Source organism: Nicotiana tabacum, chromosome 5 (genome assembly GCF_000715075.1).
Source record: "Nicotiana tabacum cultivar K326 chromosome 5, ASM71507v2, whole genome shotgun sequence".
Classification (NCBI taxonomy): domain Eukaryota; kingdom Viridiplantae; phylum Streptophyta; class Magnoliopsida; order Solanales; family Solanaceae; genus Nicotiana; species Nicotiana tabacum.
In genome coordinates, this window is record NC_134084.1 from 7329025 (window position 1) to 7473203 (window position 144179).

At 37.0% G+C, this 144179-nt stretch overlaps 6 protein-coding genes and 2 long non-coding RNA genes across 8 annotated transcripts; 4 read left to right on the plus strand and 4 right to left on the minus strand.

The window, feature by feature from the left end:
• Positions 1 to 42268: 42268 nt before the first annotated feature.
• LOC107768466 (type I inositol polyphosphate 5-phosphatase 2) lies at positions 42269 to 47959 on the plus strand. The gene is made up of 11 exons (XM_016587591.2): positions 42269 to 42518; positions 42593 to 42698; positions 42792 to 42878; positions 43810 to 43897; positions 44004 to 44108; positions 44863 to 45655; positions 46119 to 46309; positions 46420 to 46528; positions 46743 to 46891; positions 47174 to 47371; positions 47459 to 47959. The coding sequence occupies exons 1-11, from the start codon at positions 42489 to 42491 to the stop codon at positions 47460 to 47462; spliced, it is 1860 nt and encodes a 619-aa protein (XP_016443077.1). The 5' UTR covers positions 42269 to 42488; the 3' UTR covers positions 47463 to 47959.
• A 2681-nt stretch (positions 47960 to 50640) lies between these two features.
• On the plus strand, positions 50641 to 51196 carry LOC142181093 (uncharacterized). Its single transcript, XR_012709367.1, has 2 exons — positions 50641 to 50864; positions 50965 to 51196. It is a non-coding gene; the product is annotated as an uncharacterized LOC142181093 (long non-coding RNA).
• Positions 51197 to 52000: 804 nt separating this feature from the next.
• On the minus strand, positions 52001 to 58292 carry LOC107768465 (protein NRT1/ PTR FAMILY 7.3). Its single transcript, XM_016587589.2, has 5 exons — positions 57947 to 58292; positions 57247 to 57364; positions 54350 to 54567; positions 53374 to 53933; positions 52001 to 53222 (listed from the first exon to the last, which is right to left on the minus strand). The coding sequence occupies exons 1-5, from the start codon at positions 57974 to 57976 to the stop codon at positions 52352 to 52354; spliced, it is 1797 nt and encodes a 598-aa protein (XP_016443075.2). The 5' UTR covers positions 57977 to 58292; the 3' UTR covers positions 52001 to 52351.
• A 5584-nt stretch (positions 58293 to 63876) lies between these two features.
• Positions 63877 to 69971, minus strand: LOC107778270 (protein NRT1/ PTR FAMILY 7.3-like). The gene is made up of 5 exons (XM_016598493.2): positions 69822 to 69971; positions 69162 to 69276; positions 66573 to 66790; positions 65226 to 65782; positions 63877 to 65085 (listed from the first exon to the last, which is right to left on the minus strand). The coding sequence occupies exons 1-5, from the start codon at positions 69846 to 69848 to the stop codon at positions 64215 to 64217; spliced, it is 1788 nt and encodes a 595-aa protein (XP_016453979.1). The 5' UTR covers positions 69849 to 69971; the 3' UTR covers positions 63877 to 64214.
• Positions 69972 to 73195: 3224 nt separating this feature from the next.
• Positions 73196 to 73885, minus strand: LOC142180681 (secreted RxLR effector protein 161-like). The gene has a single exon (XM_075252728.1). It carries the CDS (start codon positions 73883 to 73885, stop codon positions 73196 to 73198), a length of 690 nt encoding a protein of 229 aa, XP_075108829.1.
• Positions 73886 to 94336: 20451 nt separating this feature from the next.
• Positions 94337 to 97540, plus strand: LOC142181094 (uncharacterized). The gene is made up of 2 exons (XR_012709368.1): positions 94337 to 94455; positions 97051 to 97540. It is a non-coding gene; the product is annotated as an uncharacterized LOC142181094 (long non-coding RNA).
• Positions 97541 to 125696: 28156 nt separating this feature from the next.
• On the minus strand, positions 125697 to 128183 carry LOC107820179 (glycine cleavage system H protein, mitochondrial). The gene is made up of 4 exons (XM_016646409.2): positions 127889 to 128183; positions 127560 to 127648; positions 126227 to 126397; positions 125697 to 125959 (listed from the first exon to the last, which is right to left on the minus strand). Exons 1-4 carry the CDS (start codon positions 127995 to 127997, stop codon positions 125834 to 125836), a joined length of 495 nt encoding a protein of 164 aa, XP_016501895.1. The 5' UTR covers positions 127998 to 128183; the 3' UTR covers positions 125697 to 125833.
• Positions 128184 to 134725: 6542 nt separating this feature from the next.
• On the plus strand, positions 134726 to 140381 carry LOC107820170 (uncharacterized). The gene is made up of 7 exons (XM_016646399.2): positions 134726 to 135031; positions 136851 to 136983; positions 138195 to 138277; positions 138426 to 138504; positions 138605 to 138714; positions 139455 to 139519; positions 139972 to 140381. Exons 1-7 carry the CDS (start codon positions 134912 to 134914, stop codon positions 140063 to 140065), a joined length of 684 nt encoding a protein of 227 aa, XP_016501885.1. The 5' UTR covers positions 134726 to 134911; the 3' UTR covers positions 140066 to 140381.
• The last annotated feature ends 3798 nt before the right edge of the window (positions 140382 to 144179 follow it).

A 144179-nucleotide genomic window follows, 5' to 3' on the forward strand; every position in this document is an offset into this window, starting at 1 on the left:
TAAGGGAGGATTGGTGGGATCGGAATGCGCGCCGCATCAATATATATATATATATATATATATATATATATATATATATATATATATATATGCTTATATGTGGGTTTTCATTGTACGAGTTATTCGGTGATTTTAGGGGTGAGCATAGGTCTGTTCTATTCGGTTGTGAATGTTATCGGTCATATTGGTTATCGGTTTATAAATATGCTAAACCGATAACCGAACCAATAAGATATCGGTTATCGGGTATCGATTTGTCGGTTATCGATCCTTATCGGTTCGATTATCTGTTTACCCGATAAGAATAAAAAATATCCAAAATTTTCATGTTTTTATTATAGAAATCATGATTATTCTGTTAAGAGAAAGGAACTGAATTTTTGTTCATAAGAAAAGATGGATTAAGTTTCAACTTTAGAAAAGAACACTTTCTTTGCATTTGAAAATCCCAATGAATGATCTCAATTTTCAAAATTATAAGTTAGTAGGAGTAAGGAATAAGACATTCAACAATCTAATCTTATTAACTATCTCACTGTGGGCGGGCATAACTAATAGGAAAATAATAAATTCCTAATATTGTAAACACTAAAGAATCAGTGCAACAAAAGAAACAAATAAAAATAACTAAAAATCTAAACAATTAATTCTTTAAAGTATAGAACTACAAATATTAACGGAAGAATTAAGATGAGAAATTTAGAAAAGTTTAAAACTTACTCTAAAGAATAACGTTTAAAGATGAAGAGTAACTGCCAAGAGAATTTAGATGGGTAAAATTATAATTTTGTTAAAGCTTATTGGGCTATCGGTTAAACCGTTAATAAAATTGGGCAAATTGAGACCCGAACCGATAACCCAATGGTCAAATAACATTAAACCGTTATCAAACTATTTACTCAATAACCCGATATCCATAACCCAATAGCATTTTATCGATTCGGGCTATCGGTTATACCCGATATATGTCAAGCCCTAGGTGGTTTTACATTTCATTTAGGATTTGGTTATAGCTGAATACTGAGAAGACCCTAGTTCATTTGTTTAAGACTTTGACAATTTGTATTTCGGGTTTTACTGAGTTGTGCGGATCGGGTTATTGGCATTGAGTTGTTGACTTGCAATTGTTCCTTGAGTTCTTTCCCTGAAACTATTACTCTGGTGATTTAATTTTTAAAGTAAATTTACTACGTTGAATCATTTCCTCCTGTCCTGTTAAGTTATTAGTTATATTGTGATTTAAAAAAAGGAATTTATACTACGCTGCTTCATATGACTTTTGAATTTGAACTTACCGTGTGTGTGTGTGTGTGTGTATATATATATATATATATATATATATATATATATATATATATATATATATATATATATATATATATATATATATATATATATATATATATATATATATATATATATATATATATATAATTCAAATTCCTATAACTGTTATGTTTTATTTCAATTAGTTTCTCAACTAAATTTTCTTAACCGTTAAGATCAAATCTTACCTAAAAAGGAATATCTACTAAGTTTTAATTTATTAAATCCTATATTAAAGGTAATAATTCATTTGACGTGGTATTTTATTTGAAAGGGTATTTTCTTTATTCAAATAATTTCAAAAAATAACTTCATCTTTTCTTGCTGATTTCCTAATTGGTTTAGAAACTGTAATTTACTTTATGTTATATAAATGAGACTCCTTGAATATCTTAATTGCATTTGTTATGGACCCTGTGTACTGAGTAGCATGAGTAGCATGAGGATGACGTTGTGCAAAGTGAGATGGAAATATGTGGGCATAAGGTGTCGTGGGTACTAAAGGTTTAGGAATTGAGGTTATGATATGAGACAACGAGTTTTGAGATGGTTGGAATTGTGTATCAGAAATAATGTGATTGATTGAGTTAACATTGCCTTCCTTATTTGAGTACATTTTACTTGGTTGTGTCCCAGCTATGTTGGTGTTAATTTACTTGGTTATCTTATGTTACCATTCGTGTTCCCTTTTTTTTAATTGTCTCTTCTGTTTATAGTTTGATTTCTCCCTGTTATTGGTATTATTGTGTTGTCTTTACCATTGCGAGTTTATTGCTATATCATGTTCAACTTATGAGACTAGTAGGTGTCTTGACTGTTCCTCATCACTACCCCACCGAGGTTTGATACTTACTGGGCACCATCGTGGTGTGCTCATACTCCACTTTTGTATTTTTTTTTGTACAGATCTAGGTATTTGATCAGTAGTAGCTGTGTGGATCATCGCGGTAGAGACTCAAGACAAACCTACTGCTGCGTTCGCAGGCTTCAGAGTCACCTTCATTTGTACTTACTCCCATTTGTTCCTTTGTTTCTGGAATAGTGACGTAATTATTTTATATAACTACTCTTAGAATGTGATGACCCGGTCAGTCGCCTTACGAATTACCGCTCCATTTTCCCCATTTCTGCTTCTTTATGCTTTGTCTATCCGTATCATGGGGTATCGGGTTGGTCGGATCGAATTCAGAATGATTTTGGTAAGGTTTGAGATACTTAGTCTCTTTTGAGGAAGGTTAAGTTGAAAAAGTCAACCGGATATTGATTTATGTGTTAGAGGGCTCGGATGTGAGTTCTGATGGTTCTGTTAGCTTTGGGACGTGATTTGGGAATTAGGAGCGTGATCGGGATGAGTTTTGGAAGTTCAGAGTAGATTTAGGCTTGAATTGGCGAAATCAGATTTTTGGTGATTTCCGGTTGATAGGTGAGATTCTGATATAAGGGGTGGAATGGAATTCCGAGAGTTGTAGTAGCTCCGTTGTGTCATTTGGGATGTGTGTGCAAAATTTCAGGTCACTCGACGTGGTTTGGTTGGGTTTTTGATCAAAAGCGGATTTCGGAAGATTTTGGGAACTTAGGCTTGAATCCGGTGTGTTTTGGTTGATTTGATGTTGTTTGAGGTGTTTTGAAGATTGGTACAAGTTTAAATATGGTTTTGGGATACGTTGGTGTTTTTGGTTGAGGTCCCGGGGGCCTCGAGGTGATTTCGGATGGTCGACGGGGAGTTTGAGGAATTGTTGCAGTTGCAGATTGTGCTGCTTCTGGTATTTCCGCACCTGCGGATTGGAGACCGCAAGTGCGATGTCGCATATGCGGGAAAAGGGCCACAAAAGCGGAATTTAGTAATGTGTCAGGAAACCGCAGAAACGGTTATAGGTACCACACCTGCGATGCCGCAAATGCGGAAAGTGGTGAGTTAAGTGATTTCCGCAGAAGCGGATGAATAACCGCAAATACGGTACCGCAGAAGCGGTAAATAGGGCCACAGATGCGAAAATGCCTGGGCAGAAGGTATAAATTGTGCTCTACGCGATTTTGAGCTATTTTCACCATTTCTAATTCGGCTTGAAAGCTTTTTGGACGATTTTGAAGAGGGATTTCAAAGGAACTTCATTGAGGTAAGGAATTTGGACCTAAAACTCGTTCCTATGCTACTATTTCATGGATTAGAGCTTTGATTGATGGAATTTAAGGGCTAAAATTGGGGAAACTAGGGCTTGGGAAATTTAGACCTTGTTTGAGGACTTGAAGGACCATTTGAGGTTGAATTTCAGAACTTTTGATATGTATGAACTAGTGGGGAGATAAGAAAGCTATTGATGTAAAAATTATCGAATTTCAAGACGTGGGCCCGAGGGTCGGGTTTGGCCAATTTTGAGATTTTTGGTATTATTGATTGTTTTCACTTGGGCTTCGTTCCCTTAGCATATTTTGACGTTGTGATTCTGATTTTGGATAGATTCGGCGCGAGTGGAGGCCGATTCGAGGGGCAAAGGCGTCGCAGAGTAGTATTTTCACCGAGTTAAGGTAAGTAACCATTGTAAATCTAGAACTGAGGGTACAAACCCCAGTATTTGACTTGTTTTGATAAATATAGTGACGCAGATGCTAGGTGACGAGCGTGTGGGTGTGCGCCGGTAGGGATTGTAACTTGGTCCGTCCCGTAGCGACTATTAAGCCGCGTATTTGATTTGGAACCTTATGATATTCCGTACTTTAGTCATTTATACTATATTATGGGTTGTATGCCATGTTTGGGGCCTTGTGCCGACCTGTTGAGACCCTTAGGGGCATTTTACTATTTTTTCTCACTTTACTTATTGAAAGCATATCTCCGGTCATGTTTTACCTGTTTATTGTTTAAAACTAGTTTTATCACCCTACTTTTAATTGTGAGGACTGTTCGGGCTGAGTTCCCTAATTTCTATTGTTGTGCCCGAGAGGCTGTGAGGTTAATGACTGAGAGAGGTTGAGAACCGAATAGTGAGGATATTATATGTATATATTATGGATCGGGCTGCACGCCGCAACGATACTATATATATATATATATATATATATATATATATATATATATATATATATATATATATATATATATATATATATATATATATATATATATATATATATATATATATATATATATATATATATATATATATATATATATATATATATACTTGGGCTGTAGGAGCCCTTCCGGAGTCTGTACACCCCAGTAAGCATAGTCGACTATAAATTACGGATCGAGCTGCACGCCGCATCGGTTACTATGATTTCTATTATTATGAGATATTAATGAGCCTGAGTACTGAGAGTGAGTACTGAGTGACTAGAGTGAGTCACGAGTGACTGAGAGGCTGTCCGAGAGGCCATATTCTGAGTGATGCCTTGCTCGAGGGGACCAGTTATGATATTTTCACTCATTTCACTCTTCTTTTAAAAATAGCATATGTTGGAAAAATTGCTAAGTATATGATTTCAAGTCTTTAAACTGAAATTGATGATTTTACGATGAAACTCTTTTTAAACTGTGAAATGGATTTGTTATCCTGTTGTTTATTCAATTATATGATTTTTAACTACTCGTCACTGCTTTCAGACCTTATTTACTTTAGTTACTTACTGAGTTAGCATACTCACGTTACTCCCTGCACCTTGTGTGCAGATCCAGGTGCCCGAGTGCCTGAGTGGTAGAGTGAGGGTCCTCATCTGATCCAGAGGTTGCCGGAGATTTCAAGGTAGCTGCATGGCGTCCGCATCCCTGTTTTCTCCTTCTTATCTTGTTCTTTTCCGCATTTTTTAGACTTATGTTGTATCAGACAGTCAGTTATGTAGTAGAGCTCTAGACTCGTGATACCAGATATTTGGGGTTGTGTAGTTCATGTTTATTTGACTTCCGCTTATATTTTGTTATTTTTAAACACTTATTATGGAAATTGGTATTTAAACCTGTGTTCGAAAATGGTTTTATAAAAGGAATTCGTTGTAGTTAATGGTTTGGGTTGGCTTGCCTAGTAATGTGATAGGCGCCATCACGATCGGGTATTTGGGGTCGTGACAAGTTGGTATCAGAGCCTAGGTTACATAGGTCTCGCGAGTCATGAGCCGGTATCGGGCTGTGTTTGGGCTGTATTCCGCACATTTTTCTATCTTTTTCTTAGACTTTGGTTTATTTACTCATGCTTAGGCTGTTTATTACTGTTTAACTGTTTAAAAAGTGAATTGGGTTTAAGTGGCTGGCCTTGTCTTCACAAGAGGCGTCATTATGACCGGGTTTGGGTTTAGGGTCATGACAAGTTAGTATCAGAGCCTAGGTTACATGGGTCTCATAAGTCATGAGTAGGTTTAGTAGAGTCTCTCGGATCGGTACAGAGACATCTGTATTTATCCTCGAGAGGCTGCAAAACCTTTAGGAAAATCTTCATATTCTTGAAATCCTTGTCATGCGAATCTATTGATCCGAATACTAAACTTCTGTTATTCCATTCTCTCACAGATGGTGAGGATACGTGCTACCGGGAAGGATGGACAACTGCCAGTACAACCAGCTGGGGCCACCAGAGGCCGAGGACACGGTCAAGGCCGTGGTAGGGGCAGAGCAGCTAGGGCAACACCTACAGATCCACCAGCTGCCCCAGTTCAGGATCAGGTCCCAGTTATGACGTTACAGCAGCACTAGCTCAGGCACCAGTTGTGCGCATTGTGATTACAGGCCTTTAGGAGGTTTTAGCTCAGATCTTATCAGTGTGTACCGGTTTGGCTCAGGCGGTCTAAAATACTATGGCCGCAGCTACTTCTCAGGCCGGGGGAGGCACCCAGACTCCCGTTACTTGCACACCTGAGCAGGTTGTGCAGGGACTCTAGACATTGGAGGCACCTCCAGCCCAGCCGGTTGCACCAGCTTAGGAGTTTGTAGTACCAGTTATGCCAGACGACGAGCAGCGTCGACTAGAGAGGTTTGGTAGACTCAAACCTCCGACTTTTAGCGGTGCAGAGGGCGAGGATGCCTAGGGTTTCTTAGATAAGTGCTAGAGGATGCTTCGTACAACAGGGATTCTAGAGACCAGTGGTGTAGCTTTTACCACTTTTCAATTTTCTAGGGTTGCCTTCACTTGGTGGGAGGCGTGTGAGAGGCATAGGCCTGTTGGTGCAGCGCCCCTTACTTGGCAGCAATTCTTTGTTCTCTTTCTGGAGAAGTATGTGCCACAATCTCGCCGAGAGGAGCTGCGTAGGTAGTTTGAGCAGTTGGGTCAGGGGGAGATGACTGCGACGCAGTATGAGATGCGGTTCTCCGAGTTAGCCTGTCATGCGGTTTGGTTGGTTCCCACAGATCGAGAGAGGATTATGAGGTTTGTTGATGGTCTCACATATCAGCTTCAGATTCTCATGACTAGGGAGAGGGTGACAGGTGATACTTTCGAGGAGGTTGTTGACATCGCCCGTGAGATTGAGTCGGTTCACCGCCAGGAGTGAGAGGAAAGGGAGGCCAAGAGGCCTCGGGGATCTGGTAGCTTTAGTGGTGCTCCTTTGAGGGGTCAGTTTAAGTAGGGCAGAGGCCGCCCATTCAGACAGGCTCATTCAGCTCGCCCATGGTATCGTGGGGCATCATCGGGTCATGGTTCTCATAGTTCTCATCAGGGCCACACATCATGCAGTGCGCTTCCAGCCTAGAGTTCGTCCCGTGCTCCATTAGCGCAGGATTCTTCCATGCCATGTCCTTCTACTGGTCATTCCGGTGCCAGGGGTTCCCTTCAGTCCCCATCTCTAGCACCGGGGAATTGTTATGAGTGTGGAGAGTTTGGGAATATGAGGAGACAGTGTCCTCGTCTTCATGATGGTCCGTCTCAGCAAAAGGGTCAGACCTCGACTTCTGCTTCAGTTACTTTACCACCCACCCACCCAGCTAGGGGTGGAGGTCATTCAGTTAGGCGTCACCCTAGAGGGAGAGGTCGATCAGGTAGTGGTCAGGCTCATTTCTATGCCCTCCTAGGTAGACCAGATGTTGCTGCTTCAGATGCCGTGATTTTAGGTATTGTTTCAGTCTGCCACAGAGATGCCTCTGTATTATTTGATCCTAGTTCCATCTTTTCTTATGTGTCATCATACTTTGCCCGTTATCTAGATATGCACTGTGAGTCTCTTGTTTCACATGTTCATGTATTTACTCTATTGGGCGAAACTGTTGTTGTAGATCGTGTGTATCGGTCGTGTTGGTGACTATTGGGGGTCTGGATACCCGAGTGGATCTTTTATTATTATGTATGGTGGATTTCGATATCATTTTGGGCATGGACTAGTTATCTCTGTATCGTGCTACTCTGGACTATCATACCAAGACAGTCACATTAGCTATACCGTGTGTGCCACGGATTGAGTGGCGAGGTTTGACTGATTATGTTCCCAGTAGAGTGATCTTATTCTTGAAGGCCCATCGTATGGTTGGAAGGGACGTCTTTCATATATAGCCTTTGTGAGGGATGTTGGAGCTGAGACTCCCAGTATTGATTCTGTTCTAGTTGTGAGGGATTTTCTTGATATGTTTCCTGCAGACCTGCCAGGCATGCCACCGGACAGGGATATTGATTTTGGTATTGATCTGGTGCCGGGCACTCAGCCAATTTCTATTCCGCCGTATCGTATGGCACCAACGCAGTTGAAAGAGTTAAAAGAGCAGCTTCAAGAACTCCTTGATAAGGGGTTCATTCGGCCTAGTGTGTCACCTGGGGTGCGCCGGTTCTATTTGTGAAGAAGAAGGATGACACTATGAGAATGTACATTGATTATAGACAATTGAAGAAAGTAACAATTAAGAACAAGTATCATTTGCCTCGCATTGATGATTTATTCGACCAGCTTCAGGGAGCGAGAGTGTTCTCCAAGATTGATCTCCGTTCAGGTTATCACCAGTTGAATATCAAGGACTAGGATATTCTTAAGACAACTTTCAAGACCCGATATGGTCATTATGAGTTCTTGGTGATGTCTTTTGGGTTGACCAATGCCCCAGCAGCATTCATGTATTTGATGAACAATGTGTTTCGGCCTTATCTTGACTCGTTTGTCATAGTCTTCATTGATGATATTCTAGTATATTCGCGTAGGTATGGGGGTAGAGTTATTGCTTATGCTCTTCGTCAGTTGAAGCCACATGAGAAGAACTACCCCGTTCATGATTTGGAGTTGGTTGCCATAGTTCACGCGTTGAAGATTTGGAGGCATTACTTGTATGGTGTGTCTTGTGAGGTGTTTATTGATCATCGTAGCCTCCAGCACTTGTTCAAATAGAAGGATCTCAATTTGAGGCAGCAGAGATGGTTTGTATTGCTAAAGTATTATGACATCACTATATTGTACCATCCGGGAAAGGCCAATGTGGTGGCCGATGCTTTGAGCCGAAAAGCGATGAGTATCGAGAGTTTGGCATATATTCCAGTTGGGGAGAGACCTCTTGTAGTTGACGTTCAGGCCTTGGCCAATCGGTTCGTGAGGCTAGATATTTCGGAGCCCAATCGAGTATTGGCTCGCGTGGTTTCTCGGTATTCCTTATATGATCGCATCAGAGAGCGCCAATATGACGATCCACATTTTCTTGTCCTTAAGGGCAGAGTTCAGCATGATGATGCCAGAGATGTGACCATTGGTGATGATGGGGTGTTGAGGATGCAGGGTCAGATATGTGTGCCCAATGTGGATGGGTTTGAGAGTTGATTCTGGAGGAGGCCCATAGCTCGCGGTATTCTATTCATCCGGGTGCCACAAAGATGTATCTGGATATGAGACAACATTATTGGTGGAGAAGAATGAAGAAAGACATTATGGTGTTTGTGGCTCGGTGTCTCAATTGTCAGCATGTGAAATATGAGCATCAGAGACCCGGTGGCTTGCTTCAACAGATGAATATTCCCGAGTGGAAGTGGGAGAGGATCACTATGGACTTTGTTGTTGGACTTCCACGGACTTTGAGAAAGTTCGATGCTATTTGGGTGATTGTGGATCGGCTGACCAAGTCCACGCACTTCATTCCTGTGTGTACTACTTATTCTTCAGAGCGGTTGATAGAGATCTATATCCGGGAGATTGTTCATTTGCATGGTGTCCCAATTTCCATCATTTCAAATAGGGGCACTCAGTTTACTTCGTAGTTTTGGAGGTCTGTGCAGCGAGAGTTGGGTACTCGGGTTGAGTTGAGCACAGCTTTTCACCCTCAGACGGACGGGCAGTCCGAGCGCACTATCCAGATATTGGAGGACATGTTGCGTTCTTGTGTCATTGATTTTGGAGGGTCATGAGATCAGTTTCTACCGCTTGCAGAGTTTACTTATAACAACAGCTACCAGTCGAGTATTCAGATGGCTCCATATGAGGCCTTGTATGGGAGGCGGTGTTGATCTCCAGTTGGTTGGTTCGAACCCGGTGAGGCTAGGCTATTGGGGACAGACTTGGTGCAGGATGCTTTTGAAAAGGTGAAGGTGATTCAAGAGAGGCTTTCGTACAGCGTAGTCGAGACAGAAGATATATGCTGATAGGAAGGTTCGGGATGTGTCCTACATGGTTGGCAATAAGGTTCTGTTGAAGGTTTCACACATGAAGGGTGTTATGAGATTTGGGAAGAAAGGAAAATTGAGTCCTTGGTTCATTGGGCCTTTTGAGGTGCTTCGGAGGATTGGGGAGGTGGCTTATGAGCTTGCTTTGCCACCCAGCTTGTCGAGTGTGCATCCGGTGTTTCATGTTTCTATGCTCCGGAAGTATATTGGGGATCCGTCTCATTTTTTGGATTTCAGCACGGTTTAGTTAGATGATGATTTGACTTATGATGTGGATCCAGTAACTATTTTGGGTCGTCAGGTTCGAAAGTTGAGGTTAAAGGATATAGCTTCAGTGAAAGTGCAGTGGAGAGGTCGGCCCGTAGAGGAGGCTACCTGGGAGACAGAGCGGAGCAAATATCCTCACCTGTTTGAGGCTTCAGGTATGTTTCTTGACTCATTCGAGGACGAACGTTTGTTTAAGTTGGGGAGGATGTGACGACCCGGCAGGTATGTTTCATGAGTCATCTCATGAATTACCGCTTCGTTTTCCCTATTTCTGCTTCTTTATGCTTTGTGTATCCGTGTTATGGGGTATCGGGTTGGTTGGATCGAATTCAGAATGATTTTGGTAAGGTTTGAGACACTTAGTCTCTTTTGAGGAAGGTTAAGTTGGAAAAGTCAACCAGATGTTGACTTATATGTTAGAGGGATCGAATGTGAGTTCCGATGGTTCGGTTAACTTCGGGATGTGATTTGGGACTTAGAAGCGTGATCGGAATGAGTTTTGGAGGTTCGGAGTAGATTTAGGCTTGAATTGGTGAAATCGGATTTTTGGCGATATTCGGTTGATAGGTGAGATTTTGATATAGGGGTCGGAATGGAATTCCGAGAGTTGCAGTAGCTATGTTGTGTCATTTGGGATATGTGTGCAAAATTTCAGGTCACTCGGACGTGGTTTGGTTGGGCTTTTCATCAAAAGCGGAATTCGGAAGATTTTGGGAACTTAGGCTTGAATCTGGTGTGCTTTGGTTGATTTGATATTGTTTAAGGTGTTTTGAAGATTGGTACAAGTTTGAATAAGGTTTTGGGATACGTTGGTGCTTTTGGTTGAGGTCCCGGAGGCCTTGGGGTTATTTCGGATGGTCGACGAGGAGTTTGAGGAATTGTTACAGCTGCAGAGTGTGCTGCTTCTGGTATTTCCGTGCATGCGGATTGGGTACCGCAGGTGCGGCGCTTCATATGCCGGAAAGGGGCCGCAGAATAGGAATTTAGTAAGGTGTCAAGAAACCGCAGAAGCGGTTATAGGTACCACACCTGCGATGCCACAGATGCGGGAATGGCACCGCAGATGCGGAAAGTGGTGAGTTAAGTGATTTCCGCAGAAGCAGATGAATAACCGCAAATGCGGTACCGCAGAAGCGGTAAATAGGGCCGCAGATGCGAAAATGCCTAGGCAGAAGGTATAAATTGTGCTCTTCGCGATTTTGAGCTATTTTCACCATTTCTAATTCGGCTTGGTAGATTTTTGGACGATTTTGAAGAGGGATTTCAAGGGAACTTCATTGATGTAAGGAATTTGAACCTAAAACTAATTTCTATGCAACTATTTCACGGATTAGAGCTTTGATTGATGGAATTTAAGGGCTAAAATTAGGGAAACTAGAGCTTGGGAAACTTAGACCTTGCTTGAGGATTTGAAGGACCATTTGAGGTAGGATTTCAGAACTTTTGATATGTATGAACTCATGGGGAGATAAGAAAGCTATTGATGTAAAAATCATCGAATTTAGAGACATGGGCTCGGGGGTCGGGTTTGGCCAATTTCGAGATTTTTGGTATTATTTGATTATTTCCGCTTGGGCTTCGTTCCCTTAGCATATTTTGACGCCGTGATTCTGATTTTGGATAGATTTGACGTGAGTGGAGGCCGATTCAAGGGGAAAAGGTGTCGCAAAGTAGTATTTTCACTGGTTTGAGGTAAGTAACCATTGTAAATCTGGAACTGAGGGTACAAACCCCGGTATTTGACTTGTTTTGATAAATGCGGTGACACACGTGCTAGGTGACGAGCGTGTGGGCATGCGTCGGTAGGATTGTGACTTGGTCCGTCCCGTAGTGACTATTAAGCCGTGTATTTGATTTGGAACCTTATGATATTCCGTACTTTAGTCATTTATACTATATTATGGGTTGTATGCCATGTTTGGGGCCTTGTGCCGACCTGTTGAGACCCTTAGGGGCATTTTACTATTTTTCCTCACTTTACTTGTTGAAAGCATATCCTCAGTCATGTTTTACCTGTTTATTGTTTAAAACTGGTTTTATCACCCTACTTCAAATTGTGAGAACTGTTCGGGTTGAGTTCCCTAATTTCTATTATTGTGCCCGAGAGGCTGTGAGGTTGATGACTGAGAGAGGTTGAGAACCTAATAGTGTGGATATTAGATGTATATATTATGGATCGGGCTGCACGCCGCATATATATATATATATATATATATATATATATATATATATATATATATATATATATATATATATATATATATATATATATATTGGATCGGGATGCATGCCGCAGCGATATGACTGGATCGGGCTGCGTGCCGTAGCAATATGACGCTTGGGTTGTAGGAGCCCCTCCCGAGTCTGTACACCCCCCGTGAGCGTAGTCGACTATAAATTATGGATCGGGCTGCACGACGCAGCGGTTACTATGATTTCTATTATTATGAGATATTAATGAGCCTGATTGCTGAGAGTGAGTCACGAGTGACTGAGAGGCTTCCCGAGAGGCCATATTCTTAGTGATACCTTGCCCGAGGGGCCCAGTTATGATATTTTCACTGATTTCACTCTTCTTTTAAAAATAGCCTATGTTGGAAAAATTGCTAAGTATATGATTTCAAGTCTTTAAACTGAAATTGATGATTTTACGATGAAACTCTTTTTAAATTGTGAAATGGATTTGTTATCCTGTTGTTTATTCAGTTATATGATTTTTAACTACTCGTCTCTGCTTTCAGACCTTATTTACTTTAGTTACTTATTGAGTTGGCGTACTCACGTTACTCCCTGCACCTTATGTGCAGATCCAAGTGCCTGAGTGGCACAGTGAGGGTCCTCAGCTGATCCAGAGGTTGTCGGAGATTTCAAGGTAGCTGCATGGCGTCCGCATCCCTGTTTTCTCCTTCTTATCTTGTTCTTTTCCGCATTTTCTAGACTTATGTTGTATCAGACAGTCAGTTATGTAGTAGAGGCTCTAGACTCGTGATACCAGATATTTGGGGTTGTGTAGTTCATGTTTATTTGACTTCCGCTTATATTTTGTTATTTTTAAACACTTATTATGGAAATTGGTATTTAAACCTGTGTTCGAAAATGGTTTTATAAAAGAAATTCGTTGTAGTTAATGGTTTGGGTTGGCTTGCCTAGTAATATGATAGGCGCCATCACGACTGGGTATTTGGGGTCGTGACATAGAAAGGCTTATGACTTGTACTACCAGTTTTGGGAATTTGTAACTGTTTAGAGATTATCTAACTTGAAGTTAGTAAATATCAATGTTATTTCTGTTAAAGCTAGGCTTACCTAGTTTAGAGACTAGGTGCTATCACGACTCCTTCAGAGGGATTTTGGGTCGTGACAAGTTGGTATCAGAGCTCTAGGTTCATAGGTGCTATGAGTTATAAGCAGGTTTAGTAGAGTTTTACGGATCGGTATGGAGACGTCTGTACTTATCTTCAAGAGGCTACAGAACTATTAGGAAATTCCATTTCTTTCATTCCTTATCTTGCAATATTGACTTAGCTCGAAGTATATAACTTGTGTTCCTTTACATCCAATCATGTATGATATTACGCTCTCACTGTTCGCTATGCGTCAGTGGTTCGTGATGCTACTGATGGGCTACGAGGGAGTCAGAGATGCTTAGACATTGTCTCAATGTGTTGTCCAGACTATAGATACAAAGGTATTGAGGGACTATTCGGCTATTCATATGGAGGTGCAGCAGTTCCCGACATCTGGTTGATGAGTGCGAGCTTGAGAAGGTTTAATTGGTTGACTAGTCATCGCGATTGTGGCAAGGTCACGAGGTGGATGTTGAGTGGGGATAGTTGGTAGTATTGGAGTACTTTGTGATTTGTGTTGTACGAGCTGTGAAGATTAGATTTGCGGATCATTAGATAATGTTTTCTATGGTTTCGCACCAAGTGGAGGTGTCCATTAGCGGTATTCAGATTGCAGAGTCAGATTTACATCAGTATTGGCCTGAGGTATGTGTATATGTGACATTGGTAGGTTCCTAGATTTTGTGTATGACTAAGGTCTGAGATCTTTCACGAGATGATGTTGGAGTTTACGGTGTTTCTGTGTCATTAATGAATCTACGTTTCAGTATCAAGGGAAGTCGAAGGAACAACTTCAGATTCACAGAAGGTCTATTCAGCGTGGGTATCATGGTTTTGGCAGGACAGGGTGCTTCAGAGGAAATGCGATGGTTTATGAGCTTCTGGGCTACGTGGTTCGTGTTAAGATTATCTGTATTTGGGGCTTTGATTGGGACTATTGCATATCGACTATCCGAAGAAATGGGTCAGTTCCGTGGTGTTGGGTCAGCATGGCAATGGAAGTAATTGATCCTTTGAATAGGAATTCTCTACTGGCATTTATGGCAAAACTATGGTATTAGACGATTTGTGTGACTCGGTTGAGTTGGGGAAATGCAGTTCTAATGTCTTAGTTATGTACGGGCGGATCTCGAGGAATTCTCGATGGTTTGGGCAACAGCTTGAGTCGGCTGGCGGCTATGGGCACAAGTAACATATTGTACATTGTGGTTTTCTCCTGAATAGGTATTGAAAATTAATAGGGTGTTGGCATTGTCAGCTATCATATGTGAAGAGTGTGCATCTTTGGGAAGGACCTTGAGTTTTGGTTTGCGGGTGTATGGCTAGTAGCATGGTGATTACTGGGTTTTGAGGCTTTCGAGGTTCATGTTTTGTTACACGGCCAGTAACTCTATATGAGTGCTTCAGCAGAATGATGGGGTGTGAGTGGTGTATCAGCCATTTGATTTGCATAGTTGAGTTTGGGTATGGAAATTTTGGTATTCCCGAGGTTTTGGGGCTAGATGCCCTCATGTGTGGACTATTTCCTGATTGCCGAATGTGAAGAAATGTTGAGAATGGGATAATTAATATCGTGTATTATTGATAGGTTACTATGAATTTTTGAAGTATATTTACCTAATTAGGAAGGATCAGGATTTGGTTGGGGGTTATTTGGAAGATCAACGAGAATATGTATTTTGTATTAGGTCAAGTTTGTGTGCTCCTGTGAGATTGTCATTACGGTTATGTTATCAGGCGGAATGAATATTATTTGTGCCCCTAGCCTATGTTATGTGCTACTCTTTTATGTTGCTTTAGGCGGTGATGTTGTATGATTATTCCCCATGCATGTTGTAATTCTGTTCGGGGCTTATGGAAATGTGGGCGAGATAGCCCTCATGATGTTGATTTGCTCATTGCACCTTAGATATGCTTGCTTCTCTCATAATTTATTACTTCTATTCATTGTTCCCATAGTCTTACTTGTGCACTCTGTTGTGCTTGATATCAGTATTCATGTGATCAGTGAACCTGAGCATTTTGGCTCGATGAGTATCTGGGAGCGGGCTGCACGCCGCAACGGCTGTTATGTGGGACACCCTTTCCGTGTGTTTAGTTGGTGTTGTGTTTTCCCTCTGTGGGACGATTTGATGAAAACTATACTTTTGTTGTGACACATGTTGTACTTGTTAGATAATTTTTATACTTTGCTTTCCTTTATTTGTGCTGCATAATTAAGTTATTGCTGGTTTGGTGTACGAACTGTGTAGTGTGAGAATCCGTTTGTTTCCGTGATGAATTGTTAGTTGGGCTGCTTGTATTGGCTGAGATGAGGTTCTTAGACCTGAGATTAGTACTATGGTATTTGGGGTGAGGAGTGTTTGGAAGTATGAGGGTGTTTCTGCTAAGATTTGGGTAATGGACCTTGGCGGGCGAGAGAGTTTCTTGACTTGTTGACTTCATGAGTGGTTATGAATATCCACATATTTCTTTATCATGGACAGTGTTGTGGAAGTCCTGAACAAGGTTATTTCAATGTGAAGTGTATTGCCGACATCCAGGATGTTATTTGAGCAGCTATGGTGGTCAGAGGGAATTGCTTCGGGCATTTGAGCTGTGTGGAACAACATGTGGTTGGATTTTGGATTGGAATTTTTTGGCTCGATTCAACTTGTTCAGGTTCATACAGTGTGATGATGTGGGATTCGGGTCCTATGATGAATTTCAAATGTTGAGGTTTGGGTTTTGTTCCAAGGTTATGGACTAAGGATGAGATGAGACCTTTCGTTAAGTTGCATTGTCAGTTCTACATGGGTTTGGGTGATGGGGAAATCACCACCGGGTGTATGTATGATAAGCTTATGCAGTGGTTCGATGGCTTTGGAGCGACTCCAGGTATGTTTGAGGACGGACGTATGCTTAAGTGGAGGAGGATGTAACAACTCGACTGGTCGTTTTGAGAAATTGTATCCGGTTCGGCAGTTTGAGGTCACGAGCAACTTCATATTATGTGTATCGACTTACATGCATGGTTGGATTCTATTTTCGGATGAATCGGAGTTGGATTGGAAGAAGGAATATAGTTTTGGAAGCTTAAGTGGATAGAATTTGATCGAAATTTGACTTTTGAGTAAATGGCTCTGGAATAAGTTTTGGATGATGTCAGTAGCTTCATATGGCAATTTTGGTTAGGTGTACGTTCGGATTTGGATTTGTAGGCTCGTAGGGTAATTTGAGGCATTTCGGCGAAAGTTGGAAAAGTTAAAGTTTAGAAAATGGAGAGGTTTGACCCATAGTTGACTTTTGTGTTATCGAGGTCGGAATGCGATTTCGAAAGTTGGAATAGCTCTATTATGTTATTTGGGACTTTCCTGCAAAATTTGGTGTCGTTTGAAGTTGATTTGATATGGTTCGGACACTTGCTTGCAATTCTAAAAGTTCTTGAAGTTCATAGTGATTTTCATGCGTTTTAGCATCCGATTCGTGGTTCTAGAGGTTATTTTGTTGTTCCGATCGCGCAAGCGAGTTTGTGTTATGTATTCAGACTTGTGTGGGCACTTGGTTTGGAGCCCCGAGGGCTCGGGTGAGTTTCGGCGTGATTTCGGAATAACTCTCATGAATTTTGAATTTTCTGGTCTGGTTTATTCGCATTTGCGATGTTCTGGTCGCAAATGCGGCTATCGCATTTGTGAAGAACCATCACATTAGCGATGTTTGGGCGGCTGGGCATTTTTCGCATTTGCGATGTGGCTTTCGCATTTGCGAATGCCGACCTTCGCATTTGCGATGTTTCTGTCGCAAATGCGACCTTAGCAGGGTAAGTCCAGGCTTCGCATTTGCGAAGCTTTCTTCGCTTTTGCGAGTTCGCATTTGCGAATCCAGTGCCTCAAATGCGACATCTGCAGCCTGCTAAAAGCTGGATATTCCGAGTTTTTGCTTCATTTTCATATTTTCGAACCCTAGCTTCGAGGTGAGGTGATTTTGAGAGGGGATTTTCAAACCAGAACATTGGGTAAGTATCTTTAATCAATTTCCAACTATATTTTGTAATTATATCTTAGATTTAACATCAAATTCAAGAGAATCTAAAGGAAAATTTGGGAATAATTGTGAAATCTTTCAAAAATATAAAATGATAATTTGAAAGACCAAATGGTATCAGAATTAGATAATTTTTGTATGGGTGAAATCGTATCGGAATGGGTATTCGATTTTTGTAAATTTTGTCGGGTTCCGAGGTGAGGGCCCAGGAAGTTGACTTTTGTTGACATTTTGTAAATTGTGTAAGAATCATAATTTTGTTAATTGAAATTATTTTCTCTTGCATTGTTTGATGTATTCAAGTCGTTTTTGGCTAGATTGAGCCGAGCGTTGATGAATTGGTAAAGAAAAAACTAAATTGAGTATTGAATTGGCTGGATTGAGGTCAGTATCTTTTCTAACCTTGTGTAGGGAATTCCTCTTAGGATTTGAGTCTTCTATGCTAATTGTAGTCCGTGCACGTGAGGTGAGGAGTGTATGCTCAGACTTATTTGTGGAAAATTTGCCTTTAGGGTTCTTAGGTCCTTATGTTCATTAAGCGAGAAGTTTTTCCATATGATTGGGTTTCCTAATTGCTTGTTTTACCTGTATATGCTCCATACGATGTTGTTAGCTTTCCTCTAACTCTTACTTGTTACTTGGCCCTTATTTGCCTTAATTGAAGTGATTGTTCTCCTTATTATTTTATTATCTCTTAATTCTGAATTCCTCTATGATCCTGTGCATATATGCTATGTGTCCAAATTATTGTGGTTGCCGGTGTAGTTATCACGTGCCTATTATTTCTTGTTGTTTTGTTAAGATAATTGTACTTCTTGATTTTTCCGTGATTCTCTTGTTGCCGTGTACTCATACTCTTGGTGGTAGAAATCCTTGTGATTGGGTTGTTGAATTGTTTTTGTTGTTGATTTTAAACTATGTCTAATTGTTGATATGTTGAGGAGGAATAAGGGAGAATTGATGTTGTCTGGTGGGATCGGGTTGCACCCCGCAACAAGGAGTAAGAAGGGTGGACAAGTGGGATCAAGTTGCATGCCGCAACAGGAGGAATAAGGGTGATATATATAATGAGGAGTAATAAGGGCGGACTGGTGGAATCAGGTTGCACGCCGCAACAAGGAGTAATAAGGGTGAATAATTATGTTGTTATTGATATGGTGATATATATGCTATTTACTCTTATTGTAATTATAAAGAGGAATAAGGGAGGATTGGTGGGATCGGGATGTGCGCCGCATCAATATATATATATATATATATATATATATATATTATGCTTATGTATTCCTCTTTGACTGTACAAGTTATTCGGTGATTTTACATTTCATTTAGGATTGGATTATAGTTGAATACTGAGAAGACCCTAGTTCATTTGTTTTAGACTTTGACAATTTGTATTTCGGGTTTCACTGAGTTGTGCAGATCGGTTATTGGCATTGAGTTGTTGACTTGCCATTGTTCCTTGAGTTCTTTCCCTGAAACTATTACTCTGGTGAATTAATTTTTAAAGTAAATTTACTACTTTGAATCATTTCCTCCTGTCCTGTTAACTTATTAGTAATATCGTGATATAAAAAAAAGGAATTTATATTGCGTTGCTTCATATGACTTTTGAATTTGAACTTGCCGTATATATATATACCTTTCAATAATTCAAATTCCTATAACTGTTATGTTTTATTTCAATTAGTTTCTCAACTAAATTTCCTTAACCGTTGAGATCAAATCTTACCTAAAAAGGAATATCTATTAAGTTTTAATTTATTAAATCCTATATTAAAGGTAATAATTCATTTGATGTGGTATTTTATTTGAAAGGGTATTTTCTTTATTCAAATAATTTTCAAAAATAACTTCATCTTTTCTTTTTGATTTCCTAATTGGTTTAGAAACTGTAATTTACTTTATGTTATATAAATGAGACTTCTTGAACATCTTAATTGCATTGGTTATAGACCCTATGTACTGAATAGCATGAGGATGACATTGTGCAAAGTGAGATGGAAATATGTGGGCACAAGGTGCCGTGGGTACTAAAGGTTTGGGAATTGAGGTTATGATATGAGACACCGAGTTTTGAGATGGTTAGAATTGTGTATCAGAAATGCTGTGATTGATTGAGTTAACATCAATACATTTTACTTGTCTGTGTCCCAGCTATGCTGGTATTAAATTACTTGGTTATCTTACGTTACCATTCGCGTTCCCTTTTTTTTTTTTGTCTCTTCTGTTTATAGTTTGATTTCTCCCTGTTATTGGTATTATTTTGTTGCCTTTACTATTGCGAGTTTATTGCTATATCATGTTCAACATATGAGACTAGTAGGTGCATTGATTGTTCCTCGTCACTTTCCCACCGAGGTTAGTCTTGATACTTACTGGGCATAGCCGTGGTATGCTCATACTACACTTTTGTATATTTTTTTGTACAAATCTAGGTATTTGATCGGTAGTAGCTGTGCGGATCATCGCGGTGGAGACTCAAGACAAACCTGCTGCTGCGTTCGCAGGCTTCAGAGTAACCTTCATTTGTACTTACTCCCATTTGTTCCTTTGTTTCTGGAACAATCACGTTTTGACTTGTACTACCGGTTTAGAAATTTGTAATTGTTTAGAGATTATATAACTTGAAGTTAGTAAATATCAATGTTATTTCTGTTAAAGCTAGGCTTACCTAGTTTAGAGAGTAGGTGCCATCATGACTCCTTCAGAGGGATTTTGGGTCGTGACAGAATAGAACCAAGGCGAAATATAAAATAAAAAATAAAAAAATAGAGGTGTATAAAAGGATGCAAACAATGAAAAATATATTGTATACACTATATACAAGTTGTAACGACTGTATTCTTTCGCGCATAAGTTTATGTCAATAAATATAGTTTTGATGAAAAATCTGTATCAATGTACATGAAGGCTGGTTTGAACACGTCTATAGTGGTTCATAAACTACCTAGCAATCCAATGTGTCTGCCTGTAAAGCAGAAACTCAGAAAGTTCAAGCCGGATATGAGTTTGAAAAGAGGAAGTCACTAAGCAGATCAAAGCTAAAGTTCTCAAAGTGGTTGAAAATCCTACCTGGTTGGCTAACATCGTGCCAGTTCCGAAAAAAGATGGGAAGGTCAGAGTATGTGTTGACTATCGAGATTTAAATGGAGCAAGTCTCAAAGATGATTTCCCGTTACCCAATATACATGTACTGATCGACAAATGTGCCAAACATGAACTCCAATTCTTTGTGGATAGACTCGGATATGTAAAAAGAAGAGAATCTAAAATCTAAAATGGAGAAGGTGACTAAGATCACTGTGGGAAATTTTGAAGCAAGAAAATCTGCTCGAACATAAATTAATTTGCGATGCCGAAGCATTTGGCGGCGATTTGTGAGAGTAATTGTTGAAGAATAACTGAAACATTTAGCCGGATAATTTAATGGTGAGTTTATCGCCGATTGTTCTATTTCCGGTTGCATCTCCGTCGAAGGCGGAGAATTGGTCCATCTGATGTCCCATCTTCAAAAGAGAAACTGGAGAATTCATATGGATCAGGGACATGGATTGACTGTTAGAGGAATTAAATATGAGGGAATCAACGACATCGGCAGGGTCAAATCTCCGGGAAGAGAGACGAGGGTCATATCCAAGGTAAGGTTAGAAATCCCCTTAGAGAGAGTATTTGCTAAAAAACCAAGCGTAGTTGCATATTATAATTAAAGTGTATTTATTTATGATAAATATAGTGTATAAGTTAGTTGTACCATGTATATTTTTCTTATATGAATCGGAGGTACATTACCCTTGAAATTTTCACTGACTATCTTTTTCGCATCAACTATTTAGTAAATGGGAGTCTTGACATAATTGGTAAAGTTGTTGTCATGTGACTAGGAGGTCACGGGTTCAAGCCGTGGAAATAGCTTCTTGTAGAAATGCAGAATAAGACTGCATACAATAGATCCTTATGGTCCGACCCTTCTCTGGACCCCGCACATATCAGGAGCTTTAGTGTACCGAGCTGCCCTTTTTTTATTTAGTAAATGAGCCTCATTTTATTTGTAATTAATGGACTTATAATCTAATATTTTGTGAGCAAACAAAAATTTGCATGAGCAACATTAGATCGAGTCTAACACCGTTCAGAAAGAGGCAATTTCTCAGGGGTTATGTTTACACAACTTTCTAAAATAAAAACATAATCTAAAACAATAGTCTAAAAAGGGTCATTTGCCTAAATCAGCCACAATAAACCACTTTTCATGGCCCAAGTGTATTTTAATTTATGTTGTACCCTTGGCTCCAAGATTTATTCTTATGGTTTTGTGATATGAGGTTTTTATATATTGATGGTGCAGAAATTTATGGTAGTTGAATCTCTTGCAATATAACCATTTTGTATATCTTAATGGGATATTGGAAGTAATTAATCACACAAAAAAAGCTACTTGACATTTGGCATAATTTACAAATTATTGATTTCATTGGTATCATGTGAAAATTAATCCGTTAAGTCTTTATTGTGCAGTCGATAAATTATACGTTCTTTGACATACTTTATTGTGCAATATTACTAATTAGAGAATCTTTTTCTTTTTTCGTTTCATTCGATTCATCTATTTCTTTGAGTCTAAATAATACAATTGGATTTACTTTTGAAAATTCTTTTTTTATTTTTTTTTATAAATAGACTACTTTTGGTAAGCCATTTTTTGGTTTCTTTTGAATCTCTTCGAAATAATTTTATTTTTCCTTACGTCCTTTGACATAATTATAAGAACTTATTTCAATTTTAACTCTCTCTTGGCATATAGATATTATTGTGTGAGATATTTTTCTCATAAAAGTGATATCTTTTATAAAAAGAAAAAAATACTTTTTAAGTGGAGCTACAAAAGAGTTGAACCTTTTCCCCTTTTAATTTACTTTTAGCCATGGCCGACTAGTATACTTGTGTCCCAAATTGACGTATATATTTTTACAATGAATTATCAACCCAAAAATGGTGTAACATAGTGGGAAAATTTATAATTGATGTGGGCAACTTATTATTAAGTTATATTTTACGACGTTTTATGCAACTTAATTCTAAAACTATATATTTTAAATAAAAACATGAAAGGGAAATGGAAAAAGGAAAATACAAACCGACCCAAAAAATTTAAAAAAGGAAAGTAATTAACAATATAGTGCATGGAAAATTGCCTTGAAAACGACTAAAGTTGAGTTTGATTATTTTGCACCGATCCAAATAATATTCCTTATTCTAAAACTTTTTTGAGTTATGTTTTAATCACTTTCATGCAACTGAGCCTACTAAAATATTGTGCTAATTAGCTGGTTTGATTGCTACACATACATCTAAACTACAACGTGTTTTTTTTAATAAAAAAATCGATTTCTAAATGTTATTTAAAAAATTATTTAAAAAAGGGAGGAAAGATAATCTAAAATAACAAATAAACCAAATACATAGTCAAATTTATGGATGGATAAAACTATAATGTAACAAATAAAACCAAACTTTGCTTATTTAATTTTCTCGCCTTTTCGATTTAAGAAAAAAAAATTATGTGAAAATTCAGAAAAGATTTTTTTTTTCGAAATAAAGAAAAAAAGAATTAAAAAGAAGACAAAATGGTTTTGGTTTTCTTTTTCCCTTTTTGCCACCTTTTCCATTGACGTAACAGCTTACATGAACATTACCAGTTTCGCAACAAGATTACAGCTTTTGACATTGACAACATGTTCTAATTATACATAAAACCAAAAGAAAATTAGAGCAAAAGATTTGAATTCACTTGTCTAAAGTGAGAAACAGCTGTGTCATTGTTAAGTCTATGATATTGAGTGAGAGGTGGATGCAACGTTACATCATAGGCGGATTCAGAATTTGTAGCTTATGGAGTTCCTACATTGACTTCGAGTAAATTTACAATAATAACGGATTCACGATTACATATTTATAGTTATTCTGTGGGTACTGTGTGGTTTTCTTGGTCTCTCAAGTAATGAACTGCGTTTTGTAGTATACTGCTACTGCTTTAAGTGATTTGCGGCATGATTTGAATTTGGAAAGGCGTTATGGCTAGCCTCCTGTGACGCCCATGACGGAGGGTGGGCTGATGAGGGTGGGTCAAGCGGGACCGGCATGCTTCTGAAGAAGGGGTGCACATGTCAGCTTGGGCGAATCCCACATCGAAATGGGAGTGGAAAGTGAAGAGCTATATAAGGCACGCCACAAGTTCACATGGTACGCGTGCTATTGCGGCTCGATGTGGCGTAGCCCAAAAGACAAATCCGTGCGGGCCTAGGCCCAAAACGGACAATACGTGCCATGCTTGGGTCGTGACACCTCCATCTTTTGGTCTTCACAGTTTATCATATAATATTTTTTTATCCTCGGCAGTTATCATATAATATTTGCAGAGTGATGGTTTGACCAACCCTGCTATATGGGACGGAGTGTTGGCCAGTCAAGAACTCCATGTGCAGAAGATGAAAGTAGCAGAAATGAGGATGTTGAGATGGATGTGTGGAAGTACCAGGAGGGATAAGATTAGGAATGAAGTTATTCGGGACAAAGTAAGAGTGGCCTCCGTGAATGACAAAGATGCGGGAGTCGAGGCTGAGATGGTTCGGGCATGTTAAGAGGAGAAGCCCAAACAAAATAATTTTTCTTTATTTTTACAATTTTTGTGCATTTCGGTGTCATTTTCTGATAATTGTTGCATTTTATTTGCGCATGTTAATTTTTTATAAAATACAAAAATATGCATTTTCGCATTTAGGTTTTAGTTTTATGTTTTAGTATCAATTAAGAGTTAATTTGTTTAGAACAAAACATGAAAAATCATAAAATTAGTTCACTTTTGCATTCTAATGATTTTTATTGTGAATTTGTCATGAAATAGTTTTTAAAATAATTTTAGGAATTAATTAGTCTTTATTTTGAAATAATTAGGATTTCATGTTGGTGTTACATCTTTATAAAAATTAGAAAAAATTAGAAAAATTTAAAAATGAGAAAAAGGAAATAAAAGAGAAAAGAAAATAAGAGTAGGAAAGTGGTCTTAATAAAGACCCAAATTTGGGCCAATTCATTGATAATTTTCAGGCCCAAACGCCCTTAGACCATTCCAACCGGATCCAGGCCCAATGCTTCAATACCCGGTCTATCCAACAAAGTCCAAACGACGTCGTTTCCTCAGCCTTTAATCACGACCGTTGGATCTCATCAATCCAACGGTCCGGATCTAACTAGGATGTTTGGTATATAAGTGTCCGAACTTCCCCCCTCACCCCCACTCGTACCGTACCCTTCTTCCTCATGAACCCTAATCCACGCCGCCCCTAAATCCCTCGCCGGCGGTGAACGTCACTTACACCGTTCAAACCCAAATTAACACCATAGATCCCCCATGAATCCCTCTTGTCATTCCCGTTATTGGTTTCCCTCGAATGTTGTCGGAGCTCGTCGAATCTCCGATTGAAGGTTCCGGTCAGATCGCAGGTTTATCCAAACCAGCCCAAAATCACACCACACAATCCCCGGACTTCCCTCAACCCAAATTCATGATTATTTTCCTTCAAATCTCTGTGAAGCGGCTCGAATTTTAGATCTAAGAATTTCTGGCCAAAACCCTAAACCAAAATCTTTATGATTTCGAACCGTAATATCCTTAACCATGTGTTCTCTTGTAAGAACACATGGTTAGGGATGTTGCGTGTCAAAAATCTGAAAGGATTCGAACGTCAGTGACTGGCCGGAGTTTCTCGTGCTTCAGTGAGTTTTCCTGTTTCTTTTTACTTGCATGGTTGAAGTTTTAGTTACAGTCTGGATTTCATTAAGTGTTCTGTTAATTTTACGATTTATTTTTGTGTATCAGTATAGTTCTATCAATTTCTTTTAGTTCTGAATTTGATGTTTGAATGGTCGATTGTGAGCTTATTGGTTAAGAGTTAGTTTAATTTCATTTAATGTTGATCAGTAGCTTAAGCTTTGCTTTGATTGATCCTGGTCTCTGGTTTTCCTAGTTTGATTGAGTTGGTGTGATTGAACAATTGGGATTGGTTAGTTCGATTAGTTAATTTCTGAGTTCTAATTAATCAGTCCTAGTTAGTTTTGGATTAATTTAGGGGATTGGTTATAGCTGTTGAGAATGTGGGTAGAATCAGTAACTTTGAGAAGCTTTCAGGGGTAGTTTGGGCATGGAAAAGGGTAATTCTGATAGGAATAGTAATTTCAAAGTAATAAAAGGGCAGTATAGGTATTGCATGGGTAGAAGAATACCCTAGGGCCTTCTAGAATAGGATTTTAGTGCACATTTCAGCACAATAGAGGTGCTTACTTGAGTAACAAGTTAGAAATAAGAGGACTAAACTGAAAATAGGGGAGAGACAAAAAAGAAAACCCAAAATCTGATTAACCCTCTTGTATCACCTATAAAAGGGCATCAAGTGCCTTAAGGAAGGGGATTGGAATTTTCAGCCCAAAAATCCCCACCAAAAGCTTTCCTCCTTGCTTTCAATTTCAGCTAGCACTTCAATTCCAATACTTAAGAAGAAACATCAAAAGATGGAAAAATCAAAAACAGTTTTACTAGTTCATCACTAGTGTCAGTGATTCTCAGTCTTTCTTTGGGCATTCTTCATTCCAACTCGAGGTTCTATTCCTAAAAAGTGTTTGGGAGTGACTAACGACTGATTCAAGTAAGTTTGGGGCCTATTAGTTTGGACTTCAGTGGAGATTTGGGTCCAGCAGGTTTTGAGAGCATCTAGGCTCAGCTGTGAGGGCTAGGAGTGCATTCCAAGTGTGTGTTGGACCGATCTGTTGAGTCTGCTTATATTTCTGATTTTTCAAAAGCAGTTCCTGGCCTGTTCTGTGATGATATATTGTTGAGTTTGTTGCTGTTGCTGTTCAAAGTAGCTGACTTCTTTCCTTCTCATATTTTCCCTTATCCAGGTACACAATTGTACCCCTGATGACTGTGAGCTCAAGTGGGCAGAAATGAATTATGTGAAGAATGAATTTACTTGCAGAATTGAGTTCTGATTTAGCTAATTTCCAGATCTACGTATTCAGTGCTTAATTCATGGATATTGTTTAAGTTTTGCTTGCTTTTGTGCTAAATGGACTATATAAATTGTTATATTTCGGAGTCATGTGATTACTATGAAGTGAACACTAGTGTTAGTTGATTACATGATAGGTTGATAGTAAAGTTGGCGTGAATTAATTCAAAAGTAGTTAGTCTGCTTTATGCTATTGAGATCGTATTTACAGCTTGGTTTTCACCTTGATGATGTCTAAGAACTCACCGGAATATCAGTGGATAAATTAGTCTGTGCATAAAACTGGAATTTAATTGACTAGTATCCTTCTAATTCGAGTAGATGCGTATTGTTTCCCCTCTGCTAATTATTGAACACTTAAAATAATTTAGAGGTAATTTCAGGGGGCGTTTGGTTGAGCTAAAATCAAGGCCTCGCTGGGCTCAGCGATAAGCCATCTCAGGCTGTCACACGGACGACCTTCATGAGTTTGGGCTTCCTAAGGGATTCGATCCCAGGTGTTGTTATCTGTCACCTGGGCTTCCCTTTCTCCTGCCTGACCGAATTTTAGGCCGTTTCTGAAGCCCATTAGTGGTCCAGCTCATTGCTGAGGTTGGACTACTGAATTTTATTCAGTTTACATGTAATTAAGTTCTCTTTCTTCTTTTAGGGATATTTGATCACTAGAAAATTGTAGTCACTCTCAAATGGGCCTTTTAATAAGTGTTGAGACGAATCTCGCCAAACAAAATCTCAAATACATGGCCCTCATTTAATTAACATGTGAATCCTTAGAATTCGAGGCGTGCCATTTGGTTGAATTTCCATGGCCCTCGCAAATTTAAAAACGCGTAGTTGCTTTAGGCGCACTATTTAATAATCTACTTTCTTAAACTCGGGTGCGCATTGATGCGACCCAAATCCGAATCTCAACAGAGTCGAAATGTGTCAACGACCACGGGTGCATTGATTGTGACGTGGTTCGAGACCCGTTTTCACGACGTTGCAATTCTCATAATAATAATAAAAGCGGTTTGAAATTAAAAAAAAACCATAAGCAAAAACATGTTCTGAAATCAGATAAAATTAAATACAACAGTTAAGCGACCGGGCTAGAACCACGGAACTCGGGAATGCCTAACACCTTCTCCCGGGTTAACAGAATTCCTTACTCGGATTTATGGTTCGCGGACTGTTAACAGGGTCATAAATTTCCTCGTTCGGGATTTAACCGGTGACTTGGGACACCATTAATCTCCAAGTGACGACTCTGGATAATTAATAATTAAATCCCGTTCCGATTGTCCTTTAAATGGAAAAACTCCTTTACGCCCTTGCGGGTGTAGAAAAAAGGAGGTGTGACACAAATTATTCTAATTACTTAACCTTTTCCAGTTTTAAACCATTATCAGTGATGAGTAGATATCATATAAATATCGATAATAATTAAGCGGAAGACAAAATCTGATAATTTAACTTAATACAAACTGCGGAAGTCTAAATACAACTCTACCCAGAATTTGATGTCACAATTTCATAGACTGTCTAAGAATACTACAAATAAGGTCTAAATAGAAATACACGAATCTGTCTCTGAATAAGTAAAGACAGAAAAGAAATGATAGAAGGAGACGCCAAGGCCTGCAGACGCCTGCAGGACTACCTCGGGTCGCCTATTGGACTGAAGGCGGCAACCTCACTGCGGTCCAAACGCTCTGGTACCAGTATCTGCACACGATGCAGAGTCTAGTATCAGCACAACCGACCCCATGTGCAGGTAAGTGCCTAGCCTAACCTCGATGAAGTAGTGATGAGGCTAGGACCAGACTACCAAATAAACCTATGTAGTTGAAGCATATACAGCGGAAACTAAAAGCAGATAATTTCAGTTAAAGATGGGAGGGGGAAAACATGCTTCAGGGAGTAACAGATAACAACAAAATATCAAGAGGAATATAAAGAAACCAAAATCCAATTACTAACAAAGATAAGGAAAACAAATGCAGAATTCACTTTCATTTCACATCTTGTTGCAGGCGTGCAACCCGGTCCCATTTCATATATCTCGTTGTAGGTGTGCAACCAGATCCCATTTCATATATCTCGTTGCACGCGTGCAACCCGTTCCTATTTCATATATCTTGTTGCAGGCGCGCAACCCGCTCCTATTTCATATATCTTGTTGCAGGCGTGCAACCCGCTCCCATTTCATATATCTTGTTGCAGGCGCGCAACCCGCTCCTATTTCATATATCTTGTTGCAGGCGTGCAACCCACTCCTATTTCATATATCTCGTTGCAGGTGTGCAACTCGCTCCCATTTCATATATCTTGTTGCAGGCGTGCAACCCGCTCCCATTTTATATATCTTGTTACATGCATGCAACCCGCTCACATTTCATATATCTCCATGGTGGCGTGCTACCTCGATCCCATTTACAAATTAACAATAATCACAAAAGAATCCCGGCAAGGGAACAAGAGTATTGCAGACGTGCAACCCTCTCCCATTTAATATATTTCTGTGGCAGCGTACCACCCGATCCCATTTACAAATCAACAATAATCACAAAAGAATCCCGGCAAGGGAACAAGAGTATAACAACAACATCCCGACAAGGGAAACAATATCGTAAACAATAAAATCCCGACAAGGGAGACAATGTCATAACAATAACATCCCGGCAAGGGAGACAATATCATAAACAATAACATCCCGGCAAGGGAACCAACAATGATAATCAACATTTTAAGTATGAATAAGTCTCAATGGAGTTACTACAATTACAACACTAGACCCACGGGTATGCTTGACACCGACGTATAGATACACGTTACCATGCCTATATGTCGTACTCCACAATTAACACATAGCAAATAAGACACAACTCCTAATACCTCAAGCTAAGGTTAGACCAAATACTTACCTCGATGCCACGAACACAATTCAAGCCTCAACTACCGCTTTACCTCTCGTTTCCACCATCAATTCGCTTGTATCTAGCCACAAGTTACTTAATTATAACAATAAATGCTAAATGAATCAATTCTAATGCATGAAAATAAGTTTTTCAATGTTTTCCCCAAAAAGTCAAAAATCGACCCCGGGCCCACATGGTCAAAACCCGAGGTTCGAACCAAAACCCGATTAACCATTCACCCACGAACCCAAATATATAATTTGTTTTGAAATCGGACCTCAAATCGAGGTCCAAATCCCCAAATTTTGAAAAAACCTAAGTTCTACCCAAAACACCTAATTTCGCCCATGAAAACCATAACGACCCGATCGGTAATTTTGAGCTTTGGCTCGTTCTTCGGCAGTTCTAGGCCATGAGCAGCTTCATTTCAGGTATTATAACTTGTACGCGTGGTCGGAATTGAATTTCGGGAAGTTCGGAGTTGATTTGGAAAGAGAATTCTTATTTCAGAAGCTTAAAGTTGAAAGAATTGACTAAGATTGGACTTTTGAGTAAAAGACCTTGGAATCGGGATTTGAAGGTTCCAACATGTTCGTATGATGATTTCGGACTTGGGCGTATATCTGGATTGGGTTTTGGAAGACCCGGAAATGTTTTGGCGCCCATTGTGGAAGTTAGCATTTTGGAAGAAATTTCATAAGTTTGGCTTGAAGTGTATTTCAGTGTTATCGATGTCTGTTTGGGATTCCAAGTCTGGGTGTAGCTCCGTATGGTGATTCTGGAGTTGGGAGCGCGATCGGAAGTGAATTCGGAGGTCCGTAGGTTATTTTGAAGTCATTTGGCTAAAGATAGAAAATTGAAGGTTTTTGGAGAAGTTTGACCGGAAGTGGACTTTTTGATATCGGGGTCGGATTCCAATTCCGGAAGTTGGAGTAGGTCCGTAATGTCAAATACGACTTATGTGCAAAATTTGAAGTCAATCGGGCGTGATTTGATAGGTTTCGGCATCGAAAGTAGAAGTTTGAAGTTCTAAAGTTCATAAAGCTTGAATTTGAGGTTGATTCATGATTTTAGCATTGTTTGGTATGATTTGAGGCCTCAAGAAGGTCCGTGTTATGTTATGGAGTGGGTTGGCGTGATTGAACGGGGTCCCGGGGGCCTCGGGTGTGTTTCGGGTTGTATCACGCTCTTATTTGATGTTTCAACGTCGTTTCTTTGGACATAAAGGGGTACCATATTAAGCAAATGCTCTCCAAATTAAGTTTTTATTGAACCATTAGATCCGTATCGTAATTATGGAGCCATAGCAAAAAGAATCGTCGAATTTGGACATCGTATGAGGGAGTTATGCTCATTTCCGTGTCGTGAAAAATTGCTGGTTGCTGTCATAACCGCAGATGCGGTCATTTTTTCGCAGATGCGGAAAGTGCTGGAGGTAGTGGGGTTCTTTTAAAAATCGAAGTTTGGCTCATTTTCACTTCATTTCTTCCATGGGAGCCGATTTTGGAGCAACTTTGGAGTGTCATTTTCATCACCAAGCATGAGGTAAGTGATCTCTACTAGTGCTGAGTATATACAAGGTTTATATATGGATTTAGACATGAAAAATTGTAGAAAACTTGGGGTTTTAGGGAAAACCTAGAAAACTAGTATTCTTGGATTTTGAACACGATTTTGGGTATGAAATTTAGAGAAAATCATATATTTGAGTTCGTGAGGCTATGAGTAAACTTTATCTTTGAAAAATTTCGGATTCCGGGCACGTGGGCCCCGGGGCGTTTTTGTCAACTTTTCGATCGAGGTTAGGAATTGTTATAAATTGGACTATAATGAGTACCTTAGCATATATTAATGGGTTTACATAATTATTGGCTAGTTTTGGAGCTTGTGCATCGATTCGAGTCTTCGGAAGGGCGTGGAATGCCGGTTATGGATCTTCGGAGCGAGGTGAGTCTCCTTTCTAACCTTGTAAGAGGGAATTGTCCCCATAGGTGAGTTAATTGGCTATGTGCTCCTATTTGTGGGGGCTATGTACGCACGAGGTGATGAGAGTCCGTGCGTAGCTACTATTATGCTATTGTCCGGGTAGTTCAGGACCCAAAAGCATGCTATACTTGGATTAATCGTAAACTTGTTGACAACTTGAATTGCTTAAATCATTGAATTAGTCAATGAATTTCTAAAAGGATTAAACTTCATTTTCTTAAATTGTCAATAGAGGATTGGCTTTTATTTGGATAAATGTTCCCCGATAAATTCTAAATTGACTGTTTGAGCATGTATCTCTATGTGTACCTGCGCCGCATGTATGATTCATGAGCAGGGTCTTTGTTTATTTTATGTTGACCGCATCGCAGGTTAGTTCGCGAGCGGGGTAATAGATGCATCTATAGGCGCGCCGTCGACCCTCGGCAAGTGCACCGTTTATTTCTGTTGGATCGGGTCGTCGCCTCGGCATAATATGCGCATGCTTGCATTGCTTACTTTGAAACTTATTGAAGTTGATATTGCCTTTTTGGCCACTATAAACTAATAAAGATAATGAAAAGCAAATCTTGAAAATCCTTTATTATTTGTTAAATGTGTTTACCTGTTTTTTCGGCTTTGTGAGTTAGAACTACTATATAAATCCATGATTTCCTCACATTTTCATTATATTATTATTTGACCACTAGCAAGTATTGAAGTCGACCTCTCGTCTCTACTTCTTCGAGATTAGACGGGATACTTGCTGAGTACACGTTGTTTTCGTACTCATACTACACTTCTGTGAATTTTTGTTGCACAGGCACATACATCCTTAGTGGCCTAGTGGGCGTAGCAGCATGGTTGACATGGAGACTTAGGAGAACTGCATTTCTCGAGGCGACCCACAGCTAGTACAGTCTCTTTCAGTGTTTTGTATTTACTTTCCGTCCAATTTGTATTCCGGACGGTTATTGTGCTTTGTTCGATTCCTTAGTAATTGCTCATGTACTTGTGACACCGGGTTCTGGGATGCATTTGGGTTTCTTCAGAATTTAAAGGTTGTTAAATGTTTCTTGATTTAATCGGAGGAATTTACTATGTATGGTTTTAAGCGGATAAAAGAAGTGTTTTAGGAAATATTTAAACGAGAATTTAATTTAGTATTTGGTTGGCTTGCCTGACGGCGGTGTCTGGCGCCATCACGACCCTTAGTGGATTTTGGGTCGTGACAAAAACCTTTGATTTTGAGTTGAAATCATGAGAAAATATGTTAAAGATTAATGAAAACGAGTTAGAAATGACTTACAATCGATTTGGAAAAGTACTTGTCTTTGAAAAATCGCCCAAAGGTGTTTAGGTTTTGAAAGAGTTTGAAAAATAAAAGATTTTCGGCTAAGTTATGAATTTGCAGGTCGCAAATATCGCAATTGTGAACCCCTTCAGGTATCTGCTATCTTCGCAAATGCGAAGAATATGTCGCATTTCCGACCATGAAGCATTCCGGTCACCTTCGCATTTGCAAGGGACCTGTCGTATTTGCGAAAGAGGGGGCTTCGCAATTCCCACAAATGTTTCGTATTTGCTAAAGGGGCCTGCCCAGGCTTGGTTCGCATTTGCGAAGCCTGGGTCGCAATTACCAAGCTCGAGAACTTCGCAATTGCGAAGCCTGATCTTGCAATTGCGAGATCAGAGGCCTGGGAAAAAATACCAGATACTAGCACTTGATTCTAAGTCCAACTTCACTCCGTGGCGTATCCAAAACTCACCCGAGCCCTCGGGGCTCCAAACAAAACATGCACACCAACCTAAAAACATCATACGAACTTGCTCGTGCAATCAAATACTCAAAATAACATCAACAACTATGAATTAAACCCCAAATTCATGAAATCATTCAAGAACACCAAAATTTCAAATTTCTCAACTTTAAGTCCGTTTTATACCAGACCAATTCCAATCTTTACCAAATTTTACAGATTCAACCTTATTATTATTTCAAACTTGTATCGGGTTCCGGAACCAAAATACGGGCCCGATACCATCAATTTCAAACACCTTTCATTTCCAAAAACTCTTATAAATTTCTAGAGAATAATTTTCTTTTAAAATTCATTTCTCGGGCTTGGGACCTCGGAATTCAATTCCAGGCATATGCCCAAGTCCCATATTTTCCCACGGACCCTCCGGTACCGTCAAATCACGGGTCCGGGTCCGTTTACCCAAAATGTTGACCAAAGTCAACCTAAATTCATTTTAAATGCAAAATTCATCTTTTTTCACAGATTTTCACATAATAGCTTTCCGAATACATGCCCGGACTGCGCATGCAAATCGAGGTGAGACAAAAAAGAGGTTTTAAGGCCTCGAAACACGGAATTCATTTCTAAAACAAGTGATGACCTTTTGGGTCATCACATCTTTATATTTTCACTAATATTTAATCAATAATAAATCTGAATGGCTATTTTAGGTATAACTCGATCAATTTTCTTTAAGAATTGTTTTGGAAAAGTTCTAATTTTTTAATTCGAAATATGCTACTGAGTTTTCTAACCTAATCTAAGACAATATAGATGTTATACATCAATCACTGCCTAAATGAATTCTTTGAATTTGCTGTTTTTAGCTTCAATCTATTAAGAAACAGTAAGCTATAGAACCTTTGATGTATGAGCAACAAAAAACAAAAAATGTGCCAAAGAAATACAGTCAAAAACTTTAAATCTTTAATCATAAGGGGTCGCGCAGTCCGATATTATAATTCTGGGATTATAATTTCGCGAGTAATTTATTCCACGTGAGAGGTGGGATAAGGTGAGATGAAATAGAAAATCCTGGATTAAGTCTGGGATTAAATTTATACCATATTTGGTTGACGGTATAAATAAGATAAAATTATACCGCCAACCAAATACGATATAAATTTAATCCCACATCTTATCCCACATTATCCCTCGTACCAAAAGACCCTAAGAATATGTAGTGTACAAACAATTAGAAAGTTTTGCCAAATGCATGCATAATATACATATTAATCATTATACCTACTTATAAGCAAATAGTAGTAATTAGGTAACTAGCCCAAAAAATCTTAATAAACTTAATAATGGTAAGCTTAAGTAATACTAGGTAATTAGGTAACTAGCCCAAAAAAGTATCAATCATAATCTTGCAATTATCTCGTGTCTCATTAGATGAATCTCAATTATTGTTCAGTCTGAAGTATGTAAAAGATTTTTTTTCTACTTGTCTTGTTTTGTACTCAATCCTAGTGACGTGTAAGAGCAGCTTGATGAATTAAATTAGTGATTTAAAGTCAAATTGGCGTGCAACCCGATCCAATAATATATATATATATATATATATATATATATATATATATATATATATATATATATATTTAAATAAATTTATTTATAGTGGTGTTGTTCAAGCAGTCTTGAAACCATCTTCACATAGACTAATATACTAATATTTTAAGAAACATTCAAGATTAACACTAAATTGTTTCAAATTATTATTGCCTAGTAATCTCAAATTTTTACTATTAAGTAGAATTCAAAAATAGTACCGTACTTCCATAAATTTTAAATAAGTCAAATTTATTTTGAAAAAAGAAAAGATTGACTTAGTACATGTTTTTCACATTTTCATTGTCTAGTATATTTCAATTTTTAATCACGATATAGAATTTCAAAAGTTTCATATAAACAGTTCAAACTATAATAGGGGAAAGGCTGGCCAAAGAGAGAATTAATTAACATGAACAATATATGAGCCAGTTCAAACAATTAAATATATATCGAACTACTATAATAGCCGGAAAGAATTATCAATTAAAACATTTTGAAGTGAAAATAACACGGGTTAGTCAGTTTTAGGACTTGTAATTAAAAAAATAGCCAGTTTTTGTAAAGTCACTAAAAATAGCCACTATTTTTTTGCAACACGAAAAGTTCTAGCATAATATACTGGAGATTGGTGCACCTCTGTATGAACTTCCAGTATATTATGCTGGAACTCCGGCACACGGAAAGTTCTAGCATAATATACTAGAGATTGATGCACCCATATATGAACTTCCAGCATATTATGCTGGAACTCCAACACACGAAAGTTCCAGCAAAATATACTGGAGATTGGAGCACCTGTGTATGAACTTCCAGCATATTATGCTGGGCCAGGATATTATGCTGGAACTCCAGTATATTATGCTAGAAGTTCATATGTAAAAAAATTCGAACTCCAGTATACTATACTGGAATATTTTTCGGATTTTGAATAGTGTTTTCGTTCAAATTAATCTTTGCATGAAAAGTAGCTAAGCTAAATTTCGATTACTTTTAAAACTGTCACTATTTTTCAATTACCACATGTAAATTTGACTATTTTTGAATTTTAAGGATATACCAAGGCCAGCTCAAGCCTAAGCTTTTTGGTTCAGAACAATACCACAGTATAAAAGAAGATGAAATTAATAAATAGTTGACAAAAAATGTTACTATGGTTTTTATTATTCTTCTCATTTTTGTGTATAAGTTGAGTAAGTGTTACCTATAATATCTTGCAATTACCTTCCAAGGTCGGTGGCATGAGAAAGTTGAATAATGATTAGAGAGTATCGTTTCTATGCTAGTGATTATTTATAATAGAGGTTTATTTATAATTACTTTATAATTAACGATTTGATCGTACTAAATATCCTTTAAACTATCGATGTGAATAACTTAAAATTATTTTTAGAATATCCTTAGCATAGTTTTATTGTGGTTAATTAATAACCATATGTCGAGTTCGATTAATCTTGTTTCCAGTCGATAATATTGGGCAAGTTACACGTTTAACCGTTCATGAGCAAGCAGCCCTAGCTAGAACCGCTAATTAAAGCCGCATATGAAGACCAAGATGGAGAGAATTTGGTCAAAATTTTGACCTTGCATATACAGTATAATTTTCTGACGAAAAATATTTGGGATGACCTTATTGTATCCCCTTGCTTGGGGCATTTTTACAAATACCCACTTTTGGAGTTGTCATTAAAGTTATACCCGTATTATACAAAAATTTGTAAAATTTACACATGTAATTTCAGAATCAGATCTGGAGTTCTTCTATCTTTCTAATGCAATTTTCAGAAGATAGAATCTTAAGTAGTTCTATCGCTTCAGTGCAAGTTCAGAATTAGATATGAAGTTCTTATATATTTATATGATACAACTTCAGAAAAATCGGATCTTGAGTAGTTCTATCTCTTCAATGCAACTTCAGAAATCAGATCTTATGTTCTTCTATATTTTCAATGTAACTTCAGAAAATTCAGATCTTAAGTAGTTCTATCTCTTCAATGCAACTTCTGAAATTAGTTCTTAAGTTTTGAAACACAAATTCGTTCTTTGAATTTCAACAATCCAACAAATGATTCAACATTCAAATCTACTTCAAATGAGCTCAAATTTACAATATAACTTTCAAATTTCATAATAATAAACCTTGATCATCAAATTGTCAAAACAACAGTAAATCGAACGAGCCGATTTTGCAACTAAGACGAAGAAGAAGCAGCCGCCGCCGCCTAAGCACAACCACGATATAATGGCGTTTTGCAGCTAAGAAGAAGAAGTCGTTCCTGGATACATGAGACATGAGTATAGAGAAGAAGAAAGCAACAACGAAACTCCTGAATACATGGGGCATGAATATAGAGAAGAAGAAAACAACAACAAATAAGAAGAGAAAAGCGTATCTGACGTTACCTAAAAATTAAGTACTAATAAATTTTTGTAAAAAAAAGTAAATATAAGTTAAATGAAAATGACCAAATAACACGCCTTGTGAAACTTTTACCCCGGCTCCAAACCATGGGATAAACTATGCACAATCAACATGTATAATTTACATTATTTTTTATACAAAAAACTTGTTCGAGGTTGTCCTTTCAATGTGCATTCCTACATGCAGGATTACCAATCTTAGTTCTAAGGTTAATGTGTTGGGATTTGAAAGGTATATCTTTGATTAGGAGTGTACATCGAACTGGAAAACTGCACTAAACGGTTTAATTAATTCATAATAAGCTACTAGACGTTCATTGCATTTCATTTTCTTAATTTTGATTTTGCAATATTCCTTTTCTAATGAAATTCTATTTAAAATGACAAAATTAGTAAATTAATTTCTTTTATTCGTGCAAGCAATTTGTGTTATTCATGCACAAGTATTACATTTGGAAAGAAAAATATTTTCCGTGCATGATCGACAATCTAAACTATCAAATATTTTAGAACTTTTTTTTTCTTTTTCCATCAAAACTGAATTTTCTCACTTAAGATGAAATTTATTATTTATATAATTACATCACTTGTTCAAATCGACACTTAGACATTATTTTTAGTCATTAATACTCATAAATTTTATCAGGACACTATCTGATTTGTTAATATGTACTATTATTTTTAAAAATAGTTTTTATTCAATAAGCAAATATAAAAACTAAAAAATATTTGACTTTTATCATGACCACAAATTTCCTTCAAGGTTTAGACCTCTCAAGGGGTGACCACAGACACAAAGTCAGAAATGGCAACAAAAATTAGAGAAGGCAAAGTAGAATGGGCACAAGTCAAACACATTATTCTTTGCAAACTCGTGTTAAAATACAGAATTAATTGCCGTACTAATAAGTGCAAAAATTGTGCAATATGGTTGTCCAACAATGATTGTTCTGGCAATTTTGTTCTTCAGGTAGCTTGGGGGAGTCGTATTTGTGTGATCTATTGGTTACGGGTTCGAGCTATGAAAATAGCCACTAATACTTGCATTACGGTAGGTTGTCTATATCACATCTCTTGAGGTGCAACGCTTTTCGAAACCCTACGTGAATGCGACATGCTTTGTGCACCGAGTTGCCCTTTAACTAAAGGCGAGTTGAAATAGTAGGCCGTGATTTGGATGAATTAAATAGTTTTTGCTTAGATCATATATTTGTGTTAGACAATTAATTTTGTAGATTTTATAACTTTTAAAATTTTAAAAAATTAATGTATCAAATTATTTTTAAATTTTCTTTTAGTATCATTACTACTATAATATAAGGCTATACATTTAAATATTATATACATTAATAATGTGAAAATTTATATTATAATGTAATTGGTCATAGTAAATTCTCCCTTTATTTATTTTTCGGATTACCTTATTAGGCTTTATATAAAAGCTACCTATTTAACTCAATTTTATCTATAATTAATATAAATAATTTATACATTATTGTTGTACAAAAATTATGTGTATCTAGTCGAATACCATGACAAGTACATTACCTTTCTAGCCACTTTCTAGTTTCCATGATAGTAATCAAAAGTCAACTATCCAAATCAACCTTGTATATATGTGTTCTTTTCCAAAGAAAATCTTCTCTATTTACCTCCACATTTAGTGCTCTATATTTGGTCCCACTACCCATACATGCATATCCTTCAATCCCACTCCATTTTTGTAATAATAATTGTGTCTTGATCATTTTGTATGCATCTCTATTTTATTGATTATAGCCACGCCTCTTTATAACTGTATTATTATATAACAACCATTCACTATAAAAGTTAAGTTTCTTTAGAACTAATTTTTATGTTATATTATAATATATGTTTTCTATAACAACACTTTGTTATAACAACCAAAAAATTCTGGAACAGATGAGGCTGTTATAGAGAATTTTAACTGCATTTGCTATTTTCATCAATTTAGGTATCAAATAACTTTGTCCATCAATATTTAAACAAATAAAAAAATTAAATAATAATTCTTTTTAAATTGAAGTTGCATTTTAAAAGTTTACACCAACATTTACTAAAAAATAGGAATTAGCGACAAATAAATTCTGTAGCTAAATAACAAAATCCGTCGCTAATCCTACTTAACGATCGATTAGCAATAAATTATTTTAAAAAAATTATTAACTACGAGCGATTTAGCAACAAATTAATGACAACGAAGTTCGTAGCTAATTCCAGATTATCGACGAAGTTAGATATTGACCGTCTAGCATGGGCGACTTTGTAGGAGAGATTATAGGGCATGTGAACCCATGGCCTCTCTGCAAAATTAGATATTATATGTGTATATTTTTTAAAATTGGTATAATATTAACGGTTGACAGTCCATGCCTCAAGAAAGTTAATTGAATGGTGCACTTGGTTGAAGGTTGAGTTATTTACCAAAAGGAATAAGGATCAATTCCTACTTAATATATTTTTTCTTTTTTTAATAGTACACCCATATATTAGAAATTCTAAATCCGCTTCGGGCACTGGCCACACATTTAGAGTATTCTTTTTAACATCCATTTGTTACTCAATAAAACCTGTTTTTGTGATGTAAATCCCACTTACAATTTTTAATCATATTTATGTGACTAACATTAATGCACGTATGCTTAGTTTTGTATTACGTCCGACCTATTAGTCTACAGCTGTTTCAATCCTATAAACTTTATTATTCAAATTCAAATTTTTAATCACCAATTTGACTTACTATTGTTTATTTTAATCCTTTTGTATTTTTGTTTCAATAAGGTCATCACATATTTCTTAGCTGTGGGGTCTTTAAAATCATGTCCATGAAGTCATGATTAACTAACTATCTTAAATTCTATCAATAAGTCGGTAACGTTTCTTACAAGTTGCAAGTTTTAATCCGTGTTTAGCTTATTCTTAATCAGAAATTATCAAATTGATTCAAGGATTTGAATTTTTTTAATATATCTTCTTATTAAGGCAAGAAAGAAGGTCCCATGGATAACATTTAGTGACGAAGCCAGGAATTTATATAAGAGGATTCAAGAAAATATTAGAATGTCATTGTTCGGATTCAACTTATATTTAAAGCATAGTTTAAAACACTAGAATTTTTCGGGGAAAAAAAATTTAAAAATAGCCTGATTTACAACTGGTAATTAATTAGTGATAGTTTCAAAAGTAATCAAAATTTAGCCACTTTTTTCATGTAAAAATAAAATCAGAATAAAAATATCATCAAAATTCGGAAAATTCCAGCATAAATATATTGGAGCGTGAATTTTTTTACATATGAGATTCCAGCATAATGTGCTGAAGTTCCAACAGAATATGCTGGAACTTTATACGCAGGAGCTATATAGTCCAACATATTATGCTGGAACTTTCCGTGTTTCAGCTACGGTGCTTTTGTCTAGATTTTATCTCCGCATAAAATAGTGGCTATTTTTCAATGACTTTGTAATTACTGACTATTTTCAATTATCAGTCAGAAAACTGGCTAGCTCATACTTCTTATGTCAAGGAGAATCAACAATATATATTTCTTAAAAAAATTTACTTTTACCCTATTTGCGCAACAACTGAACCCTTCTCTAGCTCTGGCTCTGGGTGCGTCCGTGGAATATGTGGCATATCGGTCAATGAAGTCGGTAAAAATCATGAAAAATTAGATTCTAGTCTTAGTAGAGACAAAAACACTAAACAAACCTCTTCATATTTGCCAAAATCTTATTGGTGAAAGAATTATAATTTGTGCTGGCGGAAGGTAATATACAACAACAACAACAACGACCCAGTATAATCTCACAAATGGGGTCTGGGGAGGGTAATATGTACGCAGACCTTACCCCTACCCCGAAGGGTAGAGAGGCTGTTTCCAGGAGACCCTCGGCTCAAAAAGCAACAGGAGCCGATATATTAGTACCATAAAAATGCATAATAAAATAACATCAATAGCAATACAAGAGATATGAAATACAGAATACGAAATACGAAAATACGAAAAAGATGGCTGGTATAGTAAAACTAGCAGGTAAAGCCCTGCATCAATAGACGACCAATGACATTCTTAGTCTAACTCTTAACTGGCTAGTCTCACTCTATTGTGCTGTAGAAATACTTACAACTCTCCCCTAACCTACAACCTTAATACTCGACCTCCATAATTCCCTGTCAAGGGCCATGTCCTCAGTAATCCTAAGTCGCGCCATGTCCTGTCTGATCACCTCTCCCCGGAAGGTAATATGTACCTAGTGAAAGAATCGGGGTGCATGCAACTTCTCGACATCTAAAAAGGTATTCCGGTGTACTAAGATTTCGCTATATATGCGCAGGGTTCGGGGAAGGGCTGTACCACAAGGTTCTATTGTACGCATCCTTACCCTGCATTTTTGCAAGAGGCTGTTACCACGGCTCAAAACCATTGTCATAAATTTTTTTTTTTTAAAAAAGAACAACAACAACAACCTAGTAAAATCTCACAAGTGGGGTCTGGGGAGGGTAGTGAAGAGGCTGTGGAGGTGGGGAAGAAGGGTTGGCACTTGCCAGCTAGCCAAGATTGTTCACCTAACAGTGAATGTTGGCCTTAATTAATCAAGTGATTAATTACTTTTACTAGATCCTAATCTTTCTGAATATTCCATTAATATGTAATTCTTGAACTTAGTCACCTTTTGTCTTTTTAGTTTAAATCATGCAATAACCAGCTTTTGCATGTGGATTTTTTTAAAATAAATTATTAGTACAAATGTACAAATCTTTCCTAACTATTGGTGTCAATAGCTTATGTTAGCCCACTAGGCATGAATCCATCAGTTGAATTTAGTACTAAAAAGTTGTTAAACATTGAATATGACTTGTCCTATTTTTATATGCTTTTTCTTTGTTGTATACTTGAAACTTCAGCAATATCACATCTTTTGTTTTTTCATATAAGGACCAAATTTTGGGACCATTAAAAAAAAATTCCCTCTTTTTTTTTTTTTTTTTTTTTTTTACAAGTTGAGAAAATGGATGTCTGTTAAGCTTGGCCATAACTTTTTTCTGTCTTTTCCATTTGTTTTTTTAAGAATCTTCTTTGTAGTTAGCAACTTGTTTGCTTAAGGGGGTTTTATAAGACCCTTAAATACATATGAAAATCCAAGAAAACTGGCAAAAAGTCTTAAAACTTTTGTGAAAATTACTAGCATTTATTGTTTCTTGAACTTCATTAAGTTCTAAAGTTTACAACTTCTTTTGTTTTGTACAAATGAAAACCAGGAGAGGAAAAAGATCAGAGGTATGTTTTATTATATACTATAGTCATTAATTTGTTATTTAAGGAGACTGAAGAGGGATTTGTTTTGGTTGTAGGCATTTTGGCCTTCAATTGTGATGAAAAAATGGTTAAATATTCAGCCTAAGCTTTATGATTTTAGTGAAGATGAAGTTGACACTGAAACTGAGAGTGAGGATGATGGTATATTGAATTTTTGTTTATAAATTTAAATTTTTTGTTTCTTGGTTTTTATTTCAAGTGTTTGATTAGTTTCTATTTTTGGAAATTTTCTAGCATGTTCACTTAAAGATGAAATGGTGCATGAAGATCATTTTTGTAGAACACCGGGGAAGCTTAATGAATGCCAGCCTCAAACTTCAGGTACTTCTTGAAATTCTGTTTCAGTGTTTCAGCCAGCTTGCCCACACCTTGACTGTTTCAAGTATTGGGTAACTTTTCCTGACAAGACTTAGGCAAATATGAAGAAATCACCTTGCGTTTACACATACGGAGTCTGTACCATCAAGTTTTTGATTTTGCTGAATTTCATGATCATGCCTAATTTTGACTAAAAAAATACTAGGTCATTTTTTCCCATTTGCTTAAGCCTTTCTGGGCAGGTTTACCCGACACCTCTGCTGATGGGAGGCAGTAGGTATCTGCTGATGGGAGGCAGTAGGTATCAGTAGAGCAGTCTTGCATGTCTGCCCCGACACAACTCTTATAAAAAGAGAAGAGTCTCCTACAATAACAACAACAAAAAAAAACCCTGTATGATACCACAGGTGGGGTGTGGGGATGGTAGTGTGTACACATACCTTACCCCTATCTTGGAGGTAGAGATTGTTTCCGATAGACCCCTGGCAAAGAGTCTTCTGCTTTTGAAATATAACCACTATTGAGGATGCTTCTTCTAATTTCAATCATGTGAAAATCACCAGAAGCTATATTGCGCAGATTCTCTAAAAGTGCTACTGCACTTGCGTCGGATCCTCCAAATATGCACTATTTTGGAGAATCCGACATATGTCCGACGATGTTTTTGTAGAGTCCGAGCACATAAACCAGGAGAGAATATTCTTTTCATATTGGTGAGGCTGTGTTCATATTGTGCTGCCTTAATCTTGACCCTTGAGCCATTGAAGCCTTATGCCTGGACATACACTTAATATAGTTATATTTGTCCCTTTGATATTTCAAGATATGCAAATTAAGAAAAGTTGGAATCATTTTAGGTTATACTACCCATATCAACTAACCTTTAATTTTTGTTCTGTAAACTATGCTGACTAGTTGCACTGAACTTACTCAGGGAAAACTTCAACCAAGTATTCATCAAGACACAAAAGAGGGAAATCAGAAACTCTGAGAGTTCAATACATTAATACAAAAGAAGTGAGGTTTGGCTTTAAATTCAGTTCAATTTGATTTGCTCTTTTGATACTAGAATCCAGTTATATGAATTTCCTTCCTTTGGATATTCGCATATGCTCCGATTTTCCTCAGAGTTACTATAGGAACTTGGAATGTTGCTGGTAGACTTCCTGATGAGGATCTTGAGATTGATGAGTGGCTTTGTATGAATGAACCAGCTGATATATATATTCTTGGGTAAGTGTTCTATATATTTGGCAATTTTCGATCAATTTGTATATAGCTCTTCCTCTTTGCATTTACCGATATGAAATCCATCCAGGGCCGGAACTATATGTTCCAAGGGGTTCAACTGAATCCCCTTAATCGAAAAATACTACAATTTATTTTGCATATATAAAAATTGTTGACTCCCCTTGACATAAAGGGAGCTTCTAGTGTAGGGACAAAGGTGGCTCAAAAATTGCTTTAGATCGCATGTTTAAATCATAGGTGCAGTATTTTTGCATTTTTCTGAATCCCCTCCCCTTGTTAGAATTCCTGGCTCTGCCACTGAATCCATCATATAAGGAAGTCATGGATTTGCAACATTGATCTTATAATCACGTGCAATTTTATTATGCTTATCCGTGATGATTTTTCCCGTCCCCTTTTTGCCTCTGCGCTTACCTTTTTGTCTAGCCGAGGCATCTTTTGGTGCTACATCAGCTAAAAAAACATAGTCAATGAAAGAATAACTAACATATCTTAAAGAGAGTAGATTTTTAACGTAGTTAAAGTCCATTTTCGTGTTTTCTTGAAACTAAACAAAGATAAAGCTTAGTCTCAAAGCTGCATATGCATATAAACAAAAGTTCATTTCTGCTTTCACCAGTTAAATTCATCTAGTCGTTTCGCATAAAATAGCTTTTATATGGCCTAAACATTTAGTCGCTAAGAGTTATGTTACACGATTGAATTTTATAGCATGATTTGTATCTTCCCTTTACAGCTTCCAAGAGGTAGTTCCTTTAAATGCTGGAAATGTACTGGGAGCAGAAAATAGAAGGCCAATTCCAAAATGGGAGGCGATCATTCGCAGAACATTAAACCGAACAACAGTAGAACCTGAAGCTAAGCTCAAAAGTTACAGTGCTCCACCGTCTCCAGTGTTAAGAACTTCTCCTGCAGCTGATATAATTGCTGATGTTGTAAATACTACTACTGCACTAGATATAATTGCAGAGGCGTCGATGGACACCACTTGCTTTGCTGGAGATAATATGATCAACCTAAGGAAGAACCTGCAAATAAAGAGAATATATGGCATTGATTGTGATAGTCGGTTGGATTGGCCTGAACGTTCGCTTGATGCAACGCCTCAAGTTCTGTCTTCAACTTTTAACTTGAGGCGAGTATCGAGCAGTTGTGCTCTTGCTTTTAAGAATCAGGATATTGGATTAGATGGTAGCAGGTTAAAAAGAGGACACCAAAGTTCCGGAAACTTAGGGTTGCTTTTTATGGATCAACAAGAGGAGCCTGAGGTACTTGATGCACTTTCTGATGGCTCTGATCAATTTTCTGAAGAGGAAAATGATTTTTTCGAAGGATTCACAGAGTTCGAAGATGAAAGTTCACTTCTAACACATGAGGTGAATTCACGTCCGAGGTATATTCGTATTGTTAGTAAACAGATGGTTGGGATATATGTATCCGTTTGGGTCCGTAGAAGGTTGAGAAGGCACATAAACAACTTGCAAGTCTCCTCCGTTGGAGTCGGTTTAATGGGATACATGGGCAACAAGGTATTGCTTTTTTCCTTCATGCTTATGATTTTCATTGAATCAAATATCAGCATTCACTAGTTGTAGAAAGTGAAATATTGAAGTTAAAAAGAACATTTGAAACAGAATTATTCGATACATGTGCTAGTGAAAGTAGCACGTATCGAATGGAATAGTTAAGGTATGCGCAAGCTGGATCCAACGCCATTGTTATAAAAAAAATACATTTGAACTTTAGAGGGCTTTATTTCCCCTTATCTTTGTCTCTACATTCTTTTGTATAATAAAAGTGGTGTCCGAGCCAGTTTGAGCGCATCTTGACTATTCCACCGAGTAACTGCTACTTCCCACTCGCACATGTACGGGACAAATTTGTCCACCAAAGTTTAGGTAGATGGGAAGAAATCACCTAGCATTTGCTCCATAAGCAAATTGAACCTATTGTCTATACATGAAACCGCTGACTAATTGATATGATATGCAGGGATCTGTTTCTGTGAGCATGTCTCTTTTCCAGTCAAGGCTATGCTTTGTTTGTTCACATTTAACTTCTGGTCAAAAGGATGGCGCTGATCAAAGGCGTAATGCTGATGTCTATGAGATTATGAGGCGCACACATTTCTCATCTGTATTCGACACAGATGCAGATCAACCACAAACAATTCCATCTCATGAGTATGTATTAGATTGGATAATTTGACGTATATGTTTGAGCTGTATGTTCTAATTTTAAATAAGTTATGCTGCATATATATAATACATACACCTTCCTTTACTGTAATCAGTCAGATATTCTGGTTAGGAGATTTGAATTATCGAATCAATATGTTGGATGCTGAGGTACGGAAGCTTGTCGCCAGAAAGCAATGGGATGAACTTCTCAACTACGACGAGGTGAGACTCATCAATAAGATTTTGGTTCAGCTCTTTTTTCGTTTATATAAGATCTCCCCCTACTGGAACTTCATCAAGTAAAGAATTTTTACGCTATCAGGTTAAGTTGACAAACAACAAGTCTCTACATATCAAACATGATACGATAACTTAGGAATACTGCGTCAATGTATATAACTTAAGCTCTAATATCATATATTTATCTCATTTGCAGCTAACCAAAGAACTCCGAGGTGGCCATGTTTTTGCCGGTTGGAAGGAAGGAGTGATTAACTTTGCACCAACATATAAATATGAAATCAACACCGATAGATATGTAGGAGAGACTCCAAGAGAAGGGGAGAAGAAGAGATCACCGGCTTGGTAAGTGAAATTCTCTTTAAATATACAAAGCATGATCTTTCAACGTATTTTGATAATGCACATTGAAATGATTAAAAGGGCAGCCCGGTGCAACATCCTGCGTTTACGCAGGGTCCGAGGAAGGGCCGCACTCCAACAACCTACCCTGATGCAAGCATCAGTGGCTGATTTCATAGTTCAAAGTTCGAAACCATGACCAATAGGTCACACGGAAACAACTTTAACGTTGCTCCAAGGGTCCTTTCTGTACATTGAAATGATTATTTTCTTAATATCGTGCAGGTGTGACCGTATACTATGGTTAGGGAAAGGTATAAAACAACTCTTTTACAAGAGAGCGGAAATAAGACTATCTGATCATCGGCCTGTAAGTTCAATGTTTTCAGTAGAAGTTGAAGTATTTGATCACCGAAAACTCCAGAGAGTCCTCAATGTTAACAGCGCCGCTGTACATCCTGAGATTCTACTAGATAGTGAGGAGTAAGACTTAAAGCTTCTTCAAATAAGTAGTCATCAAACATGACAGTAATTCAGTATTAATAACACAAAATTTTTTGGTGTTTTCAGTTAGGAATCAGAAATGAAGCATCGCGTTCATATGTACGTCAATGCAGAGACGAATCCAGGATCTAGAGTCGAGGGATTCAGAATAGCTTGTATGACGTACAAGCCTGCAAATCTTTCCAAAATCATGTTATGTTAAAGGTGGATAAGACACGAGATCAACGTCGTTTCTGTAAGATACAACATACATATACTTGAGCAATGAAGATTTGGCACCAGTACAGTGTGTTTAATGTTTTGTAAGTAAAAAAATTTTTGACATAATTTTGAGTGAATTTTCCCTTGTATTTGGTCTTTGACATCTTAACTGTATTTTTATAACCTGGTTTTCCTTACTTTGAATTTAGTTTCTTTTTTCTTCTTTTGTTTCCTAAATTTCCCTGCCAGAAGGAGGGTATTTTTGTATGGTTTTGTAAATTATGAAATATTATTTCTTGATACACATTTCAAAGTTTTGTAATATAAATGCTAACCGAATACAAGTTTTAGTATTCCATTCACTAATTCATGAATTGGTGTTCTCATAGTGAAAAACTTTTATTCTAGTGTACAATTCAAAGCTTTATTAAGTTTTCAGTTCCAAGAAAGAAAAAAAAAGGATTAAAGAACATAAATTGTCTTAAGATACAAGTAAAAAGCAATGCATTTTTGTTAGATAGGATAGTTCTTGCTCTGCCAAATTAGAACCTAAGTATTACATTTGAAGTTTAACTTATCTACAGAAAGATCTCAGGTGCGAATCCACTGGTGGATCGTTCTATCCGTATAGAGATATATGGTCTTATATGATCTAGCATACCCATTTATGAAATAAAAAATAAAATTTTATTTCCCCCTACCTCCCTCCATATACAAATAAAATGCGTAAACGGGAGTAGTAATAAGTCATATAGAATCAATGGAATCATGATAAAGTAAAATCCCTTGATGACATATTTTATCACAATTAACATTTTTTTGGTTGATAGAGGGATCAAATGATATATAGTTCATTTGTTGGTAGCTCGGAGGATTAAAAGCATGACTCTTGCTTTCCAATTGGCTTTTTTACATTAATAATTGCTACTTCATGAATCTTATTGATCAAATCGTTTGTATTTGCTTCTCCTGATGGCCGGTCAATTAACAAAGATATTGTATTTTCAGATACATCCTTATGGATTGAATTAGTGTTTTTGGTGGGTATGCTTAATTCTCTCATCTCTTGAACCTATTTGTCGCAGGCCCAATACCTCACCTCATAAAATGTCCTTTTAGAAGTTTTCTCGCACAAACAATATGTCAAACTTCGGCAAAATTTATAATTTCGGACGTGAATTGTGCAACTTCAATCACGTATGTCGATATATTCAAAATAGCTAAACTTATACTCCTTCTGTTTCAGTTTATGTGAACCTATTTCCTTTTTGGTTCGTTCCAAAAAGAATGAACCTTTTCTATATTTGGTAATAATTTAGCTTAAAGTTACAACTTTACCCTTAATGAGAAACTTTTATAACCACACAAATACTCTGGACCCCATTTGGGACTTGTTTAAGACCACAAATTCCAAAAGTCTTTATTTTTTTCTTAAACTGGTGCTCAGTAAAACAGGTTCACATAAATTGCACGGAGCTAGTATAATTTATAAACTGGTGTCGATGGACAAAGCCGGAACGTCGATCCAAACAAAGAATGACTAGGCCCCGGTTCCGGGGTTAGGGTATTTCTTATTATCACAAATAGACGCATCGAATCGCCTTGTTCCGGCGAAGAACGTCGGTAAAATGTTGTGTATTTTCCGATTTTAGCCGCCGGAAACAAGGTAGTCGGAATCAAATAATGACCGTTAAATTCACCGAGCAGATTGATGCAAATAATATGCTATAATGGACCTGTAACATGTGTAAGTCGTTTATTATCAACTTCTACTATCGTCTTCTCATTTGTTTTTTTTTTTTTTCCCTTTATTGAGAGTCAATTTGATTAACTGTTGAGCCAAGCGAAACTAGATAAATTTCATATTTTCAAAATTAAAGTAGTATAAGTTAAATTTCTCCTTATCAATTTGGCGCGAAGCATCATTTTGTTAAATTTCACCTAGTTTGAATCAGGCAAAAAAAAAAAAAAAAAAAAAAAATTTTGCGGAAAAGGATACATTTGATGCTTAGTGTTCATATGTTATCTTATTGAGAGTCAATTTGATTAACTTTCAAGCCAAGGCGGACTAGATAAATTTCATATTTTCAAAATTTAAGTAGTAGTAACAAGTTGCATTTCTCCATGTTAATTTGGTGTAGAAACTGCATTTTATGAAGTTTTGTTAAATTTTGCCTAGTTTGAATCTAGGAAAGCAAAAAATAATAAAATAATTAAAAGCCAAATATTTTGGGGAAAAGGAATTTTTGATGCTTAATTTTCATATATTGTCATACATTACATGAAGCCCTTTTGAGTTTCGTACCTGTTCAGGTTGTATATCAGTGTATGCATACGGGGGCGGATCCAGTGAGTACCCTGTATATGTGTTAAAAAATCTGCTAAATAATTACAAATTATAGATTATGAACCCAATACATTAGATGGAATGTCGTAGAATTCCAAGTCCAAACGCATAAAGTTCATATCTGTATGTGTGTGCTGCTCTGCATCAGACTATGCTATTAAGATATCCAGTGAAATTCAGCACGTTTATAAAAGTTAAAATTTTTGGCGCACGAAGATCGCGATAATAGATTGTGAAGAACTTGATTAGAAATACTTAATAGATTGGGAAAGATAGTAACTTTATTATATGTTAGATTAAATGGCATGAAATGAGAGTGTGTATGAGAAAATAGATTTTGCTCTGTAGTCTGTACAATTAGTGCTACACTTCTAAGAGAAATAGCGAAATGTGAGAACAATTTTGACTATCCTTCCATTGACAGCTATCTGAATCACATACAATTTCTTATGTTTAACTCTTGATTCAAAAAGAAAGGAGGAGAAATAGCTTTAAATTAATCAAATAGGGCAGCTATGAATGTTTTGATATTGCTTTGGGGAGTCAACTTTCTGGGGCTATTGATATTAGAAAAACCATTGTTTCAGTTCATTCAAGTGATGTGTAGAAAAGCATGAGTACACCAACTGCACTTGCTAGTAATCATTTACTTATTCATTAACTCTCTAGTTGAGTCTTACTTCTTTGTTAGTGGAAATAGGAGAGCAGGGTGATACAAAATTCAGTGCTTTCAATGATGGTGGATAACTTTGGGGCATTTGTCTATCATGGATGGAAGTGCCTCGAATAACTGGATTTCGTGGTGCCTCCTAGTGTGTAGGTCCTCTTTGGTTATCCCCGAGAACAGAAAAAGAGGAACAACTAATATGGAGTTTTTCGGATGATACTGAGGAGGCTGTTTCACGAGCTCTCAAGCTCTTATTGGTACTTCTCCTTTTTAATTGTGTCTGATGTTTGTAACCTGAGTTATTTTTGATTCACCTCAATACACGTGGATAATCTTTTTCTTTCCTGCATTTTGTAGAGTAAAAGCACGGTGAAGGATGGGCAGTGTTTTACTCTTGTCCAAAGTGGAGGACAACCAACCTGGCATAGAAATTCCACACCATACGCAGTTTGTAAGGTCCAATGTTAATTTATGCTGTAACTGTTTGTTTATATAGAAATCATGTTGAGCAATCTATGTTTGTCAGTTTTTCCATTGCTTTTTAGCTCCACGTATTCCTTCTGTGATGAAATATAGAAGTTCCTTAAGAGTAGAAAGTTTCCGATCATAGAGGCTTGTTCTTAGAATTGTTATATCATTTAGGTTGGTGCATCAAAGAGTGTCTTCTACAATGTAGAAACAGTTTCCATGGTTCAAGTCTTGTTTGACTTCCTTCTCAGCTGCGAGATATTTTCTTATGCAGTTATAGAGATCTTGGGAATCATGAACCCTAAATGCTTCATTTGACAAATCAGTGGCAAAATAATTCACATTCTCTACTTTCCAAAATTGCTTGTAATTCTGCTGGTGTATTATCTTTCTAACTTGCATGTGGATGAAAGGTTGCAGTTAGATATCTTTGTGTTGCATTATCGTTCAGTTTTCACCATTTTTAGTCATCATCATCTCAGTTCCTTATCAGTTTTCTTGGTTTACTAGATCTTGGAAAAGAATACATCAACATCATAGATAAAGCAAAACAATATAAAGGCCTTTTTGGTGTAGTTTCTAATCATGTGTTTCATTTTCTCAGAACATGCATTCTCTTTGATGACCTGAATCCTCTTAGGATAGTCATATTTTGCAACTAGTAAATAATTTCATGTTCTATGTGGAACTTATTTTGTGATGAAATGGCTTCCGCTGAAAAAAAGAGCTCTTGAGATTTCTATATGTACAGCCATCTAACCTTACACAATTTCTTTATGCACTTTGTTGGCAATAGGATTTACAGATATAGTATTTGTGGCCATCTTACCCTAACATACCATGCAAGTTTTTTTTATTGAGGTGGAGACTGGCTTTTCTAGCTCTGAATTTCATGTTAAATAATGAGACTTTTCAGACGCAAATCTTTGAGGGTACATCAATATTGTTCAACAGTTTCTTGGATACAGGAAAAGCCAATCCATTTACATATCAATCCAAAATGCTTGTCAATTGTAGAACTAATATAACAGAGCGAACAAATGCAGCAACAAGGAGAAATGATGACTTAGACATTTAGAGGGGTTCAGCTCCCTGAAGAATTCTGCAGAGCTGAGTATTTTGGATTGACTGAGTTTGGAGCTTTGGAGAGGGAGGAAATCCAAATACGAAGCAGAAACTCTAAACAAAATGTTATGGTGACTGCATATCTTCCTTTTATTCATATGGCTTTGGCAAAACATCCCTAAGATATGATCCATGTCAGGTACGTTAGACTTCACACCTTGTCATCTTCCTCATATTCCTGAATCTTTTCGCTATGCTTAATATTCTTGTACCACTTAGCACATGCAATATAGGCAACCAAATCTATTAATGTTAAGCCAGCTAATAGAAAATAGAATCTGTCTAAATGACCTTTGTTAAGGTTTCCTGGTATCCATCCAGGCATTTTGTCTGTTGCCGATATTTTCATCACTACGCTTACAAGTAAGCTACTCACGTAGTTCCCCAACGATATCGATGTCATGCATAGTGCACTTCCGAAGCTTTTAAGTCCATCGGGTGCTTGTGCATTGAAAAATTCCAATTGGCCTACATACATGAATACTTCCGAAGCTCCTATAAAAGCATATTGAGGGACTTGCCAGAAGATGTTAAGAGAGCTCGAGCCTCCACAGTTTTTGCAGTCATTGCTCGCATACTTTAGCCTGTAGCACTCCACAATTCCTGCAGAAAGCATAGCCATCACTGCTATGACTAGTCCAATACCCATCCTTTGAAGTTCAGTTAGCCCAATATGATCACCCTTGCACTTCTTAAACCTACTGACTAGTGGATTAAGAACTCTGCGGTTTAGAAATATGACGCCTGCTACACTAAGGATGTCAAAGGTAGACATGCTTGCTGCTGGAATCCTGAAGTTTGCTATTGTAGTTTTCATGGCATCACCTTGCTCAACAAAGAGCGAGGCCATTTGCGTGAAAACTACAGAGTAAATAATGGTACATAGCCAAATGGGCAGCAGTCTCAAAATGCATTTAACCTCCTCAACTTGTGAGATAGGGCAGAGATGCCACGGGTTGTGATCCCTCTGCTTCTGGTTGTCGAGTTCCCTTGATGTCACCACTGCTGCTCTGTCCAAGAATCTGCAACATGAAAACTCTAGTTTAGTGCATTATAGAATGGTAAATAGACTAGTCATCAATGATAATTGAATGACAAAGTCAGGTCATAAATTTGAGATTCTTGTAGACATAGCGGATTGAACTGCTAAGTGTATTTCTACATTCTACTTACTTGAAACCATGGGTGTGTAGCATTTTTCTACCACCAGTTGTGTTGTCATCGTCTTCCCCTTGGTAGAAGTCATCTTCGGTTTCTGGTGTCTCGACTCTACTCTTCTTTGTTGCTGCAACTAAAACTTGAGCAAACCTGGCAAGAGGGTTGCCACTAGACTTGAAGTGTCTGTACCTAGCAGTGCCTCCAAGAAAGAGCAATAATGCTGCAAAAGCAGATGCTGCAGATGCCCAAAAACCAAGAGCCCACATTCCTTCATCCTCAAAGTAGTCTAAAATAGTGTTGGAGAAAAGCGACCCGAGGTTCATGAATAGGTAGAAGTAGCTGAAGAAGGCAACTTTAGAGTGAGACTCCCCTGGATGCTGCTCGTCAAACTGATCAGCCCCAAAGGTAGCAATGTTTGGCTGATAACCTCCATATCCTAGTGCAATCATGTACACAGCGATGTAGAACAGACCAATGCCCATGGTTGAATGTTCTCCACATAGAGTCGTTCGATTCCCGCAACCTTTAGGTTTGAGCAAGTAGAGTTGTGATGCTAGTGCTAGTAATGCCAATCCCTGTCAACAAAGTTCCAGACTTAGTAAGAGCAAGATAGATAACTTATTACAATCAGAGGTGAATTCTGAATTTAAACTCGATAGGTTCAACCTTTAAGGTTCTTAGCACTGGACCCTGTGTATTTTTGAAATCATGGGGTTCAAAATTTAATATTTGTTGAAATTTTAGTATTTCTCAATATATGTATAGACATACACACAATTCTGGAAATACTGAGTTCAGTTGAACCAAGTAAACATAGGCTCCATCAGCCTGTGATTACAATCAACAATAACAATTAGCAGGAATCGCGCTTGTGCAGGATGATGGTAGCAGCCAATATTAAATCTTCTTGATTGTGAATTATTCTGCTAGTGTATTCTTAATTGGTTTTTCAATATGTACCGAAGTATGATAGGAGGTAATGGATACTTACAGTTACATAGATGACTTGAAAAATGGCACATGTTTTGAATCTTCCCCAGTAAGAGTCACTAAGAAAAGCACCAACAAGGGAGCATATATAAACTGTGCCAGTCCATTTGCTCACACTATTAGCAGCATCAGCATTGTTTTCTTTCAGCACTCTTGTCAAGAACAACACCAAATTCACTCCAACTCCAAAGAATGCTAGAGTTGCTAAAGCTTGATTCACTATATAATCAATATGGAAACCAAAATTTTATATCAATTAAACAAAAGAATAAGTAGAAGAAGTATTAGTGACATTGATAATTGAATTTTCTGGTTTGGATTAGTGGTTAATATATGCGATAAGTGTGCACTTAAGGAAATGATTGTCATTACTCATTAGTAGAAGCCTAATGCAATTTGAAAAATTGATTGTCGCTTTATCCTTTTTAAAAGTACGTACGTACGTACGTAGTTCAACTTTATTGGTTGCCTGAAATATCGATTTGTGGAGACACCATTTATTATTTTCACAACAATTTCTGCTGTTTTTTTCTTGTTCTTTATCATAATGTCCATTTCTGGATTGAGTTGGAATATAAATTCTGAATTAAGACATTATGAAACTGACCACACCTAAATAGTAGGCTAGTAGCCATTATATCATATCAATCACCCCATGATAGGACTTGCTTTCTTGGTTATTATCATGTGCTAGAAGGTTGGCTTGTCAAATGAACTTTTAGCAAGCAATCAATGTCTAAAGTTGGACTGATAGGTTACCTGTTAGATTTGACACTTCATTATTTCTTGAATGAACCCAAGAATTCCTAATTAAATGCAAAAGGACAATGTCTCGATGTTGAAGCAAATTCTCTATGCTATATTCGAAACTCTTGCACTTTTCTTTGAAAGTAAACACCCCATCGCTACCACACACCCATTAGCACCCATATTTGTAATTTTGTACTCACGGGTAAGACATTTACCCAATAAAATAGATGATACGGGCAACCTAACGCGGATACTATCAACAACAACTACCCAGTATAATCCCACCAAATGAGGTCTGGGGAGGGTAGAATGTACGCAACCTTACCCCTACCCTGGAAGGATAGGGAGACTGTTTCCGAATGACCCTCGGCTAAAAAAGGTGAAGGAAGCCCCGATAACAAGACAAATAGTTAGAAAGCTAAATCGGATATAGCAACAAAGAATATGGAAGGAATACCGATAACAAGTAATAGCAAGATAGTATATTTAGACAAATAAGTCCAAGGCAGCACACGAGAATATGACTAAGTCGTGCAAGCAAACTATGGAATTACCGAAAGTACCTAACTCGGATACTATCATGGTCAATAAATATATATGCAATACTTTTTCGTAAGTCTCCACTATTTAAGTATGGATCATCATAATTTATCCTATTCACCTGTCCAAATTATTGACACTGTAAAAATCGTTTTCTTACTTTTTATCATCTTATGATCTAAACAAGTCGTATATACACCCCAATACATTGTATAAATATATAAGAAGGCAAAAAGTTAGGGATAAGTGAAAGTCCAGATCACAGAATTGTCCCACCCACCCACCAAGTAGCAGAGTTTTGTCAAGGATGACGTAGTAGCCCCACCACTTCATTTCCTAGGTATGTGCCAATTGCCAAAGATGTCTTTCCCAATAGTGCATGCTTTTCTCGTCACTTCTTTATCCCTCCTCCTCTTCCACAGGAATTTTGCTATTATAGACAAAACCCTACCCCAATACGGAGGAGCCAAATACCTATGTACTTTTTTGGAATTTTTTGGTACAATCATATGATATTTGTTACCTATAAATTTTGCTAATTCATACGTCTTTTTTTTTTTTTTTTTCAATACTCAAATTCGTAGCCTTTAATTATAAATGAAAGAATCTTACACATCCCACTAGGTTCTTCATACGATAAAGACCTATGTACGTGTATATGTGAAAGCTATCAAATAGGCCCAGCAATAGCTCTCGAATTTTTTTGACACACGGCTTTGTTATTCTGAAAAGTGTTAGGCTTTGGCCTTTTCACTCTCTTGTCATTTTCTAGCTTCCCAACACATGATATGTGGCTTCGTTTATTACCTCACCTTATTCCACCATTATCAACCTTTCTTTTTATTGTTTTTCCATTACAAAGAAAAAGAAAAAGAAAAAGAAAAAGAAGCTCTAGCCTTAGCCTCTAGGTCCGTAAAATCATATTGGAAGTGAATATTACTTGTTAGGATTTAGGAATATGACCTGAAAAGTTATCATAGGTCATACGAATTAATTAGAATAATTTGAAACGATGTAGTTTGTACCACAAGATTCTTACACTTTATTCCCATGACTGAATATCTTGAACCTAGAATAATATAACACGAATATCTCAATATTGGATAGTCCAATATCTACGTGGTGAAGGTAGAAATAACAACAGGTTGTTACTCTAAAGGGTTGCTATTTAGGAATTAACCAATATATTCTGAATTTCAGTTTTTCAGTTCAAAATTTTTAAGAGACAAATGTTCTGAATTATTCCAAAATTAAGATTTTTATTTTAAATTCTCAGGATAAAATAAGTATTAAATAATCCTTAAATAATAACCCTAAGAATGGTTGTTCGTGTACTTCACTCGTGGTGAAGTTATTCAAACTATATATAGGCAGATTATGATACATGCACTTAATTGATGTAGATTCTAACAGTATATACCATGTATAAAAACTGTAGCTTATCATAAATAATAATAATAATAATAATACTCTTAATCTGGATATAGCTCAAAAGAGAGATAAGCAGATGCAGATATCACAAGTTTTATCGTTTCTTTTTCGGGAGATAAATTTACGACTTTTACAATATGATTAATTTTAGGAAGAAAAAAAGGAAAAAAAGCTTACGGAGAATCATAATTCCAGCCACCCATTTTCCACTTGCTTCTCTGATTGCTGGTTTTCCATCAAGATCAACAGTTCCATCCTTGGTGCATTCTATTTCTTCCCCTTTCATCATTTTCACCTAAAAGACAAAAGATAAATAATATAGTAAATTTAGTAAACTCCATTGAAGTGTTAGATCATTTATTTATATTTATTATGTTTAAGTTCTACTTATTGACTGTAGAAGAATTTTTGTACCGTAAAGTCACCTAAAAAATAAATACGAGTAACTATTTATAAAAAGTGACATAATTAGCTAGTAACCTGAAAAATAAAGTAAGTTACCTACTATAATATAGTAAAACATAATAATGTAAATATTATTTATAATGTCAGTATACATAAGTTAAATTTATATGTATATACAGTTCCTTGCATGAGGAAACATTTGCATAAAGAAATGAATATGCACTTCATTTAACCTTATTTCTGTCTTCAAGAAAAGAACCAAAGATTGGTAAGTGGTAGGCACTGAGAAATCGAAAGAACTAATGATCTTTTTTTTTTCTCTATGTGTGAAATAGGTGTGTGTAGCCATTTAATGAATAAACAATATCGGAGAAAACAAATTCTCGCGAATAAGATATAAGACTCAAACTTATCGTATATAACTAACAATCTTTATGAATATATGTCGACAAAAAAGATGGTGGGTACTAACCTCTTTGGAGAGTTCCAAGCATGCCATCATTAGTGACTCAAAGGTAATTGCTTGAATTAAAGACTAGAAGAAAACGGTGGTAAAAGGGAAGAAATGAGTATTCTCAAAACCAATAAAGTAAAGAGGTTGCAAGTGAGTAAATGCAAGTGAGTGAAAGTATATATAGAAGTTTGAGAGAGTTAAGTGGATGGTAGAGACTACAACGATCACAAAATTAGAAGGAAAAAAGAAAGAAAGAATAGGCATAGAACCGAATTTTTAACATGATGTTTTGGACGTAAGCATAGGATTACTTTTTTTTTGTGTGTGTATTGTGATTTAAATGATTTAACACATCAAATTACCTAATATTGAGGGTCCCATTTAATATTTCAATATCGTTCATTTCAATGTCTTTCTAGTCTGTCAAATTGGTTCAGTTGATTTGACACATCAAATGGTAATTAGTGTGAAGCTCTGCTGTATGATTTGGAGACCTTGGACAAACTTTGACACTTTATTAACCTTACTTAGCTTTAACTAATATGGATTCAACCCGTGAAAGCAGTCACTAATATTTGTATTAAGGTAGACTGTCTAAGTTATACCCCTTAGGTTACGGCCCATCTCCAAAACCTGCGTGAACGCGGGATGCCTTGTGGCTTGTGCATCGGACTGTCCTTTACATGCTTAATTGATCATGAGAAATTATAAGACTTATAAGATTCCGAAAATGTGTTGAGTTTTTAGATGATATGATTACACAATTCAATATCATATTAGAGCAACGAAAGGTTATAGATTTAAGTCTTAAAAAAAGAATTTTCACATGCTTGGCTCATGAAATAATTAAATTAAATTTACACAATGAGCGAGTGTGTTAAAAATATAATTAAGTAAATAAAAGTGTGTTCTCTTTAATAACTTTGACTTTTAGATGAGATAAACCCACACAACAAAATGATCGAATTTCATTAGATGACATTGGAATAACGTTGTTCTCAGTGGCATACGCAGGATTTTTCATAAGCGGTATCACTATTTTTAGTAATGGGCCTGTAACAGTCAAAAAAAAATTGTGGAGCCAAGGGAGTTCAAACCCAAGACCTCTCACATCAAATTTGAAGCTATCAACCACTAGACTATTGAGTTGTTTTGATGCAAGTGGTGTCACTTTTAATGATTTTATCTTGTATTTCTGTTTTATTTATTATTTTTATATACATATGTAGTATAATTTTTCGACGAAGCGGTGTCCCATGACACCGCTAGGGTCCATGTGAATCTGTCCCTGGTTGTTCTGCAACATGAAACTCTGCTTTTCAATTAGGAGTACCATATTTTTACCAAATTGTATCAATTTTGCCAAATTTATTGATGCCATAGCTTGAGATGAAAATCCTTTGATTCTAATATGGTAAACCAATTCTATTCTTCCTTCTTCGTAAATTTAGCTTAATGTACCTATTTTAGGCAAACACTACACTATTCCATGTTAATTCTCAAGCCAATGCAAAGAATATATTTTTTCTTTTTCCCCCTTTTTCTATTTTTGTTACTATTCTTCTCCTGCTTTACAAATATTATTACACCCAAGCAAAGGAATAAATACTGATGCCTTCTGGATTTGGTTTTGATCTAGGATTTGGAAAAATATAATTAATTTTCAAAGAGTATTTGAAAACAGTATTGCTAAAGAAGTTGTATGCTTTTGTTACCTTTTGGTAAAATACTTATAATAGCTTTTGAGAAAATTTACCTTTGGATTGTTTATCATTTCGCAGTAACCATTTCTTTTTCCAGTTTAACCATTTGGTATTTGAGTACTCGGTATTTGTGCTAGTGGAAGGTAACAAGTATCTTGTGAAATAGTCGAGGTTCAAACTGAATATATATTGGACCATAGGTGCGATGATAAGTCCAGGTGGCCCAGCTGCCCCCGGGGGGCCTTTCTCCATCTAGGGTGCAATATTCAGACTGCTTCGCCTAGCCTTTAGCCCTATGTCTCTTATCTAGGAGGTCTTCCTACACGGGAAGACTTTCAGCTCCTAGAAAAAGATTCGAAAACTTTTCTAATTAAAAGAGGATAATATGCACACACTTATTAACGACAGAAATTAGATATATAGAATGATAGAATCTTGAGCAACCAACAATAAAATGGAACTAATGGTTCCACATAAAAGAAAATATATAGGCGAGTTTGCAAAACAATTTACTTGCTTTTTATTGTTTGTTGATTCCATGTTGGACGAATATAATGTTGCAACTTGCCAAACTTTATAGAATGAGGCTACGAATTTTTTTAATTTATAAATCCTATACACTATAGCCAGATTGGGTAATTTAGCAATTAGAGCAACAAAAGTGTACGTGTGTAAGATAAAAATGAAATTGGACAGCAGACATTCATTAGACACAAATTATGTCACAAAAGTAGTTAGTGAGCCAAATATACATGAAAAGAAGTGGAAATGACACCAAGTAGTCACTTTTAAGTATCATATTTAAAATATATCCACAGTTTACTATGTATTTAAAGATTAGCCAATTTACTCAAACTTCAGGACACGACGTCTTGAAGTTTGAACCATAAACTTCAGGATATCATATCCTAAAGTTCGGAAATTGTGTCATAAATTTCGAATCTTATATCCTGAATTTCAAATTAGCAATTTAGAAATGCAACACTTACTCCTGAATTTCAACTTAGCAGCTCATATATTTAGGACACTAAGTCCTGAATTTCAAATTAGCTACTCAAAAATTCAGGATACTTAATCCTGAAGTTTGGTGAATTGGCTAATCATTAAATGCATTGTAAATTGTAAATATATTTTTAATAGCAATAATATTAGAGTCCATTACTCAAATGGTCACTCAACTATCCCAAATTATCTCCTAAAGTCATTTTTCTTTCGTTTGTAACAACAAAGTCACTGAACTATGCATATTGCACTCAGAAGGTCACTCAACTAGATTATTTAAATTTTGGATTGCCAAATACCTATTTTACCCTCTAAATTATAAATATTTATCTTCTTTTTATTTTTTTAAAACTTTTTAATATTATGATTTTTCTCTTTTTAATTTACATTATGGACTTACCTAAATATTATTTATAAATTAAAAAATAAAAAAGTTTTTAAGCATATATAATGTTGGAATACCAAAATAATGAGCATAGTAAAAAAATTAATTAGAATAATTTGTTAGTAATAATAATTTTAGTATTAACAATAAAAATTCAAAAATTTATTTATACAATTCAGAATGAAAGAAAATAAAAGGTTGTAAAATATATATTCTATGCACATAATATAAAAATAATTATTTAAATAAAAATGTTTTTATAATATACATTTTATATTCTTGAAAATTATGCTCAATTATATTATATATATTCCATGCACGACTTAACATAGCATATTTTACCATATACAGATAGTTCCTCTGCTTTCCAGTGATATAACTTTGTGTTGTCGGAAAGTTGGTAGAAATATAATAATATAATTGAGCATAATTTTTAAGAATATATAATGTATATTATAAAAATACCTTTATTTAAATAATTATTTTTATATTACGTGCATGGAATATATATTTTACAACCTTTATTTTCTTTCATTCTGAATTGTATAAATAATTTTTTGAATTTTTGTTGTTAATACTAAAATATTTTTAAAAAAAATAAAAAGAAGATAAATGTTTATAATTTAGAGGGTAAATAGGTATCTGGCAATCCAAAATTTGAAAAATCTAGTTGAGTGACCTTCTGAGTGCAATAGGCATAGTTCAGTGATTTTGTTGTTACAAACGAAAAAAAAGTGACTTTAGGAGATAATTTGTGATAGTTGAGTGGCCATTTGAGTAATTGACTCTATACTCAATAGGCATGTAACATGTGTAAGTCGCTTTATTATCAACTACTATCGTCTTCTCACTTGATTGATATTTTTTTTCATTTATTAAGAGTCAATTTGATTAACTATTAAGCCAAGTCAAACTAAGGTAAATATAATTTTTCGAGGTTAAAAGTAGTACTATAAGTTAGGATAATCTTAGTAGTCCAGTTGTCTAACAGAATTTTCAATCTTGTTGGTGAGAGTTCATTCCCTACTTTGTAATCCCTTCTCCAATTTTTCCTTCACCTTCTATTAAAGAAAGATTTTATTTTTATTTTTTTAAAAGGTTGTATAAGTTGCATTCCTCCTTATCAATTTGGTGTGGAAATGGTTAAATTTTATCTACTTCGAATCTAGGAAAGGCCAAAACTTTTAGGACACAGGAATATATATTTCATGCTTATCGTTCCTATATTATTATACACAAATGAGGTCTTTTTGAGTTTTATACAAAAGACAGATTTAGGAGTTGAAGTTTATAGGTTCTGCTTTACAATTCTACCACATCCTGTCTAATTTAGTAGTTTCTAAATCTATTATATGTACTTATTTAGTGAGCTCTATAATGCATATGCAAAGTCTAAGACAAAGCTATTGCGTTCGAATGAACTAGTGCCTCCTTCATTGGCGCCGCTGCTGTTTCATACCTGTCCAAGTTGTATATCGGTTTTGCATTTGCTGCTATGCATTAGACTATGCTATTGATATATCCACTGAGGTTCTGCACATTTGTGGAAGTTTGAGTTTTTGGCACAAGAGCTTGATGATAGATTAGGACAAGTGTGAACTTTATTATCAAATTGAGTAACTTGATGTGTGAGGATTCTTATCGCTGACCCCAACTTAAGTACAATTGTTAGTTTAGAGAAATGTAAGAATAATGTAGACTATCTCGCCATTTAAAGCTATCTGAATCACATGCTATTTCTAATGTTTTGACACTTGGTTCATAAAAGTCAAGAGTGGGCACCATACTTGCATGCTGTATCTTTTCAATTTACAGTAGGAGAAAGAACTCCAAGTTAAACCAAAATGTCTGTCACTGTGAATGTTTTTAGTATTAAAATATGACTTATCAATTCGTGGGGCTGTTGATATGAGAAATGCCAATGTATTGGTTCCTTGTGATGATGTGTAGAAAAACATGAGTACACCATTTAGCCACTGGTGGTATATATAATGGCAGTTGAAACTCATGCTAAAATAAGGCTATTATAATAATCATTTCTCTACCCTTTCGGGTAGGGGTAAGGTCTGCGTACACACTACCCTTTCCAGACCCCACTAGTGGGATTTCACTGGGTCGTCGTCGTCGTTGTTGTATAACAACCATTTCAAAATTACTAGTAGTAGTCATCTTGAAATTACCTCTTCATTAGCTTTCAGGATGTTTAGATCTTACTTCTTTTTTACTGTATAATGGAAAATGGAGATATGTAAAATAGTATAAAGGTTTTCTGGTGTAATTTCTAGTGATAGGGAGCATTGTCTCCGTGTGACTTATAGGTTATGGATCCGTACCGTGGAAGCAGCCACTAATGTTTGCATTAGGGTAGGCTATCTATATCACATCCCTTGGGGTGCGGCCCTACCCCGGACCCTGCGTGAACTCGAGATGCCTTGTGCACTGGGCTGCCTTGTCTTTTTCTTTTCCAAGAACATACATTTCTCTTTTATGACCTGAATCCTCTTCGGATAGTTATATTTTGCAGTTGGTAAATGATTTCATGTTTTCTGTAGAACTTATTTTTCGAGGAAAATGCTTCCACTTAAGAGAAACTCGTGAGGTTTCAGGTTTCCCACCCGGTGTTCGGTACCCCTATTGGAGCCTGTTTAACACCCCCCCCCCCCCCCCCAAATATGGGACTTCACGGCACGAATGCTCCAGGCATTCAGAAACTCAAAAACTTACAGTTTTTTGTTGTTGTCCATCTTACTCAAACATATCGATGCAAGTTGTTTATTAAGGTGAAGAGTTAGCTCTGAATTGCATATGAAATTAATGAGGTCTTTTGGACATGGGAATTTTTTAAGGGTAAATCAGTATTGTTCAACAGTTTCTTGGATACAGGAAAAGCCAATCCATTTACATATCAATCCAAAATGTTCGTTAAATCAAGAACTAATATGACAGAACCAACAAATGCAGCAGCAACAATGAGAAAGGAAGGACCAAGAAATTAAGAGCAGCCCAACTCTCTGGACACTTCTGTAGAGCTGGGGATTTTGAGCCGATTGAGTTGGAACATTGGAGATGGAGGAAATCCAAATACCAAAAGCGGAAACTCTAAACAAAATCTTATGGTGACTGCATATCTTCCTCTTATTCATATGGCTTTGTCAGAAAATCCCTAAGGTATGATCCATATCAGGTATGCTGGACTTCACACCTTGTCATCTTCCTCGTGTTCCTGAATCTTTTCGCTATGCTTAATATTCTTGTACCACTTAGCACATGCAATATAAGCAACCAAATCTATTAATGTCAAACCAGCTAATAGAAAATAGAATCTGTCTAAGTGACCTTTGTTAAGGTTTCCTGGTATCCATCCCGGCATGTTGTCTGTTGCTGATATTTTCATCACTATGCTCACGAGGAAGCTACTCACGTAGTTTCCCAATGATATTGATGTCATGCATAGTGCACTTCCAAAGCTTTTAAGTCCATCGGGTGCTTGCGCATTGAAGAATTCTAATTGACCTACATACATGAATACTTCCGAAGCTCCTATAAAAGCATATTGAGGGACTTGCCAGAAGATGTTAAGAGAGCTTGAGCCTTCACAGTGTTTGCAGTCATTGCTCGCATACTTTAGCCTGTAGCACTCCACAATTCCTGCTGATAGCATAGCCATTACTGCTATGACTAGTCCAATACCCATCCTTTGAAGTTCAGTTAGCCCGGTATTATCACCCTTGCACTTCTTAAACCTACTGACCAGTGGATTAAGAACTCTGCGGTTTAGAAATATGACGCCTGCTACACTAAGGATGTCAAAGGTAGACATACTTGCTGCTGGAATCCTGAAGTTTGCTATTGTAGTTTTCATGGCATCGCCTTGCTCGACAAAGAGTGAGGCCATTTGCGTGAAAACTACAGAGTAAATAATGGTACATAGCCAAATGGGCAGCAGTCTCAAAATGCATTTAACTTCTTCAACTTGTGAAATAGGACAGAGGCGCCACGGGTTGTGATCGCTCAGCTTCTGGTCGTCAAGTTCCCTTGATGTCACCACAGCTGCTCTGTCCAAGAATCTGCAACATGAAAAATCTAGTTTAGTGCATTATAGAATGGCAAATAGACTAGTAATGATAAATGAATGACAGTCGGGTCATAAATTTGAGATTCTTGTAGACATAGTGGATTGAACTGCTAAGTGTGTATTTCTACTTACTTGAAACCATGGGTGTGTAGCATTTTTCTACCACCAGTTACGTCGTCGTCTTCCCCTTGGTAGAAGTCATCTTCATTTTCTGGTGTCTCCACTCTATTCTTCTTTGTTGCTGCAACTAAAACTTGAGCAAACCTGGCAAGAGGGTTGCCACTAGACTTGAAGTGTCTGTACCTAGCAGTGCCTCCAAGAAAGAGCAATAATGCTGCAAAAGCAGATGCTGCAGATGCCCAAAAGCCAAGAGCCCACATTCCTTCATCCTCAAAGTAGTCTAAAATAGTGTTGGAGAAGAGCGACCCAAGGTTCATGAACAGGTAGAAGTAGCTGAAGAAGGCAACTTTAGATTGAGACTCCCTCGGATGATGCTCGTCAAACTGATCAGCCCCAAAGGTAGCAATATTTGGCTGATAACCTCCATATCCTAGTGCAATCATGTACACAGATATGTAGAATAGACCAACCCCCATGGTTGAATGTTCTCCACATAGAGTTGTTCGATCCCCACAACCTTTAGGTTTGAGCAAGTAAAGTTGTGATGCTAGTGCTAGTAATGCCAATCCCTGTCAATGATGTTCCAAACTTAGTAAGAGCAAGATCAAGGACTATTACAGTCAGACGCGAATTCAAGATTTAAGCTTGATAGGTTCAACCTAGGTTCTTAATACTGAAGTCTATGTACTTTTGAAATTATGGTTTCAGTATATATTTTGTGTTGAAAATACTAAGTTTAGATGAACCAGTTAAACATATGCTCCATCTGCCTTTGATTACAATCAGCACTAACAATTAGCAGGAATCGCGCTTGTGCAAGATAATGGTAGCAACATTAGATCTTCTTGATTGTGAACTTATAAGCTAGTGTACTCTTAGGGGTTGTTTGGTACGCGGAATAAGGTGGGATAAATTTGTACCATCAACCAAACATGGTATAAATTTACTCTCTGACTTAATACAGGATATCCCACCTTATCCCAATCAAACTTGAGATTATTTTATCCTCCAGGAGTTATAATCCTGGTATTATAAGCCCGGAATAATTTAGTCCACGTACCAAAGACCCATTAGTAGTTTCTCAATATCTACAGAAGTATGATGGAAGTAATGGATACTTATGACATTGATGACTTGAAAATTGAGCACAAGTTTTGGAATATGTTCAACCTTTAAGTTTCTTGGCAGTGAACTCTATGTACTTTTGAAATTATAGGTTCAATATATATTCTGTGTCGAAAATACTCAGTTCAGTTGAACCGGATAAACATAGGCTCCATCGGCCCGTTTTACAATCAATACTAACAATTAGCACGAATAGCGCTTGTGCAAGATATGATGGGAGTAATGGATACTTACAGTTACATAGATGACTTGAAAAATGGCACAAGTTTTGAATCTTCCCCAGTAAGAGTCACTAAGAAAAGCACCAACAAGGGAACAGATGTAGACTGTGCCAGTCCATTTGCTCACACTATTAGCAGCATCAGCATTGTTTTCTTTTAACACTCTTGTCAAGAACAACACCAAATTCACTCCAACTCCAAAAAATGCTAGAGTTGCTAAAGCTTGATTCACTACATATTCAATATGGAAACCAAATGTCAATTAAAGAAGAAAACAAAGAAGTGAAAGTATTAAACTGCTATTAAGAGACAAAGTAAGACAAATGCACCAAAATATAAAATGAAATTGGAGTGAAGTTTAGAGAGGATTGATGTTCAAATTTCAATAAAAATAAGAAATAATATTTATTTTGTTATTTTTATAAAATTAATGAATTATGTTATTTAACATACCTATACTGGTGAAAAATAATACCAGGGGGTCGTTTGATGTAAAACAAGGTTATAATTCCATTTTCAATATGAGATAGTAGATAATATAAGAATTTGATATAAAATTATTGTAATATTAACATAGACTCCCTCTTATGGATTCAACATCCTCGTTGAGATTTTTTCCATTGCATGAGATTTGCCTAGATTCAACACTGAAGTTTTCCCCGCCTAACCGGGATTTGCCTAAACTCAGTTGAACTCTGATCTACCATCAGCAAGATTGATACAAAAGTGACTCTGATACCATCCGTAACAACCCAATCTGCTAGTGATATTGTCCGTTCTGAATTTAGGCCTTCACGGGTTTAAAACGCGTCACTAAAGTCTAAGACTTGTTGACTTATATATCCAGCATCTCTCTTATAATTTTACCGATGTAGTACCCTATCTATAATTTGGGGTGTTACAAATATAATCTCAAATTTTATATCGGAATGAAATAGTCAAAGGGAGCAAACCTAACTTGGACACTATCATTATCAATTTTTTTTTTTTTTTTGGGTCACATCACAAGGCAAAAAGTTGGGGATAAGTGAAAGTCCAGATCACCATAATTAGCCCCTCCCCCACCATTCAAGAACCAAAATTTTGTCAAGGATGACGTGGCAGTCCCACCACATCGTATCGTTGGTTTATGTCAGGTAGTATGTCTTTTCCCAGAACTGCATGGTTTTCTTGTCACTTCCTTATCCTTCCTCTGTCTTCCACAGGATTTTGGCTATTGCAGACAAGACCCTATCCGAGGAAGGAACCAAATGTCCCTCCTACTCCGGCTCCCTCTGAATGGGAGCCTCGGAGATAACAGTAAAATTATTTTCGTGTGATCTATTAGGTAAGAGTTCAAATCGTGAAAGCATCCATTAATACTTGCATTATATTAGATTGTCTATATTATATTATTTGGGTACGGTCATTTCTGAAACCCTGCATGAATACGAGATGCTTTATCTAAAACAAGCTACATATTAAGTAATTAATTTAGAACTCATAAATTTCAAATCCTAGCTTCGTACCGTCGCTTAAATATGCCAAAAACCTAGGTATCTATGTATTTGAAAGCTGTCAAATAGTGCCTAGCAATAAGAGACTAGTTTTTTGACACACGTCTTGATTAGTTTTACTGCAAAATGTTAGGCTTTGGCCATTTCAATCATTTGTCATTTTCCCCTTCCAACATATATGATAGCTGGCTTCATTTATTACCTCACCTTATCAACCTTTCTTTTTCTTTGTTTTTTCTCACTCACAGAAAAAGCTCTACGTCGGTTAAAATTATAGAAGTGAATATTAGTCGTAACTTATGTATCTATATTTTTCTTTTTTAATCAGTCTAAAAAGGAATGATAATTTTTTATATTTAAAATAAATTTAATTTTAAACTTTCCTTTTTAGTTTTTTATCGCCAATAAAAACATTTATAACTTGATTTATAAACAACAAATTTAAAAATTTTATTTTTAAAATTTTATGCGCAATCAAATAATAACACATAAAGGGTGTGTTTGGTATAACGGAAAATGATTTCTTGGAAAATAAGTAGTAATCTTATTCATTTTCCGATGTTTGGTACGCAAATTAAGAAAAATAACTTCTCAAGAGTATTAATAAATAATTTAGATATAATAAACATGAAGCCATAAACTTTCAAACCAACAACCTTCCGGACCCACAAATTTCATAAACTTTCAAAACTGCGGAATTTCGAACCCGTAAACTTTATAATTTTTAAACCTGTTAACTTCCAAACACATAAACCTCCGAACTCATAATGAACCGGTAAGACTATATTTTAGAAATGTTACGAGTGTTGAGTCTAACACAATCGGAAAAGTAATTTCCAGTGATAAGAATTGATTTGAATTATATAAATAGATATAATTTATATACTTAATTGATATAATTCTAACACTCAATACTCTCATAACTGTACATGCTGAACGTAGAATAATATAACTTGAGTAGCTCTAACAGTATATACCATGATTGAACTAATAAAAGAAATTAAGCAGATGCAGATATTACTAATAGTACTTTATGTCGTTTTCTTTTTTCAACGATAAATATTAAGAATTTTCTAATATGATTAATTTCAGGAATAAAAGCTTACGTAGAATCATAATTCCAGCCACCCATTTCCCACTTGTTTCTCTGATTGCTGGCTTTCCATTAAGATCAATAGTTCCATCCTTAGTGCAATCCATTTCTTCCCCTTTCAACTTCACCTGATGATCATAACAATAAAGTTCCAAAACAATAAATTAAATAAATATATATATAGATAGCTTAACAAGTTTTAGTTTTTTTTTTCAAAAAAAAATTTATATTATCAGGTCACCTAAAAGTGATATTAATAATTTGAAAAAAACAAGCATATTACATGTGCCTATATCATATTAAAACATAATATACTGATAGTGTAAAATTCTTCTCATCAAGAATCAAGGATTGGTAAATGGTACGCACTAGGAATAAGAACAAATCTTTTTTTTTTTTTTGGGTGATATATACAACTAACAATCTTGGTGAAAATTATTAAAAGAATGAACGGGAGCCATGGAACAACGACTAAGTTGTCTCCTTCATAGGTCCGGGGTTCGAGCTGTGGAAACGGTCACTAATGCTTGTATTAGTGTAGGCTGTCTATATTACACTCCTTAGAGTGCAGCCCTTTCCAGACCAAACATGAATGTGTGATACCTTATGTATCGAGCTGCCCTTTATTCGGAGAAAGAAAATAGAGATAGATGCCTAGATTGTAAGTACTAACCTCTTTTGAGAGTTCCAAGCATGCCATTGATATTGACTCTAAGATTTGCTTAAAAGATTTGGTATTAATGAGTATTATCAATGGTGGAGATGAAGAGAAGAACCCAAGAGAGAAAAGAGAGTTGAGAATAAATGCAACTGAGTGAAACTATATATAGAAGTTCGAGAGATGATAAGTGGAAGGTGGAGATTAAAGAATTTTTAATATTAGGAAGAAAAAAAAATAGGCACAAGACCAAATTTTTTTAACATGATGTTTTGGACGTAAGTATAGGTTACTTTTTGTTTGTGATTTAACACATCAAATTACCTAATATTGAGGGTCCATTTCAATATTTTTTCTTTGCCTCTCAATTGGTTGAAAGTTGATATGATACATGAAACACTTAGTGTAATGCTCTGTTGAATGATTTGGAGACCTATGTTTTTAATGGTGGGAAATTTTTGATTTTGATCACTTTATTATAACCTTATTTGCTTTAACTAAGCATGAGAAATTATTAGTCTTTCCTTTTATCTTTCACAAATTTATGTGTTTTTAGCTAGTTTTTTCACACTTAAGATATTGACAATTTACGAAAACAATATCTCTACCTTATAAAGGTAGGAATAAGTTCTACCCCTTCTTAGACTCTACTTATGAGAATTCACTGAATATGTCATTATTGTTGTATGATATTGACAATATATAACTATACGATCCTGAATAGCACGAGCCTATTGTGGAGGATCCTGAGATGCAGTGGCGAAGCTACATGGTCATACGGGTGGTTAATTGACTATCCTTCATCGAAAAGTTGCACTATATATATAGGTAAAATACAACATTTTAGAGATATATAATACATATTGAACACCTTTTGTCGGATTCACTTTTTTCAGATTTGAATACACTTGGGGAAATTCCTAACTATGCCACTGCCGAGATGTTTGGAGAATCATTTTGATGATTTATACAAAGAATTTAGAATATTATGTTTGGTTGCTTAGGGACATTTTAGAACAAGCTGAGGAGAACATTAATTGTTAGGGGACTTTTGCAACCAAACGTACGTAAGTATAATATATTATGTTTATCGAGTTTTGCAGCATCTTGAACTTGGGGTTCAACATTGTTAGAGAAGGATAAGATTCCAGATTATGTGCTAATTTCACTTGATAACATTGGAATAACGTTGTTCTATCCAAATGGAGACATGAATCTCTAAAAAAAAATAGCTCGGTGCGCTAAGCTTCCGCTATGCGCAAGGTCCGGAAAAGGGCCGGACTACAAGAGACATAAATCTCTTATTCTTATTAAGGATTATCGATTTTTTTAAGAAAAATTAATTTTTCCAAGGTTATTATGCCCAACTTATTGATATAAAAATCTCTTACGCATTATAATATGTTGAACCATTTTTTTAATAATCGTAGTATCCGTGCCAACTTGCGCATATTTCGATCTCTCCCACTAATATATGTACCGAATAACTCTGAACAGTAGAGAAAGCATAACTACTTTTATTCTTCCTTCTTAGTAAGTATAGCCCAATTTTAGGCAAACTGCAGTAAAGTCTTCAGTCGAGAATCTATTAGTAATAATCTTTCTACTTTCATAAGGTTGCAATAAAGTTTACGTATACATTATTTGTGAGATTTCGCTAGGTTTGTTGTTGTGGTTGTTGTTATTGCGGTAAAATTTTCCACTAGGTTTGTAACCTCAAGGTGTCAAAAAAATCTTCCCACAAATTCCAATATGCCAAAAACAATTTCCCACGTCTCAGTTCAGATAATGTGAGTTAGTAGTGTGGTTTTAGCCACACAATGTCTTGAATCACTATCTTTAGACGGATCAATTTTGCAAACATATCTTAATTTTTCCTTTTTTGTTCCAAAATAATTGCGACAATATTCGGGCTAGATGACGTACATCTCGATTAATTGTTTCACTAAGTACATGCTATCTCTTACCAATTTAGATAGCAAATTACTTTACCTACTAAAGATTTGGTACGTAGATGAGAAAAATCATCTAATATTTTAAATTTTGTTGGTTTTATTATATCTATTAGCGTTTTTCCCACTAGGTAATGACATGCATTTATATATATATATGGATTTTGGTAAAATTTTGTGGCAAATTAGTTTCATTTAGTGTTTCTTCGATAGGCACAAGGAAAGAGACAAAAAACGAGATATCGTGTCCTCAGAATGAAGTCGCCTTTGTCAGGGTTAGTCTTACCTTTTAATATGGGAAATGAAGTCGTCTTTGTCAGGGTCTGTTTTACCGTTCAATATGGAATTTCCTGCGCGAATCTATATTTTGTTAGGCTGCAATACAAGTACTAGACACCGGCTGAGAAACCAAAAAGAAAAGAAAACAAGATATGTTTAAGAGTTAGGTATATTATTAGTTCAGAAAAAGAAATTTTTAATTAGGAATTTCTTTTTAGTGTGATAACTTTTTGACTTTTAACAGCTGGAGCCTGGATTCAGTGTCAAAATTCTGTAATTGGCTTTTCCCATCTCGAGCAGTTAACAAGAAAGAATGTTTAAGAAGAGTTGTGGAAAAGCTGTCATTAAAACTTTGTTCACAATTAGTGATTAGTTAAATTATAACTTAATTATCATCCTATATAGTTTTGTAAAAGGTAACGCGATTTAAGCAGTACATGTAAGCATAAACTTTAATTCATACCATGATCTTGAACATGATAGTCTTACATGTAATTGCCATAGAAAACATACCTGAAGCGGAATTCATTATCTTGAAGCGGAAGCGTTAATTCAAAACTGGTTTCTCGCCCCTTGCCCTAACTTTATGTTACCGCCGCCTTTAGAGATGGAAGAGAGAATAAAAAAATATGGTAACCCTAATGGGTGGGGAGACGACCAATTTATAGAGGTTCTCACTTAATCCGGTACGTCCATCAAGTAACCGATCGGACGGATGAGATTTGCTCATTAATTAAATATTAATTATGGGCCTAATCTTATTGGGCCACATACACGTAAGAAAATAGTGTACATTCTCCCACTTGGCCCAATAATCACATAATACTAATATTTAATATAGGAACATTAGTTGCGCATAAACAAATCTCTTCTATAATGTCCATCATAAATACCATAATACGATAAACTACTAAATGTGAGTTATGGCGGTTATATATAATTTATCTACATACTCCCTTCCATATACCACAACATTAGCAACTCATTGTACCAGGTCCATAAGCTATAAAATATTATGGTCCACAATAATATCTCATTGAGACTTATCCTGTAATATCTCAAAACAATAATGTGTACACCATTATGAGAAATAGGAAATCACTAATGTATATCAGAAACATATAAATGAGCTCAGAGTGTCAAAACATCATAAATACATCAGTCATAAATACAGCCAAGACCCATTCTATGTACGTGTTCTTTAAATATCTTTGGCTGTAAACCTTTCGTTAATGGATCTGCAATCATGAGATCAGTTCTAATATGCTCAAGTGACACTCTTTGTTTCTGAACTTCCTCTTTGACGGTAAAGTACTTTAATTCCATATGTTTAGCACATTTGGAGTACTTATCGTTCTTGGAGAAGAATACTACTGCAGAATTATCACAGTAAATTTTCAGCGGCTTGGTAATGGTGTCGACAACCCCAAGTCCTGAAATAAAGTTTCGCAACCATAATGCATGAATTGTGGCTTCAAAACATGCCACAAATTCTGCTTCCGTCGTGGATGTAGCAATAACAGACTGTTTGGCACTCTTCCACGATATTGCTCCTTCAGCTAATTGGAACAAATAACCAAACGTGGATTTTCTAGTGTCAATACATCCAGCGAAATCTGAATCCGAGTATCCAACAACTTCCAAATGCTTGGATCTCCTATACATGAGCATGTAATCCTTCATTCCTTTCAGGTACCTCAAAACTTTCTTTGCAGCTTTCCAATGATCAATTCCTGGGTTACTCTGATATCTTCCTAGCATTCCGACCGCAAAACTAATATCCGGTCTTGTGCAAGTCTGAGCATACATCAGACTACCAACAATTGAAGAGTAAGGAATTGATTCCATTTCCTTTCATTCTACATCATTCTTAAGGCATTGCATGAGACTAAATTTGTCCCCTTTTTGAATTGGAACAATTCCTGCTGAACAATTATTCATGTTAAATCTCTCTAGAACTCTTTCGATATAGCCTTTCTGAGACAATCTCAATAATCCTTGTGATCTATCACGGAATATTTCTATTCCTATCACATAGGATGCCTCACCCATATCTTTCATTTCAAAATTCTTAGAGAGAAAATCTTTAGTCTCACGTAATATGCCTAAATCATTAGCAGCAAGTAGAATATCATCAACATATAAGACTAAAAATATAAACTTGCTCCCACTGATCTTTTGGTATATACACCGATCAACGGTATTTTCCACAAATTCAAAAGATGTTATGGTATCATTAAACTTTATATACCATTGTCGCGAGGCTTGTTTAAGTCCATATATTGACTTCTTCAGTTTACACACCATTTGACCTTTTCCTTTAGTTTCGAAACCTTCTGGTTGGTCCATATAAACTTCTTCCTCGAGGTCTCCATTAAGAAAGACAGTTTTCACATCCATTTGGTGTAACTCTAAATCATAATGAGCCACCAAAGCCATAATAATTCTTAACGAGTCTTTCTTTGAGACCGGCGAAAAGGTCTCTTTATAATCAATGCCTCCTTTCTGAGTATAACCCTTGGCAACAAGTCTGGCTTTGTATCTTTCAATATTGCCATTTGAATCGCATTTGGTCTTAAAGACTCATCTACACCCGATTCTTTTAGAACTTTTTGGCAATTCAACAAGATCCCAGACTTTATTGTATTCCATGAATTTTAACTCTTCCTTCATGGCATCAATCCACTTGTCAGACTCATTACTTTCTATGGCTTGTGAAAATGAAACCGGATCCTTATTAAGACCAATGTCAAAATCCGACTCTTGCAAATAAACCACGTACAACAACAACGACCCAGTATAATCCCACAAGTGGGGTCTGGGGAGGGTAATATGTACGCAGACCTTACCCCTACCCCGAAGGGTAGAGAGGCTGTTTCCGGGAGCAAATAAACCACGTAATCATCCGAAATAGCCGATTTTCTATCTTTGAGATTTTCTTAATGGCATTTCTTGTGGTTCATTTGTGTCAGATATTTGTGAGTTAGTTTCTTCATGAAGTGTTTCATTCAAATGTTGCTCTATGTTGTCAAAGCGTTCTTCAACAACTGGAACAATATTTGGTATTTGTGTGGAAGTAGGCACATTTCTGGGTAATAGAACATTGACCCTCACCTCTTTAATTTCCACACTTTGCTTTTCAACACTCCCACTAACTTCACCATTCTTAATGAATCTTGCATTACCGGTTTCAACAATTCTCGAACTATGGTTTGGACAGTAAAACACATACCCTTTAGATTTCTCTGGGTAACCAATAAAGTAACCACTTACTGTTCGAGAATCTAATTTCTTTTCTTGTGGATTATAAACTCTAGCTTCCGTTGGGCAACCCCAAACATGCAGGTGCCTTAAACTAGGTTTCCTTCCTGTCCACAGTTCAAAAGGGGTCTTTGGAACTGCCTTACTAGGAACCCAGTTTAATAAATATACAGCGGTTTTAAGAGCATACATCCACAATGATTTGGGTAATGAGGAATTACTTATCATGCTCCTAACCATATCCATAAGTGTTCGATTGCGCCTTTCTGCAACACCATTTTGTTGAGGTGTTCCTGGCATAGTATACTGTGCACATATGCCACGTTCCTCGAGGAACTTTGCAAATGGATCTGGATATTGTCTTGATTCATTATATTTTCCATAATATTCACCACCTCTATCTGACCTAATAATTTTCACCTTTTTATCTAATTGCCTTTCAACCTCATTAACAAACACTTTGAGAGCATCTGCTGTTTGAGATTTTTCTTTCAGCAAATAGATGTATCCATAACGTGAAAAATCATCGATAAAAGTGATAAAATATTTCTCTCTACCAAAAGATGGAACATCAAAGGGTCCACAAATATCGGTGTGTATAATTTCAAGAAGCTGGGTGCTTCTTGTGGCACCTTTCTTACTATGCTTGGTTTCCTTTCCCTTAATGCAATCCAAACACATAGTAAGATCAATAAAATTTAGATTCGGAAGAATCTCATTTTTTACTAATCTTTCTAACCTTTCTTTGGATATATGACCCAAAGGTATATGCCACAAGTAAGCAGAACTTTCATCTAGTGAACTACGTTTAATTCCAACATTATGTTGAACAGTAAGAAGGGATTCAGAAAAACCAATATCGAGTTTCAATTTATATAAACAATCACTGATAAAGCTAGAACCATAAAAATTAGCATTCTTATATAAATTGAAACATTCATTTCCAAACTTTAAATCAAATCCAGAAACATCAAGTCTTGAAAGAGAAATCAAATTCCTAGAAACTGAAGGTACATAAAGAGTCTGTAATAGATCAAGGTGACGTCCAGTCTCCATGATCAAACGATAAGTCCCTATGCCTTCAATTGGAGCCTTCATACGATTTCCCATGAACAAGAAATCCTTATTTGGATTTGTAGTTTGGATCGTAAGGAATCCCTGCAACGTAGTAGATACATGAGCAGTTGCACCAGAATCAAGCCACCAAGTATTATTAGGAACTTCTACTAAATTTGATTCGAAACATACAAAAGCACTAATTGTACCTTTCTTTTCGAACCAAGCTTTACATTTCAGGCAATCTTTCTGATAGTGTCCTTCCTTGTTACAGAAACGACACGTATCTGCCTTATGTTCCTTGTTAGCATCCTGTTGAGCTTTAACAGGTGCTTTCTTCTTCTTGAACTTGTTGGCCTTCACTTTAAGTCTTTTACCAGCTCCTTGACCCATGAGGTTAATTGAATGATTCCTTTGTTTCTTAAGTCTCGACTCCTCCTGAGTAAGCATACTGGACAATTCACTAACATTCCACTTATCCTTAATAGTGCTATAGTTAATTTGAAAAGGTCCATACTCAGGAGGTAACGAGTTCAGAATAAACTGAACCAAGAAGGAGTCATCCACTTTCATCCCCAAGGTCTGAAGTCTTGCTGCAATGTTAGTCATCTCGATGATATGGTTTTGCATACTACGCGACCCATCAAACTTCATGGTCGTGAGTTCAGCCATTAGTGTACCAGCGAGAGACTTATCTGCAGAACGAAAACGTTCTTCCACAAACGTCAGGTACTCCCTGGCACTTTCTGTTTGTGGAATAGTACTCTTAATGTTGTTGGCAATATTCATTCGCATAAACATAAGGCTTAGCTTGTTAGAGCATTCCCATGCTTTATAGAAAGACTTCTCATCCGCACTGCTTGAATCAGTAATGGCAGCGGGCTTATCATTCAGCAGAGCCAAGTCAAGATCCATCACACCTAAGTGGAACTGGACTTGTTCACGCCATTCAGAGAAGTTCAATCCATTGAACATAGTAACAGACGAAGCAAGCAAATGAAAAGGAATAGCTGCAAAATAGATAATACATGCTCACAAATCAATATGGATTCAACAAAACAGTTAAAGCATATCGCAATTCTCCTTTGGGTAGATACTAGGACACACTATCATAATTTAAATGCCATTTAGTCTTAATAGATAATTAAATATTTTTAACCAAATATATATGTCATCTTTGGACAAACAATATATATTTGACTAAGAATATTAATTTACCTCATCATATTCACTATTCATAGAATAATTGATGCACCTTTGGGTAAATCCTTAAGTTCTAGCAATAATGAAAATTAATTTATCCACTATTTTTAAATTATAGGCATTTCATTAATTTCATGGATAAACTATAATTTTATGTATGCATATTTCTAAACATACTAGTTTGGTCACTTTGGCGTCTAACAAACTATATAAACATAAATGCACACATAAAATAAATATCAGAATATTTTATGCATGTGAATATTTTAAACAATCTAGTTTGATCACTTTAGTGACTAACAAACTATATAAACATTAATCACATACATAAAATAGATAATAAATGGTTTCACCAACTTAATAGCCCAAAACAAATTATTCATGTTTCATCAAATTCTTGCACATTAACGCAACTTCTGACACCAAACTTGTTCTATACTGGAAAAATATTTTCAAGCCACTTTTGGAGAATAATAACAAACATCAAGTTTTAACCAATTAAAACAGTGAACAACAATGGATGATATTGGTTTGGACTTTTAGATCAACGAAAATTAGTCCAAATTCACTTATATACTAAAGATACGGGATTATAAACCTTTAGTGTTCAAACCTCAAATCTGTTCAACTATAGTAAAATATTGTCAAAAGTTAAAGACATGATTCTGTAATTAATGATAGCACATGATTTCTGAAGCGGTTCACGAATATGAAAATTCGTTTTCGAAGATTATCAATTCAAAAATCCAGGCTCATGATACCACATGTAAGCATAAACTTTAATTCATACCAGGATCTTGAACATGATAATGTTACATGTAATTGCCATAGAAAACATACCTGAAGCGGAATCCATTATCTTGAAGCGGAAGCGTTAATTCAAAACTGGTTTCTCGCCCCTTGCCCTAACTTTATGTTACCGCCGCCTTTAGAGATGGAAGAGAGAATAAAAAAATACGGTAACCCTAATGGGTGGGGAGAGGACCAATTTATAGAGGTTCTCACTTAATCCGGTACGTCCATCAAGTAACCGATCGGACGGATGAGATTTGCTCATTAATTAAATATTAATTATGGGCCTAATCTTATTGGGCCACATACACGTAAGAAAATAGTTTACAGCACATCTTCTAAGGAATTTTATAAATTTAAGTTATATACAATAAAACGACCAATATATATTTTTCGTATTTCCTTTCTAAAAAAATCATGTACGAGTTTAAGTTTTGTTTACTGATAATTTATGATTTTTTTTTTATTATAGCATTAGCATGTACGTAGCCCAATTACTTGAAATAGAATACAATAACCTGCTACTACTTGCTAGTTAAACGCATTCATTACGTAAAAAATAATTTATATTGTTAGTGTATATAATTTGAATCAATTACACACATACTTGTTAACGACAGAATATTAATTAGATACATAAAGATAGAATCTTGAGCACCTAATTAAATGGTACTAATATTACTTCCACATGTAATTGACACAAATTAAGTCACAAAAAGTAGATAGCCAAATATAAATGATAGAAAGGGAATGGCGTAGCCCGATTGGTATTAGTTAGTAATACCAATTTAGTAAGTAATCATGAGAGAAACAAAGGGATAATTATACCAAGTTGATATAGAAGAATCCGAGCAAGAATGCCACTAATGCGGGATGTTTTGTGCATTGGACTGCCCTATAGATTACGGGTTTGAATCATGGAAGCAACTACTATGGATATGTTGTATCTATTGTAGTCCTTTTCAGGACACTGCGTGAATGCAGGATAATTCGTGCACTGAACTGTTTTTATGTCGAAAAATATGAGCTGAACTTTTAGTATCGATTCGATCCGAGCTCTCTTGTTGAAAAATTCTCATTGCATTCATGTGCAGTTAAAGGAGTAAAATGGTTAAAATAAAACTCGAGACAAAATGATGTATCACAAGATTCTTGATATATACTCCATCCGTTTCAATTTATCAATTTACTCTTAATTTGTTTCATTATGAATGCCGCTTTTTATATTTTGTAGGAGTATATTTTTTTTCAATATTCTCAATTTACACTTAACAACACTCCCTTATAAACAAGAAAAATATCATGTCCTTTTTAGTTGAAAAATAGCTGTGAGCCATTATTCTATTGGAAATTGTCATTGTCTCTCCAGAAGAATTGTTTATAAATATTCAATGATGTTTTTGTGCATATGGCTAAGTGAACTTTCTTCTTCCTTTCTTAATCTTTCTTTTTAGTCTCTTTCTCCTTAATGCAGACCAGTTAATCTGTTGTTGATGCTATTTGTTTTATTTACTTTTTAACAAAAGCAACTATTCGAGATGGACCACTATATACAAATTACTAGCTATGAAAAAGACAAGAAAAATAAAAGAAAATGAAGCTGGAAAATATAAGAAGCGACAAAAAACACCATTGACATACATGCACCATTTTTGGGCATTATAGAAAGAAAAAAATCAAATAAAAACCAATCAAACATATATTGGTTCGGTCGAAAAATTTATCTGCACTTGATGTTTATCCCAAACTACAATAGTTTATATGATTAAGTGAAAATTGATGTTAAAAACAACTATGTCAAAAAAATTCGTGAAACCTATGTTTAACTATGTCAAAAAAATACATGCATAGACATATGTTACCTATTCATTAAATTTGATTTAAACATCGGGCATGAACAAAAAATTTCATTGATAATCGACAGATGTATGTGCCTATCATTTTTAACCAACTTTTGATTGCGTGTTTTGTAATACCTACCTATGGAAACTATATATATAGGGACATGAATGAACACAAATTCTAGATTACTTTAATCACATTGACCACCACAACACATGTTATCTTTAACCACGAAATTATTAGTGAAAATTAAAAATTCGTTACTAATAATTCACTTCGGTGGCAAAAATTATATTTCGTACTTAAATGCAGGAGTCACATAGTTGTAGTGACAAAATACAAATTTCGCAGCAAAATTTTTATCCACTAAGGTATCCCACCAAAAGTAAATTAGCGCCAATTATTTAGTATATTAACCATGAAATTAAAGTTATTGATGACAAATTAGTGTAGCACATTATATTACCAATTCAGTTGAATCATTACTTTTAATACGAAATATGAATATATACGTAGAAAATTACTAAAAATATTAAATTTTGTATCTCATAGTTCAAAAGCGTGATCGATTAATTAATAATCACTAAATTTTCTATTTGCTAGTAGGATTTTTTGATTCATCATTAATTCGTCGTCAAACTGATCTAGCGACGAAAATATATAATCCGTCCGACGTTAATTCCTATTTTTTAAAGCATCAACAAAAAAGCTAAAAGAAAGATTGATCAATTTTTGACCTTGTTTTTCCTCCCCAAGAATTGATGAGCCAAGCAATTTAGGTATAGCTGACAATTGGACAACTCTAATTGGAATTAAGAATAATAATTCTTGTTGCTCAAAAACCCTACTTTTACCAAACTGAATGACTCTGAAATGCAATTGCACGTATGTTTCCCAACTTTGCACTAACTTATCTACAGTGAATTTTAGGTGTCATGTTTGAAATTTCTTACGTATAAATAGTTATTGGATACGTAATTTACCTATTCAAAAAAGTTAGCTTTCAATTTTTCTCTTTAAAGAAATAGATACATGGCTTGTGAAATGCACCATGTCTCCAACTAGTATTTCCCTTTTTTTAATTATTTTTTTAGATTTTTTTTTTTTGAATGAAATATAACGTCTTTGGTCCCTCGCTTTATTGGACTAAGTTTTTGGTCCCCGAGTTATTTATAAATTATAATTTTCTCCTCATGATAGCTCAAGAGATACATTTAAGTATTTAGAGTTGATTAGAGTATTCACTTTGATCTATTATTTGTGACGGTCGCAGGGGTACCATGTTATTCAATAAATCTATCACTGCTCATAAAGATTGATATGAGAACCTATGCTAATATCTAATTATTTTTTGAAAATATTCGCAGGTATATATATATGGAGTTTTTGACGAATTTTTCGGATGCCGGTGACCTATCTGTGCGTCCCCATTTTTGTGTATCTGTCTATTCCGTCTTTATGTACCTTTCCACATATGGAAAGGGATAGCTGGAACAAGCTTTCCAAGACAAATCTCAGTTGGTACTCGTACTTATTTAGCCAAACCAGGAAATTTAAATACTTTTAATAGCACTAGCTTTGTATGTAGTGATTCTTCTAGTTAATATTATATATAATCTCTTTCGACCAAAAAAAAAAAGGAAGAAAGAAACAAGAATTGCAGTATTATAGTATTCCCTATTTTGAATTTGAATATGTCAGAAAAAATTGTCGGGGGCTGGATGGATGAATTGGAGACTCGCTTTCGATATTTTGTGTGATAAAAAAATGCCAGCGAAACTTAAAGGTAAGTTCTACAGAGTGGGGGTCAGACCGACTATGTTGTATGGGGCTGAGTGTTGGCCAGTCAAGATCGCTCGTGTCCATAGCAAAGATGAGGATGTTGAGAAAGATGTGAGGGTACACCAGGTTAGATAGGATTAGGAATGAGGTTATTCGCGATAAGGTGGGTGTGGCCCCTATTGAGGACAAGATGCAGGAAGCGCAGTTTAGGTGGTTTGGTCATGTGAGGAGGAGGAGCACAGGGCCTATGGAGAGGTAGAGGTAGGCCAAAGAAAAAGTGGAGAGGTGATTAGGCAAGACTTGGTACAGCTTCAGCTGACCGAGGACATGACCCTTGTCAGGAAGGTGTGTAGGTCGAGGATTAGGGTAGTAGGGTAGGTAGTCTAGAGTGTTCATAATAGTAGTATTGATACGCAGTCTCGCTTTCTGTTGATAGTAGATTTTTATGACTAACCGTTGTTTTCTTTTATTGTTGATAACCTTACTATCTTGTTGTTTTTATTCTGCTTTTATATGGCTTTTTGGTGTTATTCCTTCTTTTGTATATTTTCATTTATGTGGTGTTATGCTTTCATGAGCCGAGGGTCTATTGGAACCAGCATCTCTATCCTCACAAGGTAGGTATACGCACTGGCAGAGCCAGAATTATCCCTAAGGGGAGTCAAAATATAAATAAGTAAGCAGATGAAAAAGTTAAGGGGCGTCAACACATAATATATATATACATAAAAATAAAATATTTAACCTCTCTACGCGGTATAATTTTCCGACGAAGGGGTGTCAATTGACTCCCCTTGCCAATGAATGGCTATGCCACTGGGGGTAAGATCTGCATACACACTACCACCCTCAGATTCCACGGTGTGAGATAATACTTAGTATATTGTTGTTGTTGTTATAAACTCTTTAATTTTTGAGACTTCTTTAAAATAGTATAGGGACCAAATGTTCATATTGTTTTGATAATTAAAATTTATATATCAGGAAAAAAATTAAATATTTTTTAAATCTCTATTGAGGAAATTCTAAACCTGCAATCTCATGATTAAAGGTGAATGATGTTTGTCACTTGAACTACCCTCACTTGTCGTATAGGTCAACAATCAAACTCATGAGAACAACCAATATAATAAAATACTAATAATAATACTGATAAATAGGAGATGGAACATATAAGGTGTTCTAAATTAGGATCATACTCTCCCACAAAAAAGAGAAAAATCGCACGATTACCTACTAACCTTTTATACCCTAATCCTTAAAACCCTAAACCCGCAATCTCAAAAATGAAAGTAAAGAATATTTACCACTTGAGCAACCCTTACTTGTCGCATTAGTACATGTCAAGGATCAAATTGGAAACAACCAAAATAATGGACTACCAAAGCGCAATTATTCTTTTCTAAGACAATAAATAAATTCGATTTAGTGAAAGAGCACATTTATTAATAGAATGTTTGGATTCACCAGTCAGATTCCACTAATTTTGCATTAAACATCAGCATCAGTTTGTTGCATTCAAAAGAATATTCTCATAATTAAGGTGAACTAACTTGATAACGTCATTTAATTAAGGCAGACAGTGACACCTTCTAATCCATATATTTTAGCACACATTAGTAGACTCATTGGCTGCTTCTTCATTGTGCAACATTTTTTCGAGAGAATAAACAATTGTAGTTTTTTTGGCGTTAAATCAGTCCAAAATACTCTTAATATAGTATAATATTGTCCATTTTGGATTAAGCTCGTATAATTTTTAGTAAAAAGTCTCACATTATTAAGAGTATTCAACGCTTTATAAATAGATTATTTTTTTTCGCTTTCCATATCGGACTTGTCGTCACAACTAATAGTTTTTGGCCCTTCTACTTCTTGGAAAAGTTGTGTTTCCTAAAGATGCCTGGCCAAGTGTCTAGAAGACTAAAAAGGTGTTTTTTTTTAATTTAAAAAGAAATTACTTGTAAGTTTTGGAGAGGTAATTAAGGTGTTTTGGCCAAGTGTTTGGGGAAAAAGTGATTTCGTTCGAGTAGTAATAAAAGTTATTTTTTGGCTACAAAGGGGTATGGTAGATGGATAAAATTCCTTCATCCTTGATCAAAGATTTCAAGTTCGAGCCTTAAAAATAAAAATCTGATATAAAGTACTTCTTCCTTGAATGAACCCTACACGGCGTGAACCTAAATCAATCGGATAAATGTGATTTGATTACCTCATGGTTAAATAAAAAAAAGTGCAAAAGTTGGTTTTCTACTATTTGGAAGAAGCAAAAGTTTAATGGTATAGTGTTTGCTTTCTTCTCCCGGGGAAAAAATGTTTTCTTGAAGATGATGTAGATCAGTTAGGTCATTTCTCCTAAATTAACCATAAGGATATATATATTACTATAATAAGAACTCTCTACAACAGCATCCTTATATAATAGTCATTCATTATAAAAGACAAATTTTTCTCGGAACTGATTGTTATATTATGTTATAATATATGTTTTTTATAACAATACTTCACTATAGCATAAAAAAAAAATCGAAACAAACGACACTGTTATAGAGTTTGATGCTAATATATAGCTTTTACTTTAGTTAATTTGTTTTGTTTGATGTTGCTATCACATTGTTTACAAATCCACTTACAAAGGGAATTACCCATTAATATTTTCCTTTCTTTGTTTGGACATACTTGGGTTTAAAAGTTGATGGAAAAATGATTATTAACTACTATCCTCTTTTTCTTTTCTTACACCCTGGTAGATCATGTCATGCAGGCTAAAATTTATGAGACTATGATTTATATTAAAGCATTTCACCTTTATTTAAATGATATGAAGGTGACATGCAATCTTATAAAGTATATATAATTGATGAGTTGCTTGTGAAGCAACAAAAATAGGGAGTCTAATCCGTTCAAATTCATCTTATTTATGGAAATTTGGGGCCACATGTTTTTTTTTCAAGAATATAACGGCAATAGGTCCTTATAATATGAGATGACTCAAACATTTTTAATTAATTGCTCTTCTTGCCTTCTAGTTTATGCGAATCTTTTCATTTTTTGGAGAGTCAACTTGACTAGTTGTAACAACTTGGCCGGTCGTTTTGAGTGTTGTAGCCTCGTTTCCCCATTTACTGCTTATTATATGCTCAATTATTGTTATGTGATTTGTTGGGGGTAGTTGGTTTGGTTCCGGGGATGTTTCGGAATGAATTTGGATACTTAGTCTCAAGATTGGAAGCCTAAGTTGAAAGAGTTAATCAGATATTGACTTATGTGTAAAATGGCTCCAGAAGGAAATTTTGATGGTTCGGATAGTTCCGTATGGTAATTTTGGACTTAGAAGTGTGTCCGGATATAGATTTGGAGGTCCATAGGTGATTTTGGCTTAAAATGGCGAAACTTGGAAAAATTAGAAACTTGGAGGTTGAGAGGTTTGACCGAGAGTTGACTTTATTATTACCAGGATCAGATTTTTGTTCCGAAAATTGAAATAGGTCCGTTGTGTCATTTATGACCTGTGTGCAAAATTTGAGGTCAATCAGAATTGATTTGGTAGGTTTCGGCATCGATTGTAGAAGTTGGAATTCATTAGTCTTGAAATATGGTGTGATTCGTATTTTTGATGTTATTTGATGTAATTTGAGGCCTCAACTAAGTTCATATCATGTTTGGGACTTGTTGGTATGTTTGGTTGAGATCCCGGGGGCTTCAGGTGGATTTAGGATGGTTAACGGATCGAATTTGGCTTAAGTGTTATGCTGAGATGCTTCAGGTCTGGTGTCATCGTACCTACAGAGGGAATGGCCGCAGATGCGGAGCCGCAGAAGCGGCTAAGTTTGGGCAGTTGCAAAGAGGAAGAAGGCTATTGGGGTCGCAGGTGCGGAAGAATTTCTGCAGATGTGGATGCGTAAATCCGCATCTCCCCACAATCGACCGAAGAAGCGGAATTGGGCAGGAGGCTTTGGAGTCGCAAAAGTGAGGGGTGGTTCGCATATGCGGTCCCAAAGGTGCGAAGTTGTGACCGCAGGTGCGCGAGGTCGGATAGTAATTGGGCTTCGCAGAAGCATTGTTTTCTCCGCAAAAGTGGGATCGCAAGTGTGAGCCCAGGCTTCACATGTGCGCAATGTTTGGGCAGTGTATAAGATTGAAGGGTTCCGAGATTTTTATTCATTTTTGGACTTTGGGAGCTCGTATTAAGATGATTTTTGAAGGGGATTTCACGAGATTTCTTGAGGTAAGCCAATTTTGGTCACGTTTATCTAATATTGGTTACCCATTAAATTTTCCCATAAATTTGGTATTTTTGAAGTGAAAATCAAAGATATTTGACCCATGTATTGGAGAGTAAAAATTAGAGGTTTGAGTGACGATTTGGTGTCAGAATTTAGTAAATTTTGTATGGTTGGACTCTTGGTTGAACGGTTGTTCGGATTATTTTGTAACTTTTGTTGGATTCCGAGATGTGGGCTCGGGGTTGACTTTTTGAGTTGACTTTTTGACTTTTGATTAAGAACTTAGCATTTTCATAAGGAATTGATTTCTATAGCTTGTATTGATTGTATCGAGTTGTTTGTGGCTAGATTCAAGGTGCTCGGAGGCCAATTCACAAGGCAAGGCCTTATTGGAGTAGAGATTTGCATGGTTTGAGGTAAGTAACACTTCTAAACTTGGTTCTGAGGGTATGAATCCTTGAATTACGTGTTGTGTGGTTGGTGTTGAGGTGACAGCATGCGGGCGTATAGGTGTGCACCGTAGAAATTGTCATCCGGTTGATTCATTGGTACTGTGTAGTCATCAGACCTTGTAGCCATTCATGTGATCTCTATGTGTTAGAGTAATTGAGCTGTAGATTCATGTTAGAAATCATGTAAGGCTATATGTTTATACTGTTGAGACCTACTGTGGTCATTTCTACTGTTGAATTATTTGCTTAGATGACAATTTTGTACTCAGTCACATCCATCATTTGCATATCATATCTCAGTCTATGTTACTATTTATTATTGTGCTATATATCATTGTTTGGGCTAATTGGCATGAGATTTGTCAGCCCGAGAGACTGGAGAGATTGATGATTGAGTTGGGGCCGGAGAGCCGTGTTGTGAGTAAGATTTGTGGGTCGGGTTGCACGTGCACAGTAGGCCTTATGGCTTATATGTTGATCGGGCTACACACTGCAGCAGGCCTTTTAGGCTTTGTCATTATGAGATCGGGCTGCACGCCGCATCAGGCCAGATTAGCTTATTATTAGCGCTTGGTCAGGATCCGCCCTTCCGGAGTCTAACATACTAGCAGTGAGCGCAGGTACCATACAATGCTGAGTGACTGAGTGTGATGAGCGAGAGTTGAGACAGTCAGATGGGGTACCCTGAGAGTGTGAGTACATGAGATTTTCATTATGTTTAATCACATGTGACATGCACCTTGACATGTAGATATAGAGACGGAACATTCCTCATATTAGTCTTACTTGGCATATTTTATCTGTACTGAGCTCAACTGTTAAACTTGAAAGCGTGTCTATATTTCTGTATTGTGTACCAATAGATTCTGAGTTTCTCTGAGATATAGCTGTCATATTTTTGTGTCATTCTCTGTGCTGTTAAATTCTGCATTTGGACTGTATTGGTTGAGCTCGTTACTGCTTTCAGCCCAAAGGTTAGTCTTGTTACTTATTGAGTTGGTTGTACTCACTAGGAGTGTACATATGTCGGGTTGGTTCGGATTTTATAATTACTAAACCAAACCAATTGTCTCGGGTTATTAAATCTAAAGACTAAACCAAACCAATAAAACTCAAAATTTTCACTCTCGGTTTTTCTCGGGTTTTCGGATTATTCGGGGTTTTTCGGGGTTTTTTTTCCGGTAAAATCTTCGTAGAACAAAAATATAAATTGTGCTCAAAATATTTCTTTAATCCTAGTAAGATACAACTATATAAAGTATTTTTCAAGAAAATAATACAAAATATGAGATGTGTCATGGCATTATCCTAAAATATTCAACAATAAAGATAATAAAATTATGTAATATAAATATTTCTAATTAAAAAGCCATAATAAAATAAACATAATCTAAAAGTGCTAAGCCATACTAAAATAAGTAGACTAATAAGGGAGTATTAATTACATGACTAAACACTAAAGAAAAACTAAAAATAGATTATGCATTTTATCTAAATTATTGCAAAACAAAAAATAGATATCCAATACATTCCCGTTCGTAGTATTGAATTGAATCTCTTTTGTTAGTAATAATAGCACGGCATAGCCAGTTTTCGGACTGGTCATTCAAAAATAGCCAGCGTTTACGAAGTCAATGAAAAATAGCCACTATTTTGCTGCAGCAGAGACCGGTCCAGCATAATATACTAGAGTTCGGTGTACCTGTGTATGAATTCCAGCATATTATGTTGGAGCGGTATACTTTGCTGACTCCAGTATAATATACTGGAGACTAGAACACCGGTGCTCCAAACTCTAGTATATTATACTGGACAATTATACTTGCTGGAACTCCAGTATATTATGCTGGAGGTCTAGTGTACTTATGCTGGAACTCCATCATATTATACTGGAGTTCCAGCATACTTATCCTGGAACTCCAGTATAATATGCTGGACTTCAAGCATACTTATGCTGGAACTCCAGTATAATATACTGGTGTATTTTTGAGGTTTTGAATAGTGTTTTCGCTCAGATTTATCTTTACATGAAAAGTGGCTAAATTTCGATTACTTTTGAAATTGGGCTATTTTGAACGACCAGTTACAAATCTGGCTATTTTTGAATTTCTCCCCTTTTGTTAGCATTACTATTGATTTGATTTTGGTTTGGGCTTTTGTTAGCATTATTTAATTTTCTAATATTAATGGCTACAAAACTTATTGGAACATTCAAAAGTTCTAAGTCCAACCTTGAAATGATACCTTAAAAGATAAAATTATGAAATTTTTTAAGAAATATTTATAAATTACATCACAATAAGTATATTTATATATTAAATATATCAAAAATTTCTATATATGTAATGTCGGGTTGGTTTGGTTTCGGTTTGACTTTCTTTACTTAAAACCAAACCAAATCAATTATGGTCGGATTTTTTTTTTCCAACACCAAACCAAATCAACCAAACCATAGTCGGGTTTTTTTTTCTCGGTTTGACTCGGATTATCGGGTTGGTGCGATTTGTTGGTTTTCTTTGTACACCCCTAGTACTCACACTACACTCTGCACTTTGTGTACAGATACATGTATTTTCGGGCATGGTTGGTTGTTGATTTTGGAGTTTTTACCAGTTCGGAGATTATCGAGGTAGTTGTCTTGGCATTCCCAGACCTTGACTCTCCTCCTTTATCTTTCAGTCTTATTTATACTGTTCTACCCTCCTAGACAATGTTTCAGACCATGTTATTGTATAGATGCTCATGTACTCAGTGACACCCGGATTTTAGGGGATATTGTATTGAGTCGTGGTATTTTCTTATTAGTATTTATGAAATTTCTGCGTTGAACTTATATTACTATGTTTTTTTAAATTTAAAAATGCATGGTTTTATTGTGAATGTCGGCTTGCTTAGTATTGCGATATGCGCTATCGCGGCATGTGAGTTTTGAGTCGTGACACTAGTCTTTAAAGTAAAATTGGAATAGATTAACTTAATATTTTAAAGTTAAAAATTAAATGTTCAAAAACTATACGAAAAGTACCATAAGTTGTAAGTCTTCTCATATCAATAGAAACAATACATTTCAAAATATTGGTCAAAGTTTACATAGTTTGAATCTCGAAAAACAAAAAAGGTTCACATAACATAAGGAGTATATTATTTAGTTGTATATGATTATGTAAATCCACAATTTAAATTACATGAGTCCAACTTTTAAAGTTTTTAGCATTCAACCCATTATAATTCTAAGTTTTAAGTTCATATCTACTATTTATTTTTGTACATAAATTTATATTTTACATCGATACTACTGATTCAGATAACCCCCAATATTATAATGTTGGATTCGCCCTTACTGATCAAAACCTCTAGTAGTGGATTGTGTGCTATATTTGTATTGTGCATGCTTGGTTTGATCAGCAAATCCCCTTTTGGATACGGATTTTGTGTATTGGAGTCCATGTATTTATTAATATATATTAATAATATGTATATATATATATATATATATATATATATATATATATATATATATATATATTAATAATTAAAAAGACTTTCTTAAAGAAGTCAATAATGAAAAATATTTTTGGATTTTTTATTTTGAATATGTCTCAGAATCTATCTGTCGAAGATCAGTGATTTCATGGCAGTATAAAAAGGTTTTTCTTGTTTATCTTCTTTTTTTTTTTGTTAATAGTGATAGTGGTAATAACTTTTCCAACCACAGAGAAAATTCTTTTTTCTTTTAAATACTGATATTAATTCAAACTCAATCCAAAAAGTTAACTTATGAGATGAGAATATCAATAACACATTCTCTCGATCACCCCATGCGAGTACCTAGGGTTGAACGTCTGGAGTGTATCATAATAGGGGAGCCAAACTTCAAATTCTGACTCCGTCTCTACTTTGAACTGAGGATGATTGTTAAAGATCGTATAAGGAAACAATAGCTTATAATTTCCATAACCATGGGCGGATGTAGTCTTTCGGCTACGGGTTCAACCAAACTCGTAACTTTCGAAACGAAATATGAATTTATATGTAAAAACTTACTAAAATTTTAAAAAAATATTAGATTTGAACCCAAAATTTTAACAATATAATGAGTTTAATATTAAAAATCTTAAAACTTAAATTCATTAAATTTAAATCCTGGATCTACTCTATCCGCCAATGTGGATTATTCTAATATCCCTTGCTAGTTCAACTTCTTTAATATGTAAAATGAGTTTTACATATTAAAACTCATTTTAATATGTATTCAATATGATCCTGGAAAACGTTTCCAGTAGAGAGTATAAGTTTTTTGCGTGATAAACATGCAAGAGTTAAAATACTATCACTATCTCCACTTTAAAGTAGTGTTCTAATTAGTGACAAACAAAAATTAGGTCTAGTGGCATAGAGGGCACGATCTGGCTATTAGTTTAACATCAAAAAGTGGCTATCAGTAATAGGACCGTAAAAGATAAAGTGTGTAGTTGAAAAATCGCTCTTAATTAGAGGTACTTATGAAGCAAATAACAACATACTTCGTGTAACCTCACAAGTGGAATTTGTGAAAAGTAGTGCGTACAGAGACGTTACTCCAGCCTTGTGAAGGTAAAGAAACTATTTTTGATAGATCTTCGGCTAAAAAAAAGCTGGCTGAGAAGGGAAAATTATGTCTTTTCCCTAATAAGTATTTTCAAAATTGCAACCTTTGTCCATTTGTTTAACGAAATCATACAAAACTAGCACGATATTTCAAATTGCTATTGCGATTAGGAATAATTTGGCACTTTATACTTTACCTTTTCTAGAAAATGAAACGATATTTCAGTCTATCACGCATCCTGTTTCAATTTATGTAAACCTATTTAACTGGACACGGAGTTTAAGAAAAGAGAGAAGATTTTTAAAATTATGGTATAAAATGAGGCATATATATTTTGTGTGGCTATAAATCATTGCATAAAGGTAAATGTTTCCAAATAGGGAAAGAGGTCATTCTTTTTGGCACGGACTAAAAAGGAAATAGGTTCACATAAATTGAAACAGAGGGAGTATAATATAACCAATGATTTTTTAAGTTCTTGGTTGTCACCAGAGGCAATTAAATGCAATGTAGATTTAATTGGTTCAACCTAATCCAGTTTTTTTTTAAACAAATAATATACGTAAAAATTGTAAAAATAACAACAAAAATGAAAATTTATATGATAATTGCATAGTTGCAATGATTCAGCTAAGATATAAAAACTGAATCCAACAAATTTAAATTCTAGATTCGTCTCTAATTATCACAAAACTCAATAAAGAACACATTATTAAAGAAGTTTATCTTGATCCATAGTGTTATTGATAAGAAGTTGAACAAGCTAGGATCAATCTACATTTGGAAAAAAATGAGTAGTAGTGGGCATCTTTTCCTTGGGTTGTGAAACCACCATGTAAAGTATTCAAGTGACTCTTTGTAGTTTTTTCACATTCAATAATGAGAATTTTCTTTTAGTTACTTCCTTTTAGGGTTACAACCTACAAGTATCAAGGGGTCAAGTCTATAACTCTATATTTAACATTGGAGGTACAAACAAACAATGATTGTAGTGGAGTGATAAGTACTCTTTCATCCTCAACTAGAGGTTTCAGGTTCGGACTTTGGGTATAAAACCGCCTTTGTGAGGGAGCACTTTCCTCCCAATATATGACTTCCTGGCGTGAGCCCGAATTTAATCAGGCTCCAATGCAAGTATCAGAATTGGAGATGCACCATATACCATTATAATATGGAGATTATGCTTTTAGAAAAGAGGACACACTTATCTTTTATAAAACATCATCTCCTAATCTTATACCAATAGAGATCTAGTAACCAACATTCTTGACTCTTAAATCTTTGTTGCCCCTTCTCATGAAATCTTACACAATTGGCCTGCGAATATTTGTAATTTTTTATTGGATTCCAAGTTGTAGCTTTTCCTGATTTTATCAAATATGAAGGCAGTTCTTCCCATGCTTCAAAAGACAACTTTGTGCCAGAGTAAACGTGGCCAATGGGCATTCAAGAATGAAAAAAAGGAATTACTCACACGAAATGTTTATATCAATCCACTAAATATATGACACATGTTTTTAATATACATTTTTATCAGTAATCATCAATGTTAAATCCAGAAATTTTCAAGGCAAAGTGCACCATCCTTCTTAAGGATGCTATTTAAAGATTAGGCAGCACTTATTTTGTCCTAAAATTTTGAACTATAAATCTTAATTTTAGGACTATTCAGAACATTTTTGTCCTAAAAAATTAAACTAAAAAACTAAAATTGAAAACATATTGGCGAATTCCTAAATAGCAGCACTTTAAAGTGGCTATTTGATGTCATTTCTACACCCAGCCGATAAATACAACAAAAGCAAAGCAATTTATATATATATATATATATATATATATATATATATATATATATCCGTTGACTATTTTTAATTTAAGTGGCAGGGAAGATGGCTATTTAGGTTAATTCTTCTTTTGCCTTTTTGTGAGGGGTGGATTTGGTATTGAAGCCAAAATGGGCTTTTGAAAAGTGCTCCTCAAGTTGTGGAAATGACACTAGGTAATCATTCTAAAGGGCTACTATTTAGGAATTAGCCAGTGCTTCCTGAATTTTAGTTTTTCAGTTCAAATTTTCAGGATAAAAGTGTACTGAAGTTAAGATTTTTAGTTTAAAATTTCAGGACAAAATAAGTATTGGCTAATCTCTAAATAGTATCCCTGAAAATGGCTATATGTGCACTTGCCCAACTCAAGTTTAATTTACTTAAGTCCATGGACCTCCCATGCAGACCAATTTTTCATGGGCCTTAACGAGAAATACCTTTAAAATGCAGGTTCTTCTTTGGTATCCTTTTATTTTATTTTATTTTGTAGAGTTAATTTACATCTTATTTTTAGGAGTAATTTACATTTACCCCTCTAATTCATGTATATATCATATAGATATTCTTCTCTAGTTTAACATTTAGAAAATAGACATATCTAATTTCAGTTACACTATAGAGACCTCCTTATAAAAATTTTAAAGATGAAATAATAGTATCAATAAAGTTCTACTTTTTCCATCACATTTTGTTTTATACCATTTGGGCGGACACAAAGCTTAAGAATATTTATTTAACTTGTCTATTAAACTAATAGTAGCAGAATGAAATATTAACATAATTATTGATTAAGCATTTAATCTAATTTGATAGAGAAAACATTCCAAATTCAAATAGTTAAAGAATGTAGATTCTTGAAAGTTAAAAAAATTTGAATAAATTAATATCTACGTAATAATAAAATGAATTTTCATATAAATTTCAACAGAGGAGAAATCATATTACAATATGCTCATGCAATGGTTAGAACTCATGTTCAAGTATATATCAATTCAAATTTTTTATTTATTTTTTATTTTGTATTTGCAGAGTCGTATTTTTTATGCCACGTACAAGAGGCGTAATATATATAATATTTATTCTTTTTTTTTTTTTTGATAGAGAGTGCTTTCATTTTAATGTGCCACACGCGACAGAGATATTTGTCGGGTCTCCATTATAATATGATTAAACTAAAAATGACATTTATCTAAAACCACAAGGACCTAAGTGCTATTTTAATAAATTACAAATTACGAAAAATAGGGTTTTTTTTTTGTTTGACCAAGCTAGCCGAAAATCAAGTATTAGGAATTGGTCAACTTTGTAAACTTTCCCCATCCAAATAAAAAAGACCACACATATGCAATCCAAAACACATAGGCCATATCAATAGATATCAAAGGCTCTTAAGGTAAACTTTTTCTCTCTGTATTTTGTGTTTTGCTCTGTATTTGCATCATTTCTATTTGATTTGGCAAAAGGAAATATCGATTCTATGACACATTACAAATGTTCTTTTAGTTATACGAGCTTTTTAATACAAGATCCATTAAATATAACAAATGAGATTGGTACATAAAAGAGAAATATCTTTTTAGTTATATGAGCTTTTCCACATAAGATCAATATTAACACAGAAAAGGGAAGATCTCATCTATTCTTTTTTTTTTTTTAATTTTTTTCTTCAAGAAAAGGTAATTTCTTTTTTCTTATGGAGATTTAGATCTCTTATTGCTAATAAGATACTAGTTACAACATCTACCATATCTTGGGTTCGTCAGCACCCAATTCATGTTGGCATTGTGTTGGTTAGGTGCACGTCATGAATTCGAACACTATGTACTATTTAAGTGGAGAAACATTGATTGATAGGCCCGTTATCCACTGGAGCGTCATTGGATCTGGCCCTCGGGGATTTCTCAGTTTAAAAAGAGAAAAAAAAAATCTTTTGATAACCCCAGTGGAATTTTTTTTCTCAACTTGCTCATAAAAGAAATTAAAGTGCAGAAAAGAAGATCATATATCAATCAACAATTCTCAAAACCAAGCTAATGAGAGTCGGTAATATGAATTCTCTATATCCATTCCATTATATTTGAGCTAGTTTTTGAAGTTGAGTCAGACTGAAGTGCCATATCTTACATAGTATAGGAGCTAGGTCCGTTCTCGTTTGGCCCACGTATTATTGTGCACACTCCAGTTGGCGGTCTTTGGGGTGGGGGGTGGGGGGGAGTGGGGAGACTTAGAGTGGGTTAGGACTTAGGGTACTATATATTGGTTGGGTAATGGGCTGGTCGTCTCTTTATATAGACTTGGGCAATCCTCCCCTCATCAACTAGTTTTTAGGATTGAGTTAGGCCTAAGTACCATATCTTAAACGAGTCAATTACGTTAAATAAATGTTTTTGAAAACAAATTTGAGGTTCTCTTGAGCCGACTTTACTGCAGGAAATGCAATTTTAGTAAAGGCCGGTAATGCTGAAGTACCCCCGCTTCGTGTATGTAATGAAACTTTGAAACAAGTCCGTGAAAAGGCTGAGAAATAAAATATCCAAAATTTCCCAGAACTCACACTTATTCTTCAATGAGTGTAGTGTAACAATTAAAATTAAGTCTTTAATCCAAACAGAATGCATAAAGAAGGTTTCCCAAAGCTTTTGATACTCTTCTTATGAATCTTGTTCCCCTCCAGGCTCCAGCTGCAGAAATATGGAAATAGTGTCGCAGGTAGCACTCATTGAAATAAGTTACACATAAAGCATCTATTGCACATTATAACACCCCTTCTCGTCAGATTGTCTTGAGTTAAACATGCTTCATTTAGCTTATGTACTATGCTAATTATAAATCGCATTCGTACAAGAAGTCCTCAATCCATCAGCTTCTGTCTTGGGGCAAAAATGATGTTCTTGGCTAATGTTGTAGTAGTATTTCAAATTTTTACGACTCAATCCCAACTAGGTTTGCTATATGAATCCTCTGTATCCATTCTGTTGTTGTTCAGAAGATTAATTTTTTGATGTTGATTGTCAACTTATCGCAACCTTCTTTCTTTATTTGGGCTTCGAACCGACTATGTTTTGTGAAACTTACAGGAGTGGAGTTTATATTGTGAAATTATAACAAAATTTATCATAGCTGACAATTGGTCATACCTTTTTTTGAGAATTCAGAATAAAGAGCCCTTCATTTTGCGTACTACTAAGTCAATCAGAATCCAGTAACTCCAGTCATTATATGCCTTCGCTAATACAGTATAATTTACTTATTATGTGCCTTTAATAATTCTATTGAATGTTTACTGTTAAGGTGAACCATCATGTTGTCGACATCAATGCTTTATGGTCGTTTCCTTTCACATATAGTTACTGTTTCAAGCAGGAATTTTTGGCCATTTCTTGAAAATATTTTCTCCAATGGCTGACCATTCTTGAAAGTATTATGGTGAATAGTTTGTGTAAGTGCTATAGCGGGGCAATGGTTCTCCTTGAGCCGAGGGTCTAGACTCTAGCGGAAACAGCCTCTCTACCTGCACAAGGTAGGGGTAAGGTCTGCGTACGTACGTACTACCCTCCCTACCACCCCCACTTGTGGGATTACACGTGGTATATTGTTGTTGTTGTTGTTGCTGTAGCAGGACAATAGAACATTAAGAGACGAGTATTATTGCTTTGGGGCATCAACTAACTACTAGCTTTTGAGAAAGTACTTCTGATGGTTATCATTCATCACGTCTCTTTAAACTTGGCCTCTCTACCCCAGGGTAGGGGTAAGGTCTGCGTATACACTACCCTCCCCGAAACTATAGTGGATTGTTGTATGCCTCTTTAAACTTGAAAGAACCAAATTTAAGCTTATAGCGTTAAACTGGATAGCAGCCTCTCTACCTTCCTTCCTCTCCAGACTCCACTTATGGGATTACACAGGTTTTTTTGTTGTTGTTGTTGTCGTAGCTTTAAAGTGGATGTTACGTTTAGAAAATGTATGAACCAACTAGTTGTTTCAGATTTCAGGTGGAAGGATTTACAGTTTTATGGCAAATAGATCACTTGGAGAGGAGGCTCCTTTCGAGGTGGCACGTGAATTGCTCATCGCTTTATCTAACTTGTTACCAGATATAGTTCTCGTGGACAATTCTTGCAGCTCAAACGGAACTATAGTGGCTTCAAGGGACGGAACTGAGGATTTCAGGTCGGAATTAATGTCCATTTCTCGTACTCAATCTTCAGAGGTTGCTGTTCTGTGTAATGGTTATATGTGAAGTTTGCAGCTAGCATATAGTTATAGTTGCTCGCTAATAAGTCATCGCTCTCTGTATCATAAAGCTCGCCTTATGAGGTGAACCATACGTAAAGCGCAGCCCGATGCACTAAGCTCCCGTCAAGGGCGGATTTAGGAGGGGGAAGGATGTTCACCCGAACCCCCTTCACCGAAAATTACACTGTATATGTAAGGTAAAATCTATATTTTATCTCTATATATTATGTTTTGAATTCTCTTGACATAGCCCACAATAATTGCTCAATGGTCAAGGGGGTTTAAAATCTTTGTGAGGTCACTAGTTTAATTCCCACTGGGCACAACCTCTTTCAATTTTATAATTTTTTCCTTATTTGAACCCCCTTAACGGAAATCCCGCCTCTCGAAGAAATACCGAATTACAAGGGTCTATTGTACACAATCTTACCCTGAATCTAAGATTGCGAAACCAGGTCGAGATGGTTCGAGCTGGCTACTGCTAAAATCAGACTAAGAGTAGATAGTTTTGACATGAAACAATTTCAACTAAATATTTCATAAATTATTAGTATATCTTGATGTATTGTAGTGTTTGGTTGGCCCTTAATATTTGTTTGGGATATGATAATCATATGAGTGGAGAAGAGTGAAAGCAGTCAGTTAGATGTTGCACAGATTTTGAAGTAGGAGCACATCATGTTGTAAATAATTGGTTAGACAAAATTTATAAAGGAAAAGTGCTCTAAGGTTATTATGATCAGAATAAGATGATATTAGAAAATCAATACTTGGCACATTGTAAACTAATGGCTCATAAGTGTGCAAAAGTTCATATGTTGTTACAATATTTACCAAAATGGGTAACATTCACATGTATAAGACAGACCACAAGGTAAATTTCACACATGCAAAAGTGATACAAGCGAAAATTAATATTAATGGGTTTAATTGAACCCACTCTCCCATTCTCCTACGCTCATATATATATATATATATATATATATATATATATATAGGTAATTAAATGACTTTGTGCACACCTTAAATATGTGTCTCCATCCAAATAATTTTTATGTTGTGACCAAAAAACAAATTAAAGATGAGGAAAATTTGGTTACACATGAATCCACTTTGGTCTCTATTTATAGCTTGTTTGGATGGTTGTTACGTATCGTTTCATAATGTATCGTATCGTACTGTATTGTATTGTACTGTATCGTTTGATAAATACAATGTTTGGATAGATTGTGTCGTTTGACATCGTTTCATGATATCACGCACCAGCAATATAAAGAATAAACTTGCAATATTATAAAGAAAAATTATGATACAAGGTAAAATTACTATATAAAAAGATTGCGTAAATGATAAAATAAAATTTAATAATAATAAAGGGTGAGATTGAGAGTAAAAGACAAGGTAACGACGCGACCACACCAAATCGGTCGTTACATAAAGTGGCACATTTCGTTGTTATGTAACGACGGATTTAACGATACGATACAATAAAATTTAAGTAACAATCAAAACAAACATTATATTTAAAGTAACAATATGATACGATACAATGGGTAACAACCATCCAAACAAGCTGTTAAGAAAAATCGACAAAAAATTGAAAAAGCTGAAAAAATTTAATCCAAGTTATTCCTTTAATTATTAAAAGTTAATGGATTTATCATTCAAAGGGAAGTAGACTACTCAAGAATTTTCTATTTTATTTGTTGGAATTGAATTTGAATAAAAAATTAATAGAAGACGGAATCACTGAAATCTTGTTTCGAGCTGCCGCAAGGCATAAAAGTCATATTGTCAACTAGGAAAATTGGCACAATCAAGCATCTCAAACATTGATAAGGGAAGAATCAGACTTTTATTAGGATGATATTCCTTTCATCCGAATGGCAAGCCTTGGTTTAATTCTTTTTAGAGAAAAAATCGACTCAAATCAAAGGATGAAGACTCCTAATTACTGGTTAGCTGGCTGTGCGGCACTCAAAAATATAATAATTCTGTCAAAGAATAAGCCAAGTAGTCATTATGGTTGCCGTTTAATCTTTTGCTAACGCCTCATTTTTTTTTTCTTTTTCTTTTTTGGGATAAAATTAAATATAAGACGGAGAGGACAAGACTAACACAACATCAACCATAGGGGTGCCAATGGATATTTAAAATCGACTAAATCGACTGAATCGTATCACACCGAATCGATTTTTAGATTTTTTTAATAAAATCATAGGTTTTTATATAAATCTTTAACCGTACCGATAATTAGGGTTGATTTTTTATTTTATGAAAAAAATACCAAACCGTACCGAATAAATTTATATGAAATAAATATATTTATATATTAAGTTTAAAAATAATAAAGTATAAACTTTCCTTTGGGCCTTAGAATTACGAAAATGATTACAAGCCAACAAGTAATTGAACTCAAAATCCTAATTCCCAAACCTATTATACTACTTCTATTGGAATTAAATTATTCTAGCATATTCACTAGCAAGACACAATGTATTCTAGCGATTATGAGTAGCAAACTACAATATATTGAATATGTTTCCTTTTGTATAATTCAAATTTATATTTTTAAATATTTAATCTTCTGTAGACTTTATTCTTGAGTCCCAACTTGCTTAATATCTTTTCACTCGTGTGATTTATATTTTTGTTTCTTTGCTTAGTTTCTTTTGCACTGTTGTAGAATAGTTGATGGGTCCATACTCTCACCATCTCTCATATTTTGTTAATTCATCACCCTGTAAATAGAAAAATATCCAAAGAGTTTTGCTCTGTCCTATAAAAGTACGTATGTTATTGCATTCTGCTTCTACTAGTAACTTTTGAATGACATTTAAAAAAATATCAAAAATTAACCGAACCATACCAACACTGAAGAGAAACTGACATGATTGGTGCGGTTTCTATAAGTCTAATTTTGGTTATACATAATAGAATAACCGAAAAAGTGGTATGGTACAAATTTTATAAAATAACAGCCCGAACCGAACCATTAACACCCCTAATCGACAGTACGAACCGGCTTCACAATTTCGGGGTACTTAAAACTTTAAAGATCGAATAAAATTTAAATTCTCGATTCGCCTATATATCGTATTGTAACATTCAGGGGCTGATGCAATATAGAGTTATCGGGTTCAACAGAACCCAATACTTTTGGCGCAGAGTATAAATTTATGTGTAAAAAATACTAAATTATAATAAATAATAAATATGAACTCATAACTTTAAAAATATAATGTATTCAATGCTAAAAAATTTAAATATTGAACCCATAGAATTAAAATCTTAGATCCGCTTTTGGTAGCACTGAACAACAAAGATCGTTTGTAACCTCTACATTATATATATATATATATATATATATATATATATATATATATATATATATATATATATATATATATATATATATATATATATATATATATATATATATATATATATATATATATATATATATATATATATATATATATATATATATATATATATATATATATATATATATATATATATACGTATTCCTAACATTTTTATTTTTCTTATAAATATTTAGAGAATATTTTTGACCAAGTGGTAATCCGTGACACGGCATGATATAAGGTGTATGCGCCCCTGGTTATAGCATTGAACAACAGTGAAGTGGATGAGAACCATAAGGTTTCAATTCAATTCTATTGGAGGCAAAAAAACACTAAGTGATTTCTTAATTACCATCTATCCTAGTTTTGGTGGATATTCCCTGATACATGTTTTTAGGGGCGGAACTAATGTTCTGGCTACGAGTTCGGCGAACCCAGTAGCTTTGGTTCAAACCATGTATTTGTCTTGAAAAATTTATTGATTATCTATAATTTAACAGTTTAGAACTCAGTAACTCAAACGATTAGAATTCCGAATCCATGAGTTTGCCAAATATCCCGTGGAATCAATCGAGGCGCACACAAACTGACTTGGACATTATAGTTATAAGAAGAAATGGCTCCAATACTTAAAACTATAAAGATCGAATCAAATTTAAATCCTCAATTTGCGGCTATGTCTTGTTGCATTAAACAACAAAGATCGTTGTCATGTATCCCATTGAGCTAGTACATTGGTTTGGATTTGAGGTTGTGGGTTTCAAATAAAACTTTAATTACTTTCATCAATTTAGCAATAACTTACCTAGATTTAATGTCCAGCATTAATATATATATATATATATATATATATATATATATATATATATATATATATATATATATATATATATATATATATATATATATATATATACACACACACACATAAATAAAAAAATTGGTGAAGCGGCAGATGACACCATATGAAAAATATAATATATGTGTCCAACCATAATGTCATTATCTGCCATCTAATTTATGAAAACTGCTCTGAATGTGATGTACTCTCTATAAAACCAACTGAATCATATTTATATTTTGCATGCAAAAAATTTCTTCGGTTTGCCTAAATAGTGAAATGGAGTATGATTTAGGATCCTTTTTTTTTTACACAGTTTTGGCAATTGGGATTTTGCCATTTATTGTTTGCTAAAGAGAGCAAATGACTGGTTTTATACTAGCAAATTTAGTTCAAACAAGTACTACTTCATTGTATGGGTCTAAATTTGGATGACTACGGCCGTTGATGAATACGACAAACAACGAGATCCTCGTAGCTCAACGTTCTGCTGAGGACGACAGACAAGCAAACAAAGACTACACGACTTTTACAGTAGTGTAGGTGCATGAGGGGGCATTAGGAATATTCCTTCAAATATTCCCTATGATTTGTTTTTTAGGGTTTAGAAGGGGTTTGTCCCTTATATATATATATATATAGTGGAAAAACAACCTTGTAAGGGGCTCTCTTTTTTCTGCTTTTTCAGCTGAGAACATTCACTGTAATACTTGCCTACATAAACGATTAGTATCTTTATTATTTGATCACTCATCCTCACAAGATCAAGAAGTATTATCCTCTGTGTTCACCTTGTATACCTTTTGTTCTAGAGATTATTATACTTAGCTAAGATGTACCCCTTCATTTTCTTTGATTGATTTGTTCAAAAAGGTTTCAATATTTTTTGAGTCAAACAATTTGGCGCCGTCTGTGAGGATTTCTATAGCTGAGATTTTAGTTTGTCTAGATCCTTGAAAGGGATAATCAACTCTTCTTAACCTCGGAAAGACCAACAATGACAGGAAAGGGGGAACAACCTCCTAAATTCCCTCAATGAGGCTAGTGGAGAAGACAACGAAAACGTAATACCAAGTGCTACACCAGAGGGAGAGATCTCACCCCCCTATACGAGGGTTTAACTGTCTCGCACGAGAGGGAAACCTCAACATCCGCAGCAGAAGAAGCACCATCGGTTGTGAAAAGGCTATTAGAAGAGTGGTTGACAAACACCTTAAGTAGCATACTTGACAAACCCGTTCAAAGGGATACCGGAGGCACAATACCCGCAGAAACCGCAATTGTCGACGATGAGCCAGAAACTCCACGCACAGGTAACACTCATACTGTCATTGATGCAGTAACGATGCACTTACGTCCATCTTAAAGAAAATGGAAGAGATGAAAAATGAGAACAAAACGCTCTGCGATCAGATAAAGGAGCATCAGGAAAGGGTCCATAAAATACCGGGCGCTCCGAAGCTGCTACCAAAACGTGACGTAGGCCGATTCGTCGAACAACCATACAGTGGAGGGACGGCTCCCCACTTTATTCCGAAAACCTTCAAAATTCCGCCATACTTGAAAATATATGATGGCACCACGGGCCGGAAGATCACATAATCCACTACATCACTGCAGTAAAAGGCAACGATCTGTCAAAAGAACAGTTGCCATCGGTGCTGCTGAAAAAGTTTGGCGAAACTCTGATCGGGGGAGCGTTGACATGGTATTCCCAACTACCAGCACGATCAATATCAACGTTCGAAGAAATGGCAAATAAATTCACCACTGCTCACGCGGGAGCGAAAAAGGCAGAGGCCAGGGTAAATGATATCTTCGCCATAAGGCAGACGACAGATGAAGGGCTTCGGGATTTCCTAGCCCATTTCAACAGGGTAAGAATGAGCCTACCAAATGTATCAGAAGGGATGGCGGTAGCAGCCTTCCAAAATGAGTTAAATAGAAACGGGTCAAAAGCAACCAAGAAGTTGCTAAGTAGACTCATGAAATACCCTCCCTCCACATGGGAAGAAATCCATAATGCTATTGTGCCGAAATAAGGGCAGACGAAGATGACCTAAATGGTCTGATCCAACGGCTAACATCGGTCCAAACCGAAACGAGGAGAGATCGCCGCAATGATGGTCGAAGGGACCAACTATCTCGTTTCAATCGTGAAAGGCATCAGCCCTACATTCGAACATCTATCCCACCTCCTCTGCGACATGCAGATGCCACGCCTCGACATACCGCGACACATCAAAATGAAAGAGGTATGCCTCCACTGTTATCTGCTCATAACTTTTGTGTTTCTCCTTCAGAAATAGTGTATGCACTACAAAAGCTTGGCACAAAGGTGCAGTGGCCGCAAAAGATGAAGTCAGACCCGAGCACCCGGATATCAAACGTTCTATGTGAATTCCACCAGGAAAGAGGGCACAAGACCGAAGACTGCATAGGTCTGCGACATGAAGTGGTAAGAATGCTTAATTAGGGATATCTGAAAGAACTGCTGAGCGATCGAGGATGGGTTAACCTCACTCGTGGATGCGATCAACCTCAAGGACCCCCAAAACCACCTTCACCACCTCGTACCATACAAATGATCATTGGCGGCGGCGATGATATAGTAATCAACCATGTGAAATTCACCACCACACACAAACTCAAGCAGACAGTCGCTGACGAACGGTACGACGACCTTGAAGATAGTATCATCTTTGATAAGTTAGATACTAACAATTTGTCTTTTCCTCACTATGATGCTTTGGTTATAACTTTATGTATCGCGGATACCGATGTAAAAAGAATAATGGTGGATGATGGAAGTGGCACGTGTATTATTCATCCACGAGTCCTCATATAGATGAGACTCGAGGATAAGATAGTACCATGCTGCATAACACTAACGGGTTTTAATAATGCAGTGGAACGAACCTCTGAGAGATAGTGTTACCCGTTCTGGAAGGAGGAGTCACTATGGAAATGACGTTTCACGTCATGAACCAGGAAACAACCTACAACGCCATTATAGAGTGTCCATGGATACACGCCATGCGAGCAGTTCCGTCAAGTTTCTATCAAGTAATCAAGTTTTCTACCCCATGGGGGATATTCAACATCCGGGGCGAGCAACGCACCACCCAAGACTGCACATACACCCAACAACTAAAGGGGGCAAGTGCGGAAGCATAACAATCAGCCATATCGGGAACCAAATCCAACATACAAATAGAGGCCATCAAAGACCCAAATGTCATCGAAGCTTGCAAGGCAACCGTAGAAGACCTCGACCCCATTTAGTTGGACAATACTTACAGCACGAAGATTGCTTATATCGGACACAACCTCTCAGAACCAGGTAAGTTTCAAGAGTTCTTAACTAACAATGCCGATTGTTTTGCCTTTTACCATTCAAATATGTCGGGAATCCCAAGGGACATCGCCACACACAGGCTGAATGTCGACCCTCTTTACCTGCCAGTGCGGCAAATGAGGAGAAAGTTCAACGCCACAATCAACGATGCAGTCAGTGAAGAAGTTGATAAGTTGCTCTCTAATGGCTCCGTCCGAGAATCGAAGTATCCTCAGTGGGTCGCCAATGTGGTCATAGTAAAAAAAAATGGGAAGTGGGGGATGTGTGTCGACTTCACCAACCTGAACAAAGCGTGCCCGAAGGATTCATTTCCGTTACCACATATCGACCAACTCAGCGACACAACGGTGGGGCACGAGCTATTAAGCTTCTTAGACGCCTATTTTGGTTACAACCAAATTCTAATGGAAGAAGAAGACCAAGAAAAGACCAACTTCATCACTCATCAAGGAACATACTACTACAGAGTCATGTCGTTCGGGCTCAAAAACGCAGGGGCGACGTATCAAAGGTTAGTCACCAAAATGTTCAAAGAACAACTCGGAAAGACTATGGAGGTCTACATCGACGACATGCTGGTGAAGTCGAAAAGGAAGGAGGATCACATTGGTCATCTAAAGAAAGCCTTCGAAATATTGAGGCGATACAAGATGGAATTGAATCCCGATAAATGCGCCTTTGGTGTAACCTCAAGAAAGTTCCTTGGTTTCTTGGTGTCACAAAAGGGTATCGAAGTCAACCCGGATCAGATCAAGGTCATCGACGGAATACCGGAGACGTTAACTAGCAAAAAACAGGTACAGAAATTGACAGGGCGAATAGCCGCCTTGTCGAGGTTCATCTCACGATCGTCAGACATATGCCATAAGTTTTTTAATGTACTAAGAAAGGATCACGGGCTACAATGGAATTCAGAATGCATTGACAACTTAAGAAAACTGAAAGCATACATGTCCTCACCACCACTACTTGTCAAGGCAGACCCGGGCGAATGCCTCTTAGTGTACCTACCAATCTCCAAAGTCGCAGTAAGTGCAGTTCTAGTCTGCGAAAACAAAGGTACGCAATCTCCAATTTATTATATCAGCAAAACCTTAGTTGATGCCAAAACAAGGTACCCCCACCTTGAGAAACTAGCTCTGGCATTAGTCGTAGCTTCACGAAAGCTTAGACCATATTTTTAATGTCACCCCATAAAGGTGGTGACAACCTTCCCCCTCAGGGGCATCCTACACAAACCTGAACTATCGGGTAGGTTGGCCAAATGGGCCATAGAATTAAGTGTGCACGATATAACATACCAACCGCGAACTGCTATCAAGTCGCAGGTGCTCGCCGATTTCTTCGCCGATTTCAGCACGAAAGTATTGCCTGAAGTAGAGCAGGAGGCGCTCTGCGCTTTCGCACATTCCGACCTTTGGGTCCTTTATACCGACGACGCATCTAATGCATCGCATCGAGATTGGGACTCATCCTCAAGGTTCCCGCGGGTAAAGTAATTCGCCAGTCCATACGATGCCCTGAGATTACTAACAACGAGGTCGATTATGAAGCTATGATTGCAGGATTGAAATTAACCCTCAAATATGGCGCTTGACGACTCGTTCTCCATTGCGACTCTTAACTCGTAGTGAACCAAGTCACTGGAACTTTCCAAATAAAAGAATAGAGACTGCAAAAGTACCAGTCAAAAATTCACAAACTGCTGCCAGAATTTGACGAATGTCGCCTCGACCAGATACCCAGGGTGCAGAATATCGAAGCAGACGGTCTCGCCAAGCTAGCGGCAGCCACCAGAAATATCAACAAGGAAAACATAGTCACTCTTCTCCATTCCTCAATAGACCAGGTCGAGGTACATTTTGTAAACCTAACTTGGGACTAGCGCAACCATATCGTAACATATTTTCAGGATGGAACGTTCCCATAAGATAATAAAGAAGCCAAAAAGCTTCGAATACAGGCAACGAGATACAGCCTCGTAAACTGTGATCTTTACAAAAGAACGTTTGGCAGCCCCCTAACCAAGTGTCTAGGGCCAAATCAAACAAGGCAAGTACTAGAAGAAGTACACGAGGGGCACTGCGACACCTATACGGGAAACTGTGCCCTTGTCAGATGCCTCATCCGCGTCGGGTACTACTGGCCCACCATGAAAAAAGAAGCCGCAGATTATGTCAGGAAGTGCGAACAGTGTCAAAAATACGCCCATATGATACACCAAGCAAGATAACTCCTGCATTCTGCCTTCTACATAGCCATTCATAAAGTTGGGGATGGATATTGTCGGACCCCTCCCAGCAGGACGAGGTAAGGTACGCTTCCTTTTGGTTTTAATTGACTATTTTTCTAAATGGGTGGAAGCAAGTGCATACACCCAAATACGTGAGCAAGAAGTTATCGCGTTCATATGGAAAAATATAATATGTCACTTCGGCATTCCTAAAGAAATCAGTTGCGACAACGGACCTCAGTTTGTCGAAAAGAAAATGATTGAGTTTTTTGAAAAATGGCACATCAAGAGAATACTGTCCACACCATACCATCCCGCCGGCAACGGCCAAGCCAAATCCTCCAATAAAATGATACTAAATATATTGAAAAAGAAGCTCGAGGATGCCAAGGGGCTATTGCCTGAACTACTACCAGAAGTACTATGGGCATACCGCACTACGCCAAAAACTAGCACAGGCGAGATGCCATATTCGCTAGTTTACGGGACTGACGCGGTTATACCCGTCGAAGTCGGAGAACCTAGCCTGAGATACTCCAACGAAAGTGCACCAAGCAACGACGAAAGTAGGCTACAAGATCTGGATGAAGTCGAAGAATGAAGAGATATGAACCACGTAAGAATAGTAGTCCAAAAGCAACAGGCAGAAAGGTACTATAACAAGAAGGCCAAAGTATGACCGCTCAAGGTTGGAGAATATGTCCTCAAAGCTAAAACACAAACAACGAAAGACCCTAATGAGGGAAAATTGGGAACAAACTGGGAAGGGCCATACAAAATCACGGCGGCAGCAAACAAAGGAGCATTCCAGTTAGAGACAATAGAAGGAAAACTACTCCAAAACAATTGAAATGTCACCCATCTCAAATACTTCTATTTCTGAAAAGAGGCGCCACCTAAGTCGTACTCTTTTTCCCTCATCCTAGTTTTGTACCAATCGGGTTTTCTTGGTGAGGTTTCTAATGAGGCAGCAAGGGGGACGTCTCGAGGTCCGAAGTATTGTTCATTACCCTGCCCGTCGACGTGATCTCCAGGCTGAGTAATGAAGGGACTAGGTATAGATAGCCAAATCTCCATTGTATGTACAAAGTCAACATGTATTTCCTATAGGAATATAATCAAATCTCCAATGTATGAATGAAAATCCTAATGGCCAAGGCCATCGACAAAAATACAAGTTCGACTTCATGTTGACTACGACGGGATTCTGCTTCGAGCTAGCTCAAAAGTAATATCCCAATAGCTAAGGCCATCGACAAAAGCATGAGTTTGACTTCTCTCGAACCACGACGGGATCCTACTTCGACGCCAACTCGAAAGTAACATCCCAATGGCTAAGGCCATCGACAAAAGCATGAGTTCGACTTCGCTCGAACTACGATGGGATCCTACTTCAACGCCAACTCGAAAGTAACATCCCAATGGCTAAGGCCATAGACAAAAAAAGCATGAGTTCGACTTCGCTCGAACTACGACGGGATCCTACTTCGACGCCAGCTCGAAAGTAACATCCCAATGGCTAAGTCCATCGACAAAAAAATGAGTTCAACTTTGCTCGAACTACGACGGGATCCTACTTCGATGCCAGCTTGAAAGTAACATCCCAATGGCTAAGCCCATCGACAAAAAAAAAGCATGAGTTCGACTTCGCTCGAACTATGACGGGATCCTACTTCGACGCCAGTTCGAAAGTAATATCCTAATGGTTAAGGCCATCGACAAAAAAATGAGTTCGACTTTGCTCGAACTACGACGGGATCCTACTTCGACTCCAGCTCAAAAGTATCATCCCAATGGCTAAGGCCATCGACAAAAGCATGAGTTCGACTTCGCTCGAACTATGACGGGATCTTGCTTTGACGCCAGCTCGAAAGTAACATCTCAATGGCTAAGGCCATAGACAAAAAAAGCATGAGTTCGACTTTGCTCGAACTACAACGGGATCCTACTTCAGCGCCAGCTCGAAAGTAACATCCCAATGGCTAAGGACATCGACAAAAAAATGAGTTCGACTTCGCTCGAACTACGACAAGATCCTACTTTGATGTCGGCTCAAAAGTAACATCCCAATGGCTAAGTCCATCGACAAAAAAAACATGAGTTCGACTTCGCTCGAACTACGACGGGATCCTACTTCGACGCCAGCTCGAAAGTAACATCCTAATGGCCAAGGCCATCAACCAAAGCATGAGTTCGACTTCGCTCGAACTACGATGGGATACTACTTTGATGCCAGCTCGAAAGTAACATCCCAATGGCCAAGAACATCGACAAAAGCATGAGTTCGATTTCGCTCGAACTATAACGGGATACTACTTCGATGCCAACTCGAAATTAACATCCCAATGGTTAAGGTCATCGACAAAAGCATGAGTTCGACTTCACTCGAACTACGATGTGATACTACTTCGACGCCAGCTCAAAAGTAGCATCCCATAGGCTAAGGCCATCGCCAAAAGAAAAGGGTCCGACCTCACCTGAAGTAAAATTGGCTTAATAATTCGAAAAGTACCTGGGGTATCATAAATATTACAAAGATCATCACCGAATCGACAAAACAATTTCTTCATTACAACAAAGTATTACTATAACCTATATTTACAACGGGCTCAAGCATGCCCTTACAAAAACCCTGAAGCAAAAAATAAGTACAAACCAAAAATTACACATCATCCCCGGTAGGATATGCATATTCATAACAAGAGTCAGAGGCAAGACGGTTCGCATCATCAGAGTTGATATCATCCCCGTCAGGCTTAAGAGGGTCGTATCTGTATGCCTCACGATCTGCATAAGCTTCAGCACACATACCCTAAAGTTCTACTTCAGATGCCCTCCCGTCAGCATAAAGAGCCTTGTACACATCGAGTCGAGCCTCAGCATGAACCCACAACTCGTATAAACGACAAGGCACGACAGGGTCGGCCGAGGCACGAGACGTAGAAGGTTGCGAGCGTTGACTCGCGTCCTCCATTCTCAATGATGCCACTTGCTCGGTCAACATAGATAGCTTCACCTCTAACTCCTTAACACGCCTATCAAGCCTCACTACCTTGAGTGCGGATGCCTCTTCATCCTTGGTCCGCTCCGACCTACAGAGACAGAGGGTATCCTCAAAAATTGCCGCTTCAGAAATAGCAGTCACCGACTTATCGGCAGTGACACTCAGCTCACCCTTAAGCCCATCAATCTCCGCTGCCTTCGTACCCAATTCAATAGTCAAACTGACCACCTTTGCTTGCAAGTTGGTATTCTCAGCCATCACCCCTCTACTTAACTCGAGCTCATCTTCCTTCACCTTAAGTGATGCCTCAAGTTCACTGTTGTGGACAACGGCCTTCATAAGGTCCTCATCTCGCTCCCTCATCTCCTCGACCTTGCGCGCTAGTTGATCTACCCTTTGTTTAAGCCCCTCACGAAACAATTAAAAATCAGGGTCCTGATTATAGATGTCGATCATCGCCCAATACTTAGTGCGATATTTTTGATATTTGGAAGACATCTTCCCGTAGATGGCCATCCTCTTCCTCTCCCGGCGCTCGCACTCAGTCTCTATGATAAGGGTTTGGCACAATAAGAAAGAAGGTAAAATAAAAAGATAAATCGGCAATAACAAAGCAAACCCAACAACCAAAAGGAAAAAAAAGACATCTACCCGCAAGGCCATGCCGACAAAGTTTCGAGACAACTCCATATCGCTCATCGCTCTACGTGCCTCACTCTTGGGGGCAGCACATAAAGGGGCTAAAGAAGACGCCACCTGATCACAGTTTGACAACAAGTTGTAGTCCTCTAGGACAACTATATGCCGATCAGAACCCTCCATTCTGACCTACACATGAGTATGGCATTCTAAAAACTCACGAACGTCCTTCGGGTCGACATTTGAACTCGAGCCTTCGCCCTCGACGTGCAGGCCCCCTCCAACATTGGATGACGCGCCTCCCTTAGTGGAGCGCACAGAGCCGCCTCCTAGGTAAACCCCTTCCGCTTGGGGAGACCTCCCCACTAAGATAGCGTCGGCCATAAATGTGGGCACAGGTGCTGTTTGCGATGCACCCACCCTACTTCTACCAGTGTCCACATCCATATCCTTCCCAAGCTCCACTCTCCTCCTTTTTCTCAGTAACAACTCATCCCCATTAGAGGACTCTTCCAAGAGGTGAGGGGTCGGTATGGAACAAGACTTATCCCTCACGACCATATCTCGAGAGGACCCTCCATTTGAATCGGCTGAGTATGACCCCTTCGAACAGATTCATTCAAAGTAAACTGCATTCCTGCAGCAACAACGACATGTTGGAATGCAGGGACTGGGGCCCTCCACCTAGAAGCTCCTCGACCTGTCATCATGAAGATTCGTATCAATAGATAACGGTGTATAACCAACGAAGTAATATATGGGAAGATATTTACCAGATGAAACTCTCGGTCCATAACATTTCACGAAGGCGGGCCAATCTCGGGTCTCCGCTACATGGGGCAATAAGCGGGCTACCCAATCTCTTATACCCGCAATAGGGTGGGGTAGACGCTCTATAGCTGCAAACGAGAAGCAAACAAACCCTATAATGAATGAAGAGGAAAAGAAAGAGTAAAACAAGTGGCGACACTTACGATTCTCATTCTACCGCTCCGGGAACCTAGCGGGGTCAGAAACAAGGTGTTCGGTTTTGACAAAGAAGTACTTATGCCAAAACTTGCGACTTGCTCAGTCGTCGGTCCCAACCACCAGCTCCTTTGTTCGACGGTGCCTCAAATGCACCATAGTGCCCCTATGAAAGCTGGGCGAGAACAGGTGCAAGAGGTGGTGGACAATAACCTCGCACCCCGCCAACTCCGCATACTTCATAACAACAGATGTATCTTAAGCGTGTATGGTGAAAGTTGCGCCGGGAAACTTGATAGAATCTACATAACTCTTCCGCTAATGGAAAAAGGGGGAAAGAATAACCGATCACGAAGGGGTACTCATAAAAAGCGCAGTACCCGGGCCTATGAACTTCCACGAAGTCCCTTCCCGCTGGAACCATATCAACATGAGCGGGGATTCTATACTTTGTACAGAGAGCATCAATATGAACTTGTTCTGTTTCAGAGAGCACAGGGGTAGGAGTAGGGGGAGGATCCTTGATGAAGTCGCTTCGAGACATGGGGTGTCTCGGCAACAACTCCTCCACAGTGGGAAAACTATCCCCCTCTTTCATCGTCATATCCTCACTGCCAGAAGGGAGTACCATGGACAACGGGGCTGTGTCAGAAACGCCCTCACGAGATCGATGTGTTCTAGACATCTCTTCGATGGAAAAGGTGTTAAAAGAAAGTTGTGAACGGAGAATGGGAGAAGAAGTAGAAAGTTGTTGGAACAAACACGGGAGAGATGAGAAAGGATAACCAGGAATGAAATGGCCAAGAGTTATTGAAAAAAAAACCCTCCACCTATTTATAGGATTGGGTGGCGCCAAAATCAAAGCAGAAGGTTGTAGAGTGGCACTGAAATTGAAGTGACAAGCCCTCAACCCATGTCTCGAAAACACGCATAATGATAACACACGTAAAGATGACGTTATTTCCCGATAAGGTACACTATCCGGTGTCCTGTTGAGCATGCTGACCTCCCATTATTGGCCAAGCCGTAAAGCTTCGTAAGACCAAATTTCTCCACAAGAGCGAGTGGTGTCTGCTTATCAAGGACGCACCAAGTTGCAACCTCGACAAGCGGAGGCACTAACTGTATGGGTCCAAATTTGGACGACCACGGCCGTTGATGAATACGACAAACGACGAGATCCTCGTAGCTCGACGTTCTGTGGAGAATGATAGACAAGCGAACAGAGACTGCACGCTTTTATAGTAGTGTAGGTCCATTAGGGGGCATTAGGAATATTCCTTCGAATATTCCCTATGATTTGTTTTTTAGGGCTTAGAAGGGGTTTGTCTCTTATATATATAGCGAAAAACAACTTTGTAAGTGGGCACTTCTGGTCTGATTCATAATACTTGTTATAAATTTACTTACAAAAACGAGTGAGAAGATTTATTGTAAAAGAATAGTTGATCTAGATAGATAAACAAGTCTTGTTATCCTTATTCTCCTTATCCATCTTTCGTTCTAGAGATTATTATATTTAGCTAAGATTTACCCCTTCATTTTCTTTGATTGATTTGTTCAAAAAAGTTTCGATATCTTTTGAGTCAAACAATTTGGCGCCGTCTGTGGGGATTTCTATAGCTGAAATGATAGTTTCATCTAGATTCTTGAAAGAAATAATCACCTCTCTTTAGCTTCACAAAGGCCAACAATGTTCTTTTAGGAAAAAGATAAAAAAAAAAAGAAATATGCATCTACTATATGAATTCTTAATTTTACCTTTATTTATGTACTTTGGAGAATATTGTTCATGTAACCTTGCAGACAACAATGGTCTCGTAGTTACCTTTGACCGTGACGAAGCTCTAATTTGACGTATAACGAGGATAATTTTAAACCAATCAAAAGTAGATTGGTAAATTTGAAACTTTTTCTTGTATTGGAACAAATCAAGTTAAAATTTGGAATTAATTATGTGCTGATACATCAAGACACGTGGATCAATAAAAAAATGATAGCTAGCAAAGAATAGTTGAAGAGACACGAGCCTTAACAGGAACAGGCAAAGATTCAAAAAAATAAGAAGGAACGGTTACTCGGACCTCTTGGTAATTCGAAGAGACATCGGAGGAATGAACCTAGAAAGCAAAAAGTACAGATACGTATTATCCATAATTAATGAGCATCAATAATGAAAAATGTAATTAAATCTTCACGAAACAGTTACGATTGCCAATTATAATATTACATTAATGCCATTAATTGCTCATATTGGCTCTGTTATGAGAGGAAAGAAACATATTACTTAGAAATAGCTATAAAATGAGAGAAATAACATTTGTAATGACACAGACTATTATTGGAATACACTGATTTACTTTGCTTTCTTTTACTTATTCAGCTATCGTTCAAGTCAATTCTTCTTATTTATTCCATATTAGATTATCAGTAACCCGAATTCTTCTAAAATTAAGCTTTGACCGAAATTCCTATTTTCTAGTTAAACAATTTGGTTTCGTTATTGGGAATTTGATAATCTTCTACTTTCCAAATCGATTCTTTTATCAAAAACAATCATGTCGAATGTCAACGACAATAACCAACAAAATATACCACACCAAGGAGATCTACAACATCAACTGAACCAACAAGGTAACAGAACTCCAGCTCCTTCGCCACAACATTCTCCTTGACAATCACGAGAGGTGACTCCTGACAGATCTAAATCGAATGAAAATAACAGACTTGCAAATGATCAAGCTATCGATGAAGCTTTGAAAAAATTAATCGCTCAACAGGTCAGCAATGCTCTTCAGGCTTTTACCAACCAGTTGCTGGTTGTACCGCCAACACCAACTCCAAACAACAACACCCTAGAAAATCCTCGCTCAAGACTCGTTAATTCAGGCAGTGGCGGAACTCCCAGCGAATCTCGTGATGGAGAACCAGGTAACCCAGTTAATTCTGATTTACAAAATTTAGTACTAACTTTGCAGAAATAGCTCAAGGAGTAGAGTGACCGCAGAGAGAAAATGTTTGGAGTGACACCTATAATCAAGGGAATAGATATGGACAAATACTCACAACAATCTTGGAAGCCAAATGTTGCTCCTCTACCAATTCTGAAGAAATTCAAAATGCCCGATATTCCAAAATATGATGGAACAACTGGTCCACGGGATCACATAACTGTATTCACAACCGGTGTAAAGGGGCAACGACTTGACCAAGCAATAAATTGAATCAGTATTAGTCAAAAAATTCGGAGAAGCACTCACTAAGGGAGCATTAACACGGTACTCTCTTTTACCTGAAAATTCTATAAATTATTTTGCTAAGCTTGCAGATTCATTTATCAAAGCACACTCGGGAGCTCAAAAAGTTGGAAAAAGAATGGAGGACATTTTCAAAATAAAACAAGGAGATACGGAGCTGCTCAAGGAATTTGTAGACAGATTCCAATCAGAAAGGATGATGTTGCCACGAGTACCTGATAACTGGGTGGCTATGCCATTTGCCAGTAATCTAAATGAAAAAAGTTCAAAAGCCACGAGGAGACTCAAAGAATGTCTACGAGAATTTCCAGCAACAACTTGGAAAGATGTTTATAACAGATACAACATGAAGCTGCGAATAGAAGAAGATACCATCACTCAGTCTCGAGAAGATGAAAGGGTGAGTTCAAGATGAGCTGAAACTAAACAAAGGTCTGGTAAAAATAGGTACGAGCCTTACATGGGACCAGCAGGAAGGGACTCACGTTCAAAACAAGAAAACCCAAGGTACGATCATAGATCTAGAGATGGAGAGTCAGGTTCATCATCAAGGTTCGGAAAATAACGAAACACGTGATAGATACGAGATGATGATAGAAGCTTGAAGGCAAAGATCGGTGGTTACAATTTCAATGTTAGCACATCCGAGTTGGTGGTTGTTTTAAGAAGCATGGGAGACAAGGTACAATGGCCAAAGGAAATGAGATCAAACCCGAATAGACAAAATCCAGATTTTTTGTGCGAGTTTCACAATGATCACGGTCACAAAATGACGAATTGTAGATTTCTGCAAAGTGAAGTTGAACATTTATTAAAACAAGTATATTTAATTGCATTGTTTAGTGAAAAGGGAAAGTAAGCATATATGAAGAATAGGCAGGAGCCCTCAAAACCTCCTTCACCAAAAAGGACGGTTAATGTCATAAATGGAGGAGAAGAGATCAATGGCGTAACATATACAGCAGCAAAGAAAGTGTCAAAAATAATAGTTACACACGGGAAGCGAGTTTGACAAGTTTTGGAAGAAGATAGTATTACATTTGATGATGCAGATGCAGATGGCATGCTAACCCCGCATAATGATGCACTGGTAATATCTTTACTTGTACATGACACTAAAGTAAAACGAGTTTTGATTGATCCAGGTAGTTTCGTGAATATCATTCTGTTAAGAGTGGTAAACGAGATGCAAGCTGATGATAAGCTGGTACCCAAGGCACACACCTTGTCTGGTTTTGACAACTCGAGCTTCGTAACAAAAGGGGAGATAATACTCACCACATTCGCAGAAGAAGTGGTCAAAGATACGAAATTTCAGGTGGTAGAAATGGATATGGCTTACAATATGATTCTCGGCAGACTATGGATTCACGAAATGGACGTTGTTCCATCTACCTTACATCAAGTTATCAAATTTCCATCACAATGGGAGATAGGGAAAATCCGTGGTGACCAACAAGCTTCACGGAGCATTAATTCCGTGGCAAATTCAAACGCAAAAAGTGACGAAAAATAGCAATCACAGAATGCAGTTGAGGACGCATCAACACGGACCTCAACTGAAAGTGGGCAAATAGATGTAGATTCGAGGCCCGATACTATTCAGGAACCAGAGGAAAATAAAAATATCAAAACAACGATCCAGGAACTAGAGGCTGTGGTGCTATTTGTACATTGGCCAGACAGAAAAGTCTACATTGGAACCAACCTCAGCCCGGAAATGAAATGTAAGTTGATTGAATTTTTAAAGGCTAACGCATATTGTTTTGCTTGATCCCATTCAGATATGACAGATACACTACTGGAGGTAATGACCCACAAATTAAATGAAGATCCATCGTACCCATATGTCAAACAAAAGAAAAGGAAGCAAGGCTCCTTCAAGAACCAGGTGATTCAAGATGAAGTGCAAAAACTTTTAAAAATTAGGTCTATCCGCGAGGTAAAGTATCCAGATTGGTTGGCTAATACTGTTGTAGTACCTAAAAGGAATGGTAAGTGGCGAGTTTGTGTAGATTATACTGATCTGAATAAAGATGCCCTAAAGATTCTTTTCCATTACCGCACATAGATCAACTAATTAATGCTACGGCATGGCATGAATTGTTAAGTTTTTTAGATGCCTATTTAGGATATAATCAGATTAAAATGGATCCTCTAGATGAAGAAAAGACTACCTTCACCATAGACAGGGGGACTTACTGTTACAAAGTCATGCCATTCGATTTAAAGAATGTTGGGGCTACATACCAAAGTCTAGTGATCAAAATGTTCCAAGAACACTTAGGCACAACCATAGAAGTATATATAGATGATATGTTGGTCAAATCACAGCAAACAGGGGACCGTATTCAACACTTGACTGATACATTTCAGATTCTTCGCAAATTTACCATGAATTTAAATCCTGAGAAATGTGCATTTGGCGTCTCATCAGGTAAGTTCTTGGGATTTCTTGTTTCTAACCGTGGCATTGAAGTAAATCCTGCGCAGATTAAAGCTATTGAAGAAATTCCGGACATACTCACGAGCAAAAAAGAAGTACAGAGGCTGGCAGAGAGAATAACAACCTTGGGTAGGTTTATTTCCAAGTCATCAGAAAAGTGCTTTAAATTCTTTCAGCTTTAAAAAAGCAAAACCAATTTGAATGGTCTTAAGAATGTCAACAAGCGCTTAAAAATTTAAAGGCGTACATGTCAAATCCACCATTGCTAGCCAAACCAACAGATGGGGAGAAATTACTTGTCTACCTTGCAGTTTCAGAAGTGGCGGTAAGTGTCGTATTAGTTCGAGAAGACTAAGGTAAACAATCACCGATTTATTATGTTAGCAAATTTTTGCTAGATGCTGAGACTCGATATCCTCATTTAGAGAAACTTGCATTAGCTTTGATTATGGAATCTAGGAAACTAAGACCTTATTTCCAATGTCATCCTATTTCTGTGGTAACCGCCTACCCCTTACCTAATATATTGCATAAACAAGAGTTATCGGGTAGATTAGCCAAGTGGGCTATAGAACTAAGTGAATATGACATTACATATCAACCTAGAACTGCAATAAAGTTACAAGTTTTAGTAGATTTCGTGGCAGATTTTAGCCAAAGGATACAGTTAGAAGCAAAAAAAGAACTGCAGATATTTAATGGATCTAATCCAGGTACATGGACCTTATTTACTAACGGTTCGTCATATGTAAAAGGAACAGATCTAGGCATTGTCCTGGTACCACCTGCGGGTGAAACCATAAGACAAGTAATAAAGTGCCATCCAGTCACTAATAATGAGGAAGAACATGAAGCTGTGATTGCAGGTTTAGAGTTGGCACGAGAGCTCGGAATAGAGTAGGTAGTAATCAAAAGCGACTCACAGCTTGTTCTTAACCAGATGCATGGGACTTATACAACCAGAGAGGCAAGGATGCAGCAATACCTAGAAAAGGCACGGAATTTGTTTAGGCAATTTCAAACTTGGAAAGTCATGCAGATACCAAGGGAAGAAAATGACGAGGCAGGCGCTCTAGTGAATCTTGCATCTGTTGCAGAAGTAACGAATGAAGAAAATACTTTCGTGATTCATTTGTTTCATTCAATACTTGATCAAGACAAACACGAGGTAAATTACAATAATCTAACTTAGGATTGGAGGAACGAGATTGTCAATTTTTTGCAGTATGGAATTTTACCTGAAGATAAGAAAAAGGCTCAAGCACTTCGCAAAAAGCTTCTCGCTACTGTTTAAATCAAGGCAATCTTTATTGAAAAATGTTCAGTGGTCCTCTAGCAAGATGCCTCGGACCTTCTCAAACAGAATACGTGATGAGAGAAATACACGAGGGACATTGTAAAAATCATACTGGAGGAAGATCTTTGGTAAAAACCATGATTAGAGCCGGCTATTACTGGCCAAAAATGGAAGAAGATGCGGAAATTTTTGTGGAAAATGTGACAAGTGCCAAAGATATGGTAATAACCTGCATCGACCAATTGAATTATTACATCCGGTCGTTGCACCATGGCCTTTTATGAAGTGGGGGATGGATATCGTAGGTCCACTACCACAAGCCAAAGGCAAGGTAAGATTTTTATTAGTACTCACTGACTATTTTACTAAGTGGGTAGAAGTGGAAGCTTTCAAACAGGTATAAGAAAAGAGATCAGAGACTTCATCTGGCGGAACATCATATGTCGATTTGGGGTACCAAAGGAAATTTTATGTGATAACGGCTCGCAATTTATACGTGCACAAATCACAGAATTTTTCCAAAGTTGGTGAATTAAAAGGATTACTTCAACACCTTACCATCCGGTGGGTAATGGACAAGTTGAATCAACAAATAAAGTCATTATCAACAACTTGAAGAAAAGACTGGAAGAATCTAAAGGCAATTGGCCAGAGATACTACCTGGAGTCTTATGGGCTTACCGAACAACAACAAAAACAAGTACAGGAGAAACACCATTTTTACTTGTATAGGGGGCTGGAGCCTTAATTCCGGTCTAGATAGGGGAACCAATTACGAGGTATACTCAAGCTACTGAAGAATCGAACGAAGAAGAGATGCGGGTAAACCTGGATTTACTTGAAGAAAGGAGGAAATGTGCACTAATAAGGATGGCAGCACAAAAAAATTATTGAGCGGTATTACAATCGGAAAGCTCATCTCAGATACTTCAAGATTGGGGACTACGTACTCAAGAAAGTTTTCCAATCTATGAGGGCAGCCAATGCAGGAAAGTTAAATCTAACTTGGGAAGGGCCTTATAAGATTCATGGTATCTCAGGAAAAAAAGCATACGAGCTTGAAACGTTGGATGGCAAGATTCTACTCAAATTGGAATGTTGTTCATCTAAAGAGATACTACTTCTAAGGAAAGGGAATACCAACGGGCAGGTATCCTCACTAATGATTTTTATTTTTGAATTATTAAAATTTTACTAATGATTTTAGATGATAGGCAGAAAGTTGGGCTGCACTAAATAATGAATTACGACCTGAAAGACACGTGGAAAGAACATAATTCTTAGTCTAGGTTTACAACTATTCTGATGGAAATTTAAATGGGTTAAGCAGTGTTCATCTAAAATTATACCTCCGAGTCCTGTATGTTTTTCCTTTTCAGGAAAAGGACCGCATGGAAGGAATAATCAAGTGCTCGAGATTTCATACTTCAAAGCTCAAATACTTGGGGGACTATATAATATACATATGATATATGTATAAGTCAGGCAAAGAAGGATGAACGATTGAATTTCAAGTCAAGCCTAAAGTTTACTCAATAAATATCAAGTTCAGAGCAAAGTCACGAGCCTAAAATGCAAGCCTGATCCAAAAACCTGTGAAGAATACACTCATGGATACAGATTTCAAATCTTACGAATGTTTAAGTTAAAGGTAGTATTTAGCCATGGGTCATAAAGAAACCCTTGAATTTTCTTTTTTGCAAATATGTTGTAAGGAAAACCGTTATGGAAAAGTAATAGAAGATATTTAAATACATGTAAGATATTATTTAAACTTGATAAAGTTCGAATGAAAACTTTATCAAAGTTATTTCAAGAAACATGTGTGTTCCTATTTCTCCTTTCGTATGTTTACACCATTATGAAGTTGAGACGTCTTCTTCATTAAGTGTCGTATATAAAATGGCCCTCTTTTATAATTCATGTTTGATTCAAAGATCCATAAAATTAATAAAGCATTTTTAAAAATGCAAAAAGTCAAAAGGGCAAGACAAAAACCCACGAATTAAAAAGCAAGACCTTGGACTTATAAAAAACAAGGCAAATTATTAAAAGAGTATAACAGAAACTCGAAAGGATTAAGTTAAAATGAAAACTTTATAATATTAAAACTAAGTATGAACTTAGTCATAAACTGATTGTTATCTTAAAAGCCCTGAAAAGACCTGGGGACTTGCTATTACCAAAAACATAACCCCCAAAATGGGACCAGGGGTAATACCACCACATATTCCACCAAAAAGGAAAAAAAAGAGTCAAACTTCACAAATAAACTTTCACTGTGGAGCAGAAGAAGAGTTCAAAACGGCATCAACAGCAACAGAAGGCTCGATTTAGTCTGAAGGAGCTGGGACAATCACCGCATCAGGATCAACTTCAACGTTCTCAGGAGTATCAGCCATGGGAGAAGAGAAACTTTGGTCTTGCTGAGTTTTTTCAATGGTCTCTTTTATCTTTGCTAACTCAACATCCAAGTTAAAACCTTCTTGGCTAACCTCCATAAGGGTATCATGGCGAGTGTTCAATATGGCCCAACTTACTTCAACAATAGCTTTGTCCTCAAGAGCCTCGTAGTCTCTTTCCCAATGATCAATTCCACTCTTAATTTCCTCCCTCTCATTCAAAGAAACATCGTAAGAAGATTGTAAAGGGGCAAGCGAACTCTCCAAAAACTTGACCTTATCAGAAGACACACGGAGATCTTCTTGGGTCTGGGTGAGTGTTTGAACAAGTTCACCTGCATAAACCTCTTTATCGTTCAACAAGGCCTTCAAACCTATGATCTCCTCGGTGGCTTTGGAGAGTTGTTCAACAAATAATGAGTCGAGGAGATTTTTATCCTTGCCTGCCTGGTTGGGAGAAGCTTTTTCAGTTGCTAACTCCGATGCCATGACCCTCAACTGCTGCTCTAAGGTACATTTGTTTTCTTGTAAAACTTCCATCTCAAGATGGAGACTTTCATACTGCTCTTTCCAATTATCTGCCTCAATCTGGTTATCATGCATCAACTGCTCTGTATGGAAAACCCTTTTCATCATCTTTGTACCGATGAGATTGATCTATAAAAAAAGGGTCTTAACCTTGAGATGAAAATAGAAGGAAGAATCTTGCCATGGGTCTTAACCTTCCAACCACACCTGTTTGAAAGGTATTTCCAAGATATAACTTCCATCGGAGCAATGGTCAACAGTTTCTCTACCCAACCATGAAAATTGGGAATCTCTTCAACAATTCCTATGGTTGCTGAAAAAAGAGAAGCGAAACAGTCACGAGAAGAGCAAACCCTTTCTCAAAAAGAAAAGAAATAAAGTTGTAAATAAAACTTACGTGCAAAATTTCACTTTTCAGGGAATGGTACATTTTCTTCACCTACTAACCCTACCATAAGAGCAGCGACAAATCTGGCATACCAGATACGGTCCTTGTCATCCTCAGGGCTGACTAAAACTCTCTTACTCCTCGCCACCAGAGTGAATATCCCATGTCGGAACAACTTAGGGGAGTAGAGGTGAATCAGGTGAAAAAAGGTGAAAGGCAATTGAGCCAAATTAGCTAAGTACCTTAGACATGCAACAATCCTCCACACAATAAGGCCAATTTCTCCTAAACACACATTGAAGAAATGGCAGAGTTCAATGATAACCGGGTTCAATAGGGGGTCTAAAGCCCAAAGTAAAAGGGTATGTATATACAAAGGAAAAGCCAGCTTTGTAAGAAGTAATCCTTTGATTTGCATTAGAAATCAGAACTGGGAAATCGAAACTCCAGTGACAGTCTCTACAAACAACAGAAATCAAGCCTTCAGTAATCTGTGAAGGGAAAACATCGGCACGATCATGAGAGGATATAGAAGAAACCTAGTTCCTAATTGATTCTCTATCGGTATAGAAGGAAAGTTCAAAAGGGATAATCTCGTCTATTGTGGGTTCACGAACTGACTCATTGGAATCCCTACTTCTAGCAGAAGACCGATGTGTGATGGAAGCCCTAGTTCTAGAAGCTGAAGGAGGAGCGGAACTAGGTAGAGAAGAAGAATAACCTCTAATGGCAACCGACCCTAGACTGCGTAATCTTCCCCCTCTTCTGCTTCTAATAGGAGCAAGGGGAAGTTCATCAACAATAGGAACTTTTCGGGGATTAGGGTTCGAAGAAGACATGGTTGTACGAGGAAATAGACAAGAATGAATATTCAAAGATGGGAAACTTTTATGAGAAAGAAAAGACAAAGGTTATATTTATACTCAAAAGCAATCGTCAAACAAAAAAGGTAATGATGGGAATGTCATAATGAAACCTGTCACTTCGTGATTGATTTAAGCCCAAAAAAAGCCTCAAAAGGCGCTGAAGGGTTGTAGAACCAATAAAAAGTCACCACATGTCACATGCATTAAATGGAAGTGACATGCGAAGCATCAGTTTTGGAGAAGTTATAATGATACGAAGGATGGCGGCAAAAATTCCCGCTTTAATAAGATCCATTTCATAAATATTCAATTGATGAATAAATGACAAGTGGGGGGACTATCTGTATTGGGAAAAATCAAGTTAGCATTTGGAATTAATTATGTGATGATACGTCAAGACACGTGGATCAATAAAAGAATGACAGCTGGCAAAGAATAGTTGAAGAGACACGAGCCTTAACAGGCACGGGCAAAGATTCAAGAAAATAAGAAGGAAGAGTTACTCGGACCTCTTGGTAATTCGAAGAGACAGCGGAAGAATGAACCTAGATAGCAAAAAGTACAGATACGTATTATCTATAATTAATGAGCATCAATGATGGAAAACGTTATAAAATCTTCACGAAACAGTTACGATTGCCAATTATAACGTTACATTAATGCCATTAATTGCTCATAATGGCTCTGTTATGATAGGAAAGAAATATATTACTTAGAAATAACTATAAAAGGAGAGAAATAACATTTGTAATGACACAGAATATTATTGGAATACACTAATTTACTTTACTTTCTTTTACTTATTTGGCTATCGTTCAAGTCAATTATTCTTATTTATTCCATATTAGATTATCAGTAACCCGAGTTATTCTAAAATTAAGCTTTGATCGAAATTCCTATTTTCTGGTTAAACATTTCTCAAAGTATTTTAATATGTAGAATTCATCTACTGCACACTATAACTTCCCTAAGTCAAGTGCAAATATGAAACAATTTGCTAACAACAAGAGTATATAACGGAGGATAAAATTAGGATATCCGAACAGTAGAGGGTAAATTTATACATTTTTCTGTTTTTTTTTTTCAAAAAGGGCGGGGTGTATATGTAGACAACCTACCGTAATGCAAGCACTAGTGGCTGCTTCGACGACTCGAACCAGTGACCTATAGGTCGCACGGAGATAACTTTATTATTGCTTCAAGACTCCCCTTCTTTCTTCCTTTCTTTTGTTCTTTAGTGATAACAATCTTTACATTTGGTTAAAACATGAAACAATGAAGGTACGGATCGGACATGGAGGAATGTACAAGGCGTTTTTGTTTGGAATGCCAAGCATCATTGTCACAAAACCAGAAATATGCAGGAAAATTTTGATGGCTGATGAAAACTTTGAATTGGGTTGGCCTGAATCAGTGTTAAATCTAATCGGAAAGAAAGCATTACATGGAATTACAAATCAAGAACACAAGCGTCTTCGTCGAATAACAACAGCTCCAATACCAGGCATGTCATTGTACCTTGGTCTAATTGAGGAAGTTGTGAAGAGTTCATTTGAAGAATGGGCAGGAAAATGAAGAAAGCTACATTTGGCGTGATCATAAGAGTTATGATGGGGAGTGAGATTGATCCCAAATGGTTAGATATGGTGGAAAAAGTGTACAAAATTTATTCACATGGTTTTATGGCTTTACCTATCAATCTCCCTGGATTTGCTTGAAATTTCAGTATTTCTTCACTAGTTTCTTCTCAATTATAGGTACTAACATTATAAACACATTGAGTTCTGCAACTTCACATGATATTATTGAGTTAAGGATTAGGCATAATTGGCTTGAATTTGTTCTGCGCAGGCTTGAGCGGCTTAATCCAGAATCAAGGGTGGTATACCTACCAATTCCTAGTCCTACTGATAACTGTCTTGCAAGACTCGAGAAGCTCTCGACATCATGTCAACGATTGTCTCTTTCTCTATTTCATGTTGAGCCTTAACCATATTCTTGTCTACATGTAAATTCATTTTGTTGGTGGTGTTGTGTTGAGTAGTCGAAGTGCCCACAATCTGGCCTTGACACCACTGTTATCAACAACAACTATGCCTCAATTTCAAACAAGTTGGGATCGGCTATATAAATCCTCGCTGACTGACAATGTAGCTCCAGTTAAGCTCATTTCAGGACACACCACCATTATCAAAAGAAAAAAAGATTCAATTTCACTTGTGTACCATGTTTTCCTTGTATTGTTCTAGGGGATTTTGGACCTCTTTGTATGTCTGTTAGCTATAAATCTTCAATTTGCTTGTATTATTCAAGTTAATTGCCCCCTTCAGATTACATGGTTATCGCCCAACTTTGGAAGACTATAACAAGTGAATAGTTCTCCTAAGGAAGAAGTATACCAGTAACAAGTAGAAGTGTTAAGGGAATTATCAAATATAAGGACAAAATTCAAGTTGGTTATGACTTATAGGGCAGCCCGATGCACTAAGCTCCCGCTATGCGCGGGGTTCGGAGAATGGCCGAACCACAAGAGTCTATTGTATGCAGCCTTATCATGCATTTCTGCAAGAGGCTGTTTCCACGGCTCGAACCCGTGACTTCCTGGTCATATGACAACAACTTTACCAGCTACGTTAAGGCTCTCCTCCTTGTTATGACTTATGTGTAATATAATTAAGCAGCTAGTCTTTTGTTTACCAACTTTAACATGGCGAAAATTACTACGTAGAAAGAATTGGAAGGTAAAAAATCAGAGAGCAAGATGATCTTAACAACCAAAAACTACATCACAACTCTGCATAAGGCAAAGAAAACACCAGGAAAGTGGATGTTATTTTGATTTTTGTAGAATTTTAACAAGTGACTGGAAGTTTCATCACAGTATCAGCCTTAACAAGGCAAAGTTAGTTCAAGTTGAATAAAAAAAACACCTTCAAGTTTTAATGACTATCCTCTTCTTCACAGAATTTTGTGTACTCTTTGGACCCCATCAAAGATTCTAGCTCGGATGGATTGCTCGGCTTCACCTTAATCATCCACCCGTCTTCATATGGGCTCGAGTTAACCTTGAATGCAAAAGGTGATCAAGAAAACATCAAATAAGTCATAAGGAGAATGAAAAGAAGAGAAATGAAGGGAAAAAAGGCCAGCTCGATGCATAAAACATTCCGCATTCATGCAAGTCAGGGAAGAGCCGCGCCCAAAGGGGTGTGACATAGATAGTATACCCTAATGCAAGCATTAATGGCTGCTTCTACGGCTCGAACCAGTGAACCATAAGTCACACAGAGGATGAAGGAAAGACAACAAGAAATAGTTGGAGTAATATTTACCAAACCAGGTGTTTCAGTGAGCTTTGTGTTGACCTCAACGATCTCGCCCGAGATTGGACAGTTAATGTCACTGGTAGCTTTCACACTTTCAACAGCACCAAAACTGCTTCCTTGTGAAACAGCAGCACCAGTTTCTGGTAGATCCACAAACACTACTTCTCCAAGATGATCCTGAAAAACATTCATGTTTGAAGGTCAACTCCTATCTCCAGATTAAGAACTATAAATGCAAGACATTTCAAACAATGTAAATGGATTTGCTTGTGCTGTAATAATTCAAGACTAACCTCTGTTGAAATGCAGTACAATTTCACATTTTTTGCATTCCGTTAATGACATCATCTATTATTTAACTTATATACACCGAAAGTAAAAAGATTTTTTACACTATCAATCAATGTATTTTAACCTGTAGTTTCCATTAACTCTACCCTTTTTTTCAGATTATTAATCCCATTTTTTAAGGATGGTTACTTGTAGTCGTGTTATAGGTGATATGATAGTGAAAAAGTTCTTTTACATTGTCCGCGCATAAAAGTTGAACTCTTTTCATATTCATGGTTTCCTATTTTCTTTTTTATCATGGTTTATGAGCTCCGTATGTGCTCGGACTCTCATAAAATGTTATTGCACCTTCGTCAGATCCTCCAAAAATGCATTACTTTTGGAGGATCCGACATGCATTTTGTGGTATTTTTGAAGAATCTGAGCAACATATCAGCTCCTCATGCTTTTCAGTATGAATTCTTGGACAAACATGACTAAATCTTAGCTTTTCTTAGCATTTTGCCATAAAGTTCATTTTCTATGGATTTATTCAATTAGAACTGAAATCCCCTAGAGAATAGGCATCCTTAACTTCTTTCACTAAAGGTTTGGCCAGAAAATGTTCTCTTGTCCCCCACCCCCACAAAAAAAAAATAGATATTTGAAAGAAAATGTCATCTGTTGATACTGGTAGAGCAGCCTGATGTACTAAGCTCCCGCTATGCACGGGGTTCGGGGCAGGACCGGACAACAAGGGTCTATTGTACGCAACTTTACCCTTTATTTCTGCAACAAGCTATTTTTACGGCTTGAACCCGTGACCTCCTAGTTACATGGCATCTGTTGATACCATATTAGTATATAAGCAGCATTCAATGGAGAGCTATATGCAAATCTGCTGCCGACAAAGAACGTGTTATTTAAGCGGTGAAGGGTAGAGGGACGAGCCCATTATCTACTGACTTTAAAATTGTGCGCCACCTGACCCTCGGGGATTTCTCGATTGCAAAAAAAAAAAAAAAAAAAAAAAAGGAGAACTATTCAAACTACTAAAAACAAGAAGAACCTGAGCATGATCAGTGATTCCAACTGTTGCCACTGAGCCCTCATGCTTCACCCATTCATGTGAAGATGCATACTTCAACCCATCAAGAACTGCAAAAACCAAGATTTTCAAGAAACTAAACAGCAACAATAACATTCCATTGTAATTCCTAAGTGAGGTGTGGGGAGGGTACAGCAGACCTTACCCCCACCATTTACAAATAGAGAGGTTGTTCTCGATAGACCCTCGCCTCAAGGAAAATATTTTTTTCAAGAAACTCAAATTAAGAATTTAAATATATTTACCTATTCAGAATGAAAAAAGGAGTTCAATGGATTGAAAAAAGTTACCAGTCGAAAAGCATCTAGAGAGTGAATAAGCAGGGGAAAGATTAGCTCTTGAGGCAGTGGAAACTCTCAATGCATTGGCTGTTGAAGAAGCCCACATTCTCAAAGCCATTTTTCTCTCTAGATAGTGTCACAAAATGGAGTGAAAGGTTACTGCTATATACTTCTGGTTTTTATTATCTAAGATTGAATGGTGTAAAATGAAAGCCTCATCCTAATGTCTGGGACCAAAATGCTTTATATCTTTTTGGTAATGACAGATTAATAACCTGAAAATACTTTATTATAACATGTTAGCAAATGTAGATAAGGAATTGACCTAAGTAGCTTAAAAATGACTGGAAGTGGAAAGGGTAGCCTTAAATTTTGTGCTTTTGAAATGAGTGGCAAGCCACAAGTACTGTTATCCTTCCTTTTAGGCTACACGAGGGCAACATGGGACCACTGCAGACTGTGTATCTACTATCTACACATACTTTAATCTTTTCTTATATCTCCTTTGGTTTGTGATTAATCCGGATTCACGCCGGGTAAAAGTCATTAAAGAGAAAAGCGCTCCCTATTTAAAAAAATTCCGCTCAGGTCTCGAGCATCTTTCTTTATATCATTTGGTGATCCAAATGCTTGTAAATTGTATAATACTGATAAGTGGTATCCGATAAACTTGTACATACTTGACTATTTTGTTGAGCATATGCTACTTCCTACTGGCACAAATATCGAGTAACGTTGCCCATCAAGACTTAAAAATATGGAAAGAAGTCACCTAATAATTTCTTTAGTTTCTATAAAGATTTAAGTTCTGGTCTTTTATGTTTTTACCCACTTTATTGATTATTATGTCACACCCTACATATATTACATAGTTTAACAAACGTTTCTTAGTTGAACTTGAGACGTTATACCTTGAAATGGAGAGTGTAAGGTAAGCTACAATTTTAATTCCCGGCAATTGTGCATCTTGAAAAACCAAATTATAAATTTTCTTTATTTGTATAGTAGCTCTTGTCTCGAGCCGAGAGTATTTCGGAAACTCTTTACCTTATCAAATAGGAGTAAGTTGTGCGTACACACTATCCTCCCTAGATTCCACTTGTGGGATTTCACTGAATTTATTATTGTTATTGTTCTAGTAGCTCTTGAAGTTTGATTTTGAAACATAATAAACAAACCTTAGTAGTATTATTTTTAAAAGAGATATTAAAATGATAAAACTTAGGTCCTTCTCTATAAACTTTTAAGTACTAGTTATTATTCTTAAACCATTTCTATCTTTATTAAAGAAAAAGAAAAGTAAAAGCTACCCTGTATGGGTCCAAATTTAACCGACCACGACCGACGACGAGTACGACGATCGACGGAGCCTCCTTGAATTGACGTCCTGAGGGAGACGACCCCGAGACAAACCAAAGACTGAACGACCTTTGTAATAATGTATGGCCATTAGGGGACATTAGGAATATTCCTTCGAATATTCCTTGTATTTTACCTTTTACAGTTTAGAAGATTTTTTATTCTTAGTATAAAAAGAGGACAATAATCTTGTAACGGGCATTCCGAACTCTGGAGACATTACTATTTACGAATAAAAAGAAACCTCGTGACCTATCCTCTCTTTATCTATCACCCCTTCTAGAGATTATTATTCATATGGAAAAACATAATATGCCGCTTTGGCATCCCCAATCAGTTGCAACAACGGACCTCAGTTCGTCGGAAAAAGAACGACTGAGTTTTTCGAAAAATGGCACATCAAACGAATACCCTCCACGCCATATCACCCTGCCGGTAATGGTCAAGTCGAATCCTCCAATAAAGTAATACTGAATATATTGAAAAAGATGCTTGAGGATGCTAAAGGGCTATGGCCTTAACTACTACCGGAAGTATTATGGGCATATCGCACTACTCCAAAAACCAGCATAGGTGAGACGCCATATTCACTGGTTTACGGGATTGACGTTGTGATACCCGTCGAGGTCGGAGAGCCTAGTTTGAGATACTCCAACGAGAGCGGACCAAGCAACGACGAAAGTAGGCTACAAAATCTGGATGAAGTCGAAGAACGGAGAGACATGACCCACATAAGAATGGTAGCCCAGAAGCAACAAGTAGAAAGGTACTACAACAAGAGGGCCAAGGTGCGACCGCTCAAAGTCGGAGATTACGTCCTCAAGGCTAAAACACAAGCAGCCAAAGATCCCAATGAGGGAAAACTGGGAACAAACTGGGACGGACCATACAAAATCACAACCGCAGCAAACAAAGGAGCATTCCAGTTAGAAACAATGGAGGGAAAACTACTCCAAAACAACTGGAATGTCGCCCATCTCAAATACGTCCACTTCTAAAAGAAGGCTTAACCTAAGTCGTACTATTTTTCCCTCACCCGGGTTTTGTCCCAATCGGGTTTTCCCGAGGAGGTTTTTAATGAGGCGGCAAGGGAGATGCCTCGAGGTTCAACGTGTTGTTCATTACCCCGACCCATCGACATGGTCTCCGTAGCGAAGTAATGAAGGGACTGGATATAGATAATAGTCTCCATTGTATGTACAGAGTCATGTGATTCTCACAAGAATATAATCAAATCTCCATTGTATGTACAAAGTCATGTGATCCTTACAAGTATACAATCAAACCTCCATTGCATGAATAAAGTCGACGTGTCTTTCTACGAGAATACGATCAAATCTCCAACAAGAAATAGCCAAGGCCATCGACAAAAATATGAGTTCGACCTCGTTCGAACTACGACGGGATCCTACTTCGACGATAGTTCGAAGCAACATCCCAAGGGCCAAGGCCATCAACAAAAATATGAGTTCGACCTCATTCGAACTAAGACGAGATCCTACTTCGACGGCAGTTCAAAGCAACATCCCAATGGCTAAGGTCATCGATAAAAATATGAGTTCGACCTCGTTCGAACTACGACGGGATCCTACTTCGACGACAGTTCGAAGCAACATCCCAATGGCCAAGGCCATCGACAAAAATATGAGTTCGACCTCATTCGAACTACGACGGGATCCTACTTCGACGACAGTTCGAAGTAACATCCCAACGGCCAAGGCCATCGACAAAAATATGAGTTCGACCGCGTTCGAACTACGACGGGATCCTACTTCGACGACAGTTTGAAGCAACATCCCAATGGCCAAGGCCATCAACAAAAACATGAGTTCGACCTCGTTCGAGCTACGACGGGATCCTACTTCGACGACAGTTCGAAGCAACATCTCAATGGCCAATGACATCGATAAAAACATGAGTTCGACCTCGTTCGAACTATGACGGGATGCTACTTCGACGACAGTCCGAAGCAACATCCCAATGGCCAAGGCCATCAACAAAAAAAAAGAGGAATCTTCGCCCAAAATCTAAATCGACTTAATAAGCTCGACAGATATCCTGGATATCATAAACATCGCAAAGAAGTGCGAATCGACAAAATATATTTTACATTGCATCAAAATGTTTACACTTGTCTTTACAAACGGGCTCAAGTACGCCCCTTGCAAAAACCCCAAAACAAAAGCAAGTACAAACAAAGACTACACATCACCCCCGGTGGGATAAGCATTTTCGTACCACGAGTCCGAAGCAAGACGGTTCGCGTCATCAGAGTTGATGTCATCCCTGTCAGGTGTAAGGGGGTCATACCTGCATGCCTCACGAGCTGCACGAGCTTCGGTGTGCACAGCTTGAAGCTCCACCTCAGTTGCCCTCCCTTCGGCGTGAAAAGCCTTGTACACGTCAAGCCGAGTCTCAGCATGGATCCACAACTCATATAAACGACGAGGCACGACCGTATCGGCTGAGGCACGAGACGTAGAAAGCTGAGAACATCAATTTGCATCCTTCGCCCTCAGCAAGGTCACTTGTCCGTTTAACGCAGACAGCTCCGCCTCCAGTTCTTTGATACGCCCTTCGAGCCCCGCAACCTTACAACTAAATGCCTCCTTCTCTTCAGCTAGCTCCGACCTGCAAACACGGAGGGCGTTCTCCAAAGATGCATTTCCAGAAATAGCTGTCGCCAACTTATCAGTACCGATGCTCAGCTCGCCCTTAAGCCCCTCTACCTTCACCGCCTTCGTACTCAACTCAGCGGTCAAACTGACCACCTTTGCCTACAAGTCGGCATTTTCCGCCATCACCCCCTACTCAACTCAAGCTCGTCATCCTTCACCTTAAGGGAAGCCTCGAGTTTACTATTACGGGCGACAGTCTTCATGAGCTCCTCATCCCACTCCCTCAACTCTTCGATCTTACGTTCTAGTTGGTCCTCCCGCTGTTTGAGCCCCTCGCGAAACAACTAAAACTCAGGGTCCTGGTGATAAATGTCGACCATCGCGCGATGCTTAGCACGATACTAATAATATTTGGACGACATCTTCTCATAAAGGGTCGTCCTTCTCCTCTCCCTACGCTCTCGCTCAATCTCCATGATAAGGGTCTGGCAAAAAAGGGAAAAGTTAGAAATAAAATGCAGAACGGCGATCACCACACAAACCCAACGACGAAAAGGGAAGGAAAGTCACCTACCCGCAAGGCCATATCGGTGACCTTCTGAGACAACTCCACGTCGCTCATCGCCCGAAGCACCTCATTTTCAGGGGCAGTACATAGAGGAGCTAGAGCGGATGCCACTTGCTCGCAGTTCAACAACAAGTTATAGTCCCCCAGGACGACTTTGTGACGATCAGACCCTTCCGTTCTGACCTCCACATGAGTATGGCGGCCTACGAACTCATTGACATCCTCTGGGTTGACATCTGAACCTGAGCCGTCACCCTCAACACGACGGCCTCCGACGTTGGACGATGCACCACCCTCGGCAGAACGACTGAGCCGATTCCTGGGTAAACTCCTTTCACTTGGGGATATCTCCCCAGCCAACAAAGTGGTAAGGAAAATATATACCAGAGGGGACTTTAGGGCCGTAACGTTTCACTAAGGCGGGCCAATCTTGGGTTTCTGCTGCATGAGGCAACAAACGGGCTACCCAATCCCTGATATCCGCAATCGGGCGAGGTGGATGTCTCATAGCTGCAAACGGGAAGCGAATGAACTTTATAACGAATATAGATGAAGGAAGAGTAAAACGAGTGATGACACTCACGGGTCTCATTCCATCGCTTCGGGAACCTAGCAGAGTCAGAAATGACATGTTCGATTTTGACAAAGAAGTACTTATGCCAAAACTTGCGACTTGCCCGGTCATCTGTCCCGATCACTAGCCTTTTCGTGCCACGGAGCCTCAAATGCACCATGGTACCCCTGTGGAAGCCAGGCGTGAACAGGTGCAAAAGGTGGTGGATAGAAACATTACACTCTGCCAATTCTGCATACTTGGTCAGCAGCAGAAGTATCTTGAGCGTATACGGCGAAAGTTTTGCCGGACAAACTTGGTAGAACCTGCAGAACTATTCCGCTAAGGGGAAGAGAGGAAGAGTATGGCCAATCATGAAAGGGTACTCATAGAAAGAGCAATACCCAGGTCTGCGGACATCTACAAAATCTCTCCCCGCCGGAACCATATCTACATGAGCGGGAATGCCATACTTTACACGAAGAGCATCAATATGAACTTGCTCCGTCTCAGAGAATACGGGGTCCGGAGTAGGAGGGGGATCTTTGAGGAAGTCACTACAAGATAAGGGATGCCTCGGCAGTAGCTCCTCCATTGTAGGAAGGTTGTCACCCTCTTCCACTACCGTATCTGCACCGCCAAAAGGGGGCGCCGTGGACAATGGGGTGGCCTCAGGAACCTCTTCACGAGAACGGCATGACCTTGGCATAATATCATTCAAAGAGGTATCAATACAAACGGAAGAAGGAGGAAGAAGCTTCGAAAGAAGAAGCACAAAGTTATAAGGGCAAGCTCGGAAGAATGAAGAAGGTTATCAAGAGTGGAATGGCCAAAAACTTTCGAAAAAACAAACCCTTCACCTATTTATAGGGTTGGGTGGCGCCAGAATCGAAGCAGAGAGTAAAAAAGTAGCGCTAAAATCGAAGGATCAAGCCACCAACTCTTGCCTCGAAACATGCGTGATGATGACGCACGTGAAGATGACATCATTTCCCGGTAAAGCATATTACCTGGTGCCTTGCTAAGCACGCTGACCTTCCCCCATTGGCCACTCCGTAACGTCTCAACGGCTCAAATTTCTCTATAGGAACGCATGGTGTCCAGTCATCGAGGACGCACCCGGTTGCGACCCCGACAAGCGGAGGGACTAACTGTATGTGTCCAAATTTGACCGACCACGACCGATGACGAGTACGACAACTGACAGAGCCTCCTTGAATTGACATCCTAAGGGAGACGACCCTAAGACAAACCAGAAACTGGACGACCTTTGTAATAATGTATGGCCATTAGGGGACATTAGGAATATTCCTTCGAATATTCCTTGTATTTTACCTTTTACAGTTTAGAAGAGTTTTTATTCTTAGTATAAAAAGAGGACAATAATCTTGTAACGGGCATTCCGAACTCTGGAGACATTATTATTTACGAATAAAAAGAAACCTCGTGACCTATCCTCTCTTTATCTATCACCCCTTCTAGATATTATTATTTTCAGCTAAAATTTATCATTTCTTCTTTGATTGATTTGCTCAAAAAGGTTTTAATATCTTTTGAGTCAAACATACCCGAATGATGTGTACTCATCAACCCATGGAAAAATACTCGTTTTAATTAATTAAAGATTAAATATTAATCATATATAATCACTAATCATGATTAGAATTTACCAAGGGATCAAAATTGCTCAGAAAATAGAATTTCGATTTACAAAAATAATCCTTAATCCACGTCGATAAATACCTGTTCCTCAATATTTCGTTTCAACTTCGCATAAAATAATCAAAAAGTGAACCCGTTTTACAAAGTCGTCAAGTAAACAGTCCGGAATTTTGACCGGAGATCAAACTTCCGGTGCCGGTGATCGTATCCATAGCATCACACTGTCGAAAACCTCTGACTTTTGCAATTGGATTAGGTTTTCAAACGGCGCCATGGGTGAAATTGAGCGAGATTTCAGCAACAAAACGGAGGATAAGAAGACGGTAGAAATCTTTCTGAAAATCATCGGTCCTTCTCCGCCTTGTCGCCTTAATGTCCCTTCTTCTATCAAGGTACTTTACATGTGCTCGAAATTCATGCAAATTATACTGAGAAAAAACTAGGTTTTATTTCAATTCTAATTGTACAGTTGACACTTATCTTTTTTTTTTCTTTTAAATCTAGTATTCGATGCATACTTAGCTAAGGTCATAATAAATACAATTGAAGAAATAAATGATACATATAGACGATATTTACAATTGAAGTATTTGTATATCCAAGAGTGTGGCACAATGGTCAATGAAGTAGGAGCAGAACCATGGGGTCTCAGGTTCAAATCCTAACGGACAAAAAACACACTAGGTGATTTCTTCCTGTCTGCTTAAGCCTCAGTGGTGATTTTCCCGGTAGTGGTGCTGGTAGGAGGTACTGTATACATGTGCCGGTGGGAGGTAACACGTATTCAAAGGAATAGTTGAGGTTCACGAAAGCTGTTCCAGACATCGCCGCCATAAAAATAGATTTAGAGAATCCATGATTTTGCTTCATAAGACAAATTGTTAAGTACTAGAATGAAATAGACTTTGATTGAATGTAATGGATTGATGTTTATATTTCAAAGCACATTTCTTGATAAGGAAGTTTGTTTATCGATTTTCCAATGAGTAATTTTTTTTGGAAAGGTGGAGATTTTTTGTGTACATATGTGGCCCAGACACCATGGTTATAAAATGTGGTGCAAATTATGAAGTTTGGGATGGAGTGTAGTGCAGACAAGTTTTCTTAATAAGTGCTCTGATAGTTGGAAGGAAAAAGGTCGAAAGATAGTAATTTGAATTTCATGTCAAAATTACTGAACTCAGAGGGGCGACATATTAACTCTGGCAGCTACGGTTCGTATTATACCTAATCTATCAGGATTGAACCGGCCTCCCACGCTGTAGCCTTGGCCCAAAATAATTTCCCTTCTCATAACAGTAATTGAGCCAAGCCTGGGCATCTGTGAAGTGGCCGTGTGGAGTGTTTGCATTCAGAATTTGAATCAGACTCTGTTAGACACATGTCCCCGCAGTGCTCGATCACAATGCCCATGTCAGAGACCACATCTGTTCAACAGATTCACCTGAAAAGATTTCCTACCAGCTTGCATAACTTCCGAGTTCCGGCTCTTCTAGATTTTCATGGGAATCTTCAAGATTCCTTCATCCTTGATTATTACCCTATCCGGCAGCTTGCAGTCAGACCATCTCACACAAATTCTCACCCATTTCAATTTTTACACCTTTACAGTTTAGGTCAAGTTACAGAAAACCCCCAAAATGAGTTCTAAACTTCTAATCATTGTGAAAACATTAGTGTCTGATTATGATATAACTTTTGAAATTAACTGAGAATTTATGTGGGATGTTAGGAAGCTTAACGTAACAGCAATAGCAGTAAGTCACTGGGCTGCCACCTTGTGGTCAAGCAAAAATCTTGAGTAAATCTAGGTCCGATTGTGAGTTTGGAACTTTGTAGATGTCAATAGATCCCTTTAGTATTCTGATAAGCATTTTTCAGTTTAAAATGAGTTCTGATAAGCTTTTTTTGATTTGGGATGTGACAAGTAGCAATAGATTAGAACTGTTTATGGATAATTGGTAACTCTGCATAACGAAGATTTAGAATCTAGAATTGCATAAATTGTTGATATCTAAGGTGGCAGCTTTTTGAGTTTTTGCAAAAAGTCAAACAAACGCTTTTTCAGTTTCTTGGTTTTTATCCTAATCATATCAAAAAGTTTTAAAAGATATAGTCTAGACCTGTCTTTTTGGCTGTTATTTTAGATGCATATATTTTAAAGCCCTGGAGCTGCTTTGAATGTGCTTTGACATTTTCTGTGGCATCTAGGTACATGAATTGAGAAAGATGATTGCTGGGAATCGACATATGCCTATTGAAAATTTAAGACTGGTATTGCGAGGACATGTATTGCATGATAATGAAAATGGAGATGATGTAGCAATCCAACTCAACAACGGAGGTCCAATTTTCTGTGACTTTATTGATTATCAAAGTTGATATAATCATTTTGCATCTATATATTGTAGTAACTATGCATTAGAGGATTTTATGTATGTCAGATATAGAGGTATCATGATCTTTTATCTCTTTTTTCTTCTTGCGGTTGGAATGAGTAGGAAATGCACAGATGTTAAGTATGGAACCTATTCTAATGAACTGTCAGTTTTGTTGCATATCGACTCTGCTTGCATGATTGGCTGGGTATCTTGAGGTGCTTCATGCTAGGTTTCTGTCTGAATCTCCCATTGACAGTTTTGGATGCTGTGGTTTTAGTTGGCCGCTTACTATTTTCCTTAGCTTTCTTATTGGTTGCTCACTTTTGGTGCATTTTTTTTGAAATTGACACTTTTGGTGCATTTTCAATATGCAACGGAGTTGGTTTGTATCTTATATAAGGTCAGATCAGTCATAGATGTCGTTGATGGGTTAGGGTTTGCTGATACTCGTCTGGCTTCTCATTGCCCCAACCTTCCTAGTAGGCTTCCTACTGTGCCAGCAATAGATCATATGTATCTTATATTTTCATTCTCCAACCTATGGATTTTTAGATATGTGAGTTCTGCCAATGTAATGCCATAGCATTGCTAGCCTAAAGAGAAACAACTTGGTTATATCATATATGCACTTCCTAAGAAGCCTTAGAAAGTAGACTAGTTCAGAGGTTGTGTCCACTTCTGAATCTGCATCTAGTGTCACTGTTCAGAAAATCTCGATCCAACAACGAAATTTGTATTTGTGGTTACAAGTGTTAAGAGTGCTAATAGGTCCCCAAGGCTTTAGTCCAGTGGTAAGAGCGCAACGCGTGATTTGTGGGTTAGGTGCATGTTGTGGGTTCAAACCACAAAAGCCTGGTACGTGAATGGAAAATGGTAGAGGGATGAGCCCATTATCTACCGTGAACCATGCACCACTTGCCTCTGAGATTTCTCGTCTATAAAAAAGTTCTAAGAGTGCTAATAGCATAAGTCTTTGTCTTGGCTACTTTGCACACAATAGTGAAAAAATTTGCATGATGTTTGGACCTGGATGATGTTTCACTTTTCCTTTAAAAAAAGAAAGAAAAAAAAAAGGATGATCTTGCACTTTCACAGTTTCGTCATTATTCTACATGATCACAATTAATGAAACTTCTTGCTCTATTATAACAAGTTGAAATTCATTAATTTGTAGATTCTCTGATAGTTGCTGTCAAACCGAAGCCACCCCCTAAACATTTTCGGGATGAATTTGAGGATGACGATGATGATGAACTGGTGAGTAGTAAATAAATGCTGCAAATGTTTAGGAAATTCAGCTGTTGTCTGTTTTGAAACTTGAATCCAGCTCCCATCTGCATACTTTTGTTTTTTTTTTTCATTTTGCAATGATTTTAAGTTTTATCGTTCCCATTTCTATAAACAGAGGTTTCAGTTACCTCCATCAACTAGTAGGTGGAAGAGGAAGCTGTTTTATATACTACGTGATAAACTGAAATTTCCAGGTGAAGCTCTGACTAGTTCTTTTCACATTTCTTATTGTTAACGTAAAACTATCTTCTCATTCCTCTTCACCTGTTCCGTTCCCTTTTTACTTGTTTGTAGATATGCTTTTGATGGTAATTTTCTCCATCACTCCAAAGATTTGGCTTATTATCATGACTTGGTTTATTCTGGCCTCTATTGCGCGAAGATATGAAGTTGCACCTTTATTTGTAAGTTCAGCTATTTTGTCAGTCATTTGCTGTGATATATATGGCAGATCTATTTGTGTTATGATCCAGTAATTTTTTCGAAACAATGTTCCAAAGTAGATCTGAATGTACATACGGTATGGGCTCTAGATAGTCAGCTAGAAGAAAGGATTATATAAGTCTGAGACTTGAAACTATCATCGGATTCTGTCGTATAATGCTGGCTTCTTTGTGGTTTGGTTCTAGCGATTCAAGTGCTGAAAACTAATGGCATTTTGCTGAGACTGATACTTCTATTTGTCGATAAGCACTCGAGTTTGCGTGGAAGATAATGTCATATTAATTGTGCTATTTATTGCTGCTTATGTTACCATGATAACAGCTTTGGAGTTACCCAAAATATATACATTATTTAATATAAACGGGGAGTTAGAAATGATCAAACATATTTGATGCTTAAAAAGAGTAACTTATTTGGGAGCTGAATATATACTAAATACCATGTATAAGTCTATTACTCTAATACTCACTTATATTTGTGAAGTATTTAACAGCTAACTACCTTCAGCACGTACACATGTGCTGGGAACTCTTAGAATTGACTATCTAAGAGTTATTGCCTCTTATGTATGAACTGCTAAAATAGCCAAAGTTGCTTACGGTTTCTCAATTTGAGAAAGCAGCTCCACAGAGAACAATTCTTGTATGGTTTTGGAAAAGAATATAATAGTACTAATAATTCTTTTCTTAACTTAATGCAGTTACTGGCGACTGGGTTTGGCCTCATTTTTTATAATCTTGGACACAGGAAGCAGGGAGAACTTAGGTACGTGATTTTATGGATATATGAACCTCTAGATACAAATGTCTTTATTCCTTTTGTTTGCCTTTAAATTTCCAAGTGATATGCTTTTCTGTTGTGTGAGTGTAATTTTTCCTCTTAATCTGTGGTGAGAATTCGGATTTCATTGGAGCCACTTAGATACACATTTACTGCCTTATAAATTTGTCTCAGTACGTACAATTTCTGTTCAGATCATTTAATGCTGTAGCCTTACCTTCTTTAAGATCTGTTAGTTCCTCATTTGATAGTCTACACTTTCCTTAAACTACCACCCCTCCAAGCTTCTCCATCCGCATAGTGAATGCCTACATAGTCAGGTGTTCTTGTTTTTCTTTTCTAGATTTCCATCTTCCAACTACTAAAGCACATAAAAATATTATGTCATTTTTTCCTAAATTTTAGTCACCCTCAAATATTCTTCTCCTTCTTTGCAGTGCGTATTCTGTATTCAATGAAGATTTTCGAGAACTTCCAGGAACCCTTAATGCAGATCACATTGACAGAGATATTCGGGCAGGCCGATTTTGAGTCAGACGTTCAACATTCAAATGAAAGAAGTATCCTATACTTTGCCATCTGCATCAAATTCATTGTGTACCATGTTGAATATTTTGCTGTAGAATTAGAAGTAACTTCTTCGCCATGTAAATGAAAATGTTCATTTCTTGCCTAGTGTGCTTCACCAAAGTGGTGTTGATCATACATGTGAAAGTTAAATGACCTTGACATCGACAAAATAGCACCATATGTGGTGTTCTGCTTAAAGGATGACTAAGGTCCAGATATGTTTTACCTGTATAGTGAAACTGAAGTCTCTCGAGTAAATCTTATGTTTTAAGCCTCATTTTCGGGTATTGAAGTGTTTTGAGTTGTGCTTCATATAGGAGAAAACTTCATGTAAAACTAATATGACATGGATAAATGGGGGACTTATTTTTCGTGGTTTTCTAGCTACATGTGCATGGTCTTCTGGCCTCCTAGCTCTCTGCTTTCGATATGTTACCTAGTAGGATAATAAGGTAACAGTTTATATTTGTTTCCTCTTCTTTTGGGAGAAGTGAAAAGAAGTTTTATATATTCAATTATCACAAGGCTAAGTTTGAATTTGTCTTAATTTGTCAATCTTGATAATTTAGCCAAATGTGAGAATATCTACAATCAAGGATTGTACATTATGGCTGCAATGGTGATTTAGCAGACAAGGGTTAGTTAAATATCGAGTAATTTATTTGTTGTATGCTTGACCGGTACATAACATCATTTCCTACTTAACTAAAAAGCCTATTTAATTTGAAAAACATAAAGCAGAATTTAATCTTTTCGCTTTTCTTAAATCTTTACTATTCACGCTGTTATCAGTCTAGTATCTTGTTATCGTGAAGAACAAAATACTAGATCATATTAGAACAAGTGGTTGAGAACCATTAGGTCTCGGCTTCAAATTCTAGCGGAGGCAAAAACACTATGTAATCTTTTCCTATCTATTCAAGCCTTGATAAAATAGAGTTATCCGGTACTTATAATGGTGGCAGCAGCAGTACTTCGTGGAATTAATTGAGGTGTGTGCAAACTGGCTAACGATGATTATAAAAGAAAATATAGTCGACATTCATTGGAAATCACAACTCTCTCAACTTAGAACTTACAACGTCTAAATTTTGAATTTGTCACTCTCTAAAGCAAGATTAAAGTGTCCTCTTGGATAAGAAGACCTAAAACACCAGTCAAGGGAAGAAGGTCGGTAACAAAAGGGAATCTTTCTTTTTCAGTTAAGTCTGCGCATTTCTCTTTCCTATCCCGTCCTTACGCTATGCTATCCATAAGGTTGACCTAGCCCTCTCTTCTCTCTCTTTGTCCACGCGAAGATTCCATTCCTTTCCTTTCCTAGCCTATTCAATGTGGTCATGTATGTAATAGAATTCAATGGGAATTACTCTAGTCTTTCAAGTTTGTAAGCTTGCAGCTACTCTGTCTGAAACCAACGTTGAAGAGAGTAATTTTCTAGGATTGCTATATTTCCAGCTTGCTCCTGATAAGTACCTTTGCCATTCTGTGCAATACACTTGTCACAATCAAAATACTATTTTCTCAATAGGACAAAGTGGGAGCATTACTTTAAGCTAAAAAGCACAGGCCAAAAAGAGGAAATAAAAGAAAACACAAGTACATAAAAGACGATCTAGCTTATTTCACTATAATTTGTCACTGATAAAGGACCGCACATTATTTTGATTCTCCTCTACCAATGGGGTTATTGCTGAACTAATAATAGGGGGTGGGAAGAAGGAATATATATGGAATTAATTTATGATATACACTGACCATAAGTGTCTCTTGCAAAAATGCAGTGTAAAATTACGTACGATAGACTCTTGTGGTCCGATCCTTCCTCGGACCCCGCGCATAGCGGGAGCTTAGTGCACCGGACTGTTTTTTTTTTTTTTTAATACTTACTGTTAGTATATTTGAACTTGTTGTAATAAGTATCCTATCTTATTTCTAGACCAGTAGTCCTACTTTTATGGGCAGAGTTACCTGTAGTTATCGCTGACTAATAATAGAGGGTGGGAGGGAGGAATATGGAATGTATTACAGTATATAGATTTTTATACATTGGTATATTTTAACTTGTAAGTTGTAACAAATAACCTATCTTATTTGGCGGAGGCAGGATTTTTGTTAAGATGGTTCAAAAATAAAAAAAAGTTAAAAATTAGAACAGATTTTGAACCCCTTGACTACTAAATTATGCTTCTGGTCGGTGTCAAGGAAATTCAAAATATAATATATAGAGGTGCGAAATAGATTTTGCCTTATATATACAGTGTAATTTTCCGGTGAATGGGGTTCAAGTGAAACCCTTTCGCCCCCTAAATCTGCCCCTGAATTTTCCAGTCCACAACCTTGCTTTCTATGGATATTTACATGTAGTTATCATTTAGATGGTCTAATCGTGTAAAAATTCTTTTACATTGTTAAACTGGGAAGAATATATGCAGAGAACAATCAGTTAATGCAGTATTTATTCTCTATTTCCTTTAGAGATAATGGATTTTGAGCTTTTAGTTACACTTTTGTAAAGCTTATGTTAGTGTCACTTCTTTAGTCATTTTCTCACCGAAGGAACAAAAAGGCAGGAGAACATTTTGTTGACATTGTGTTCAAATTAAAGAGAACAGCAACTGTTGATTCTCTCAGAAAAAGGGTCAGAAAACAATTCTTTTACATTGTTTTTACATGTTTCTTGATTGTTACGTTGAATTACGAAGTGTGTTAAGTTATCTTGATTCCATGCAAGGAATTCTGATGTGTTATAGGCAGAGGCTGATTGGGAATTGTACATTTGAGATTATTCGTGCAGATTCTTTGGGCTTTGCGGGGAGCCTTGACGTAACCGGTAAAGTTGCTGTCATGTGACCAGGAGGTTCGAGCCGTGAAAACAGCCTTTTGCAGAAATACATGGTAAGACTGCGTACAATACACCCTTTTGGTTCGGCCTTTCCGTGGACCCCATGCATAGCGGGAGCTGGTGCTCCAGGCTACCCATATCTCATGATTTTCACCTACTTTATTTTGCGTTCGACTACACCCTTATGTGTTTCTTTATCTTACAACAACAACAACAACAACTACCCAGTAAAATCCCACAAAGTAAGGTCTGGGGAAGGTAATGTGTATGCAGACCTTACCCCTACCCCGATAGGACAGAGAGGCTGTTTCCGATAAATCCTGTTTCTTTATCCTAATTACTTAGAATTATTAGTTGTTAACAATCTTGTGTGGAAACACAAAATTAGGAGGAAACTAAAGAAAAACTGTTAGAAGGAAAAACTGGAACAAAAAACAGTAAACAATAAGAAATATTCCGAGTCCACAATTTTCTTGTGCGTCCTTAAGGAATTTTAACCCCCTCACATGTTGCCAAGGTAATGGATTAAATCCTCCCAGGATAAAACGGAATAAACCTTCCTGCAACAGTGGCAATACAAACTGCAGGATACCAACGAACTCAAAGAGCGGAGCAAAATCACACTTACGAATTTGAGAGAGAGAGAGACTGCGAATTAGGATGCAGTGTATTCAAAAAGAAAGAAGTTCTGGAGTGTTTTTCGTACTTCGAAAATGGAGCCTTGCCTCAGAATTTATAGGCAATTATCAGAAGAGGTGTCTGGAAAAGGTACCTTTTCAGAAGAATACGCTGCCTGCCGCGATTCTACCGCGACGCGGCATAACCGCGGTCAGAGAGGCTCTCTGAATCTGCCTGCCGCGGTTCCACCGCGGTCGCGGTAGAACCGCGGCCAGAGAGACCCTCTGAATCTTCAGCAGGATTCTGGCGTTTTTTTTTTCAGCAGTGATTTGACATTTAATTAATTATTAAATAATTAAATAAATTTTGTCCAAAAAATAATCTTATCGATCATTTGACAAATCCAAATCTAAATCCAAAGACGAGCCGAGCGAGCGACGACGGCAGCGGCGCGAGGGTTCATTCTTTTCAATTCCTTTTAAGAGCTTTAAGAAGTGATTCTATATATAAGCACACAAATGTGGTTGTCCCTCACCAATGAGGGGCAAATTGCAAGACAAAAGTTCACTTATTCAAATTTTTCATTTTCCCTCCATTTTATTTCCCTCCATTTCC

Excerpts from the sequence above, each read along its gene's own strand:
- LOC107768465 (XM_016587589.2), bottom strand. The coding sequence starts at position 57,976 with ATGATGGCATGCTTGGAACTCTCCAAAGAG. Across the intron at positions 54,568-57,246 it reads GGCTGGAATTATGATTCTCC|TGAATCAAGCTTTAGCAACT; the intron begins GTAAGCTTTTTT and ends TTGATTATATAG. Across the intron at positions 53,223-53,373 it reads CTACACACCCATGGTTTCAA|ATTCTTGGACAGAGCAGCAG; the intron begins GTAAGTAGAATG and ends TTCATGTTGCAG.
- LOC107768466 (XM_016587591.2), top strand. The coding sequence starts at position 42,489 with ATGAAAACCAGGAGAGGAAAAAGATCAGAG. Across the intron at positions 42,879-43,809 it reads ATGCCAGCCTCAAACTTCAG|GGAAAACTTCAACCAAGTAT; the intron begins GTACTTCTTGAA and ends GAACTTACTCAG. Across the intron at positions 44,109-44,862 it reads GCTGATATATATATTCTTGG|CTTCCAAGAGGTAGTTCCTT; the intron begins GTAAGTGTTCTA and ends TTCCCTTTACAG.
- LOC142180681 (XM_075252728.1), bottom strand. The coding sequence starts at position 73,885 with ATGGAATCAATTCCTTACTCTTCAATTGTTGGTAGTCTGATGTATGCT.
- LOC107820170 (XM_016646399.2), top strand. The coding sequence starts at position 134,912 with ATGGGTGAAATTGAGCGAGATTTCAGCAACAAAACGGAGGATAAGAAG. Across the intron at positions 136,984-138,194 it reads AATCCAACTCAACAACGGAG|ATTCTCTGATAGTTGCTGTC; the intron begins GTCCAATTTTCT and ends ATTAATTTGTAG. Across the intron at positions 138,278-138,425 it reads ATGACGATGATGATGAACTG|AGGTTTCAGTTACCTCCATC; the intron begins GTGAGTAGTAAA and ends TTCTATAAACAG.
- LOC107778270 (XM_016598493.2), bottom strand. The coding sequence starts at position 69,848 with ATGGCATGCTTGGAACTCTCAAAAGAG. Across the intron at positions 69,277-69,821 it reads GCTTGGAACTCTCAAAAGAG|GTGAAGTTGAAAGGGGAAGA; the intron begins GTTAGTACTTAC and ends TATGATCATCAG. Across the intron at positions 65,783-66,572 it reads TTCAAGTCATCTATGTAACT|GGATTGGCATTACTAGCACT; the intron begins GTAAGTATCCAT and ends CATCATTGACAG.
- LOC107820179 (XM_016646409.2), bottom strand. The coding sequence starts at position 127,997 with ATGGCTTTGAGAATGTGGGCTTCTTCAACAGCCAATGCATTGAGAGTT. Across the intron at positions 126,398-127,559 it reads GAATCACTGATCATGCTCAG|GATCATCTTGGAGAAGTAGT; the intron begins GTTCTTCTTGTT and ends AATGTTTTTCAG. Across the intron at positions 125,960-126,226 it reads TCACTGAAACACCTGGTTTG|GTTAACTCGAGCCCATATGA; the intron begins GTAAATATTACT and ends TTTGCATTCAAG.